This window comes from Lampetra planeri, chromosome 62, assembly GCF_965212315.1.
Source record: "Lampetra planeri chromosome 62, kcLamPlan1.2.h2, whole genome shotgun sequence".
Lineage (NCBI taxonomy): Eukaryota > Metazoa > Chordata > Hyperoartia > Petromyzontiformes > Petromyzontidae > Lampetra > Lampetra planeri.
Window position 1 is genome coordinate 1838378 of NC_136168.1, and position 142989 is coordinate 1981366.

At 53.2% G+C, this 142989-nt stretch overlaps 5 protein-coding genes and 2 long non-coding RNA genes across 9 annotated transcripts; 5 read left to right on the forward strand and 2 right to left on the reverse strand.

The window, feature by feature from the left end:
* Nucleotides 1-10037: 10037 nt before the first annotated feature.
* On the reverse strand, nucleotides 10038-30310 carry UBA5 (ubiquitin like modifier activating enzyme 5). Of its 2 annotated transcripts, none has more exons than XM_078619184.1 (12): nucleotides 29235-30310; nucleotides 26053-26098; nucleotides 25101-25190; nucleotides 24264-24373; nucleotides 24054-24140; nucleotides 23410-23494; nucleotides 22943-23047; nucleotides 20537-20664; nucleotides 18782-18917; nucleotides 17844-17919; nucleotides 15294-15415; nucleotides 10038-12920 (listed from the first exon to the last, which is right to left on the reverse strand). In XM_078619184.1, the coding sequence occupies exons 1-12, from the start codon at nucleotides 29381-29383 to the stop codon at nucleotides 12840-12842; spliced, it is 1215 nt and encodes a 404-aa protein (XP_078475310.1). In that variant the 5' UTR covers nucleotides 29384-30310; the 3' UTR covers nucleotides 10038-12839. The 2 variants fall into 2 exon arrangements, with proteins under 2 accessions (XP_078475310.1, XP_078475311.1); XM_078619185.1 differs by lacking the exon at nucleotides 29235-30310 and adding an exon at nucleotides 26430-26600.
* Nucleotides 30311-30859: 549 nt separating this feature from the next.
* On the forward strand, nucleotides 30860-36037 carry LOC144736689 (uncharacterized). Its single transcript, XM_078619287.1, has 3 exons — nucleotides 30860-31076; nucleotides 33568-33739; nucleotides 34574-36037. The coding sequence occupies exons 1-3, from the start codon at nucleotides 31025-31027 to the stop codon at nucleotides 34716-34718; spliced, it is 369 nt and encodes a 122-aa protein (XP_078475413.1). The 5' UTR covers nucleotides 30860-31024; the 3' UTR covers nucleotides 34719-36037.
* A 1883-nt stretch (nucleotides 36038-37920) lies between these two features.
* LOC144736688 (DNA topoisomerase 2-alpha-like) lies at nucleotides 37921-94416 on the reverse strand. Of its 2 annotated transcripts, none has more exons than XM_078619286.1 (36): nucleotides 93621-94416; nucleotides 78890-79063; nucleotides 78096-78186; nucleotides 77009-77072; nucleotides 75570-75715; nucleotides 75207-75304; nucleotides 74294-74506; nucleotides 72521-72694; nucleotides 71519-71620; nucleotides 70000-70137; nucleotides 69020-69158; nucleotides 68465-68622; nucleotides 67887-68012; nucleotides 67393-67503; nucleotides 66455-66560; nucleotides 64580-64689; nucleotides 63094-63186; nucleotides 61709-61823; nucleotides 61037-61158; nucleotides 60005-60153; nucleotides 58512-58743; nucleotides 57594-57728; nucleotides 56807-57007; nucleotides 55680-55875; nucleotides 53781-53872; nucleotides 53264-53425; nucleotides 51672-51755; nucleotides 50647-50847; nucleotides 50191-50329; nucleotides 48200-48361; nucleotides 47082-47304; nucleotides 46150-46277; nucleotides 45353-45502; nucleotides 44880-44993; nucleotides 44535-44692; nucleotides 37921-44251 (listed from the first exon to the last, which is right to left on the reverse strand). In XM_078619286.1, the coding sequence occupies exons 1-36, from the start codon at nucleotides 93657-93659 to the stop codon at nucleotides 44033-44035; spliced, it is 5064 nt and encodes a 1687-aa protein (XP_078475412.1). In that variant the 5' UTR covers nucleotides 93660-94416; the 3' UTR covers nucleotides 37921-44032. The 2 variants fall into 2 exon arrangements, with proteins under 2 accessions (XP_078475412.1, XP_078475411.1); XM_078619285.1 differs by having other exon boundaries at nucleotides 46150-46310.
* LOC144736690 (uncharacterized) lies at nucleotides 44009-49903 on the forward strand. Its single transcript, XR_013588800.1, has 3 exons — nucleotides 44009-45722; nucleotides 47017-47282; nucleotides 48282-49903. It is a non-coding gene; the product is annotated as an uncharacterized LOC144736690 (long non-coding RNA).
* Nucleotides 66946-73101, forward strand: LOC144736691 (uncharacterized). Its single transcript, XR_013588801.1, has 2 exons — nucleotides 66946-68648; nucleotides 72662-73101. It is a non-coding gene; the product is annotated as an uncharacterized LOC144736691 (long non-coding RNA).
* A 653-nt stretch (nucleotides 94417-95069) lies between the features above and the next one.
* On the forward strand, nucleotides 95070-100001 carry LOC144736687 (3-oxoacyl-[acyl-carrier-protein] synthase, mitochondrial-like). The gene is made up of 2 exons (XM_078619284.1): nucleotides 95070-97165; nucleotides 98240-100001. The coding sequence occupies exons 1-2, from the start codon at nucleotides 96036-96038 to the stop codon at nucleotides 98679-98681; spliced, it is 1572 nt and encodes a 523-aa protein (XP_078475410.1). The 5' UTR covers nucleotides 95070-96035; the 3' UTR covers nucleotides 98682-100001.
* An 857-nt stretch (nucleotides 100002-100858) lies between these two features.
* Nucleotides 100859-114311, forward strand: PFDN5 (prefoldin subunit 5). Its single transcript, XM_078619181.1, has 6 exons — nucleotides 100859-100996; nucleotides 108797-108899; nucleotides 109420-109451; nucleotides 109957-110031; nucleotides 112397-112502; nucleotides 112942-114311. The coding sequence occupies exons 1-6, from the start codon at nucleotides 100931-100933 to the stop codon at nucleotides 113019-113021; spliced, it is 462 nt and encodes a 153-aa protein (XP_078475307.1). The 5' UTR covers nucleotides 100859-100930; the 3' UTR covers nucleotides 113022-114311.
* The last annotated feature ends 28678 nt before the right edge of the window (nucleotides 114312-142989 follow it).

A 142989-nucleotide genomic window follows, 5' to 3' on the forward strand; every position in this document is an offset into this window, starting at 1 on the left:
TACGTTGCACCACGAGTAGCAATGTGAACAATTGGATGCCACTGAGATGAGAATTCCTGTGCAGAGGATTTTGAGTGAATATCACGGACGGAGCTGAAACGTCTCGGAGGAAGGACGTGGCTCGTGGAGGACGCGTTCCGCGTTGCTCCGTGACACCTGGTGGGTGTCTCTGGGGTGGGGCTGCGTGGTGTCGCAGCCGGCGTTGTGTTCCGCATGAACCTGGGTGAACGTCGCTGCCCATCGGACTCGGGGTGGGGGCGTGGGATGCTCACCCGGCTCCTCTCGCTCTGCAGCTGAGTGCTCAGCTCCGCCACGGACCCCTCCATCAGCTTCGACTCCATCTCCCGTCCGGACGTCCCCGCCTGCCCTGCGGCCCCGTTCTCTAGCCCCGTGGGGGAGTCGAACTGAGAACATTGGGAGGAGGGGGGCGGACACGGGTGGGGGGCGTGGCAGTGTTTGGGGGCCAATTCCGCCGGTTTATTCATTCGCCGGCTTAAGTCGTTCGCTCATTTAGTCGTTCGCGCGTTCACTCGTGTTGTCGTTCGTTCATGCATTCGTTCAATGAGGCGCGTGGGAGATGGTGGAGGCTGCTTTGGGGTTGAGGTTACTCTCGGCATGCGAGTCGTGGAACACCGCTAGGATTGTGGTAGGGGTCAAAACTGGGTAAGAGATGTGTTACGGCGAGGATTGGGGCTCTGGTTAGGGTTAGGATTCGGGTTAGGACTAGGGCTGTGGGGGTAGCACTGGGGAAGGGGCTTAGGGTCATAGCTACGATTAAGGTTGGGGAAAGCGTTGGGGGGCTGTGGTCAGGGCTGGGGTTGGGATTCGCGAGGAAGTCACCAGCGGATGTCCTATGGATATACTCGGCCATAGGAATGTGGATTTTGCCACGATTGGCTCTGCACCGCTGTAAGCTGTAAATGAGCACCAATGTGTTCATTTGAGCAGCAAATCACTTTGATTATTTGACAGCTGCTGCTATTGCTGCAGTTGCTGCTACAGCTGATGTTGTTGCTACTACAGCTGCTGCTGTTGCTGTAGTTGCTACAGCTGCTACAGCTGCTGTTGCTATAGTTGCTACAGCTGCGACAGCTGCTGTTGCTACAGTTGCTGTTGCTATAGTTGCTACAGCTACTGCTGCTGCTGCAGCTGCTGTTGATGTAGTTGCTGCAGCTGCTGCTGTTGCTACAGCTGCTTGTTGCTACAGCTGATGTTGCTGTAGTTGGTTGCTCTGGTTGCTACAGCTGCTGCTGCAGATGCTGCTGCCGCTGCTACAGCTGATGTTGTTGCTACTACAGCTGCTGCTGTTGATGTGGTTGCTACAGCTGCTGCTGTTGCTACAGCTGCTTGTTGCTACAGCTGCTGTTGCTGTAGTTGGTTGCTCTGGTTGCTACAGCTGCTGCTGCAGATGCTGCTGCTGCAGATGCTTCTGTCGCTGCTACAGCTGCTGCTGTTGCTGCAGTTGCTGCTACAGCTGATGATGTTGCTACTACAGCTGCTGCTGTTGATCTGGTTGCTACAGCTGCCGCTGTTGCTACAGCTGCTGTTGCTGTAGTTGGATGCTCTGGTTGCTACAGCTGCTGCCGCTGCTACAGCTGCTGCCGCTGCTACAGCTGCTACTGTTGCGACAGCTGCTCTCACCTGCGATGAGAACGCGTCTCGCATCTCGTCCTGGAAGCGAGCCGCGACCTCCGCGTACTGCGCCCTCAGGGCGGCCAGAGCCTCGGGCAGAGAGGGGCCCCCCCCGGGGGGACCCTCCGGCACGACCCGCAGCCCGCGGGGCGGAGCCGCCCCGAGACCGCCCGTGTCCAGCTTGAGAGATCGCTCCAGCTGAGAGGGGGGGGGGAGTAAGAGGGGGTTGGTGAAAAGAGCTTTACAGCGCATCGGATTCTTCCAGTATAAATACATATTCAGATTGTGGTGTTTGTGGTGAGTGGTAAGTGAAGACTGGTGCCTGTGGTGAGTGATGGTGAGCGGTTGTGAGTGGTTGTGGTGAGCGATAGACGATTGATGGTTGTCGAAGGCCGGTGTTGAGCGGTAGCTTGGTGGTTGTGGGTGAGCGGTTGGTGAGAACTCGTTGAGTGACTTGTGATTGTTGGTGGTCTGTGGTGCGTGGCTGTGGTAAGTGGTGAGCGGGGTGGTGTGGCCAGCGCCACACCCGGCCGCCTTTGTCTCCCGATGATCCGTACCTCCTGGCTCCGCCTGTTCAACTCATTGAGCTCCTCCACCCGCGACTCCAACTGCTGATGCAGAGCCTCCCGCACGAACCCAGCCTCGTTCAGCTCCTGCACGGAGCAGTTACAGAGTGCACCCATTTTAAATGCATCCAAAGCAGTTACAGAGTGCACCCATTTTAAATGCCTCTGAAGCAGTTACAGAGTGCACCCATTTTCAAGGGTGGCACAGTCGGGTTTTTTACAATCGGGTTAAATTGTCTTTTTATATTAAACCCGATCATCTGAGATTGGGAGAAATCCGGTTTAATTGGTTCTAATTGCAGAACCGCACTTCGCCAACTTATCAACGATGGGCTTCATCCATTCCAAGCTAAGGAACTCACCGGTGCCCACGATTGTGGAGAAGTTCGTGTTCATCAAGACCAACCTGCCCGCCGCATTCTACGACTACCCCGTGCCCGACGGCCCAGAGTACGATAGCAGCACAGACGAGGAAGCAGCCTAAGCCTATCAGAGTTTCGTATTCATAAACCAGGTTTTAATTCTAGATTTGAATTCTAGATTTGAAGCTTTCGTGACTGCAAGGATTCATATTCTTAGGTTATTTAGGTAAAGTCACGTAGGTAAATTTTTTTAATAAAATTAATAAAAGTAAAATAAAAATAAAATAAAAATCACGACGTTTCGGAGGCAACACAAAAACCTAAGAAGAGGTTTTAATTCCCCGAAATCGGGTTTAATTGTATTAAAGAAAAAACCCGATGCCTGCCGCTGGAAAAATCGTTTTTTTCCACCCATGCTCATTTTAAATGCCTCAAGAGCCGTTACAGAGTGTACCCATTTAGGTACCTCTTTGCATTGGCACATATCCCCTCATTCTGGCAGTTTGACTCTGGTTATTTTTAATTCCTGCTTTTCATACACGGATAAAACGCGCCGTACAAATGTAAATTATTATTTATTTGTATTATACGCCCTTGAGAGAACAATTACAAAGTATATCCATTTAGATTCACCCTCCCTTCTTCTCCACCTCATAGAATAACTACAAAGTGCACCCATTTCGGTACACCCCGCCCCCCCCCCGTTAGCCCAATTACAAAGTGTACTCGTTCAGACACGTCCCTCCGCGCCTGCACGGCGGGTCGGGGTCGTCATCCAGCAGTGGATTGACAAGAGGGTTGTACATGCGCAGAACCACATTGCATGCTGTGTGTTGTGTAATGTGTGTGTAGTGTGTGTGTGTTGTGTGTAATGTGTGTGTGTGTTGTGTAATGTGTGTGTTGTGTGTGTGTGTTGTGTGTAATGTGTGTGTGTGTTGTGTGTAATGTGTGTGTGTGTTGTGTAATGTGTGTGTTGTGTGTGTGTGTTGTGTGTAATGTGTGTGTGTGTTGTGTGTAATGTGTGTGTGTGTTGTGTAATGTGTGTGTTGTGTGTGTGTGTTGTGTGTAATGTGTGTGTGTGTTGTGTGTGTTGTGTAATGTGTGTGTTGTGTGTGTAGTGTAATGTGTGTGTAGTGTAATGCTGTGTGTGTAGTGTAATGTGTGTGTAGTGTAATGCTGTGTGTGTAGTGTAATGTGTGTGTTGTGTATTGTGTGCAATGTGTTTGTTGTGTACCGAGATTTAGGAGCGGAGGCGCAGCGGTTAACGCACTGCGCTTACGAATCGGGGCCACCAGAGTTCGATTCCCACTCACGGCATCGCTGAACCGGTCCTGGGCCTCTCCTAGATCGACTCAGCTTTAAATAAGTACCTGGTTTTGGTGTGTAGAAACATTAGTACTGGGGAGACAAAGGCGGCCAGGCGTAGTAATTTTCCACCCACCCCATCGTGGATCATGTTGGCCTTCATAGGTACTGCTCGCCCAACATCTTGTTTGGGCTATCTGAGGGACCTTTGTCTTGTTTGACGGTCACTGCATCGCGCAGCACTTTCAGATGCGCTTCTGCGGCCGTCTGGAACGCTCTCCCTTCCAATATTAAGAAGCCACGGGGGCTATGCGCTTTTAAATATGAATTGAAAACTGTTCGTTTCTGTTTAGAACTGCTTTTTGTGTTTAGTGTGTTGTCCTTCCCTCCGCACCTTCGATTATCACGGTTGGCTACGTACGGAGCAAAAGAAGTTCAACATGCACACGTAACGGTGCACTACAATAATTGTTGGGAGAGTTTGTTGTTGTTTATTAGTGTTGCTGTGGTTGTTTACTCACCTGCACCATGCGCCCAATGTCACTGCTCATCTGGTGCCCGACTCCCGCAGCGAATTCACACCTGTGAGTGAGAGGGTGAGAAGGTGAGTGGGAGGGTGAGTGGGTGAGAGGGTGAGTGAGAGGGTGAGTGAGAGGGTGAGAGGGTGAGTGGGTGAGTGAGAGGGTGAGTGAGAGGGTGAGTGAACAGGTGAGTGGGTGAGTGAGAGGGTGAGTGGGCGAGTGGGTGAGTGAGAGGGTGAGTGAGAGGGTGAGTGAGAGGGTGAGTGAATGCGTGGGTGAGTTAACAGGTGTGTGGGTGAGTGAGAGGGTGAGTGGGTGAGTGTGTGGGTGAGTGAGAGGGTGAGTGAGTGCGTGGGTAAGTGGACAGGTGTGTGGGTGAGTGAGAGGGTTAGTGAGTGTGTGTGTGGGAGGACGAGTGGGTGTATAACTGGGTCGACAGGTGAGAGGGCAGGTGAGTGATTGAGTGGACGGGCGAGAGGTCAGGTGAGCGGGTCAGTGGACAGGTGAGAGGGCAGGTGAGTGGATCATTGAGCAGGTGACAAGTGAGAGAGGTGAGAGCGCGAGTGGACAGCTGAGATACAACAACAGGCGAGACAGGTTAGAGCACCAAGTTTAGTGAGATAACAGCAATGATAATGATTCCACGCACCTCCGGTTGGCTACGTACGGTGCGAAAGAAATTCAACACAGATGTACATAATGATGCTGAACAAAATGATAGCGATTATAACTCTTGTGATGCGATTTACATAATACTGATGATTATGAATATTGTGATGAAGATTGATACGGATCATGATGCCGATTATTTTGAGGATTATATTGGTATACGATCATTTATGATTACGATAATGATATAGATTAAGATAAGGATCACGATCATGATAATCAGAACAATAATGCTCTCTCTGACTTTTATGATAACGGTGATCACAGCCATGACGATTTGTGAGAGTAATGATGATGATGGTGACGGCGAAGGAGACCCGCACCTCCGATCAGCACGGTTGGCCACGTACGGTGCCAAAGAAGTTCAACGTGCGCACGAGATAATGACGGATGATGATGATGATAACAACCGCACCTGGCCACCAGCTCGTTTCCCGCGGCACACGCATCTCCCAGCGCCACTCGGAGGCTCGCCGCCTCGCTCGCCGCTCTCCCCACGCTCCCGAAGGCGGCCCAGAGCGCAGCCTCTGTGCCCGCGCTGCCCGGGACCCCGGCTCCTCCTGCCCCCAGGGCTCTGAGCTGCGCCCTCAGGGCTTCGTTCGCGTCGCCGAGGCGACGGGCGCCGCTCAGGTAGCCCGGGATGCGAGCGTTGAGCGCCCTGAGGGCGTCTCGCTCGTCCTGCCGGCTCGGGCTCGGGCTCGGGGCGAGGGTTGTGGTTGTGGCCAGGGCGAGCCCGCGGGCCCTGGGCGGGGTGCGGTGCGCTGCGATGCCGGGGATGAGAGTGAACATCGCGGGGGATCGAGGAGAGGCGAGAGGAGAGGTGAGCGCAGAGGGGATGCGTCGTGTGGGGGTGGGAAAGCGGTGATTATATAGAGGGGCGAGTGAGCGCACGCCCATCACATATCACACCCACACATCACACCCACACACCCACACATCACACCCACACACATCACACCCACGCACCCACACATCACACACCACACATCACTTACACTACCCATCACACCTACACTACACATTACACCTACGCCACTCATCACACCCACACATCATGCACATCGCATGTACTCTATGTTGACCTTCTTTCACACCGTATTTCGCCAACCGAGCTAATAGGTGCGGGGGGAGGACCGCAAACCAAACACAGCAAGCAGTTCTAAATAAAGTAGTTTGACAATCTAAGCGATTTAAAAGTGCATCATAGCGCCCAGTGACTTTCTAACATCGCGAGGAAGAGAGCGTTCCAGACGGCCGCAGAAGCGCATCTGAAAGCGCGCGGCGCGGTGACCACCATCGCACGCACACGCGCCTACATATCACAGGCACCCATCACACCTACTACGCCTACCACCCCCACTGCAGCCATCGAGCCATCACTGTCAATACACCCATCAGACGACGCAAACATCACTCACCCACCCACCCACCCACACGTACAGCCATCACTCACTCGCACGGACATCACCCGCGCCCATCGCAACCGCCCATCACACGCACCACGGATGAGCTTCTCACTCGATATTTCCCGTGACGCCTCTCGGAGTTGGATTTGAAGCGAGGATTAACGGCCTCAAGCACCGCCACTCGAGTACAACGACGTATGCATGTCCACAACCACAGACAACGCCATCCCCCACATCCATCGCAGCCGGGTACGCAATGTCTCCGATGTCGCTGGGTCTCCTCCAAGGCGGCGGTGTCTGCCTGCGTTAGTGACGCCGCGTGAGCCGCACGCACGCGGGGGCAGGGTGTGAACGTCCACAGTGGCGCACGAGAACAGCCGCTGGCAATGCACGGTGCCCTGATGCCATCCACCATGGGGCAACGCTCACATCATCATCATCATGCGCGTAAGTATGTGTATGCTGAACTTCTTTCGCACCGTACGTAGGACAACACACTCAACACACAAAGCAGCCCGAGAGAAATGAGTTTTCAATCGAGACGATTGAAAAGTGCATAGCCCCAGTGGCTTCCTGATATCGTGAGGAAGAGCGTTCCAGACGGCCGCAGAAGCGCGTCTGAAAGCGCCGCGCGATGGAGCGACCGTCCATCTATTTGTGATGGCCAGCAGCCAAAAGCCGCAGCTGCGAGGATGAGCACCGGAGTTCACGTGATGGTTTACGCTCCTTGGCGAGATCGCCAAAATGTTGTGGTTTATTCGTGGCAAGCACTTTGTATGCAATGAGAGCCACGCTCTGCGCACTGCTGGATGAGGGCGTCCCCCGCACCCCTCACGATCCTGCCTCGCGACGATGCGTCCGCTCGCCGGCGCACGAACCGCTCCGTCTCCCATCGCCTCCTTTGGCCGCCACTCCGCCCCGAGTCTCGACCGCCGGCAGCGCATCCTATCCGAGGCCACTTTACTTGATTCTTAAGCAGTCAATGTGATGATGATGATGGCGATTCTAACCTTCCGCGTGTTCTCCAATCCACGTGCTCCTCCTTTGCGGAGCGCCGCGGTGGCGAGACGTTAACTTTCTCGCCTGGCATACAGCAGGTCGTGGATTCGATTGGAACCCTCATGCCTATTGTATATTTGGAGTTTGCGTGTCTCTCTCCTCTCTCTCTTTCTCCTCGCTCTCTCCGTGGTTGCGTGGCTTTTTCTCCGGGTTCTCCGGGTTTCCCCTCCACATTTGGAATCAACATCACGCGTTTATAGAGTAAAATGTGGCTGCTGTACATTTACACGCGATAAGCCACCACGTCGTTGAGCTGTCATTCGTGGCCCGGTCGCTTCTGGAAAAAAGACCTACGCAGCTCAGTGGGGCCTTACCTGGCACAATACTAATTAGTTGACTTCGCTTAAAGCCTCTCGGCGCGGTGCCTGCCTGGCTGCCTGCCGGCCTGCCTGCCTGGCTGGCTGCCTGGTTGGCTGGCTGCCTGGCTGGCTGGCTGCCTGGCTGCCTGCCGGCCTGCCTGCCTGGCTGGATGCCTGGCTGCCTGCCTGGCTGGCTGCCTGGCTGCCTGGCTGGCTGGCTGCCTGGCCGGCTGCCTGGCTGCCTGGCTGGCTGCCTGGCTGCCTGGCTGGCTGGCTGCCTGGCCGGCTGCCTGGCTGCCTGGCCGGCTGCCTGGCTGCCTGGCCGGCTGCCTGGCTGCCTGCCGGCCTGCCTGCCTGGCTGGCTGCCTGGCTGCCTGCCTGGCTGGCTGGCTGCCTGGTTGCCTGGCCGGCTGCCTGGCTGCCTGCCGGCCTGCCTGCCTGGCTGCCTGGCTGGCTGCCTGGCTGGCTGGCTGCCTGGCTGCGCAAGTCTCGTGCCTCTGCTGGTGCGTGTTACACTCGACCGACTCGGCCCCCCTCACACGAGTACCTGGCGCGGTGTGTTGACATCGCCGCCAGGGAGACAAAGGCGGCCGGCCTGGGCTTGTTGGCACTTGCCACCCACCACCTCGTGTGCCGTGCCGGCCTTCATAGGTGCTACTACTCGCTAACAACACTTGCTCCGAATGTCTGTTGAGGCCATACGGGGGATATTTGTCGTTGTATTCACGAGTGAGGAGCGGTGGCGCAGTGGTTAGCGAGCATTGCGCTACGAACCCGTCGATCGACTTGCGTTCCATTGGCACCAACGGCCAATGTCCTCGACGAATATTTGAACCGGTCCAAGGCCCCCCCTAGGTCGACTCAGTTGCAAATGAGTAACCGGTGCTGCGTATAAACAATCAGCACTGGGAAGACAAAAGCGGCCGGGCGGGGTGTGGGCCACCAACCCCTACAACGGTGCTCGCTAATAGCCCTTGCCCCAACAATCCGTGTAGGCTATACGGGGGATCTTTGTCTTTGTGTACTCACGAAACGAGTTTTCATTGACATTTGACACTTTCAACAGTTGTGGGAAAACGTCCCGTGGAAGATGACACCACAACAGGCACTCGTTTAAGGCCGAGTCTACCTTGGGGAAGCCCAGGACCGGTACAGATTTCTTGTCACCGACATTGGCCATTGAGTGGGAATCCAACTGAGAGTCGCCGGGTTCGTAGCGCAGCGCGCCAACCACTGCACCACCGCTCCCCACGCACTCGCACATCAGCCCCCGTTCGCCACTACGCAGCGTTGATGTGAGCACAGCGCCTGTGCCAGGCTAGGTGCATTTTGAGGCCACGTGAAGCGTCGAAGGCTCGCTGACAGGAGGCCACAGGACAGACCCAGGTGCCATGGGTTTGGCTGACCGAGGTGACTGCCCGATGCGCCCACCTGCACTCCCTAACGTGCCATCTTGCTGCGTTTTAGCCGCTACCCCACACACACGCAAAGACCCCCCACGCGTAGCCTGTAAACAGACTGTCGGGGCAAGTGCTGTTAGCGAGCAGCACCTACGAAGGCTGACACCGCCCGGCCGCCTTTGTCTCCACAGTCCCGGATGTCTCCACGCGCGTGCAGACATCAACAACGAATGACACCCCGAGCCCGACTCGGCAGGTGCACGCCCTCGCCAGGGGCGCTCCTGGCACCCCCTTGCGCCGTCTGTCCTCTTGCCAGGCTGTCTGGGAGGCTGCGTCTCTTATCTCGGCGTCTCCCAGCTCGCCCAATCACACGCCCCACCGCCCCCCCCCCCGAACGAATGCCATCGCTTTCTCGAGTGACAGATCTCGGAACACGAGGCTTGTGGAGACAGAGCGATCGAAACACCCAGAGGGTGCCGCCTGCAAACAACCACAACTAACCCTGGCATGACAAGCGAGGGCAAAGGTTTACCCCTCGTGTAGCCTCCGCAGGCTGTTGGGGCAAGTGCTGCTGCGAGCAAGCACCGATGAAGAACGGCGAGGAGGTGGTGTGGGCCGCACCACGCCCGGCCACCTCTGATTCCCCACAATGTATTGCTTTAAGGCCGAGTCAACCTAAGGGAGGTCCATATATTCGTCTCCGATGTTGGCCCCGCGAGCGGGAATCGAACTCGTGACACGTCTGCTTCGTAGCGCAGCGTGTTCACCTGTGCTCCACACACACACACAGCACCTCCAAACGAGACACACAAGCTACATTTTGATCAACAACAATGAATTACATTGCCGGCGTTTATTCACGATTGGCATCAACGGCGAATATCGGCCACAGGGCGATGTCAACTTGAAGACGACTCGAGCCGGATGAGGCCATTGTTTTAATCGCAGGAGGGGGCGAGGGGGGGGTGGATGTTTTTGCCGTTGGCCGGATCATATAATCATCCGTCCATCTGTGGCGGGTGTTGGAGAGACGTAATTTGTTCTACGATAGCAATTTATAGAACTGGTAACGTGCAACAACCACGAACGACAGGCGTGCCCACGCCCGAGCGATCAGTTAAATGCAACTCAAGTTGAATGCAACTGTGCCGCTTGTACGTGTGTGCGGACGTCGCTGCAACCAGTTTTGCGAGCAATTTGGTCGAACCAGTTGCCTGCAGTACAGACTCCACTTTGCGACCATTGATCCGCTCCGAGGTTTGCAACGAGCTTTAAGTGCTCACCATGCGACCCAGTGCCGGATTATCGTAGTAGCATAAGTAGCTACTACATATGTAGTAGCCGCTACTACGTAGTAGTAGCCGCTACTACGTAGTAGTAGCCGCTACTACGTAGTAGTAGCCGCTACTACGTAGTAGTAGCCGCTACTACTACCGCCTTTGTCTTCAACAGTGGCAATGTTTATACACCGCACCAGGTACTCGTTTGAGGTTGAGTCAACCTAGGGGAAGCCCAGGAACGGTTCAGATAATGGTCACAGGTGTTGGCCCTGAGTGGGAATTGAACCCGGGTTGCGGGGTTCGTAGCGCAGCGTAGCGCTAACCGCTACTACACTACCGCTTCCCACACACACACACACTGACACACACACTGACACACACTGACACACACACACACACGCGGTAGACATTGCCCCGGTTGCACAACTCCTTGCCCAGATGTGGACAAAGCAGGTGCAGGCAGCGATTAGAACAAGAGCCGGTCACGGTGTCCGTAGCGAGATTTACACTTAAACTACACGAGCGTGGGAATGGACATTAGCTACCCGAGGGTAAACCCGTTGTTTAAAGTAGGTGGGGCAGCAACACTCCAGGACGGCTTAAGAAGGTCATCCAGCAGTGGATGGATCACGGACGATGACGATTCCATCAGCACGGTTGATTGCGTGTGCCACGGGAGCAGGAAGGACCGGGTCCAGCGGGCTTCATGAGATTTCTAGGGTCCCTGGGATTAGGGGACCGGGTCCCTGGACTTATGAGGGACTGTCCAATTGGTCTGAGTTCCTTGTCGAGGTCCCATGGTTCAGATCCGAGGTTCCGAAGTTCTAGACTCCTTGGGTCTGAATCGAGTCCTCCATCGATGTTGGATGACGCGTCGCTGGACAAGCGCGATGTCAGGTGCCACGGAAATCTAAAAACCGAATTTTACCGCCGTTGACTTCGCGATATGAATTTGGGATGGGTTCCTTGGGAGGGGTCACTTTTTGGGTCGAATGAAATTGCACGGGTTACCAGAAAATTACATAACACGTTTAAATACATAAATTAAGATAGAATTATCACCCGAGATGGTGGCTGAGATTGCGTTTAGAGGGTAGCGCGGTGCAGAGAACGGCGACGTTGTAAACACGAGGATTGAGCGCTATTTTGTTGGTGCCATGGCGTCGCTATCGTCACGTACGCTGCATAACCTCCCGCGCTATCTTGCGATTGTTCATCACGTTCGGAGTGAAATCGACACCTTTTAAATCGAATCACGTTCCGTAAATTTGTTGGTGACATTATAGAGAAACAACCAAAATAGAGGACTTCCTGTGTACGATCGCTGGAGTCCAGGAACGAGGTTCCAGGAACGAGGTTCCAGGTACGAGGTTCCAGGTACGAGGTTCTGGGTACTGGGTATGAGGCTCCAGGAACGAGGTTCCAGGTAAAAGGTTCCAGAAACGAGGCTCCAGGAACGAGGTTCCAGGAACGAGGTGCCAGGGACTGGATCCAAAGGCCCTCGGTTCCCTCGTGCTGAGCAGACCTGGAATCGATTACAATTCACAGCAACGGCTTTTGGCTGACCATCGAACAAAGACGGCAACTGCATCGCGCGCTGTCAGACGCGCTTCCGCGGCCGTCTGGAATGCTCTTCCTTGCGATATTAGGAAGCCACTGGAGTTATGCACTTTTACGTCTAAATTGTGAACACATTTCTTTGGAACTGCTTTTTATGTTAAGTTTGTTGACTAAGTACGGTGTGAAAGAAGGTCAACATAAGTACATAAATGTGTAATCCGCAACATATTACAATGTAATTGTCCTTCTAACCAACAATGCTGCTCTAATTGGAATTATAATTGACCCCAGTTCTGGTCCTGAGGCCTAGGTTCCTTGCTCAGATCCTAAGGTCCTAAGTTCCCTGTGAAGTTTCCATGATACCAGGCCCGTGCTTGCAAGGTCTCATTGTCCAGGTTGGTTGGCAAGCACCAGTGATTCCAGGTGACCAGGTGATCGGTCTCAAGCTCTTTAGGACTGCTTTTAGTATTTAGTTTGTTGTCCTTCCCCCGCACCTCCGATTAACACGGTTGGCTACGTACGGTGCGAAAGAAGTTCAACGTACACACACACGTACATCTTCCAAGCTGAGTGAGTGTCATAGGTCACGAGTCCCTGCCCAGAGTGAAGGTTCTGTGGTCTGGGTTCATCGCCAAGGTCGGGTTATTCCAGGTCCCAGGGTTGCAGGAACGCGGCATCCCTGGGTTTCTATGGTCCGAGGTCCCAGGAAGGAAAGTTCTGCGGGTCAGGTCCATGACTGGGCTCCGGGTGCGCAGGTCCTGTGCCAGGCGGTGGCCTCGCCTACATCCCCTTGAGTTGCGCCATGAGGTCCTCCAGACTCTGCTCCGTCTCCTCCACGGAGGGCCCCGCGTCTTCAGCCAACTGCTCGGGGAGAAGGGGGTGGGGTTGGTGGGGGACCCGGGGGACAGGGGGGTGGGGTGAGGGGTGAGACCCCAAGGTAAACAAGGAGTGGTGGGAGACCCCGTGGGAGAAGGGGGGGGCAGGAGAGACCCAGGGATAGAGGGGGGATGGGGCAGGGGAGACCCAGAGGAGACCGCGGGGGAGAGGCACCACGCAGTTCGACTTTAGAAGTGAAGGCGGGTCACCCCCGTGTCATCAATCCACTGCTGGATGAGGGGCTTTCTACACCACAGGAATACATACATGTGACCATACTTCACCAAAAAATGGTCACTCCGGAGGGGTGAATTATTTCTACTCTGGTCGCAGTACAATTGTAATGAAAGGGTGCCATCTGTTGACCAGGAGGGATAATCACAGGTATGGGTGCGTTATATGATAGCCAACTAGGAGGGGGGCGTGTCTGGGTTAAAGGTAAAAGGCGGGGTCAATTTGGAAGCTCCGGGAACCTGCTGGAAGGTTCTAGAAGGGGGCGTGGCCGGAGGCGGGGCCTGGCCACGCTACGGAGGATATCGGGGGGACGCGAGCGAGGGTTCGGGGCTTCCGTCGCTGTCTTCACCGCCATCTCTCTTCATCGTCCGGCCGCGTGGCCGATCCTCTGCACGGCTCCCATCGTCGTCGTCGTCGTCGCTATATTAGTCAGCCAGCTATAGAGTTAGACGCCGACGATGGGGCTGTGTGGACGGGTCAGCTATGCGTATCCCGCGTGTATGTATATATCGCCCAGTGATTGTGCCTGTGTGAGAAATAAATAAGGAGCCCTCTACACGTCGTATCTCGGAAGTCGCTCACTACACAATTACTAAATTAAGGTTACAGAAACATTAAACAGATATATGGGGTGACCGGTGTACACATATGTAAATAGATGAGGATATATGATGTCACAGTTAACTTCAAGTGAAGTTATCAGAGAGAATTGAACATGCTATCGCTGGACCATGTCACACTGTGTGATGTGTGCATACCTGTGTGTGTGTGTACCGGTGTGGGGAGCGGTGGTGCAGCGGTTAGGGCGCTGCACTACGAATCCAGCGTCCCGAGTTCGATTCCCGCTCACGGCCAACACCAGTGAAGGATATCTGAACTGGTCCTGGGCCTCCACTAGGTCGACTTAGCCTGAAAAGAGTACCTGGTGTGGTGTGTAGTAAACATCACCACTAGGGAGAGAAAGGCGGTCGGGCGTGGTGCTTGCCACCCACTCCGTCTTGTACCGTTCCGACCTTCATAGGTGCTACTCGCTAACAGCACTTGCCCTAACAGTCTGTTAAGGCTATACGGGGAATCTTTGTCTTTGTATCTGTGTGTAACTGTGTGTGCGTACCCGAGTGCGTACCTGTGTGTGTACCTGTGTGTGTACCTGTGTGTGTGTACCTGTGTGTGTACCTGTGTGTGTCTACCTGTGAGTGTGTACCTGTGTGTGTGTATCTGTGTGTGTACCTGTATGTGTGTACCTGTGTGTGTACCTGTGTGCGTACCTGCGTACGTACCTGTGTGTGTACCTGTGTGCGTGCCTGTGTGTGTGTACCTGTGTGTGTACCTGTGTGTGTGTACCTGTGTGTGTGTACCTGTGTGTGTGTACCTGTGTGTGTGTGTACCTGTGTGCGTACCTGCGTACGTACCTGTGTGTGTACCTGTGTGCGTGCCTGTGTGTGTGTACCTGTGTGTGTACCTGTGTGTGTACCTGTGTGTGTGTGTACCTGTGTGTGTGTCTACCCGTGTGTGTACCTGTGTGTGTGTACCTGTGTGTGTACCTGTGTGAGTACCTGTGTGTGTACGTACCTGTGTACGTACCTGTGTGTGTACCTGTGTGTGTCTACCTGTGTGTGTGTACCTGTGTGTGTGTACCTGTGTCTGTGTACCTGTGTCTGTACCTGTGTGTGTGTACCTGTGTGTGTACTTGTGTGTGTACCTGTGTACGTACCTGTGTGTGTACCTGTGTGTGTGTGTACCTGCGTACGTACCTGTGTGTGTACCTGTGTGTGTGTGTACCTGTGTGTGTACCTGTGTGTGTACCTGCGTGCGTACCTGCGTACGTACCTGCGTGTGTACCTGCGTGCGTGCCAGTGTACGTACCTGTGTGTGTACCTGTGTGTGTGTACCTGTGTGTGTGTACCTGTGTGCGTGCCTGTGTGTGTACCTGTGTGTGTACCTGTGTGCGTGCCAGCGTACGTACCTGTGTGTGTACCTGCGTGCGTGCCAGCGTACGTACCTGTGTGCGTACCTGCGTGCATGTACCTGCGTACGTACCTGTGTGCGTACCTGTGTGTGTACCTGCGTACGTACCTGTGTGTGTACCTGTGTGTACCTGCGAGCGTGTAGCTGCGTACGTACCTGTGTGTGGACCTGTGCGGGTTTGGTGTAGGCGAGTCGCACCCCTGGCACAAGAACAACTCCCGGGCTCCCCTCCTCCTCCTCGCCCGCCTCCGTTGACGTCTCAGCCAACAACTCTATCCCTGCAGGCAGGACACACAAAGACACACGTAGATATATAATATATATGTACACAGACAAAGATCTCCTGTACAGCCTGCATAGACTGCTGCGGCAAGTGCTTTTAGCGAGCACCAATAGAGGCCTGCACGAGGCACGAGGGGGTGGGGTGGCCTGGACCATGCCTGGCTGCCTTTGTGTTTCCAGGGCTGATGTTTGGACACTTCACCAAGTGCTAATTTAAGGCTTAGAGCTCAACCGAGGGGATGCCCAGGACTGGTTGAGATAGTCGCCACCGCTGTAGGCCTTGTGCGCAAATCGAACGGGGGTTTGTAGCTTTCTGTGTGTGTGTACGTGTGTGTGTACATGCGTGTGTACGTGCGTGTGTACGTGTGTGTGTACGTGTGTGTGTACATGCGTGTGTACATGCGTGTGTACATGCGTGTGTGTACATGCGTGTGTGTGTACATGCGTGTGTGTACATGCGTGTATACGTGTGTCCGGCAAAAATAACCCCCTACCTCGTCTCCTGGCCAAACCCCATTTGGCGGAGCCAGGAGACTGAATCGCCTTGCCAGGCACGCTGAGGAGAGGCTTGCGGAGCCCCAATGCGGTTTCAGGAAAGGGCGGTCCTGCACAGATGCCATATTCTCTATCCGTCTGCTACAGCAGAGGTGTAGACAATTCCAACAAAACCTACATCTCTGCGTTATAGACCTGGTCAAGGCCTATGATACCATCAGTAGGCCTGGGCTCTGGGTTGTTCTTCGTGCTTTCGGAGTCCCTGACCCTCTGCTCATGTTCATTCAGGACCTTCATGATGGTGAGTGGGCCCTGGTAAAACTACGTGGCCGGGAGTCGGAGCCATTCCCTGTTCACCTTGGGGTGCGACAAGGATCTCCTCTGGCTCCCACATTATTTAACATCTAGGTTTGAATATTTCGTGACTGCAGGGATCCATACTCTTTGGTTATTTCGGTAAAGTCACGTAGGTAGAAAATAAATTAAATCACGACGTTTCGGGTGCAACACAAGCGTCCGTCATCAGGTGGGACAACCACAGCAAGAAACAACTTCAGCAATTGAAAGATCTGGACAAAGTCCCATCGGTGAGCTCCTCCGGCAGGCAAGGCTGCGTTTGCTGGGTCATGTAGCCCGCATGCCCAGTCACCGCATGCCTAAACAACTTTTGTTCGGCCGGATCGAGGGGGCTAAACGGGCGCGGCACGGGCTAGAGAAGAGATGGAGTGATGTGGTACAGGAGGACGTGGAGCTGAGTGGACTTGCCGATGACTGGTACCAGCGGTGTCAAGATCGGCCTCAGTGGAGGAGGCTCGTGAAGGACGCTACTGGGCAGTTGGAGGCAGTCGCCCTCCAACAACAACGGAGGGCGGAGGAGCGACGCTCACAACAACGAGCGGAGCGCCGGGTGGCTAAAGCACAGCAAGTTGCCACAGTAGGGGCACAGGTGGTGCATCAGCCAGCCGTCTCAGTCAGTCAACCTGTGGCACCTGCTGAGTCTGCCCCATGACCTCCTGCCAGCGGGCGTTCGACACTTCACGTGGCCTCAAGGTGCACATAGCCTGGCACAAGCGTCGTGGTGACGTCACCGCCACTTAATGGCGAATGGCGGTTGTTGTTGTTGTACGTGTCTGTGTACGTGTGTGTACGTTAGTCTGTGCGTGTCTTTGTTTTTCTCACAGTTAGTGCACTGCGCTACAAACCTGGCGACCCAGGTTTGATTCCCGCTCACGGCCAACATATGTAGGGATTATCTGAACCGGTCCTGTGTCTCTCCTCGGTCGACTCGTCCTCAAATGACTACCTGGTGCGGTGTGTAAACATCGCCACTGGGGAGACAAAGACGGCCGGGTGTGGTGCTGGCCACCCACCCCCTCGTGTGCCGTGCCGGCCTTCATGGGTGCTCGCTAACAGCACTTGCCCCAACAGGCTGCTAGGGCTATATGGGGGATCTTTGTGCGTGTCTGTGTGTGTCTGTGGGGAGCGGCAGTGGAGTGGTTAGCGCACCTCGCTATGGAACCGGGCGACCCGAGTTCGATTCCCGCTCACGACCAATAACAGTGGTGAATATTTGAACCGGTCCTGGGCCTCCCCTAGGTCGACTCGGCATTAAATCAGAACCTACTGCGGTGTGTAAACATCAGCACTGGGGCGAGGAGACAAAGGTGGCCGGGCGTGGCGCTTTTCCACCCTCTCTCCCCCTTGTGTGGCGTGCCGACCTTCATCGGTGTTACCGAGAACGGCACTTGCCCAAACGGTCTGTTAAAGTATATTCTTGGTTCTTTCGGTAAAGTCACGGATATAGAAAATCAAAATAAAATAATAAATTAAAATAAAAAAAAAGCAAAAAACCACGACGTTTCTTCGTCTGTTCAAGGCCATACGGGGTTCTTTGTCTTGTAGGTGCGTGCGGCTTGCTCGCCCTCTCACCCCAATCGTTATCTTCGTGCAGGGGGGCCGCCTCCTTTTCCGGTGGGGCTGCAGGAGGCTCCTGACGGGGCTTCGCCTGGTGGTGGTGGTGGGGGGGAGGGGTGGGGGGAGGGGGTGGGGGGGGGAGCGAGGGTGGTGAGGGACGATGCGGCCTAGCGCTATCGCGCTGCAGATATTCACCGTTCGAGAATCCAGCAGCCGCCCCGATTGTTACCGCGGGTCTAACAGCCGTGGCGATAACAACCCTGGCAATAACAGCCGTGGCAATAACAACCCTGGCAATAACAGCCGTGGCAATAACAACCCTGGCAATAACAGCCGTGGCAATAACAACCCTGGCAATAACAGCCGTGGCAATAACAACCCTGGCAATAACAACCCTGGCAATAACAGCCGTGGCAATAACAACCCTGGCGATATCAACACTGCGCGCCATCTGCGTCACTCGCAGTGGAGACGTTACGGGTGCCATGACATCATTCGCAAGAGCAGGCCATTCGTGTGGCCGAGCCGGCATCAACATTTTAGCCAAATTCTAAGACATTACTCAAGCGGCGCGTCGCATGGCGATCGCCACCCACAGGCAGACCGTCTTGCTCAATGGGCTTGGTCATTGTCACGTCCCGACCCCGTGCCCCTAATGGACATCTGCGAAAAAGAAGATATTTATAACTCATCGGATTCCTTCTCCCATACAAATAAAAACTCTGATTACTCTGGAAACCAACATCTCGTTCTCATGGCCCCAGGCCACAAATGAGACTCTTTTGACTTCCACCTGGCTAAACCCAACTAGAAACTTGAACTGGACGAACGGAGAAATGGAGAAGACGGAGAGAGATGGGCTGGGTGGGGGTGTGGGGGGGGAGAGGGGTGCGGGGCGGGTGGGGTAATTGGGGGGGGGGGGGGGGAGCGCGGCACGAGGTAGCAGGCGTCACCTGGAACTCGCGCTGGCGCTGGCAGCAGTAGTGCTCGTCGCACGTGGGGTTGGGCTGCATGGCCATGCTGGGGAAGAAGTCCTGCATCGCATTGTAGCCCAGGTAGCGGCTCACCTCGCCGAACCCCAGCAGGTACCTGCCACAAAAAACCCCGCCCACCAGCATAGCCTTTCATAATATGTTGGGGCAAGAGCTGTTCGCGAGGACAACCTATGAAGGCCAACACCACGTCCGTCCTGTTTAACACGAACTCAAACCATTACCATAATGCAAATCTCTCACTTGAACAATATCATTTACTTTTCGATTTAAAGCTTTCGTGACTGCAGGGATTCATCTTCTTGGTTCTTTCGGTAAACTCACGTAGAAGGGAAGTAATAAAATAATAAAAATAAAACATAATAAAATTATTCTCACAACGTTTCGGCCACAACGCAAGCAGCCGTCCTCAGGTGAAAACCAGGTCCGTCGAGGCGACAGAGTCTGAATGAAACAGCACACGAGCTTGGAGCATATATATAAGCTGGGCGCCTTGACAAAGGAATTTGCATATCAAGAGGAATTTAGCATATTTATGGGAGTTGCAGGAATGTGATTAGTACTACATATGCATGTGCATCATGCAGGATTAACAGCATCAAAGGGAGCTGCAGTTGCTGCTGCTGCTGCTGCAGTTGCTGCTGCTGCAGTTTCTGCTGCTGCAGTTTCTGCTGCTGCTGCAGTTGCTGCTGTTGCAGTTGCTGCCTTATCCATTTTAATATAACACTATGTATTATTCTACCCACCCTAATGTGTATCACACTGCTATATATTTACTATACAATTACGACACCATACATTACTCTGCACACTGCACCATGCCAGTGAGTGGAACGCGGTCTGAAAGTCACCGTAAACGTGAACACAATCAGTTAAGATCCGAAATGGTTTATTACGTCCTTCCAATGATTGCTAAGCCAGAATCCATCTTCTCGGTTGAAATTGTCTCTGAGGACGGCTGCTTGCGTTGTGGCCGAAACGTCGTGAGAATAATTTTATTATGTTTTATTTTTATTATTTTATTACTTCCCTTCTATGTGACTTAACCGAAAGAACCAAGAAGAGAAATATCATTTACACTCATATTGAACAACAACCCCTGTGAACAACCCCCACTAACCCCAACAACAACCCCCACTAACCCCTACAACAATCCCCACTAAAACCTACAACAATCCTCACTAACCATACAACAACCCCACTAAACCCTACAACAACCCCACTAACACCTACAACAACCCCCACTAACTGGTACAAACACTCTCGCTAACCCCTAACCTTGGTATGCGTGGTGGTGGTGGTGGAGAGGCGTGCTTAGGGTTAGAGGTGTGCTGGTGAGAATGAGGGTGGACATGGTGTGGTGGAGACGATGGTGGTGAGCATGGTGATGAGCGTGGTGGCAAGCGCGGTGGTGAACGTGGTGGCGAGCGTGGTGGTGAACGTGGTGGCGAGCGTGGTGGTGAGCGTGGTGGTGAGCGTGGTGGTGAACGTGGTGGTGAACGTGGTGGTGAGCGTGGTGGTGAGCATGGTGATGAGCGTGGTGGCGAGCGTGGTGGTGAACGTGGTGGCGAGCGTGGTGGCGAGCGTGGTGGCGAGCGTGGTGGCGAGTGATGATGAGCATGGTGGTGAGCATGGTGGTGAGCGTGGTGGTGAACATGGTGGTGAGCGTGGTGGCGAGTGAGGGTGGCGTGGTGGCGAGCGTGGTGGCGAGCGTACTTGAGCGCGTTCTGCACCAGGAGGCCCGCCACCACCCCCATGGTGGTGGGGAGGCTAGCGGCACAGACGCCGTCCCTCTTCAGCGCCTTCTCGTCCATGTTGGCAGCGACCACCAGCGGAGGGGCGCACTGTGGGCGGGCACCGACAAGGGCGACCAAAGTGAAACCACACGGTCGTGGCCGGGAGGAAGGGCCGTAGCCCCGAACACGTCACCTGTTACGTATGTTTTCCCGTTTAAGGCCAAGGAAGTTCTACTGACGAACGTGTCGAGTTCCTCGGTGCATTTCACCTCTATAACCACCGTTAATCAGGACGCGCATCGCACAGATGCAGCCAGTGGTCAGTCCGGACGGGCCCCACGTTTGTTTTCGATACGGGTATTTTTCCGCGAAAAATCGTGGCATTTTTGCGTCCACCATCTTCTCAGTTCAACTTTAAAAACATTTTTACCAGGTAAGGCCCCCTGAGCTATGTGTAGCTCTCTTTCAGAAGCGAGCTGGCAACAAATGATAGCTCAACGAAGTGGCTTAGCATCGTGTGGAAATTTAGAGCAGCCGAATACTCTAAACGCGTGATGTCGATTCTAAATCTGGAGGGAAAAACCGGAGGACCTGGAGAAAGATCTACACGACCACGGGGAGAGACATACGCAAACTCCAAATATACAGGCATCAGGGCCGGGATCAACCCCACGACCTCCTGTATACCAGACGAGGTAGTTAACATCTCGCCACCATGGCAGCACACATTAACCATAACCACCACGCGGGTCAATATCTAATACAGATCCCGTGATGTGAATATAAAAAAAGGGTTCGAGTCCTTTAATTGGGAGAGAAAACAAAACACACGGCAACATCGAACGGCCTATTGGCAGACTGGTGGCCACTTGGAGGCCGACGGCGTGGGTTCACCACGTGCCCCGCAGAGACAGCTGCCAACGGGGGTCTCCCTGGGCTCAACTCCAGCAGGACACTGGAGTTGTCAATGTGAGATGTAAGGCGCGTTGAAGTGCGGCGCTGTGCGATCCAGTGTAGGGGTGTTGGTGTGGCGCCCGCGTGCTGGTGTGGGCGTGCGTGCTAGCGTGGTGCCCGTTCCCAAGCTGGTGTGCGAGCTGGTGTGGCATGTGCACGCCTCGCTGCTGATGTGGCTCCCGTCCCCGTGTGGTGCCCCGTGCTGGTGTGGCGCACGTGCCGCTGCTGCGTGTGTGGTGTCGGTGTCGTGTGCGTGGAACACTGCCAGCGTGGTGCCCGTGCCGGTGTGCCACGTGTGGTGTGTGTACCCGTGCGGTGTGTGTACCCGTGTGGTGTGTGTACCCGTGTGGTGTGTTGTGGTGTGTGTACCCGTGTGGTGTGTGTACCCGTGTGGTGTGTTGTGGTGTGTGTGCCCGTGTGGTGTGTGTACCCGTGTGGTGTGTTGTGGTGTGTGTGCCCGTGTGGTGTGTGTACCCGTGTGGTGTGTTGTGGTGTGTGTCCCCGTGTGGTGTGTGTACCCGTGTGGTGTGTTGTGGTGTGTGTGCCCGTGTGGTGTGTGTGCCCGTGCGGTGTGTGTACCCGTGTGGTGTGTGTACCCGTGTGGTGTGTGTACCCGTGTGGTGTGTTGTGGTGTGTGTGCCACGTGTGGTGTGTGTACCCGTGCGGTGTGTGTACCCGTGTGGTGTGTGTCCCCGTGTGGTGTGTGTCCCCGTGTGGTGTGTGTACCCGTGTGGTGTGTTGTGGTGTGTGTGCCCGTGTGGTGTGTGTACCCGTGTGGTGTGTTGTGGTGTGTGTACCCGTGTGGTGTGTTGTGGTGTGTGTACCCGTGTGGTGTGTCCCCGTGTGGTGTGTGTACCCGTGTGGTGTGTTGTGGTGTGTGTACCCGTGTGGTGTGTGTGCCCGTGTGGTGTGTGTACCCATGTGGTGTGTTGTGGTGTGTGCCCGTGTGGTGTGTGTGCCCGTGTGGTGTGTTGTGGTGTGTGTACCCGTGTGGTGTGTCCCCGTGTGGTGTGTGTACCCGTGTGGTGTGTTGTGGTGTGTGTACCCGTGTGGTGTGTTGTGGTGTGTGTGCCCGTGTGGTGTGTGTGCCCGTGTGGTGTGTGTGCCCGTGTGGTGTGTGTACCCGTGTGGTGTGTGTGCCCGTGTGGTGTGTGTGCCCGTGTGGTATGTGTACCCGTGTGGTGTGTTGTGGTGTGTGTGCCCGTGTGGTGTGTGTGCCCGTGTGGTGTGTGTGCCCGTGTGGTGTGTGTGCCCTTGTGGTGTGTGTACCCGTGTGGTGTGTGTACCCGTGTGGTGTGTGTACCCATGTGGTGTGTGTACCCGTGTGGTGCCCCGTGCTGGTGTGGTGCATGTGCCGGTGTCGTGTGCGTGGAACACTGCCAGCGTGGTGCCCGTGCCGGTGTGCCACGCGTGGTGCCTGTGCGGTGTTTACCGCGAAGCAGGCTGTCTCGCCAGGAATGATGAGCTGGATGTGGCCGGACACGGCGTTCTCACTCACCCCCGACTCAATCCACACCTGGCTCAGCTCGTTACATGCCTAGGGACATCATCATTATCAACATCAGCATCAACATCATCCGCATCAGCCACAACCGGCCCACCTCATTACACGCCTGGGACTATCATCAACTTGATAATTCACGTGATAAATATAATTCACAGCAGGGGTCCGTTCAAAAGAGCAGTGCGCTCCAGAGCGCTGTTCGATTTTGAACGACTCTGCTGGCCCCGCGCGCATTTGTCACAATGGCGGGAGCGAACGGTCCGTGGAGCTGGAGGGGTGAGGACATTCGATGGGCGCTACCAGAGCCAACCGTGACGAGCTCTGGAGTGACGTGTCCCGGCGGGGCACGGCGTGTGGTGCTGTGGCGTGACCGCGTGGCCACATGGACCACCCACCGTGTTGATGGCCATGCGCGCTTCAAAGTTGTCGACGCAGCAGAGGACCAACTCGACAGGCCGGCCCTCCTGCAGGCCCCCGTGACTGTGCAAAGACAAAGATTCCCCACATAGCCTTGAAGAGATTGTTGGGGCAAGTGCTGTTAACCGGCACCTATGAAGGCACGACGCACGAGGGAGGTGTGACCAGAACTACGCCCGGCCACCTTTGCCTTCTCAGTGCTGATGTTAAGGTACTTATTTGCGGCTCAGTCGACCTAGGGTAGGCCCAGGACGGTTCAAATAATCGTCACTGTTATTGGTCGCAAGAAGGAATCGAACTCGGGTCGCCGGGTTCATATCGCTGCGCACTGACTGCGACACTGCCGCTCTACATCATTAACCATATCTGCTGCACACACACATGCACACAAACACACAATCACACAAACACACATGCACACAAACACACACGCACACAAACACATGCACACAAACACATGCACACAAACACACACGCACACAAACACATGCACACACAAACACACGCATCACTCCAGGCCTCTAAGGATCCATCGGCCGGTTCGAACTTTTGATCGCAACGGTGTCGTTGTACGGAGGTGTCGCAAGAAAGTGGGAAGAGGCCGAAGGAACGTCGATCTGACCTCACTCGCTCCATGAAGTGCTGGAAGTTGCCCATGGTGGTGATGTTGTAGTTGTGCGTTTCAAACTGCACGTCCGGGTTGATGTTCCTGCAGGGGGACGGGAGATGAAACGGGAGTGAGGGGAGGGGAGGGTGGGGCAAGGTGCATCGTTCTCGCGCGGCGCTGCCCTGCGCACGTTTCCGCGTTCCCCCGCCGCGCCGCCGTGCATACCGCAGGGTGTGCTCCGCCGCCTCCACTTTGCTCATGCCCGCCTGCTGCGGCTGGAAGAAGAGCCGGTTCATGTTGGCCAGCTCCACTTTGTCGTAGTCGAACAGCAGCAGCTAGAGCGCACGCACGCGGGCGCAGGTCAAGGCGGTGGCGACGCGCGAGCCAAGTGCGACGGGCGGTGCGACTTGCGTGCGTGGGAGAGATAATCGTCGTCTTCAGGGTGCGTATCAGGGCGCGTCACATGCGATAAGCGACTTGCGTGACAACACCTCGTCTCTCAACCATTTGAAAAGGCACCCCCAGCAGCAGCTGTCCCCTGTGAGGCACACGGTGGCTGGGCACATGGCCTGCAAGCAGGCGTGAGTCTGCCAGTGGGGGGCGATGATCACTGTGTAGTCTCACTTTGGAAATAAATAAAAAAGGCTCAACACGTTCGTGGCATTTTTACGTGCTGACTGAGGAGCTTTACCCAAAACGTCTCCTATTTTTTGGTTGTCCTTTCAAGTGCAGCATTATTGAGGAAACACGTTGAGCTCGTGTTGTTCATTGCGCTTGCGCAACGCTGCCGACGCAGCACCGGCTGCTGCAGCACCATTGCCAAAATATTGCGCCGGTAGTTAAAGTATAAAAAAATAACCTCCATTCAATGGGAGGTCGCTCGCTCCTTCTCTGCAGCTGCCCGCAAAGGTCTGTGACTCCCTATCCCTGATCATATGGAGCTGCAGATGATCCTTCGGCACGTTCCAATCCAGGATCGGGATCGCACTCATCGACTCCACGTGGACCGACCCGCTCCCTCTGGAGCAGACGCGGCGAGCGAGCGGCAGCGGCGGCCCTCACCTTCCCCACGCCGCAGCGAGTCAGCATCTCGGCCGTGACGCTGCCGACGCCGCCCACACCCACGACCGCCACTGCCACGTCGCGGATGTGCTGGCACCGTGGGCAATGAGCCGGGAGAGTGAGGGGGGGGGGGGCGATGGGAGGCAGGGCGGTAGGGGGGGGTCACAAAGAAACAGAGTCAAAGTCACATCAATGTTCAGCAGCAATGAATCCCTTGATAAGCATTTTATTAATTTAAATATTTCAGCTGGATAGTCCCTCCAGAAGACAACGTCTAAATTTAAAGGTTGTAGATGGACACGTGGGGTGTCCAGGGTGTCGATGGACATTTATGACAATACGTCCAGGGTGTCAATTGGGTTTTGACGCGGCCCAGCTGGTAGCGCGTTCGCCGCTTGCTCCAGAGGTTCGTGGTTCGAAACCAGCGGCCGCCCTGGTTATTACGACGGATGTAATAACCAGTAGTCACTGTGATACTACGACTAAGTGCCGCCCACTTCACTCACAACTAAAGTTTGGCTGAAACACGTGATAACCGCCAGGCTTGACTCAAGACCCAGTGTACGTATGTATGCTGGGCTCTGTGGTGGCGAGATGTTAACTACGTCGCCTGGTATGCAAGAAGTCGTGTGTTCGATCCCAACCCTGATGCCTGTATATATGGAGTTTGCATGTTTCTCTCCCCGTGGCCGTGTGGATTTTTCTCCGGGTCCTCCAGTTTTTCCCTCCACATTCAGAATCAACATCACGCGTTTAGAGTATTTGGCTGCTATAGATTTCCACGCGATGACGATGATAAGCCACTTTGCTGAGCTCTCATTTGTGGCCAGGTCGCTTCTAAACAAGAGCTGGCTCAGTGGGCCTTGCCTGGTAAAATAAAGAATATAATTCATGTTGAACAGTGCTCCGAATGGTGCAGAGGGAATGAGGCCGGCTGGGTTGTCTCACCCACCTCATAATTGTCCACCACCCCCATCCTCTTGAGCGCCATCAGCCGACTGCGCAGTACAACACACGGGGAGACGCGTCAAGGAGGGCGGTAATGCGCGTCGTTGTGTGGCGCTGTGTGTGGCGCTGTGTGGTGCTGTGTGTGGTGGTGTGTGGTGGTGTGTGGTGGTGTGTGGTGCTGTGTGTGGTGTGGTGGTGTGTGGTGGTGTGTGGTGGTGTGTGGTGGTGTGTGGTGGTGTGTGGTGCTGTGTGTGGCGCTGTGTGTGGTGGTGTGTGGCGCTGTGTGTGGCGCTGTGTGTGGCGCTGTGTGTGGCGCTGTGTGTGGCGGTGTGTGTGGTGGTGTGGTGGTGTGTGGTGGTGTGTGGTGGTGGAGTCTCTCACCTGTAGGGGTTGCTGTGTGTGTGCTGCTGTGCGTGTGTGCTGCTGGGGAGCGGTAGTGTAGCGGTTAGCGCACTGCGCTATGAACCCGGCACCCCGAGTTCGATTGCCGCTCACGACCGACACCAGTGACAATTATCTGAACCGGTACTGCGCCTCCCCTAGGTCGACTCAACCTCAAATGAGTACCTAGTGCAGTGTGTAGTAACATCGCCACTAGGGAGACAAAGGCGCCGGGCGTGGTGCTGGCCACCCACCCCCTCGTGTGCCATGCCGGCCTTCATAGGTGCTGCTCGCTAACAACAGTCTGTTAAGGCTATATGGGATATCTGTAGGAGGCGGCTTACCGCAGCCTTCGCTCGGAGATTCGGAGATCCGTGCGGCGCTGCAAGGATGAGTGGTGGGCGCGGATTGTTGAGGAGATGGAATCTGCCTCAGTAGCCCGCACAAATCAATGTTTTATTACATCAAAAAGTAACTTGCAGCGCCTCACCTATCACCATCCTTAAGGGAAAGAACGATAATCCGATCTCCGACCCCCAGGTACAGGGCTGCAGGTTTTCAGAACATTTTTGGGAGGTCTTGGGGGAGGGGAATTCCCTCAGCCCAGGCAACATCATGGGGCAAGATAGGGACGACCCTGCTAGGGCTGCCGTGCCTCAAATATTGGCAAAAGTAGCCGCCTCTCCTGAATGGTTGGCTGAGGTGTCATCTGTGGAGGAAGCGTGACGGGCGATCCGAAGTCTGAGACCAGGAAAAGCGCCGGGCAGAGACGATCTCCCAAGCGTAATGCTGAGGGAGGGTGGCATCTGTGTGCAGACTGCCCTACATGACATCATCACAACTGTGTGGACCACAGGACGGGCTCCGCAGACTGTAACAACTATAGGGGCATCTCTCTTCTCAGTGTCTCAGGAAAGGTCCTGGAAAGGATTATTCAACATCGCCTTGCCAGGCACGCTGAGGAGAGCACCCCAATGTGGTTTAATATTTTCTGTCCGTCTGCTAAGGCAGAGGTGTAGGGAATTCCAACAAGACCTACATCTCTGCTTTATTGACCTGGTCAAGGCCTATGATACCATCAGTAGGCCTGGGCTCTGGGTTGTTCTTCGTGCTTTCAGAGTCCCTGACCCTCTGCTCACGATCATTAAGGGCTCTCATGATGGTGAGCAGGCCCGGATAAAACTACGTGGCCGGGAGTCAGAGCCATTCCCTGTACACCTTGGGGTGTGACAGAGATGTCCTCTGGCTCCCACATTATTTAACATTATCTTTGACCACGTAGTTCGAGAAGCTTTCCATGGCTGTACCAGAGGAATTTCCATCTGGTACAGATACAACGGGAGGCTGATCGATGCCCGGGTGCGGTCAATGGATAGCTCCCTATTGGTCAACCATGTTATGTATGCTGATGATTGCTGCTCACTCAGAGAAGGAGTTGGAGGCGCTGCTGCTGAACCTGGAGTGTGCCACTAAGAGGTGGTCTTACCATCAGAAACATTCCGGCTGGCATGCCTACGATGCATCCTGGGTTTAACCAGGCTGGATTGTGTGAGGAGCTCACAAATCGTTGAAGATCTGGACACATCCCCATCAGTGAGCTCCTCCGGCAGGCAAGGTTGGATCATGTAGCCCACATGCCCAGCCACCGCATGCCCAAGCAGCGTCTGTTGGCCGCATAGAGGGGGCTAAACGGGCACGACATGGGCTGGAGAAGAGATGGAGTGATGTGGTATGGGAGGATGTGGAGCTGAGTGGACTTGCCGATGACCGATTGGTACCAGCGGTGTCAGATCGGCCTCTATGGAGGAGGCTCGTGAAGGACGCTGCTGCTGGGCAGTTGGAGGCAGTCGTACTCCAGCAACAGCGGAGGGCAGAGGAGCGACGCTCACAACAACGAGCCGTGGGGCTAAAACGCAGCAAGTTGGCACAGTAGGGGGTACAGCTGGTGGCCCATCTACCGGTCATCTCAGTCACCCAACCCAAGGCACCTGCTGGGTCTGTCCCGAGACCTCCTCTTGTCAGCGAGCCTTCGACACTTCGCGTGGCCTCAAAGTGCACCTGGCCTGGTACAGGTGCCGTGGTGAAGTCACCGTCACTTCGTGGCGAATAGCGGGTATTGGTGTGCTGCTGGCGGAGTCTCACGCCTGTAGCGGTGGTGGTGAGCGGTGGTGGTGAGCGGTGGTGGTGAGCGGTGGTGGTGAGCGGTGGTGGTGAGCGGAGGTGGTGAGCGGAGGTGGTGTGTGGTGGTGGAGGTGAGTGGAGATGGTGGTGAGTGGAGTCTCCCGCCTGTAGGGATTGCTGTGTGTGTGATGGTGGTGAGTGGTGGAGGTGAGTGGTGGAGATGGTGGTGAGTGGAGTCTCCCGCCTGTAGGGATTGCTGTGTGTGTGTGGTGGTGGTGGTGAGTGGTGGAGATGGTGGAGTGGTGGTGAGTGGAGGTGAGTGGAGGTGAGTGGTGGAGTGGTGGTGGAGTCTCCCGCCTGTAGGGGTTGCTGTGTGAGTGATGGTGGTGAGTGGTGGAGGTGAGTGGTGGAGATGGTGGTGAGTGGAGTCTCCCGCCTGTAGGGGTTGCTGTGTGTGTGGTGGTGAGTGATGGTGGTGGAGGTAAGTGGTGGTGGTGGAGTGGTGGTGGAGTGGTGGTGGAGTGGTGGTGGAGTGGTGGTGGAGTGGTGGTGGAGTGGTGGTGGAGTGGTGGTGGAGTGGTGGTGGAGTCTCCCGCCTGTAGGGGTTGCTGTGTGAGTGATGGTGGTGAGTGGTAGTGGTGAGTGGTGGTGGTGATGGTGGAGGTGAGTGGTGGAGTCTCCCACCTGTAGGGGTTGCTGTCCACCACCTCCGCGCTCATGGTCGCGATGCGGGGACGACTCTCGCCGCCCCGCGCCGCTGCGCGCTCCGCGGCCAACGTCGCCTCCAGCTCCCGCACGCGCGCCTCCAGCTCCTCCAGGCGAGCCGCAGCCATCGCGATCTCTCTCTTCGCTCTCTTCCCCCGAACTCTCCCCGCGTCGCTTCTTTCCTTTCGCGTTCGTTGACTGTCCACCCTCCAAGTCGATCCGATTCCCCCACGATTTACTCAGGTGGAAGAATCGAATCCGTTTTAATTCCAACCCTCAAGTGTTTTTTTTAACGTAAATATAAAAAAAAATGTCCTCATCGTCCCTCACGTCAGACATTGCAACAGTCTGACGTTAACCCCTCCAGGGTTTTAAGCAACAAAAACGCGGCGGAATGAGTGTTGGGGGAATCGACGCTGTAGAAGTGGCCGCGCGTCGAATCGCTTCGTCCAAAAAGAATCGATCCGCGCGCCACGCGACTGCCTCGTCATTACAATCGGCCCGCCGGCTCGCGCCTCGCCCACGTGACGCGCGGGGACCAATCGGCGGCTCGCGTTTAAGTGCCGCTCAAGGCAAATAGACCACGTGGGTGTCCTGCATCCTACTGCAGAAGGTGCCAATGCCCGAAACGTCGCGCGTTACTTTTCTCTTTAAGGCCCACTGCGTTGTTGTCGAATGCACAGCAGAGACGGGTCATCGCCCGAAACGTTGCCTATGTAATGTCTACTTTGTAGTAATCAGAATATTCACTAGATACCGCAGGAATCCGATGAGCTGTGAAGCTCTTTGTCACAGATGTCCCAGTCGGGGCACGGGGCCAGAACGTGACAACAAACGTCACAATATGAAGCTCACACAGAGTTCTTGACGAATGTTTTATATATTTATTAAAATTTCACACCCACTGCGTTATTGTAAAATTCACCATAGAGAAGGGTCATCGCCCGAAACGTCGCCATAAAGTCCCGAACTATTTTATTGAACTAATGGTATAATGTGTTTATATATATAGGGACTTTATAGACGCCATGTATTTTTTTTTATATTTAAATGCCACAACACGGGGTGGGGGAGGCGTGGGGGCGGGGTGGAGGAGGCGTGGGGGCGGGGTGGAGGAGGCGTGGGGTGGGGGAGGCGTGGGGGCGGGGTGGGGGGGCGTGGGGGCGGGGTGGGGGGGCGTGGGGGCGGGGTGGGGGAGGCGTGGGGGCGGGGTGGAGGAGGCGTGGGGGCGGGGTGGGGGGGCGTGGGGGCGGGGTGGGGGAGGCGTGGGGGCGGGGTGGGGGAGGCGTGGGGGCGGGGTGGGGGGGGCGTGGGGGCGGGGTGGGGGGGCGTGGGGGCGGGGTGGGGGAGGCGTGGGGGCGGGGTGGAGGAGGCGTGGGGGCGGGGTGGAGGAGGCGTGGGGTGGGGGAGGCGTGGGGGCGGGGTGGGGGGGGCGTGGGGGCGGGGTGGGGGGGCGTGGGGGCGGGGTGGGGGAGGCGTGGGGGCGGGGTGGAGGAGGCGTGGGGAGGCGTGGGGGCGGGGTGGGGGGGGCGTGGGGGCGGGGCGTGGGGAGGAGTGGGGGCGGGTGGGGAAGTGACGTCACGGGGCCAGCCACAAGAAAACCCAAAACCACGTGGGGGTGTTTCCGGGCCCAGTGCAGGCGTCGAGGGCATCAGCAGCAGCGCCGCCCCCCCCCACGTCTCCAGCAGCGCGCCCCGCGTCACCTGACGAGCAGTGGCACGCGTGAGACGCCGTGCAGGTCGTGCAGACACCGTGCTCGCAGCAAGACGATGAGTGGACTCGCTGCTTGGAGATTCGCCTCCTACGCGGCTCCCAGCCGTGGTCCGTATCTCTCTCCCTTGACGTTTACGCAACAACACACTTCGCTTTTGGTGGACGCAAGCGCTGTACTCGAGGGTGCACCTAGCCTGGCACACGGTGACGACAACCCACCGCTGGGATGCAGCGTAAACTCGACAACACTGCGGGCCCAATAAGTAAAACCGAGGTGAATAGGGGGCGACGTTTCGGGCAATGAACCTTGTCCGTAATAAAGAGCGGAACAGGAGAAGCAGGAGACGTGAAAGGCCACGCGATGTTTCTTAGGAGCTGTGGAGGTCATGTTCACAAGATCGCCGTGATGACATTTTGTGTTATCTTGAGAAGGCGTTGCAGTCAATCGTCCTAAGAATTAATCAGTCCGTGTGATGCTGCGTTGGCAATCTGTCTCTGTCTCTCGTGTTTCCCTCGTATACTTAGAATAAAAATAGGCGTTTAGAGTACTTGTCCACTACAGTATTATACATTGCCACGTGATGATAAGCCCACGAAGTCGAGCTGTCGTTTGTGATCGCCAGGCGGCTTGCTGAGACGGAGCTAAACTCGCAGCCTCGCCACCCAGTTCACATGTGCAGCGTCGTGACGCACACGAACAGAAGCCGCCTTCAGGAGGACGACGACGAGGAGCCGTGAGGGTGGTCCTCAAGGCCGTGCGGTTAATCCTGTGTCTCGTCCGTCTCGTGTCTCCATCTTGACATTGGGGGGGGGCACTTGCCTCCGTCTCCCTCCAGTGTCGCTGCCCCTTCGGGCCACGGCGGCCTCCACTCGGGAGACACGTGACGACTTGCATGGAAGGAGCTAAATGACCTGTGACCCCCCCCCCCCCCGAGAGGACCATTCACCAGAGGTGTGGACTCGAGTCATGTGACTTGGACTCGAGTCAGACTCGAGTCATGAATTTGATGACTTGCGACTCGACTTGGACTTGCACAACAATGACTTTGTCCCACCTCTGCCATTCACCGTGGAGATGGAGCGCTCCAAACTCGCCCGTGCAAGTGCGAGCTTTGTAGTCGTCGTTCTTGCATGTCGAGACGGCGAACGATGTCCTGGTGGGGGGAGGGAGGCCTTCGTCATCCAGCAGTGGATTGCGCGCTGGTGGAAGTTGATGCCACCGGAGAGACGCAGCAGCGGCGATGGTTGTTGTGTTGATGGTTGTTGTGTTGATGGTTGTTGTGTTGATGGTTGTTGTGTTGATGGTTGTTGTGTTGATGGTTGTTGTGTTGATGGTTGTTGTGTTCATGGTTGTTGTGTTCATGGTTGTTGTGTTCATGGTTGTTGTGTTGATGGTTGTTGTGTTGATGGTTGTTGTGTTGATGGAGGCCGCGCTGATTTGTGGCGGCGGCGGCGAGAGAGTAAACTTTTGACAAAATACCGGCAAAAGGTCAAAGACCCGCATGCTCTTAATGGCCAGCGGTCATCGATACTTTTCGTAGGTGCCGGGTGAGCCGGTGGTGGGCACTCCACGTTACTATGTCGAGGACCAAGCAGGGCACGCCTGAGAAGGAATGGCGCCGCTGTTAAAAAGCTCAAATCGCGCTGTGTCATCGTGACCGGAGGAATTGGCGCGGTGCCCAGGAGATGTTGACTACCTCGCCTGGTCTGCAGGAGGTCCTGGGTTTGATCCCGACCCTGACGCCTGCTGCTGTATATTTGGAGTTTGCGTGTCTCATCATCATCTCGGTGGCTAGGAGATGTTAACTCCCTCACCTGGTCTGCAGGAGGTCCTGGGTTTGATCCCGACCCTGACGCCTGCTGCTGTATATTTGGAGTTTGCGTGTCTCATCATCATCACTGTGGCTAGGAGATGTTGACTACCTCGCCTGGTCTGCAGGAGGTCCTGGGTTTGATCCCGACCCTGACGCCTGCTGCTGTATATTTGGAGTTTGCGTGTCTCATCATCATCACTGTGGCTAGGAGATGTTAACTACCTCGCCTGGTCTGCAGGAGGTCCTGGGTTTGATCCCAACCCTGACGCCTGCTGCTGTATATTTGGAGTTTGCGTGTCTCATCACCATCACGGTGGCTAGCAGATGTTAACTCCCTCACCTGGTCTGCAGGAGGTCCTGGGTTTGATCCCGACCCTGACGCCTGCTGCTGTATATTTGGAGTCTGCGTGTCTCTCTCATCATCATCTCGGTGGCTAGGAGATGTTAACTACCTCGCCTGGTATGCAGGAGGTCCTGGGTTTGATTCCGACCCTGGCGCCTGCTGCTGTATATTTGCGTTTCTCTCTCCCTGTGGTCGCGTGGATTTTTCTCCGGCTCCTCTGGCGTTTTCCCCCTCCACGTTTAGAATCGACGTGCGTTTACAGGCATTTGGCTGCTATAAATCTCCACACGACAGGTCACTTCTAAAAAATTCGCTATATCTGTCAGCGGGCGTTACCTGGGCAAATAAAAAAAGTTCCTGGGTGCTACTGGCTAACGGCACCTCAACAGTCTGTGAAGATTTCACGGGGGGAGATATTTTGTCTGCTGCCCGTCCCACGCAGGGCTGCTGGGCGCTCGCTCTGCCCGGCTGCACGGCGCCGCCGGGCGACTCCGCCAGCAGCAGCAGCCGCCACCGGGAGGTGCCAGGTCCGTGAAGCAGGCGCTCTACAACGACCCCAACTACATCCCCAAGCGTCCCGCCAACAACCCCATGAAGACCGTTGGCTGGGCCTGGTACGAGTACGCGGCCACTTAAGTGACTCATATTTTAACCGGTCCTCCGCTAATTGGAGGTGCGGTGTAAGTTGAACTTCTTTCGCACCGTACGTAGCCAACCGTGCTAATCGGAGGTGCGGGGGAAGTACGACAAACTAAAACAGTTTAACACGTAGCAGGCTTTCGCGACCAATATTATTCATAATCAACGTTTTTGGGTTTAGATCGCGTTATTTATAAATGTGTCGTAACCCTCCACCACCCGACACGGCCAATCGTGAAACCACAACATTTACAAATTGTAAATGTTGTGGTTTCACGCTTCAACACACCGGTGGGCTAAAGCAGTGAACTATTTGTCTTTTGTCAACGTGACACTTTTTTACTGATTGGCCGTGTCGGGTGGTGGAGGGTTACGACACATTTATAAATAACGCAAACTAAAACACAAAAAGCAGTTTTAAATAAATGAGTTTCCAATCTCGTACCTGGTGCGGTGTGTATAAAACATCAGCATGGGAGACGAAAGCGACCGGTTTATTTTCTGCCAGCGTCCAGATTGCCGGAGACGTGCTTGCTTCGCTCTGCCACGCAAGCCCCAAGTGTCGTGTACTCGACTCGGCCCTGAACGAGTAGCTGGCGCGGTGTGTTGACATCGCCACTGGGGAGACAAAGGCGGCCGGCCGGGCGTGGTGCTGGCCACCCCCCCCTAGTGTGCCATGCTGCCCTTCATTGGTGCTACTCGCCAACTTGCCCCAAACAGCTCGTTAAAAGGCTACGCGGGGGGTGATCTTTCATCTTTGTTAGCGTGTGATGGCGGGTGCGCGCCCCCGTGTGCGTGCCTCTGCACAGGCTGATCGGGATGCCAGTCGGCGTGACGCTCTTCATCCTCGCCAAGGGCCAGGTGGAGCGGAACCGAGCGAAGCAGCTAAGCGTGCGCCGCCGCATGCAGCTGGCCAACGAGGAGGAGGACGTGGGGGCCGCGGAGACGCGGTAGCACGTCGGGGCAGCACGTCGGGGCCGAGCCGGCACCACCGGCAGTGGGCACCTCCGCCGCTCCGCCTTTGGAATGGAACGCCAAGGGCCACCGCCGCTGCTACCGCGGGGGTTTCCGCGGACGTGCTGCAGCGCAGCCCTCCGATGTGTTTTCTGGGTCGTACCGCGTGGCGTTCGCTACGGCGTTCGCCGTTTTGCTCCCACGTGCCAGGAGCTGAATTGAGCTCCACGCGCCGGGGAACCTCGTGGCACCGGTGGTTGCACCGCCAACGATGTTTTTTTTATTTACCGTGTTTGTTATCAGCGGTTTCCTTTAACCTCGGCTATATGAAATATAGTCCCTTTGATACGCGCTAAATATTGCCTCTATCACAAGGGCGACCTGGGTTATATGAAGATGAAATGCTGCCTTGTTCATGTACAGCCATCTGTCAATCCATTGCTGGATGAGGGCTTCAGTGTGCCATGCGGGTCATCTCGTGTTTTTTTTCACCATACTTCACGCTCGTCAGAACGGGTTTATAAAAGGTGGCAAACACAGTACAATGATGGATTTTGCCTCAACCACACATCACGTAGACCCCCCCAAGAGCGTCGAGACCAGCATATCATGGTTTGGTTCTGGCTTGGTTAGGTAAATCACCCATGCTAGCTCGGCACGGATGTACCAGTGGAAAAGGAGTTTTTCAGACAACCTGCGCAGGTGCCGCATATTCTCAGGTTCGCAATGCATTGTAATTTATATAACTACATGAGCCGCCCACTGTGGTCTTCGCACCTGATAGGCTCAGTGATGTCACCTTGACTCTGTTTAAGACCGAGACGGGAAGACTTCCGTCACAATTCTGGCAAATCGCCCAATGAAGCTGGTTATTGTAATCGCCAGAGAAACGTTACAGCACTCAAAGTGTAAATGTTTTGTTAACACTCCCGACACACCGGGTGTGTGCTGAAGTAGTAATCAGCATGTTTTGTTTACGTAACAAACCTTACCGATTGGCTGTCAAATAATAGTCGTGGGTTAGCGACATTTATATTTACACGATCTAAACCCAAAAAATACTACCCCGTATTTATTAGTGAGATTACTTTAAAACATGACCGCCACCTCGAGACACGACTTCACACCTCGAGACCTCCCAGTTGTTGTCGCTCGCCGTCTGGATTGTGCTCGGCTAACATCACGGCCCAGCTCTTTGTAGCCGTTGGCCATCCGTGAATCGTCCTCCCGTGGTGGATGGGGCGCCCTGTATCGTTAAAACCGCCTGCAGCATTCTTGTCGAGCCCGGCTGTGCGAATAAACAGGACTTTTTAAAAATGCTGGCGCGCAATGTTTGGTTGTTACGAATGTGTGCAGAAAAAAAATATTCTATGTCGGACGTTGTGCAGAGAAACTGCTGTTCTTGCTGCACAGTGGCGAGATATTAACTACCTTGCCTGGTATGCAAGTCGTGGAGTTCGATCCCGACGCCTCTATTATATTTGGAGTCGACACGTTCTCTCCCCGTGGTCACATGGATTTTTCTCCGGTCTCTTCCCTCCACATTTAGAAACGCACGTTTTAAATTATTTGTCTGCTGTAAATTTCCACAAGCCACTTTGTTGAGCTGTCATTTGTGATCACCAGGTGGCTTCTGAAAAAGAGCTACACAGCTCAGTGAAGACTTAACTGTTAAAATAAAAATATTAGTGTTTGCGTTGTGATGCGCAGAACAGGAGCCATGTTCAATAGGACGGGAGAAGCGGTGGCCAGAGCACCAAAGCTTCGAGGCCCGTGTTGGTGGCTCTCTCAAGACGTGTACGTTGCCACGCGATTCTGTGTTGTCTGTCTCTTGTGTACATCTTTTCATGGGGTCACTTCCTCTTGTCTCCTTAACAATCGGTGTCTGTTGGTCTCGAATAGTCGCAAAAGTGTTCACTGCGGTATAAACCCGTTTCCACGTCCGTCTTTCATGCTGTGTCTGGGATCCCCCCTCCCTCCCGCTCAATGCAAAGCCCCAATTAGCATTGAGACAACGCTGCCTCTGCAGGAGACTCAAATACAGGGTGTTTCAAACAGATGGACCCGATTTGAAATTGCTATATCTCTGCAACCACGAACCGCCCATGAATGAAACTCTTACCACTTGAAAGGGCGGGGCATAGAGAGGGCGGGGCATAGAGAGGGCGGGGCATAGAGTTTCAGATGATTACAGCTAGATGCCTCTTGGCCCCCAAGATCACCCCCAGACATCACCACACCCGGCGACTGTTTCGTGTGGGGACACGTCAAAGACCGTGTTTTTGTGCCACAATTAGCGACTAATCTGGATGACCTCAAAACAGAATCACGGCAGCGGTGACTTCAGTGGAAGACACTTTGAGAGGCGTTTGGGATGAATTCAACTATCGTCTCGATGTTGTCCGTACAGCAGGTGGAGGGCACATAGAGCATTTATAAAATGGCTAGTAAAACTTGATAACTCGTTAAACCGTTTGTAACTTTGTGTAATTGTAACATGTTGCCATCGTGAAATATACTGCTTTGAAATTGGGTCCGTCTTTTTGAAACCCCCTGTACATCCTTTATTCCTAATCCTCTCGTCCAGTGGTGGAACTGCATCATGTACACACGCCATACGCCTGAAGGACGAGACGAGGGCTTGTCCAAGCAACAGCAGCGTCATCAGTCCCAGTTCTTCGTTCACCATCGTCTCGAAACAGTCTCCGGACCCCGGCAGGACGTCTCCCAGGAACGATTGTCATCTTCATGATTGTCATCTTCATCATTGACTCAAGGGACCCCCCCCCCCCTTCCGTGCGTGGAGGATCGATTCACCATCTCCAGGCAGTCTCCAGGCAGTCACCGGGGCTTCTGCAGAACGTGGTCCCGGGAACGATCGCCATCTTCCTCTTCCTGATCGTCTCACCCAAGGACCACCCCCACCACCCCCACACCTCCGCATTCTAGAGGATCGATTTGTTTGTCCAGCGAGGCTGTCCAGGGGATCCTCGGTGGATGCGGCCACGATCCTCCAGCAACTCCTCCAAGGCGATCCTAAACCTTCCGTGGCATTTCTCGTCGTTCTCTTCGCTGCAAGCCGATTGCCCGCGATTCACAGTCGCAAACCCCCCTCCCGTGTTAGCAATCCCACCTTGTGATCGCTGCCAACGCTCTTGGCCGTCTTAGGGACAAGGCAAGGAAAGAGGCCACGCGCGGGACGTTTACAGAACCAAACATATTTAATAGAGACATGTGGGAATGCTCATTAAGCCATCATCCGGAATTTCCTATTCAAAACGCACACGGACACCGTCCCCCCCCCCCCCCGACCCGACGCGGTAAAACGGGATAAAAACGCAACGTGAGATTCGTTTAAAATGTGCTTAACCGACGACAGTTCATCTAAAAACTTCATGGATGCAAAACAAATTAAAAGTAAAACGACACAGTACTCCATAGTAATCATGATACAAACATTGACCCATGTTGCACGCGGTGACTTAAAAAAAAAGCGACACATTTGTTATTATAAACACAGCCAGGCGCGCGTGGTGGCTTACCTAACTAGGTTAAAAAGTTCCGACGCTCCCGACGTTTTGCCGAGTTTGGGAAATCCTCTTAACGGATGCCGAGACGACGGCGCGAGCCGTTTTCACGCTACCAGCTGGTCGTTTAGGACAGGAGGGTAGAGAGACGGGGGGGGGGGGTGTTGTGGGATGGGTTCGGGTCCTTTTCATTAAATAAAGTGATGCGTCGTCGTTATAGTTATTATGGACTTGTAGCTATTTCTTTTACTTACAGAGTTATTTACGGGGAACGCCCACGCCACCAGGCAGGGGAGCAAGATGGGTTTGCGCGCAGGAGCAGAGATCCGCACGCAAAGTGGTGTGGTGGGAGGTGGTGTGGTGGGAGGCGGAGGTGGGAGAAGGGGGGGTGGGGGAGAAGGGGGGGTGGGGGACAGGGGGGGTAGGAGACGCAAGCTTGGATTTACGTTGAGGGAGGGATGCGTGGGATGAGAGAAAGCACGCGGATTAGTTACAGGTTACTTACCTGATTAAAACTGTTAGGAACAGCAGTTGGTGGTGGTGGTGGGGGGTTGCACAGGACACGTTAGAAGGAACGATGGCCGATGATGGTCGAGAATCATACAAGAGGGGGGAGCGGGCGGGCCAAGGAATGCAACGCGCCACAAGAGCACGCCCGCCAAAAGAGATGGAGCGATGAAATCGGCGCGCGTGAAGGTTTCTAGGCAGATTGTTGCATCGCAGGATAGTGTGAAGGCCACGGTGGCGGCGGCTTGGGGAGGGGCCTTTATCCAGCAGTGGACCAACCGTGGCCGACGATGCACATGATGGCTTGACAAGACTGGAGGATCTACATCATTAGACCTCCTTTGCCACTACCAAAATATACCAAAATATAATAAGAGGGGTTTTCCCCTTTTTTTCTGGCAACCCAAACTGAAACCCTTTTTTACAAGGATTCATGTCTGCATTAACCACAATGCTTGCAGTCAAATGCAAACAAAAAACACACTATGATAATATATGCATTGTCCTTGAAACTGATTGGTCCACACCAAGGGATGGCTTTCTTTTGAGCCTCGACCCAATTGGTGCTCGACCAGAGGACGCCAAAAGGCGTAAAAAAGGGTTTCAGTTTTGTTGCCAGAAAAAGGGGAAAACCCCTATTTTTTAAGACTGGAGGACTCCGAGAGAAGCCGATGGCCGCCACTCAGTGATGGAATGTCAGCTTGAAACCGATTTAAAAGGGAGCGAGCGGAGAGGTGAGCGAGGAAGGAAAGGGATGGCAACTCCATCTACTCCGATCGACCGATGCGTCTTGGGGTCGTTACGCGAGTACAGGCGGTCGCCGGGTTACGGAAGGGTTAGAGGTTCACGGGAGATATCCGTAACCCGAATTTTCCGTACGTCGGAAAGTGAATACTTTCCCCCCCAAAATCAACGATAGAATCCCATAGCCGGAAATAGTCTCCCCCCTACCGTTTTCTCTCAGTGCTGCATCACGCTGTCGTCCGTTTTCTATCGCGATCTTTACCGTATCGCTGAACGTACGCTCTGCGCTCCCTATGATTCTTGAATTTAATCGAATATCTTACCCTAAAACTACCCACAATGACACTCATGGAACATATACTGCACTGTGTCCAATTGTTTATGAATACCACGAAGCATAGAAAACATGATTTATGAGAGCATCGGATTTCCCGAAGTCTTCCGTAACACGGGGACTGCCTGTAGTTCGGCACAAGGCTGTCGGGAACAGAGAGCAAGATCCGGGAGGCGTGGGAGCGAAAACGGAACAATTGCATTTCTCTCGAGAAGCTTCCAAAGCAATGGGAGCAAAACGTCAGACATCGGCCGTGCGTAACGACGCACGGCGCGACTCGGCACAAACTACTCCTGAACAATCCCCACCAATTTCATTGTGTGTGTGTGTGTATATATTATACACTTTTTTTGGACGGGTCAGGGTTGGTGGGGGTGGTGGGGATGGGGGTGAGGGGGGCGAGGGGGGTGAGGGGCCGGTGCGACGGGCACCGCACACAGCGCCGCAGAACGGCACACCGCGCCACCGAGCGCGCCACAGAGCGCGCCACCGAGCGGGACACAGCGGCACACAGCGGCACACCGACATCCTCGTACGAGACGTACAACCAACCACGGCAACACACACGCAAACGTTCGGGGAGTATGAAACAAAAATATAAAAAAATGAAACAAACGTAAAAAGGGAACCTTCAAAAGACAAAACCCCCGCACGCGCACATGGAGATGTCCTCACACATGCTGATGTCGTCACCACCACCACCACCCATTCCTGGCACTGCCTCATGGCGCCAACATCGTCACTCGTAAAAAAAAAAATCTCAGGGCTGCGCGAGAGGAGAGACAAAAATCAACAGAGACATGCGAGACGTTGGCTACGGCACGGCCAAGGGGCGCGTGAGAGAGAACTCCGCCGACGGGCAATTCACAATCACCGGCTCTCACATCCAAGGACGTCTAAGGAATTAGCATCATGCAGATTCGATCCATTCACTTTCACCGAGATCTGTTCGATCGGAGATATATGGTTCATTCGTTTTCATCGAGATCCGACTGATCTTAGATTTTTTTCCTATTAATTTGATTTCATATACAGTACAGCTATTCATTTAGAAATCGATTCAACCCATTCACTTTCACCGAGATCTGTTTGATCGGAGATATCCGGTTCATTCATTTTCATCGAGATCCGATTGATCGTTACTTTCAATGTGATTCAATTTGACATGTTACTCTTCATTCATGAAGGACCAAAGTAATTTTTGCAACTTCTTCTTTCGTACGGCAGGAGGGGAAAAGGAGCGCCACACCGATGGTGGCGTTTGATGTTTGGGGGACTTCACCTCACTTCGCAGGCGCGGTATGGCGATTCACTTCCACCTAGCTATGAATTCATTTAAAGATCAACTCATTCAATTTGGATAAATATTAATTCACAATATCTATTTCATTCACCTTCGCAGCGCTGTACCGCAGGGGATGCTTCCAACGTAATCGACATCGCTACGCATGTACGTGCGCTGGAGGTAGCTGGTATGAAGCCCCAAGTGATAGCAGAAACAATATGCGTGGCCCCCCATTCGCAATCCATTGCTGAATGAGGAGAGCTTCCCCACACCGTGTGTGCTGGGGGGGGGGGCTATCTGGCATACTTCACCCCGCTGGTCCATTGCAACACATAGGTGCGGGGGAGGAGCGTAGGCGTTGGGAGCGGAGTAGAGTACAACGGCGGATTTTACTGCACTGCCCCACACCCCCCACTCCGGCTCCGAACGTAGCCTTGACAAAGAGTTAACAATTAAGTTGTTAAATATATCCATATATTTCATTAGTTGCTTGTACAAAAAGGTGGCCACTTTCGGTGCAAATGAGAGAAGCAACAGAGATCGCGATCACTTGACAGCAACAGAAGAAGTTGAATTGATTCACTCGGGGAAAAGCCACACGACCGCCTGAAGAGTCCGCAGACCGTTTATTTGTTTTTCAGGAGACTCCTGTGAGACTGGGGTGTTTTTGGCCAATCATCAATTAGTTACACTCTGCATGTTGGCTATCAGCTATGGGAGGAAATCGGAGAACCCCAGCGGAGGAAACCCCATGCAGGATTACGCAAACTTCGGCTGCCGATGAAAGTGAACGGCGATAAACCGTCACACGTCCCACAGAGCTAAGCCGAGCGGTGCAATCGGAGGTGGTGCACGAAGCTCTCAACGAAACACACTCGGAATGTGGCCCCACCGCTCGCCATCGCTTGCACAGCGGCAGACGAGAGCGCCGCTTCGTGGGCAAGTCAATGGCGGTTTGTCCTGCGGATCAGACTCGTCGCCGCCGTCGCCATAAGAACGTGGAACTTCCATCAATGGCTTGGGGGGGGGGGCTGTAAACGGGAGATGAACGCCAATGCCTCAATCCTCATTTGAGCGCAGATTATCAGACTGACGTTTGTTTGACGCAAGTGGATGGGCGGTGATGGCGCCGTGTGCGAGGGCTCTCACCTCCTCTCCGCGGTGCCACGAGTCGGACAGCCGAGGTGCTCGGAACGCAGACGAGCTCCCCGCGTGCGCGAAACCGAGCAGCCGTGCGCACATACACAGGCAGGCAGGCGGACGGACGGAGAGCCAGGGGAAAAAAAGAGGAGTAGAAGGAGAGTCGTGGGCAGCCACGGGATAAGCGAAGAGGGTTTTCACACAAAAATAATTGTTTTGCAAGCTTCTCCCAACGATATTGCACGTGTGCAATATCGTTGTCACATGCCAGACGAAGCGGGCTACCGTTGGGGAACCCTCGCAGAGTGCTGCCATGTGGCCGCTTGTCGGAGAGCTGGCCGCAAAACTGTACGACTTCGGTGAGGTCCCTCCAGGAGGTCTTCATCATCCACATCAGGCAGCAAAACCCGTTTATTTGTATGCTCTGCGCTGCGAGTTCGTCGCATGGAAAGCGGGCGATGTTTTACACTTTTCTGAGCCGGGCCAAAGCCGAATTAAGTGACGAATCATAATTTTCCGATGATGGGGGGGGGTGGACTTAATTTTTGGCGCCGTCAATCGTGACTCAGCGGCCTGGCGGTGGCGCGTTCGCTTGTTGCAGAACTTCACGGTTGGAATCAAGTGGCCCGCCCTGGTTATTACTGCGGTTGTGGTGGTGCTGCACATTTAGACGCGGTAATAACACCACCACGCGCCATCTGCTTTGCAGCGCGCAGGAGTCAAAAGTCCACATTAAAAAAAACTTAAAATCTTATGCCGTAAATTACGCAACTGGGGCCGATACTACATAAGCGACCGTCGCCCGTCCTGGCAGACTTAATGTCCCGGGTCACTCTTGCTAATGAGACTGCACCTCGTTCTCTCGAGTGCTCAACTGGTTAAACAAAATAAAAAAAACTGGAACCTGGCTTCGAACCCAAGGTGCGTGTGAGAGCGGCGGCTGCCACACGAGGACGGCTCTGCAGTAAGTCAAAACGCTGGCCATGGCTAGCGGTGCGCTGTGGGACACACGGCACGGGGGTTCAACCTGCACCCTGCAGTTCGGCGGACTGGCCGTGGGCTCTCAATTAATCTCTCCGCCTTCCTCTTTCCCCATCTCCACCCAGCAGCTCGCTGGTGTATGACGTATACCCCAGGCTCCGACGTGAATGTGAACACAAACACCACCCGCGACTATAACCCCAACACTAATTTAAACACGATTATAATTAGAACTCTCAAACCCTCATCCCAATTATATCCCAATCTCCAAACGTAACTGGAGCTGCTAACGCTAACCCGAACATTCACCCCCACCGTACTATATCCCTAACATTAACGATAACCCTGACTCTTATTGTAGCACGAACCATGACAACAAACTCCAACCCCAACACGTATTATGCTTCCCAAAACCACTCGCCTAACCCTCAACCAAACTCTATCCCGAACATGAATCCATCTCTAAACCGTAACACGCATCCAATCTCTACACCCTAACACTAATCCAATCACTAATACTGCTGGCTGAACCCACACACACACGCAATCACTCACGCTCACACCTCGTCCTGAAACCAAACCCCAACCCCATTGGCGCGGCGCAACATCACGCTGGCACGCGCACACACACACATCTTCTCCCTCCATCACCCGGATTTATAATAATATCTTTTTGCAAAAAGGACATCAACGAGTGGACTGGCACCCGCCAATCTCTCCCGGACGAACACTTGGCTGGGCGGGCGAGGTGGGCGGTGGGGGGAGGGTGATGGACGCGGGAGGGGGGTCCCACGTCTCAGCCCAAGAAGTCATCGTCGTTGTCGTCGTCGTCCGAGGCCTCGCAGTACTTCACCTGCTTGCGCGCGCGCCCCGGGCGCTCCCTCTGCTGGGCGCCCCTCGACGAGCCGCCCCCCTTGGCTCCGGCTCCCGCTCCCTTGGGCCCGGCCCCCACCCCGTCGTCGCTGTCCACGCCTGCTGAGCCCTCGTCGTCCGACACGGCCGCCTTCTTGCCCTTCTGTGGTCGGCGAGACGACACGCCAAGGTCCATCGTGTTACAGTCCGCGGCGCCGACACGATTTGACGATGAGCAGCGTGTCGGTGTTATGGGTGTGTGCCCGGTGTTTGTTGCTCGTGGTGGTGTGTTTCACCGTGGTGTCAGGGCGCGTGTCGTGCGTGTTAATGGTGTAGAGCGTTCAGGGCATGTATCGTGTGTGTTCACGGTATATAGAGCGTTGCAGCGGTAATGGCGAGCATGTGGCGATCATAGTCACGGCTACAGGTGGTAACGGCTGCCTCACCTTGCTGCCTCCGGAGGCCCCTCTCCCGGCCTTGCCAGTCGCCGCGGGGAGAGCGGTGGCGGCCTTGGGCGTCACCTTCTTCTGCGGGCTGTACTCCCCGTCAGACTTCTCCGAGTCGGAGGCAGCCACCTTCCTCTTCCTGCTGCCGCCACCCTTGCCTGCCGCGGGGCGGAGACGCAGGGGAAGTGGAGTCGGAGGCAGCGGTGAGACGCAGGGAGGTACACACGTGCGGAGACACAAGGGGCACGTGGATGAACAGCGGGGCCCACGGGGACTAGCGGAGATCCGCAGGGACACACGCAGGGGACACGCGGGAGACACGAGGCTTGCCGGACGGGTGCTCACCCTTGGCGGCCTGCGCCGGCTTGCGCGAGGAGGCGACCTCGTCGCTGTCGTTGTCCGAGTCCAAGCTCAGCGGCTTCTTGGACTTGGCGCTGGGCTTCTTCTTGGCTTTGTCTCCTGACCGGGATAAATAAGTCAAATAAATAAACCCGCCGTGTTAATAGACGCGGCAACGCAACGCGTGACGGGGAGTGTGCGGCACGGCCAAGCCACGCTCGAGGGAGATAGGAGACACTGTGAAGCCGACTCTGAGGGCAGGGCGTAAAGACGACGGGTAATGACGATTTCCCCAGGGCTGTTCCAATCATTTTGAATCGGATCCCCGACGAACACGTACACAGCGGCATCAAGTCCACCACCACTTGTAAGAGGTGAGTCAATTCAGTCATTCCCCACCTCACCCCTTCCCTCGCTCCACCCTCACCGTTTTTCATTCATTCCCCACCTCTCCCCCCCTATCCACCCCCCACCCTCACCATCCTTGGCGGCCTGGGACTGTTTTTTCGACGCGGCCGGCTTCTTGGCGTGGGAGGTGGCGGCGGCAGCGGCGGGCGGCTTGGTGGAGGCGAGCGACGAGATGAGGGGGGTGGCCGTGCTTGCAGGTTTCTCGTCGTCGCTGCTCAACGCTGCCGGTGAGGAGGGGGGCAGGGTGGTGGCGGGGGGGAGGGCGACGAACGGAGGAGCAGAGCTCACGACTCGATACAGGATGAGGCAAAGATCGCACTGGACAGCCTCAACAGACTGTTGGGGCGAGTGTTGTTAAGCAAGAAGCACCTATGAAGAAGGCCGGCATGGCACGGCACACGAGGCGACCAGCACCCACGCGTGGACGCCCTTGTCTCCCGAGTAAGCGACGCTTCCACACCGCACACCGCACCAGGTAGTGGGTACGTTGCTGCCCGCCGCTGTCTCGATGCACAAAGCCGCCCCCTCCCACGCACCCCTCCCGCCCCCCCCCCCCCCGGCACGCCACGGGACCTCAGTCAGCGGTCGATGTCCGAAGTGGATTACGAGCCCACACAGGACCGGCGCCAGTCCCCCGTCGTGGTCACCCCCGCGGACGCACAGAGCGTACACGATCCACCCCCCCGGGGCACCGCAACGGCAACTTAAGAGCAGCCTTTGCCGATGCCGTCTTAAGTAAGAGGTTTCGCGACCGTCCTCTGCCGACTAGGCGTGACGAACGAATGTAGCCGTCGACCGATCGATCTCAAGAGTTTGATGATTGAACTCTGTTGTGGACGGAGTGATGCGGTGGGCACTGCTGCGCTACCGGGCTTGGCGGGGCTGCTGGTCGTGGCGGAAGCGGCGGGCGCCTGCGGCGGGTGAGAGGGGGTGCCCATCACCTCGTCCCAGTCGAACTCCGTCGACTTCCAGCCCTTGCGAGGCTCCGGCGCCCGCCTACGGCACACACCGTGGTCACCGTTATTGTTGCTGCTGCACTCGTTAAAGCTGCCACCATCGATATCGTCGTCATCGCCAAGGAGTCATAAACCATCATCACGCAAACTCTCCGGTCATCCTCGCAGCAGCAGCGTTTTTGGTTCAGCCATAGAACAAAAACGATCACAGCATCAAGCGCTTTCAGATGCATTTCCGCGGCCGTCTGGAACGCTCTTCGTTCCGATATTAGGAAGCCTCTGCAGCTATGCACTTTTAAATCTATATTGAAAACTAATTTCTTTAGAACTACTTTCTATGTTTAGTTTGTGGTCCTTCCCTGCACCATCGATTAGCACGGTTGGCTACGTACGGTGCGAAAGAAGTTCAACATACATATACATACATTACCAGTATCATGGTTGTCACCATAACCAACCATCAGAATCACCACCAAAACCAAAGGTCCCACATATAGCCTAAACAGACTGTTGGGGAAAGTGCTGTTAGTAAGCATTTTTGTAGGCTCGTACAGCACACGAGGGGGTGGGTTGGCCAGCACCACGCCCGGCCGCTTTTGTCTCCCGAGAGGCGATGTTTACACTCTGCACCAGGTACTGATTTGAGGCCGAGTCGACCTAGGGGAAGCCCAGAACCGGTCCAGACAACCGTCACTGGTGTTAGCCGTGAGCGGGAATCGAACTCGGGTCGCCGGGTCTGTAGCGTAGCGCGCTAACCACTACGCCACCTCTCCCCACAGAATCATCACCGCTACCACCACCACCACCACAGGACACATGCAGCCATCTCGGCGCACGCTCTTACCGATCGACGGCCTCTTTGGCCTTGGTCGGCGGAGGAGGTGGAGGCAGAGTGACGTCGTCCTCGTCCTCCTTGTCAGAGAAGTCGAAGGAGGAGGTCTTCTTCTTGGCCACGGGGCTTGGGGGGGACTTGGAGCGCACCCTCCGCGGGGGGCTGCTCACCACCTCGTCCTCGTCCTCGTCATCCCCGTCCGAGAAATCAAACGTGAACTTCTTGGGCGTCATCGCTTCACAGGGGGGCGGGGGGGGGGGGGCAGGTGGTACAGAGAAGGGGGGTAAGCAAGGACCGTATAGCCATTACAGATTGTTGGGGCAAGTGCTGTTAGTGAGCACCTTTGAAGGCCGGCACAGCCACACGAGGGGGTGGTAAGCGGCCAGCACCACGCCCGGCGAACTTTGTTTCCCCAGTGGCGATGTTTACACAACACACCAGGTACTTATTTGAGGCTAAGTCGACCTAGGGGAGGCCCAGGACCAGTTCAGATAATTGTCACTGGTGTTGGCCGTGAGCGGGAATCGAACTCAGGTGATTCGTAGTGCAGCGCGCTAACCGCTATACGACTGCTCCCCACCAAGTAAGGACACACACACCGACACGTATGTACAAAAGACAAAGACCCCCCAAATAGCCTTAACAGACTGTAGGGGCAAGTGCTGTTAGCGAGCACCTATAAAAGCCGGAACGGTACACGAGGTGGGTGGCCAGAACCACGCCCGACCGCCTTTGTCTCTCCAGTGGCGATATTTACACTCAGCACCAGGTACTCATTTGAAGCTGAGTCGACCTAGGGGAGGCCCAGGACCGGTTCAGATAATCGTCACTGGGTATTGGCCATGAGCGGGAATTGAACCCGGGTCGCTGGGTTCATAGCGCAGCACGCTAACCGCTACACTACTGCTACCCACTATGGACACACACACATCCACACACCGACAAGTATGGACACACACACAGACAGAAGACATGAATTAGTTTTTGAGCGACAGAGGGAGGAGGGGGGCAAGGAAAGACATGGACACAACGTGGGGGGGGTGCAGGGAGACGGCAACACATGAAATGGGTAAATACAAAACTACGCCGGGACGAATTCAGGAGGAGACCACGAACGAAGAGGCGGTTACCGGCAGCCCGGCGTGGGACGTTCTCCCGCGGCACGAGGCCGATGCTCGTGTCGTCCGCATCGCTCACGGATTTGTCTTCCAGGTCATCGCTCCCGTCCGAGTCCGACCACGGGTTCCTCTTGGGCTTCTTGGACGACGTTCCCTTGCGCGCCGACTTACTGCCTGCAGCACGGCAACGGCACGGCAAAGCACGGCATCGACACGGCACAGCACGGCACAGCACGGCAACGGCACGGCACAGCAGCGCGCGCCGTACCCCCCCCCGTCCCCCTTCGTTTACAATAGTCACAGCGGTCGCCCACGCTTAGACACCGCATGCACACTCACACACCGCACACACACCCACGCACCGCACGCACACCCACACACCGCATACACACTCACACACCGCACGCACACCCACACACCGCATACACACTCACACACCGCACGCACACCCACACACCGCACGCACACCCACACACCGCATACACACTCACACACCGCATGCACACTCACACACCGCACGCAAGCACACATACCACACGAACACTCACCGCACGTGCACACACTCACGCAAACCGCATGCACACTCACACACCGCACGCAAGCACACACCCGCACAAACACTCACCGCACGCGCACACACTCATGCAAGCCGCATGCACACTCACACACCGCACGCACACTCACACACCGCACGCAAGCACACACACCACACACACACTCACACACTGCATACACTCACACACCGCACGCAAGTACACACACAGCACAAACACTCACCGCACGCGCACTCACTCATGCAAGCCGCATGCACACTCACACACCGCACGCACACTCACACACCGCACGCAAGCACACACACCACACACACACTCACACACCGCATACACTCACACACCGCACGCAAGTACACATACAGCACAAACACTCACCGCACGCCCACTCACTCATGCAAGCCGCATGCACACTCACACACCGCACGCACAATCACACACCGCACGCACACTCACACACCACACGCACAGCGTATATACACTACACGCGTACACACACACCGTATGTACGCACACCGCACGCGTACACACACACAGCGGTAGCGCGGTCACCGCTAGTTACAGAGATTTGTATGAACCCTAACAATAAGCAACGCCTGCTTTGCTGAGGAAGGTTAACGACGCCGTGACACTTCGCCGCTCTCGTTTAACAAAAAGTCTCTTTTTCTTGTTCCCTTCATAAGCACCAGAGACCAGGACAGCAGAGACTGAGAGAAAACATCCTTTATTGCCACGACAGGCGCGCAAGAGGAAGACAGCCTCACGGGTGAACGTAAAACCTTATCCAACAGTCGATAAAGAGGATGGCCAATTAAGCCGATGCAATTCTTCGCATAACCATTCAGTGCGACAGTAGTACCCTATTGCTTTGTACAAGTATGCACGCTTACAAATAAATAAATATAGCGCCTTTAATTCAATGAAACCTCGCCACGTCTCGGACAGACTTAGTGGGGTAAGGCTCTGCACATCTGGCTAAGAATCCCATGGAGATAGAGATGTGCATGAATGCACATTACCACAGTATGCGGCAGGCCTTAAGTATCAACTTGAGATAATGACAGCCATAAGTTACTTAGACATCAAGCAACTTAACACACACACCAGTGTATACGAATTGCACACGGTGTATTTCCTGACTGCTCGGAAAATTCATAATGCCGTACCAGAACTTCGTGTGATTCTGGGTTTAAGCCATCGGCCACCACCACCAGCACCACCCCCCGCTAAGTTCTCAGCGCACCGCCACTTTGATCGCCGACAAAGCCGCGTGCGCCAGGTGCAGGCATCGCCGCGGTGGAACCAGGGCCACGCCACTCGTCCCGAAAGGCGGTGCCCGGCGGCACGGCCCCACCGGCATGGCGGCGGCGGCGGCGCTCGCTGGCCGGGCGAGCGAGCCGCGGCTAGCGGTCGAGTAGGATCGGAGCGGAAAGAGCGCGAAGGGAAACAAACCGGGCTCGGACTTGTCCGCTTTGGGAGCCCGCTTGGCGGTGCGCCGGACCAGCGGCCGGGACTCAGAGTCTTCGCCGCCGCCGCCGCCACCGTCCTCGCCAGGTTCCATCTTGACCGGCGTTCCATCGACGCCCTCCGTCTGCCAAACACAAAAACGTCCACAAAGTGTCTCCCTGACCAGGGTCCTCATGATGTTTATTGCAGCGCAGACTCCAACTATTGTGATTCACTCTTTTGTCTCTTTGGCCCTCTCTGTGCATTGTGGCCTTAGTCAATTTAGATTTGGGAGTGGGTAGGGGGTGGCGGGTGGTGGGTTGGGCAGAGTGCCAGGGACCAGTGGTCTTGATTGGTGGGTGGGGGGGACGCCCTACCAACAACATTGACGACCACCGGCTTACCACTCGGAAGAACCAGTGCGGCGCGAAAGCGCGGGTGGTGCAGGAGTGAAGCCCTCACCTTGACCTTTTTGCGGCCCAACTTCTTGCTGGCCTCGGCCTTCATGGCAAGCGTGACCTGCGGCACGACGCGGCGGCCGTACGGGGACGGCTGCGTCTCCTCCAGCTGCAGGCGCTTCATCTTGGGCTTGCCCACCTTGCCCTTGACGGCCTTGGTGGACATGCCACTCACCTCGTCCTCGCGCTCCTGGGCCTCCACTCGCTGTCGCCCACGGAGCGAGGGGGGTGCAGGGGGGGGCAGGAGCAAGGGAGGATGGCGGGCAGTGGGAGGAGGGCGAAAGCGCGGCACGAGCAATTATTTGAAGAGGGCATCTCGGAGCGATGACGACTACGATCCCCGAGCCGTAGTGAACAACGTCACAATGGGGGCACCGCAGTGGCGAGATGTGAAGTACCTCGCCGGGTAAGCAGGTCAGGGGTTCGATCCCCAACCTTGATAACTGCTGTATATTTGGAGTTTGCGAGTCCATTTCACCGTGGTCGCTTGGATTGTTCTCAGAGTCCTCCAGTTTTTCCCTCCATATTTAGAAACATGACTTTAGAGTATTTGGCAGCTATTAATTTTCACGTGATAAGCCACTTCGTTGAGCTATCATTTGTGGCCAGGTCGCGTCTGAAAAAACAGGTAAATAGTTCAGTGGGCCTTATCTGGTAAAATAAAAAAGTTTAGTTTTTTAGTTTATCTGATAAATAATTATGATAGTGATGATGTCCTTTCCCCAGGCCAAGCCTCACTTGAGTGTCAAGACTCGTTTCCGGAAGAGTCCTGCATTGAGAGTTTTTGGCCGATTCCGTGAATGGATCAATGCCAAAAGGATACCGCAGAACCTAAAGAAAACTGTCATATAAAGAGAAAGGAAGGCAAACTCTAGTCCAGTGTGATGACCATTACACCACGGCAGCACCTGCTTTACGCTACAAATCAGGGTTAATGCTGAAGCTGGTGCATCACTTCCAGTCCTAGCTGTTGGTGCTAGTTGCTGCCGCTATTTTGGCAGTGACTTTGAAGACCGCGCCTCCACTCACGTCCAGCTCCTCCACGAAGGTGGCCAGGTCCTCCTTCCACAGCTCCGAGGGACTCTTCCTTTTCAGCTCCAACAGCTCCTTGGCCTGAAGCAGCACAGAGTTTACAGTATTTGGCTGCTGCTATTCATTTCCACGGGAGGATGATGATGAGAATCCACTTCGTTGAGCTGTAATTTGTGATAGCCAGGTCACTTTTGACAAAAAGCTATATCGTACATGTCAAGCTCTTATCAGTGCCTACCTTAATACAGACCAATTCAGACCTTATTGGTCACCCTGTGCCCCTTATAATTCTCAACGTTCATCCTACAAAGTCCCACCACAAGGGAGAAACACAAACAGACGAAAATTATTTTTAAAATGTTGCCCGTATTGAAACAGCTGTATGCGGTATGCAATGGCGGAACCAAGATTTTCAGGTAGGGGGGGCAACCCCTCCAGCAATGAAAAATGATAGAGGAGTTGTTAGTAAGTAAGGAGTTGTTAGTGAGTAAGGACTTGTCCCTTGCTTTTTATTCGACGCGTGTGCGGCGAGGGCGCAGCCATCGATCGAGGGTCGAATTCGAACCGCGTCGTGTGATCGGCATCGCGCTCGCTGAAGGTATGATGCCTTCAGGGAAGTCGTGTTCTGTTTACGCAACTGCGCACAATTCTGCGAGTCACTTATAACCGCTTTGCCGTCCCTGGCACATAATAATATGCTACACAGTGGCAGTGGGGGTCGCAAAATGCCGATTTATTACTAATAAACCCCAATGATCCGATGGAAATTAGGGAAATTAGGGATTTCGATCGGATCATTGGGGGGGCACGTGCCACCCCACACCCCCCCCCCCACTGGCTCTGTCAGTGGCCGTATGGTCCAGAAAACGCAATTTCCCTGTACAGGAATACAGGTAAACCATATGGGTTGACAGGTATGCTATACACAGCTCAGTGGACCTTACCTGGTGAAATAAAAAACTGTCTTAGTTTTAGCAACGGGAGATGCTTCCCGTAGACACGACCACGTCCCGTAATGCTGCCACTCCCGCTCCCGAATGTATCAAGCTCGCACCCGGCGCACCACATCCATCATACCTCTCACTGTGGCCTGCTGGCTATCCGTCAAGTGCCATCTTCTCAAATAGAGTAGAAAATATCCGGCGAGAAATTTTACCAGGCTGGTGGCATGGCCCCCTCGTGATTGCCCTGTGCTGTACGAACGACGCCGATGTCGAATGGACGGACGATCTGATTCGACGATGAGCCCAGGGGGGCAACTCTAGCAGCGGTGGTGGCAGTGGGCGGTAGATGGGACAGTGGTGGGCGATGGGTGGTGGGCTGTGGGCAGTAGCTGATGGGCAGTTGGCAGTGGACGGGGGGGTGGTGGGTGATGGGTGGTGGACGAGGGGGTGGTGGGTGGTGGGTGAGACGGTGGTGGCCAGTGGACGAGGGGGGGGGGTGATGGGTGAGACGGTGGTGGCCAGTGGACGGGGGGTGGTGGGTGATGGGTGGTGGACGGGGGGGTGGTGGGTGATGGGTGGTGGACGGGGGGGGGGGTGGTGGCCGGTGGACGAGGGGGGGGGTGGTGGGTGGTGGGCGGTAGGCACCTTGATGTCACGCTGCTTCACGAGCTCGTCCTTGCGCTCACGCGACAGGCTCCACAGCGGCATGTTGAGGATGTAATTGAAGTTGGGGCCAGTGCCTCCAGCCGCGTCAGAGGCGTCGCTGTCGCTGTCAGCACCACCCCCACCGCCGCCGCCGTCCACAGCCTGTGTGGCGAGGAAGGGGGATGGATCAGAAAAGGGGCGGTCAGAATCAGAATCTTTATTTAGACTGGAGGTGGAATCCGATGAGCTATGAAGCTCTTTGTCACAGATGTCCAGTAGGGGGCACGGGGTCAGAACGTTACAAGGGGGCGGTCAGAGAGGGAGCAATGAGAAAGGCAGCGGTCACATTAACTGGGTTGCCGGGTTAAAAGCGCGGCGCGCTAGCCACTAGCACACCACCGCTCCCCCATATCGCCTTAACAGACTGTTTGGGCAAGTTCTGTTAGCAAGACACACGCATGCACGTAAACACAGACACACAACGCACACACGCCCAGCTCGCATCTGAACTCCGCACCTTCTCCTGGGCGTCTTTCCAGTTCTTGATAGGGTCCGAGTCGTAGCCGCGCTTCAGCAACATCTGGATGAGCTCTTTCTTTGGTTTGTTTTCTGCAAGTTGGGAGGGGGGGGGGGGGGTTGGGACGAGACAGATCGTTTAACACGTTTAAATCACGCAAAATAAAAGTTGAACGTTTATTGTGTTTCACCCCAAAGCGAGAACTCAAAGAGACCAGGAGAGTCTCACTTTCAAGAGTGACTTTGGTCACCAAAACTCGAGTCCGTTAATGTACGAGACGGCGGAGTGAATGAGCGGGTGACTGAGCGAGTGACCGAGTGGGTGGGTGGGTGGGATGGTGAATGAGTGGGTAATTGATTTGAGTGAGACAATGAGTGAGTGAGTTCAAGTTTCCAGTTGATTCTGTTTAATCAGGCGAGGGCTCAAAGAGGCCAGGAGGTGTCTCATTCGCAACGTTGACCGTATTGGGACATCAAAATTCTAAATTATTGGACAAACATAAATCAATGTTAAATAATGTATTCCTTGAAGATTAAGTTGGCTCAGGCAGATCATTAAATCCTTTATATTAAGTTTGCTTGCTTGCTTGCGTGCTTGCGTGCTTGCTTGCTTACGACCGTGTAAATCTTTTGGTCGTTTTTTAACCCACTTCCCGTGATCCAATCGAGTTGACATTTTCCACACAGACTCGTTGTGCGTGACAATTAATGTTCGTGAAAAAAAATTCCCAAAATTTTACACTTTTTAGGCAAAAAAAAATTATTTTACATATATTCAAATATAACTCATTCGTGGCTTTGGCTGAACGTCACAGTGTAAGAGCCCAGAACGTAACCACTCCACAGGCCGTGGCGGAGTAGCGCAGTTGGTAGCGCCCTCGCTTCCTATGCCAAAGGTCGCGGGATCGATCCCCGCGTCCTCCACAGGCGAATATATTTTTAAATCCTTTATATTAAGTTCGCTTGCTTGCTTAGGACCGTGCAAATCTTTCGCTCGTTTTTTAACCCACTTCCCGTGATCCAATCGAGCTGACATTTTCCACACAGACTCGTTGAGTGTGACAATTAATTTTCGTGAAAAAAAATTCCAAAATTTTACACTGTTTAGGGAAAACAAATTAAATATTTAATTACCAATTGCTTAATGGTGGCAGACAATCATCTGACCCATAGGTGGCAGCCATCTCAAGCCAGAGGACGAGAGGACTCTAGCCGCCACGCATATAAAGGATTTATAGTGAAAAACTTTGTTTTTACGGGTTTACTTGTTTTTAGACTGATCATAGCACAATTGTATGTGTGTATGTTAAACTTCTTTAGCACCGCACGTAGCCAAACCGTGCTTATCGGAGGTGCAGGGAGAAGGGAAAACAAACGAAAGGCCAAAAAAATGTTGCGTCACGATCAATTTGACTAATCATAGCACAGTTGCAATTAATTTGAGAAAACATGAACAATGACGCGACGCCGCCGCCACCGCCGCCGCAGCACGGTATCCACTCGCTCTCGAGGAGATAGAGAGAACGACTCAGGAGGTGCCAGGAAGGAGGAACTGCAGACGGCGTTTTGTATCGCATCGCATTTGTCCTCTTGGCAACAACCCCAGCTGGTCGTGGGTTCGATCCCGACCCTGACGTTTGTTGTATATTTGAAGTTTGCGTGTCTCTCTATCCCCGTGGTCGCATAGAATTTTCTCCTGGTCCTCCGGTTTTTTCCCTCCACATTACGCGTTTAGAGTATTTGGCTGCTATAAATATCCACTTGATGATGATGAGCCACTTCATTGGGCCATCATTTGTGATGGCCAGGCCGCTTCTGAAATAAAGAGCTACATAGCTCAGTGGAACTTACCTGGTAAAATAAAACAAGCCGCGTTTTTTTGTTTTCGTTATGAGCTCACCGATTGTGATCTTGCCCTCGATCTTCTCGAGGATGAAGCGCGCCTGGTTGTTGAGCTTGGAGGACTCGGCGTGGAGCATGCCCTCCAGCCACTCCTTGCGCAGGCTGTAGTACTTGATGCGCAGCTCGTAGAACTCGCGCAGGATGTCGGCCACGGACTCGTACTTCCGCAAGCAGCCCATGTGGTCGAAGAGAACCTGCGCGCGGTGACACGTGTAAACACGTGTGTCGAACGGCGTCAACACGTGTAAACACGTGTGTAAACACGTTTGTCAACATGTGTCGACATGTGTAAACACGTTTGTTGACATGTGTCGACCGCCCATCGCTATCCATCACTGCCCGTCACGTCACGTTGCCTAGCAGCAGCACCACCACCCATCCTATCCATCACTGCCCATTACTATCCATCACTGCCCATGACTATCCATCACTGCCCATCACTGTCAAGTTGCCTAGCAGCAGCAGCCCCACCCATCACTATCCATCACTGTCAACCACTATCCATCACTGCCCATCACTATCCATCACTGCCCATTACTGTCAAGTTGCCTAGCAGCAGCAGCACCACCCATCACTATCCATCACCGCCAACCACTATCCATCACTGCCCATCAACGCCAAGTTGCCTAGCAGCAGCAGCACCACCCATCACTATCCATCACTGCCAACCACTATCCATCACCGCCAACCACTATCCATCACCGCCAACCACTATCCATCACTGCCCATCAACGCCAAGTTGCCTAGCAGCAGCAGCACCACCCATCACTATCCATCACCGCCAACCACTATCCATCACCGCCAACCACTATCCATCACTGCCAATCACTATCCATCACCGCCAACCACTATCCATCACCGCCAATCACTATCCATCACCGCCCATCACTATCCATCACCGCCAATCACTATCCATCACCGCCCATCACTATCCATCACCGCCAACCACTATCCATCACCGCCAACCACTATCCATCACCGCCAATCACTATCCATCACCGCCAATCACTATCCATCACCGCCCATCACTATCCATCACTGCCCATCAACGCCAAGTTGCCTAGCAGCAGCAGCACCGCCACCACCGCCACCACCGCCGCCAGCGCCGCCGGTCCCGGCACGCACCATAGAGTTGCAGGTGGCCGAGCTCTGCAGCTTGAAGACCTTGTGGAGCCCGGTGGCTTCGGCCTGCGCGAGCTTCTCCTCACTCATCCTGATCGTGAACTTGACGGTGGTGTCTGTGTGGTACTCCTTGTAGTCGGAGATCAGCGGCGGCGTCTTGTCTGTGCCCGTCAGCATGGGCTCCAGCACCGTCTCCTTGTATGCCTGCGTGTGGTGGGGGGGGGGGAGCAGGGCAGAGGGAGACACAGGGGGCGAGCGGTTGAGCGTGTACAGCGGTAAACAAACGCACCACTCAGGGGGGGCCGCCAACGTGTGACGGCATTGAGTGACCTTACCATTGGAGATCGTATTACAATGTCGAAGCGCTCTCCTGCTCAAATGAGCATTGATTCAGGCATTGGTGCTCATCTCCTGTTTACAGCCCTGCAAGAGCCAGTGGTGGAAATTCCACATTCCCCTTTGTGGGAGGCGAGTCTATCCATAGGACAAAATCCACTGTTGACTTCCCCACAATGTGGTACCTGTGCCCAGATGTCTGTACCTTTGTGTGTGTGTGCACTGTCCCTGAGTATATGGGTACCTGCGTCCAGATATGTGTACCTATGTCCAGGTGTCCAAGTGTTATCAGAGTGTTTGTACCTGTGTATTAAATGTTCTACCCTATTATATAGGCGTCTGTACTCAAGTTCAGGTGCGTGTCCGTGTATGTCTGCACCGTGTGCCCAGCTGTACAAGTATCCCTGCACCGATGTATAAGCATCCCTATACCCTCTTGCCCAGGTGGCGTTACCTGTGTCCAAGTGCGCACAGGAAGCTCCGTGATCTCCACCGTGGTGGAGTCCAGCACGGCCACCTCCCCGCTCATCAGGAACTGGTTGGGCCCCAGTTCATCGATGGTGCCCTTGAAGTTCTTGTACCTGGGACACTGTCGTTAGCAGACACAAAGCGAGAGATGAGAGTGACGTGGCCAAAAGCAGGGCGGGGTCCTTCTCAATACACCACAGGGCCCACGGGTGCCCGTGGATAACGGTCTCGAGTGCCCGCAGGAAAAAAATTTTTGTGACTCTGTGCAAGCGGGAGAAAGTGTGGTGGAGACTGACGAATGCGCCGGCGCAGTGTAGGAAAATACACGCAGTGAGTGCTCGTTAAGGCCGGCATGGCACCTTCACCGTGTGTGGGGGTTTGTCCGGCACCATTCTTTCTCACTCACCCACTGGGCAGTACCACTCAGTTACTGGGCATTCACTCACTGGGGCAGTACCACTCACTCACTCACCGGGGCAATACCACTCACTTAGTCACTGGGGCAGTATCACTCACTCACTGAGGCAGTACCACTCACTTAGTCACTGGGGCAGTACCATTCGCTCACTCGCTGGGTGAGCCATTGAGGTGGGACCGAGCGGTTGAGGTTTGTTTAAGACAGAGACGAGTCGAAGGAGCGCATCCATCGCCTGCGACTTCAGTCAGTCCAAACTCAAAAACGCAGCGTCCCCCGTCACCTACGCGTGCGTCCCCTCCGTTTCGCTGGGCGTCGCGCGTCAGCAGCACGGCTCGGGTTCAGCGGTCTCACAACGCCGGTGGCCTCACAATGCTGGCAGTCTCACATCGCTGGTAGTTTTACAAGCCACCGCTGACTGGGCGGTGGCCCCGGCGCAGCTCGGTTGCGCCGGTGAGAGAAAAGAAGAAACAAACACGCCGTCCTCACCATGAGCAGGGGTTCCTCTCCGTCGAGCATGCGCCGGATGTTGTTGACGATCTCCCGCGTGTCGTAGTTGAGGATCCTCGAGGCCCAGCCCGTGCCGATGCCATCGGCGCCGTTCACCAGCACCAGCGGGATGATGGGGCAATACCACTCGGGCTCCACGCGCTGGTTGTCATCCCACAGGAAGCGCAGCAGGTTGTCGTCCACGGCCGGGTACAGCATGCGTGCCAGCGGGCTGTGGGGGGGGCGGCAGGAGAACCGGTGGCGGAAGCGGCGGCGGTTACGATGTAGCCAACCGCGATAATCGGAGGTGTGGGGAAATTACAACATAACTAAACACAAAAAGCAGTTGTAAAGAAATTAGTTTCAATATAGACAATATAAAAGTACATAGCTCCAGTGGCTTCCTAATATCGGAAGGAAGAACATTCCAGACGGCCACAAAAGCGCATTTGAAAGCGCGCGATGCAGCGACCGTCTTTGTTCGATGGCCAGCCAAAAGCCGCTGCAGCTGCGAGGGTGACCGGAGTTCGCGTGATTGGTTTATGCTCCTTGACGCTTGTAACACACGCAGAATGTGTCACACACAAGACTCAACAGATCCAGGAGCTATTGGTCAAGTTTAATCTTGTTTAGCCATATCTTATTCTTTCGTACGGCTGATGTACCACGCACGGCAACCACAATTTCACATTCAGGTGATCAATCCAGACGACCGCATAAGAAGCAGCAAAGTAGTGAATCGCTGTGATGTCTCTTTCAAAATCTGTGGATTGGGGCGTTGCGTAGGTACACGTTGTACGGTCCCCGTTCTGGATGACCACAGTCCCACACTACTTGACAGTTTTTAATTTTGTCATGGTTTGTACAGTGGATGCGGTTTAGGGTGGACCATGAGCTTCGTGGAATATCAAAACCAGGGTGAGAACTCAAAGCGACCCGGATGAGTCTCATTTGCATTAGTCTGCCAGTAGGAGGGGGGGCGATGATTGCTGCTGTGTAATCCCAATTGAGGAAACTTATAATGCCAATTACACACAACACATGCAAGTGTCAGACATACAACACATACAGAGGGAGTGGTGGGAGTGGAAACAGAGAGAGGCAAGAGAAGGAGTGGCGAGAGTAGAGAGAGAGGAAATGGGGAGAGTGGAGAGAGAGGGTGGTGGAAGCAGAGTGAGAGGCAGGAGTGTAAGCAGTGAGAATGGAGAGAGAGAGGGGTAGCAGAGGGAGTGGTGAGAGTAGAGAGAGGAAATGGTGGGAGTGGAGAGGCAGACAATGATGAGAGTGGAGAGAGAGGGAATGGTGGCAGTGGAGAGAGAGAGTGGTGGAAGCAGAGAAGGAGGCAGGAGTGGAAGTGGTGAGAGTGAAGAGAGAGGGGCAGCAGAGGGAGTGGTGAGAGTGAAGAGAGAGGGGCAGCAGCGGGAGGAGTGGTGGGAGTGGAGGAGACGTTGGCAGGAGAGGGCGGGGAGAGCGCTGACGGCCGTGGCGGTCACCTGAGCATGGTGAAGATGTAACGGGGGCTGGCGGCGTCCTTGCCACCGTGGAGACGGGTGCCGAACTGCCCGATGGGCTGCAGCAGGTTCACGTTGTTGCTGCCCACGAAGTTCTGCGCCAGGTTGATGATGGTCATCATCAGCGATTGCTGCCAAAGACGACAAAACGCGGAGGGGGAGAACAACGTCGGCCCACGTCAGATGGCGGTGAAACGGCCACACGAGCGCCCGTCTCTACTGGCAGCCGCCGGAGAGAATGTTGGCAATTCCACGTTCCTGTAACCAAGAACCTGTAAAGGTTGTTCCGTTTTTTTATTTCAAATGAGGATTTAATGAAACAACAACATAGGCCCGTAACAACGCTTTAGGTCAGGGGTCCCCAACCCCCGGGCTGCGGACCCGTACCGGTCCGTGGCCTGTTAGGAACTGGGCCACACAGCAGCAGGAGGTGAGAGCGGTGAGTCCGCACGTGGCCCGCCCATTGTTTTATTATTTACCACTTCCGTCCGTGCCTCTTTCCCGCACTGCGCACTTGTCTCAATCACAGTTTTGGTAAGCCCACAAGCTGCTAACCCCTATTAGCCACAATGAATAAAAAACAAACGTCGCTGGTGAGCTTCTTTGAAAAGGGGGAAAGACCCAATGATGAACCACCCCCCTCGGTCCGTGCAAAAATTGTCTCCAATGAAACCGGTCCCTGGTGCCAAAAAGGTTGGGGACTGCTGCTTTTTAGGTGACAGAAAAACCAGACAAACTGGGGGGCCCTCAGACCCGACACGACCAGTCGATATAAGACGGGGGAATTTAACCGCGGGTGTCGGGGGTGCTAGACATCTATCGCCTCTTTCACACAAAGGAATTGCGTCGGGGAGCCAATGTGCTTTCATCTGGGGGAGGGAAGGGGTGGTAAGGGAAGAAGGGAGAGGTAGTCCCAGACCTGCAGGGGAAACAAGAGTCGGGGGTGTGACAGGAGAAGGGAGGAACGGGGCAGGGGGAGGTTGTTCCACCTTTAATGTGTCTCCCACGGCTCACCTCTCCGTGGTGGTAAGCCGACATCTCGGCCACAGAGCCGGCGAGCTGCGCCACCTTCACCTCGCGCTTGTCGTTGCGCTTGAAGCAGGTGAAGAGGACCTTCCTCTGCCCGGGCTTCAACCCTGCACGGGGCGGACACGGGGGTCGGGGTAGAGGCACACCATGAAAAATAAACTACTTGGAACTAAACTATTATTAAATTTAGCAGGTAAGGCCCCCTAAGCTTTGGTAGCTCTTTTTCAGAAGCGACTTGGCTATCACTCACGAAAGTCGTGGCCGAGACAGGAAAGGGTGGGGCCTAAACAGGAAGGGCGGGTCTTCAATCGGTTCAACTCCCCTTGTTGATTTGAGGCAATAGGACTACAATTAAATACGCGGTGCACATGCAGCGACAGGCCAACTGGTGCCAGTGTGCGTGCGTGTGTGGACCACGTTGGCACAGTAGGGGGCACAGGTGGTGCATCGGCCAGTCATCTCAGTCAGTCAATCCATGGCACCTGGGTCAGTCCTGTGACCTCCTGGCAGCGGGCGTTCGACACACGGAGCCTTAAAGTGCACCTAGCCTGGCACAAGCGCCGTGGTGATGTCACCGCCACTTAGTGGCGATTGTTTATATTATAGACCAAGATGCCACCCCACGCCCCCACCCGCTCAAGGCCCACAGCCACGCACCGTCAACCAGCGAAGGGATGGAGCGCTCGTTGTCGGAGTTGGAGAAGAGGATGAGCTCCTTGTTGATGAAGTCGTTGTAGGTCAGGTACTTGGTCTCCTTGCCATACAGGAATTGCTGCGCGACATGGTCACGCGGAGGGGATCGTTCTCAAATGAATGCCCCCCAGACACCCGGAGTTCCGTCGCTTTAAACAATATCCTTGGTTTCCCTCCAAAACTAAATGACAGTTTTATGCCAATTCGTTAATTCTTACAATGGTAACATTTCACCTGCATTTGCATTTCACATCGTATATATCTGTGTCTGTTGGCATACAAGAACAACAGTCACCCTCTGAACAAAATAAGAATAGGTTTTACCCTTTGTGGCAATACAACACGAGGTGTTAAGATGTTCAATCACCAAGAGACATTTAGTAAGGAATCAAGTACTGCATGAACCACACGTACCGGTGTTGAACATGCAAACAAACATGCTCTGATGTGTCCTGGCATAGCGCCGGCTGCTGGCTGAAAAGGGGATCTGCGGCGTACGGCAGTTCTGACGTCAGCAGGCCAGGATAGACACGAGAGGGGGAATCTCGAGGAAAGGTCACAGAAGGAGCCCACCAGCAACCCGCTGGTAGGTTCCAGAACGGGGACGTGGCCGGGGCGGAGAGAGGCCATGCTGACATCATAAGAGGGGCCCCTGTGGGGGACTTCGGGGCTGTTGTTGGGAGTGGGATCCCCGTCGTGCAGCGTCCTTCTCGTCGTCGTCTCCATCTTTACCATCTCGGGGCGCCGCCAGTCAGACAGCCCACCGACTGTTCTAACTAAGTAGCGTCGCCGACAATAGACGGACTAAATATTAAATGCGCTAACCCCGATGGTGCTCGTTAATAAATAAGTGCCTCCAGGTTTCATCATCTCCGAGTTAGTCTCTACATATGCATTGTCTTTGAAACTGATTGGCCTACACCAGACAAAGCCTTCTTTAGGGCCTCATCTCACCAGTGCCAGACCAGAGAAAGCCAAATCGTCACCTTGTATCCGTTTAATGTTTCCGTAACTTAATTTTGTAAAAGTGCTGTGACCAGTCGAAAAATAATCTGCCTGAGCTGACTTTGCACTGCATGGAATTAAATATTTAACTTTGATCTGACAACTATTTGGGTCCGTGAAACATTTTCAAAAAAAATGTTGTTGTCCAAAGCAACACAGCTCGCTTTTGTGCTGATTCTGCCGGCTTCGTCGCTGTACTCCATTTAATAATCCGCTTCTTATTCTTTTGTAATTCTCTTGTTGACCCAGGTCAGCACTCTCATCCCGGTATCTTGAGTTCTCAGCCCTGGCTGTTCAACAAGATCAACCTGAGAAAATTGACACTCGCACTCCCCCGTCCCCACCTCGGGCAGCCCGTGCAACCGCCTCTGCCTGCGATCCTCCATCCAGTTGGTGAGCCACTCTTTACGGTCGTCGACTTTCTTCTTGCTGAACGCCTACGGTGGTGGTGGGGGGGGGCAAGTGGGGGACAAAAAGAGCCAAGACAGCGAATCACGGCGGAGTGCCATTCCGGCGGTTAAGTTCAAGAGGTCGCCACAGCCAAGAGCGTCGACCAGTCTCCATCCATCTATGTCCATGCGTACCAGGGTGGCGTGCTGCCCCCCGCCGCCCCCACCCCGCACTCCCCTCATGAGCATGCGTGGAGTTTTCTCCGTGTGCTCCGGTTTCCTCCCCACGCGCATAAACACAATCACCCAAAAACATCTCCCAATAAAACACCCAATGTCGCACTGAGTCCTGGGACTCAGTGTGCCTCTCCTGGACAGATTAGTTTTGATAATCATTTTAATTATTGACGCCTCCACACCTCGCCATTGCTTCCTTCATTCTGCCAAATCCCAGAGTTATAAAGTGGAAAGCTATCTCTAAGAGTTCAACAAATTAACTGGTGAGGGTGAGGGTGCCTGCTGCATGGTAGTGCACAAGTAAAATTTTACAAAAAACTTTACACATTCGTCAACAACACCTAAAACAAAAAATAGAAAAAAAAACTTTTCTCAAAAACACGCTTTAATGAAATGTACTGTCCGAGCTGCACCTCCCCCTGCCCCCTTCCCCCATCGCCCCTCAACTCCTTCCACATCCCCCGCCCCTGGGCGTGGCTCCCCGAGGCTTGCCGTGACGTAAGGGACCGTGGTGATTTACAGGCAACGTTAGTTGAGCATGGACAATTAGAGCTGTTAAAAAGATTGTTTAAAAATATATTTTTTAAATTTTTAATGATAGAATATAGCATTGTCATCAGTATGACATACCTATACGAAGTTTGCAGTCGATACGACATTGGGAAGTGTGTAAAAATTGAGTTACAAGATTTATTTTTTGAGGATACAACAGACGAAGTGAGTTAAATAAAAGCGTGTAAAAAAAAGAAAATGTATGGAAGAGGCAACCTTCTTCATAGCACGTAAATTTATGGCCATTTTTCCCAAAACATGATATACATGTTGAGTTTTCAACGATACTAGAGCTGCCCACCATCACTGTTTTATGGTATTATAAATCTGAATCGTACTTCAAGAATCGCTGTTATGAACTAGTAAGCGAGCGAGCAAGCGAGCGAGGGGAGAGCGAGTGAGCGAACAAAGGAGCTAATGAGTGGGAGAGAGTGTGCGGGCGAGTGAGTGAATGAGCTAACGAGGGAGCAAGCGAGTGTGTGAGCGTTCGTGTGAGTAAGTGAACAAATCAGTGGGTGAGTGATCGAGTAAATAGGCACATGGAAAAGTGAGCAAGCAAGTGGATAAGGAAGCTAATAAGTGGGCGAGCGGGTGAGTGAATGAGCAAGCGTCCGAGCTAGCGAGCGAGCGAGCAGCCGAGTGAGGGTCGCACCAGAGTGATGGCGTTGTCGTCCTCGGTGCCGATGTAGCGGAAGGGGATGCGGTGCCGCTCCATCTCCGCAAAATATTCCTTCGCTTCCTTCGCCGTGCTCGTGCCCAGACCTGGCGGGGGGGGGGGGCACAATGGTGGTTTATAATGGCCGTTGCCACAATGACCCTGAGAGCCAGAACCACGCGTTCACCGCTTGCTGCAGAGGCTCACGGTTCGAATCTGGAAGTCCGCCCTGGTTAATACTGCGGGTGCATTATCAGTGAGATACGAAGCGCCGTCTACTTCGCTGTTGACATGATAGATCTGGTGTTTTTTTCTCCACAAAGAATAGGCCATTGTGTGCCGGCATCACAGTCCAATTTGGTCAAAATCCGAAAAAAATATTCACAAAATGCTTAATTGTGAAACACTCAGATTCGTTACCCTCTCCTGTGAACGTTTGGCAGGAGCCTCCTGAAAGTTGTTTGAGACTCAGTGAGTTCTTCCTGGGTAAACAAGCATCTTAAGTACATCTCTTAATATCTTAGTCGGCTCAAGCCGCCTGTAAATCACATAACTGCTGTCTGTGTGGGGACCCCCCAACTCTCAATCCCTCCCCTCTCCCCACCGCCCCGTCGAAGCAACACGCCGCAGCTCACGTCTACTCGCTCCGTCCTTCTCTCTTCTCCCTCTCATTCCTCCCCTCTCATCATCATCACCACCACCCTCCCTCCCATCCCAGATATCTTGGCTCGGTCATTCCACCTTCCCCTCCTACTCGCCTTCCTGCACCCACACGCTGCTCCTTCACTCTCCCTGCTGCTCATCTTGAGCCGTGCCCTTCTCCTCTTTGTCCGTCTTGGGGAATTCCCTCCCGGCCTCCTTTTCCTTTCCCATTCGTTTCGTTCTCTATTTCCCCATGCATTGTCACACCCCTGACTCTTTCTGCACATTTCCACGCGTGGTGTGCCACGTTTAAAACATTACACACATTAAGACTCTCGATTATTCGAGCTAATCACGGGGAGGACGGCCGCGGATAATTCAAAATCAAGGATAATCCAAAATTATACATTTTCCGCTTGATCTCCAAAATAAACACGAATATAGGTAGAAATTATGTTTAAGTGTCTCTGCCACCACACAGTTTCGTAAATTAAACTCAAACCGAAGCACAACTAATGATTTTGATTGTTACTCTTTCAATTTAGAATGAATCCTCACGATCGATCGATGCGCGTGCTCAGTGATAACACTTTCCTGCTCCTGCATAGAAGACTTGGTCCAACCAAGTGGACAGAGCCACGCCAATAACATTCAATCAAACTCCGCACACTGTTGTAAACATATGCAACTATTGTACTGTAGAGGCGATCACAAGGATTTCGGATTCACCGTAGAAACAAATTTGTTCGGTTTAAGCACGTGACTTGTAATAAACATTTACAAGCATAACAAAGTAGAACTTTAAGATTCTAAATTTGGTGCTTAATGGAAAATCCACGAGTTATTAATTTACATGAAAATCTCAGGTACGCGGTTAATCCACAAATGGGATCAACCACACGCGGATAATCAAGAGTCCTCCTGTATAATGCATTTCCCATGAATATGCTAAATTCCTCTTGATGTGCACATTCTTTTGTTAAGGCGCTCTTCTTCCACCTCCAACCCAGCTTATATATAAGCTCCAAGCTTGGCAGTGTCTCATTCTTCACCTGCATACGGCTGCTTGCGTTGTGGTCGAAACGTCGTGAGAATTATTTTATCATGTTTTATTTTTATTATTTTATTACTTCCCTTCTACGTGACTTTACCGAAAGAACCAAGAAGATGCCTAATAATGTACACAGCGTGAGAACGAGTCTAGCGGGGGTGGCTGCTTGTCCGTCAGACCTTTGTAGTACTTCACTCTCCAGGTCTTGTTGAGCTCCGAGCCCTTCTTCCACTCCTCGAACTCGGGCAGGCTGTAGAAGGGCAGCTCCTGCTTGTTTTTGGACACCTGCGTTTCAGGGGGGGGGGGGGGGCGGTAGGGAAGGAGAGGTGGCGGTGGGAGAACGAGCGAACGAGTGGGGCCGGGTGGCTCGGTCAATTCACAAAGGTCTGATGATTATTATTGTTGTTGTTTAACCCTCGACCATTCCGAGATGTCTGCAAGTTGCAGGGTGTGGGTGTACCCGTTCACCGATGAATGTTGGAACACGCGAGCGGTTCGGCGTTAAATTTATTTAGAGAGGTGTAGTAGCGCAGTTTTTAAAAGACACTGTACTCACCGCAGAGAACTGTAAAGACACAACCGCACTCTACGATAGCTGGCACCAAACTGTGCCCCACACGCCTTCCCGCATGGCCTTGTGGAAGCCTCGGTGCCAATGAAGTTATTTTTATTTTAGTTTGTCTTCCAATTTCATTCCCATGATGTACTCTACGTCATGATGTACATGTACATCATTGGAATGGAAACGGAAAAAAAAGGGTTAATAGTCATTTTACTCAGTCCCGCGCCAACTTCGTGTGTCTATGCCGATGTCCCTGTGCATGTGTGTATGTGTGAATGGCTGTGTGTGACTTTGTTCCTGCATGTGCATCTACGTGTGCCTGTGTGCCTCTGTGCGCAGGTGAAGAACCACATCTGGCTTTTTGTGAACTGCCTGTTATAAATGTTGATTTACGTTCCTACGAAATGTGACTGAAGGCGCTTTGGAGCTGCCAAGGCATTGAAGCGAGCGCCCCTGAACGCGCGCAAATCTTACTAGGACAACAATAACCCACGCGTCTCCGCGATCACTTCCCAACTTGTTTTAACGTGACACAAACGTCGCGCACCCACCTACCTTGACCAGCGGCGTGATGAACTCCTCCAGGAAGTGGTGCTTGAGCAGCGAGGGCCAGTTGTGATGGATGAAGTTGATGAGGAGCCCCTTGATGTGGGAGCCGTCCTGGTCCTAGATGGCGAGAAAAAGAAAAAAAGGCCGTCTGCCTCTGCGCCAACGAGCCAAGAGCGACCTCCTGCTCAAACGGAGCATCTTCTGTTCACACCCCAGTCAGCGGGTGAGGGGGGGGGAAATTCCACGTTCCTGTGACGGAGGTGAGTCTAACCACAGGCTAACCGCTGTCGACTTCCCCCCAGGGATGAGGATGAGCTGAGTCAACCTCCCTCAAGCCAGGAATTGAACTCGTGACCTTTCGAACGCGAGCCACTCACTCTGCCGATGAGACACCCGGCCGGGTAAAGAGCTCAAACTCTTCAACTCTCTAGCGTTTCGACGTTGGGCCGAGTGTCCGCCGAGTGTAACCGGCGAGCGCCCGACCCCTGGTGGCAGCTCACCTGATCGGTCATGATCATGAGCTTGCCGTAGCGGAGCGAGCGCAGGGACTCGGCGTCCTCGTAGCTCTTCTTGTACTGCAGGCCCATGATCTTGATGATGCTGTTGATCTCCTGGTTCTCCATGATCTGAGAAAGAAAAAACGAGAGATACTGCCGTCACTTTGTGGACACGTCTCCCCGTCTCAAAGAAAATTGCGCGCACTTTGGTTTGCGGTCAATGTTCGAAATGAGGACTGCGACTCTCAAAGCGCCCCACCCCTGTGGTCGCCCCCCTGTGATACGTGGATCAAAACAAATCACTCGAGACGCCGGTGTATGGCAGCAAGAGACATTTAATAAAATGTCGTCGCGAGAGGTCAAACGTTTTGGCGCAACGGTCCTTCGCTGACGACGTGTGACGAATGAATGAATGAGGTCACGGGCAAAGGTCTCGCGGGAACAAACACAAGAGATTCCCAGCGTGGAAGGTAAATCACAGAAGGAGAGACAGAGAGAGAGACGAGAGAACTGAGAGTGTACAACGGCGTGGACCAGTCTCTGGAGCGAGAGTTCGATGGGAACGAGCGATCGAGCAGAACCTGTTTGTGCGACGCTTCGCGGACGTTGAGCATCTTGCCGCGCAGGGGGAAGACTCCGTAGCGGTCGCGCCCAACCACACTCAGCCCCGACACGGCCAGAGTCTTGGCCGAGTCGCCCTCCGTCAGGATGAGCGTGCAGCTCTGGGAGTTGCGCCCTCCTGCACAACGACGACCGCAGACGCGCGTACGTTTACACACACACGCACGTACGGACATTCGCACACACGCACTCACGTACAGACATTCACACACGCACGTACGGACATTCGCACACACGCACTCACGTACAGGCATTCACACACGCACGTACGGACATTCGCACTCACGTACAGACATTTTCACACACACTCGAATGTATGGACATTCACGGGGAGAACATGCCAACTCCAAATATACAGCAGGCGTCAGGGTCGGGTTTGAACCCACGACCTCCCGTATACCAGGCGAGGTAGTGAACATCTCACCACCGTGGGTGCCCCGGGACCGGCTCAGATACCACTCTCCGCTGACACAAAGATGTTTGGGGGGGTAAGCGGTGAGGGGGTGGACACTCGCCGGCATCGTTGGCGTCATCCAGTTTGGGGATGCCCCGCAGCTTGGAGTGCTTCACCGAGGAGCACTTCTTGTTGAGCTGAGTCTGAGCCTTGAACTTCACCCAGTTCAGGATGCTCTCCACTATGCCGCAGTTGGTGGCCTGCGTGGAAGACGACGCGAGAACGGCGGCAGCGGTGAGCGAATTGAAGAGGATGCCGTCATTGTCTACGGACCCCCATCGGACAACCCGTCTATCCGTCTGCCACTGTTGTTCTGAGACCTATTTAGAAGTCGGCCAGCCTCCAGATAACAATGATTTCTAGCTCTGAGTAAGAGCAGTAGCAGAAAGAAAGTGATGCTACAGCCAACTAATGTGACCCCTTTGGCGACCACTTGGTGAGGGCAGAGGCGGAACAGACAAAGATCCCCTTTCAATTTAACACGTAGGCTTTACAGACTTAAGAGACAGACTTAGACTTAACAGACGTTTGGAGAAAGTGCTGTTAGCGAGAACCTTATGAAGGCTAGCAGAGCACACGAGGAGGTGGGGTGGTCAGCAACACGCCCGACCGCCCCAAGTAGCGATGTTTACACATCGCACCAGGTACTCATCCAGAGCACAGCGTGCTAACCATTACACCATCGCCCCCCACAGGGGCAGCACAAGAAAGACAAAGACCCCCCATATAGTTTGAACAGACTTTTGGGGCAAGTGCTGTTAGCGAGCACCTATAGAGGCCGGTACAGCACACCAAGGGGTGAGTGGCCAACACCATGCCCAGGCCGCCTTTGTCTCCCTAGTGGCAATGTTTACACACCGCACCAGGTACTCATTTGAGATAATCGTCACTGGTGTTGGCTGTGAGCGGGAATCGAACTCGGGCCGCCGAGTTCGTAGGGCAGCGCTAACCGCTGCACTACCGCTCCCATGGGGCAGCACACACACACACACAAGCACAAACGGGCGCACGCGTGCGAGTGAGCGAGCGAGCAGGACTCACCGCCTTGGTGAACTTCTCCGAGAGTTGGCACGTCGAGCCAAAACGCTTGTGCTGCAGCGTCATGTTCTCCTTGGTCTGGGAGTCGAAGGTCGGGTTCTCCACCAGGCAGTTCACAAAAAGCCAGATGTGGTTCTTAACCTGCACACAGAGGCACACAGGCACACGGAGATGCACACGCAGGAACAAAGCCACACACAGCCATTCACACATACTTGGCCGACAACAAAAGTGGATTTAGTTTGGCAAAAAAATCTAAAATTTCTAAATCGAATGTCAATCTTTCACGCCATTCACACACACATACACAGGCACATAGGCATAGACACATGCAGCCGCAAAGACAGAGGCACACGGGCATAGGTGCACACGAACAGTCAAAAAGGCATACATGCACGCAGGTGCACAGAGACACGCAAATGCACCAAGGCGCACACACACAGGCATATATACACACAGGAAAATGCACGCGAACAGGCACACGTACAAACAATCACACACACAGTTATACACAGTCAAACACAGAAACATGCGCCGGCTCATGCACACACATGGGAGGTAGCCACTGCCGCTCCACATTCAGTAGCGTGCCATTTTCTTTGCCATCATCCAGAACAAACTAAACTAACCTATCTTGATTTGAAGCTTTCGTGACTGCAGGAATCCACTCTTTGGTTCTTTCGGTATAGTCACGTAGGTAAAAATAAAAGAAAATAAATCACGACGTTTCGATCGCAACACAAGCAATCGTCATCAGGTGGGACAACGACAGCAAATAAAAACAGCTGAAGTAAATACGATCGAAACGTCGTGATTTATTTTCTTTTATTTCTACCTACGTGACTTTACTGAAAGAACCAAAGAGTATAAACTAAACTATTAAACTATTTTTTATGTTACCAGGTAAGGCCGACTGAGCTATGAAGCCCTTTTTCAGAAGCGACCTGGCTATCACGAATGACAGCTCAACAAATTGGCTTATCACATGGAAATTTACAGCAGTCAAATGCTAACTAAATGTCGAGGGAAAAACCGGAGAACCCGGAGAAAAATACATGCAACCAGGGGGAGAGATAGAGAGAGACACGCAAACTCAAAATGTACAGCAGGCGTCAGGGTGGGGAACAGACCCACAACCTCCTCCATACCAGGAGAGGTAGTTAACATCTCGCCACCGCGGCAAACAAAAAACAAGAAGAGTAGGTGAACCCTCGTGTGCAGGTGGGAGGTGGGAGCGGGGTGGAAGTGGGGTGGAAGCAGGGTGGGAGCCGGGTGGGAGCGGGGTGGGAGCGGGGTGGAAGCGGGGTGGGAGCGTAGTGGGAGCGGAGTGGAAGCGGCGTGGGAGCAGGGTGGGAGCAGGGTGGGAGCGCGGTGGGAGTGCGGTGGGAGTGCGGTGGGAGCGGCGTGGGAGCAGGGTGGGAGCGGAGTGGGAACGGCGTGGGAGCAGGGTGGGAGTGGGGTGGGAGTGCAGTGGGAGCGGCGTGGGAGCAGGGTGGAAGCGGGGTGGGAGCGGCGTGCTCACCTGGAAGGGCTTCACAAGCACCCCAGCCTTGTTCTTTTTCTTGACGACCTCGATGAGTTTGGCGACAACCTGGTCGGCCACGTAGTCGACGTGGCGGCCGCCCTGATGTGGGGAGGGGGGGGGGGAACGGCAGCAGCAGGGGTGGGGGGGAGGAGGAGGAGGAGACAACATAGTACGGGCGATAAGTTTAAATCAATCTGCTTTGTTACACGGATGGTCCAATTTAGCCATTATGTAAATTATGTCAGACGGAGCCCCAAGTTACCCTGATATTTACCACGGGAGATCCGCAGTGCTGCGTGAGCACAGCCACAACCGCAGCAACAACAACAACAAAAACATCGACATTGCAGAGGGTACTGAAGGGATATCGCATAACCAATAAACGAGGAATGAACGGTCGGACACGAAAAACATGGATCGAAAAAAAACCGTGCAAATATAATACGAGAGCAAGAGGCGTCAGTCAAAAGTTAGGTACAGGTGCAAGTAGGCCACGGCACAATTGGGCAAGTTTGCAGGTGCTAATTCTATTGGTGGTGGTGCTAATGCTGGCGGTGATGATGGTAGAGTGAATGATGCAGGAGGTAATGACACTAGTAGTGTTGGTGGTGTTTGTGAAAGAGTTTGTTTAACACGGAGGCTTTCACATGATGTATCGATAGAGTTGTCACGGTGGTGATACGTAGCACTGGCGGTGACAGTAGTGTTCATGAAGGAGGTACCAATGATGGCGACGATGGTAATACGGATGGTACCGTTCACAAAGGAGGCCATCAAGCTGGCCAGTGGTAATACTGCTTGCTGGTAGAGGCCACGTTCTCGAAGGGAGCGGTCACAGTGGTCGAGGTGACACTGGTGGTGATGATCGCGTTCAACGGACACGTTTGTGGTAATACTAACGATGGTCACTCGCATCTGCAGTGACGGTGAAGGTAACGAACAGCGATGGTGCCAATGGTGGCGGTGGTTGCGGAGTCACCGCGCGTAGCTTCGCTGTACCTTGGTGGTGGCGATGCTGTTGACGAAGCTGACTTGCTGGAAGCCCTTGTCGCTAGCGGTAAGACAAACCTCCCAGCGCTCGCCCACCACCTCGTGCACCACCTTGAGCATGTTGCCTGTCTCGTCCACCTTGTCCTTCAGGTACAGGTCCACGTAGCTGCGGAAGCCGGTCACCTGCACGCTCGCACCAAAGGTGCTCATTTATTGCCGAGTCGACATGGGGAGAAGGCCCAGGACCGATAATCCGCCACTCGTGTCGGTGCCGCGAGCGAGACTCGAACTCGGCTCGCCGGGTTCGTGGCTCGGTGCGCTAACCACCGCACCGCCGCCACGCCCCTTCCACCACCACCCTCAACAGCGAACAACAACGTGAATTTACACCCAACTGAACGTGCTCACAGCTGATACAGAGTGCAAACACACACCCAGCTGTGATTTGCCGAGTTAAGTCACACTCAGACGTGCCTACATCCACAGCGCTGGCCGTTTTACACGTAAAAAAAAATGCATGGTGTGCAACGTTTACATTTCACACACACAGCGATGTTTTATTTAAAATATATATTTGAAATGACTCATAACTTAATGCGATGCTGCATTTCACTTACACTGCGTAAAAATTAAAGAGGGTGAGTTTTACTCCAAAGACCTAAAATGCTTCTCTCCAGCACAAGTGAGATACCCAACACTGCTCACAACACAAATATCCCCCTTATAGCCTGTAACAGACTGTTGGGGCAAGTGCTGTTAGCGAGTGGCGTCTACGAAGGCCGGCACGGCACTCGACGGGGTTGGTGACCAGCACTACGCCGGGCCTGACGCCTTTGTCTCCCTCGTGACTAGGTTTACTACACACCGTGCCGGGTACTTGTGGATGAGGCGACGTAGGGGAGGCCCAGGACCAGCACACACAGAGCGAGTGTTCACACACAACGAGTGACCCTTGCCCAAGTGCTCAGAGCCCAGCAGTGCTCACACGAAGATAGAGAGAAGTGCTCACAACCCATCGCAGGGATGCGCGCACACCCTCACCTGCCAGCGACACAAGCTGTTGTACGCTGCAAGAGAAAGACATACGTTGGCGCTCAAATCGATGGACGGCACTTGTGCGGTGTAACGAGAAAACGGCATCACTAACACGGAGGTAGAAATCACCTTTCGGCCAATTTGCCAGGAGGGGAAATGCTAAATTGGCAGAAACAAGGTGGCCGGATTGGCTAGGGGTCAATTTGGTCTGAAAAGGAAATGTATCCACCCCTTGGGTTCATGTGAAACTTGGCCGACAACAAAAGTGGATTTAGTTTGGCAAAAAAATAGAAAATTTCAAAATCGAATGTCAATCTTTTCCGCTGCTTTACAGTATAAACACTTATAATGAAGGGCTAATGATGAGCAGAAATGGAATTTAAACTAACTCTTGTTCAACAATAATAACGAATTCCCATAACTGTTTTACTTGAGGACCGATTCGTCTGCGTTTCCCCCAAATGCCAGTCCTCTGATGGAGTTTCGAGACATGGGCAGGCAGACAGACCGGTCTCTGGTGATGCCTGTAGATAATACTAGTCAGACAAGCCTCTGATGGGGTCTATAGACAATGACAGACAGAGCAGACTTTACAATTACTTGGAGCACAAGGGATCAACGATGTGGATCCAGGTCCGTCAATCATCAGTGTGGTTTAGGAGCGTCCCCCAAACCCTCCCACCCCACCCCACCCCAAGCCCCCGAAGCCGCCCCCCCCCCCAGCTCCCCGTTGTCGTGTAAACTCACGGGCAGCTTCTTGCCATTGAGGAACACCTTGACGCCCTTGCACGAGCCGGCGATGTCGTAGGCGCGGCGCGTCATCAGCGCCATGATGTCCTTGTCCAGGCTGCTCATGCCGAACTTGTCAAGGTCGGGCTGGAAGGTCACGCACGTGAAGTCGCTGCCGTCGAAATAGCGGATCTTGGAGTCGCTCGACTTGCCCATGTTCTCGGTCCACGTCTGAGTGAAGAAATCGCGCCAACCCACGGAGGAGTCATTAGGCAACGAGAGAAAGACCCTTCTCCGACGGGGTCTCGAGACAACGACAGCCTGGCAGGTCTCTCGTCATCAACATCAATACGTTAGACCAGGGGTGGCTAACCTGGAACAGATCAAGAGCCAAGGGTGTGTATTTATTGACAGTTTTGGGCACAGCACGGGAGACGATCATTATTCTGTGCTGTGACAGTGCTTTCTACGTTATGCCCCTTCGATAGAGCTGCGTGCGGTGGATTAAAGAGCCGCACGTGGTGGATTTAAGAGCCGCACTTTAGACCCTACCAGTGACAGCAAAAACTAAAATGCACAAATATTTACGCCTCACTTGAATATTAACACGCAAGTACAAAATGGACCCACGCCAGGCCATGCCAAAAGAGAAACAGCTGCAGGCAATTCACTTCTCATGCGAAGTGCGTGTGCTAGCCTCTCAGTGCCAAGACTGGCAAGACTGGCACTGAGAGGCAGCAGAGGCACTGCGGGTGTGTGGCACGAGAGTGGGGAGCGGCAGCGGCGGTGGTAGTGGCAGCGGTGGCGGCAGCGGCGGCGGTGGTAGCGGCAGTGGTGGTGGCGGCAGCGGCGGTGGTAGCGGCAGCGGTGGTGGCGGCAGCGGCGGCGGTGGTGGTAGAGGCAGCGGTGGTGGTGGGGAGGCTCCCGGCACCTGCTTGAACTGCTTCTTGGACTCCTTGCAGGCCGTCTCCACCGTGAACTTCTTGCTGAAGATGTTGCAGAGCTTCGCGCCATAGCCGTTCCTCCCACCTGACGGGAAGAGGGCGACGATGGTCACAATTGAAGAACGCACGGGGCGACGACGGCAAAAAAAAAAGAGAGAGATGACGACGACGGCGGCTTAACTGAAGACGGCAATTTGCTATCCGTCTGAAAATGGCTCAGAATTTGGTTTTGTTGGAAATAACGGCGTTTTACGAGTGGAAACTTGATTTACTAGGGCACCTCACCCCCCGCGACAGCCCGGTGTCACGGGGGGCGACACGCTGCAGGCACCTCCCCCCTCCCCACCTACCTGTGACCTTCTTCTCTTCGTCGTTGTAGTTGCTGGAGGTGAGGAGCTCGCCGAAGATCAGCGCTGGGACGAACATCTTCTCCACCTTGTGCTCCACCACGGGGATGCCCTTCCCGTTGTTCCACACGCTCACCGTGTTGGTCTCCCTGCCGGGTGCGTGCGAGTGCGTGCACGTGTACAAGGGAGCGGCACAGCTGTTAGCGCACTGCGCTGCGAACCCGGCCACCCGAGTTCGATTGACGCTCAAGGCCAACATAGGTGACGAATATCTGAATCGGTATGTGGGTTTCACCTAGGTAGACTCAGCCTCGAAATACAGATAGTCCCCGAGTTACGATGGTCCGACTTACGATATTTCGATCTTACGATGGCGATAGCGATACGACAAAATTGTAAAATATATTAAATTTCGCGCGGTAGGCAAATGCAGCAGCGTACGAGGTACGATACTGTACGTTGGGACGCTGCCGGGATGTACTGTACGCATCTCCCGCCTTGTGTGATGCCTCACTCTCACCAGCGGTCGACGGAGTTAAGTTGTCTCGGTGTTAGCGTGTGTATAGGATTGTTTCCTGAAAAAACTCTGGTAAAATGCAGTTCATATAGGTAGGCTAAGAATTTACCTTGTTTTTTTACATTTTACTGTGCAATACAGTATTGTAATCAATAAATACATACAGTATTTAGTTTATACAGTATGGTACTGTAAATTTCTCTGTTTTGCTAAATTATCACCATTCTTTAAGACTCCTGGGTGGGCTAGGCCATCTTCGACTTACGATATTTTCGACTTACGATGGGGTCGTCGTAACGCATCTCCATCGCAAGTAGAGAACTACCTGTAGTAACTGGTGCGGTGTGTAAATATCAACACTGGGGAGACAAAGGCGTCTGGGTGTGGTATTGACCACTCACTCCCTTGTGTGTCTTCATTCGGTGCTTGCTAACAGCACTTGCCCCAACAGCCTGTTAAGGCTACATGAGGGAACGTTGTTTTGTCTTTGTGTACAGGGCACAGTGGGGGGGGGACAGGTGGTGCTTCATCTGTCAGTCAGTTAACCCACAACCCCTGGGTCTGTCCCGTGACCTCCTGCCAGCAGCCAGTGCCTTCCGCACTTCACGTGGCGCACATCAAAAGTGCACCTCGTCTGGCAGAAGCGTCACGGTGATGTCACCACCACTTTGGTAGCGAATCGCGGCCGTTGCCGTTGTTGTTGTTGTTGGTGAATTGAGCCGGTCAGCAGACGTGCAACGCACACACTTAAACGCACAACCAGAGGGCCGCGGCACCGATGTCACGGTGACACATTTAGATTTGGGATCATCGGACATTTAAATGTGGGCCTGACTGATATTTGTTTTTTGGAGTGTTACAAAAACCGGGAGCACATCTCTCATGTATAGGAAGTGCAAAACATTAAAATCGAAGGGTATCTTACGATTCGATTGTGATCTTGATGCACGTCATGTTCTTGTCCCTCTGCTTGTTGTCGGCAGCGTTCACTGAAATTGACACGGATCGGAGTAAACTGCGTGCGCTCCTCTGCACGTGCGACGTTCTTCATCACGGGACCGAGAGACAACGCTTTTTGTATTAAACAGTTCTCTCAAACGACCACTTTCGCCGGCATTCTTAAGGAATCCTCCCCAAACCCCCGGTTGACTGCTGCTTGAACGGAGGAGGCCGCTCTTGGCTCATTTGCTGCACCCACACAGTTTATCGTCTGATAACGAGCGAGTGAGCGACTGAGGGATGGCTCGAGTGTGGCCGATAATGTGGATAGAGGCGAGTGAGACGAGAATGGGTGCGAGTTATACGTTTGTTGTGTCCAATTAATTTACACAAAAACACGATCAAACGAGTAATAAAAATTATTGCACGAACATGAATAGATGTTAAATCAGAGCTAAATATTAAATTCCCAGCAGAGAAAATCGCCTAGGGCAGATTACCATGAAAAAGTGCAGCAAGTGAGAGAGCGTGGGTATGACAGCGAGTGGCAAGTGAGCGAGCAAGCGATGAATGAGTGAGCGAGCAAGCGATGAATGAGTGAGCGATACGCGTACACAAGTGAGCGAGTTGTCGAGTATGCGAGTGAGCGAGCGATTTATCGAACGAGTGACAAATAAGCGAGTAAGAGACATGATGACGCCTATCACACACACAAAGACAAAGATCCCCCCTATAGCCTTAACAGATTGTTGGGGCAAGTGCTGTTAGAGAGCACCTATGAAGGCCGGCACGGCACATGAGGGGGTGGGTGGCGATGTTTACACACCTCTCCAGGTACTCAATTGAGGCTGAGTGGACCTAGGGGAGGCCCAGGACTGGTCAGATAATCATCACTGGTGTTGGCCATGAGCGGGAATCGAACTTGGATCGCCAGGTTCATGGCACGACACGCTAACCGCTACACCACCACTCCCCACCACACACGAATACCAATTCCCGCCATTCGCCACTAAGTGACGGTGACGTCACCATGGCGCCTGTGCCAAGCAAGGTGCACGCGCACACACACACACCGAGAATCTCATCGAAGATCTTGTAGAGGCCCGGGACGAAGGTGATCTCTCGGTTATTGAGTCCCATGTCCTCGTCGAAAATCCACATGTTCTGTGTGAGGAGACAGCCACAAGGCCAACCGCTTACCGACAACCTCGCCATGCACACACGCACAACTCCCGTCACGGCTAAGCCTTGCGCGACATTACACGCTTCACGACACAAGTGGCAATTTGAACGCAGTGACGTAATCGCAATGTCAGTTCGCCATAACTGTGCGGTTGTATTTCACATTATCCCGTCCCGCTTTTGTGCTTCGTTCAACTCGAGCACAAATAAAGGTGAATTAAAAGTTCTTAAACTGCAGTCTGCCGTAGGAATTTGATCATTGCAAATGTAGAATCCACACCGTTAGAAACCGCTATAAAGAGCGTGCTCCAAGTGTCTGCATGGCAGTACAATAAACGTCGCGGTGGCGAGATGTTAACAAACTCGCCTTGTATACGGGAAGTCGTGGGTTTGATCCTGACCCTGACGCCTGCATATTGCGTGTTTTCCCCGTGGTCGTGTGCATTTTCCTCCGGGTCCTCCGGTTTTTCCCTTCACATTTAAAGTATTTGGCTGCGACACAATTCCACGTGACTACAAGCCCACTTCGTTAAGCCATCATTTGTGATAGCCAGGTCACTTCTCAAAAATAACTCTATAGTGGCTCAGTGGGCCTTACCTGGTAAAATACAAATAAACTTGTTTGGTTTTAGTTTTGCATCAACGCAGGGCATGAAGCCGCCGATGCTTGGTCGCCGGCGCACACCTGAGTGGTGGGCTCTATGGAGCCAATGTAGGTGTCGGGCCGCAGCAAGATGTGCTCCAGCTGCGTCTTCTTCTGGTAGATCCGCTCCACCGACAGCCGCTTGGAGGGGTCGCCGCCCGCCGCGCCGGCCGGGGCCGTCTTGCCGCCCTCTGCATGTTGCGTGTCGAACACGGTCTGCGGAGGTGGGGGGGGAGGCAAGACGCCGCGCTTTCTGTTAAAGAAGAGGGGAATGTGGCTGGAGGCCCCCACCCTCATCCCCTCAGAGCCACGAGGGGGGGCAGAGGTGGCTCCGAGTCGCGCTCCGAGTCGCACTCCCTGCACGGAGCAACCACGCAACAACAACTCACTGTGTGAGCAAACAACTCACTGTGTGAGCAACAACAACAACTCACTGTGTGAGCAAACAACTCACTGTGTGATCAACAACAACATCAGCAGTAGCAACACCGCCGTGCGTCTTCGCCGGTTCTGCTGCATAGTTAGTCAGTTCTTCATTTAATTAGAGTCCAGTTGTTCTTAACCTGCACCGCAGCCTTGCAACCCCGTCAAATGATAAAAATGCATAATGTGGTCACGTGGATTTTTTCTCCGAGTCCTCCGGTTTTTCCCTCCACATTTAGAAACATGCGTTGAGATTATTTTGCTGAGCTAAATGTCCAAATGATCGGCCACTTTGTTAAGCTATCATTTGTGGTGGCCAGGTCGCTTCCGAATATTTTTTTTAATACCTCAGTGGGCTTTGCCTGGAAGGATGGGGATGGTTTAGCTGTCTTTGTATGTGTTTTGGGCGATTTGTTTACCTTTCTTGTACTTTGCACTGCTATCGTGTTTTGTACTGTTTGTTGTTGTCACGTTCTATCGCTACACCCACGGCTGCTTTTCTGTGAACTGTGCTCACCGATTCCCCCACCCACGAGACTTATAATCATTATTAATAGTAAGGATAATAATGTTGAGGACTCGGGTCTATCAGACTGACTTTTTCGTCTCGTCCATATTTTGTTCAGCCACCATCACACTGCAGGTCACAACAACACAGTCACCTACTCACTCACTCACCCACTCAACCACTCAACCACCCACTTTATTTACTCTCTAACCACACTGTAGGTCACCTCACACTTCTCTTTCCGATTCTTCCCTCGCACAGCTCCACCTCTGATTGGAATTCCCCCCCATCATCTCGTTTCCCAAGCTCCAACAATAACCTTGCTTAATTAAAGAAATGCATCGACTCTCATCCGTTACAACCTTCAATGGCGCCGCTTGTTTGCTGGCCGCCCGCTTCGCACGTTTGGGCCTCTGGGGCCTGGGCTTGCGATCAGCAAACCGTAACGAAAAACGCAAACAACTGGAGACACTGCATCCCAAGAGAGTCAATTCAGTCACGGGGCAAGGGGGAGAAAGGTCTCCAGCCTGGTTTTCAGTCACAGCCTCCTTCACTGGTGAAGGGGCAAAAGGCGGCATTGCGGGCGGGCATCATGCACGCGCAGCGGCCACGCCGCAACGGTCGGAGTTAAATGAAGCAGCCAATGCCGCTGCTGCGCTGGACCATTCGAGGTCACCTTTCCCGGGCTACTCTTAGAAACTTTCCATCGACGGTGCCTTCATGTGCCCCTTTGAGCCTTAGTTTGTCTACAGCAAATTCGAATAATTTTAGATACAGTTTAGTTTGATGGTGCTCAAGCCAGGTGTTTCTACTCAAACTTTGGAATCTATAATACGCATTACACTGGGACTTTTGAGTCCAGATATTTTTCTCCGAACTCTAAGAATGCAACATTTTCCCCTGGCTTTTGGACAATTGTGTGCTATACTTTCCATTAATAACTGCAATACGAAATGCTGTCGTATCTCATCGTGGCGACTGCTCAGCTTTTGTTGTCAATTTATTTTTTAGATACATGTGGAGGCCCGGTGGATCTGTGGTAGAGTGAGCGGCTCGCAATCGGAAGGTTGTGAGGTCAAATCCTGGTTAGGGGAGGGAGGTGGGGGTCGTGACTCAAACCACCATCCCTCCCTCCGAGGCCGATACGAGTACCACTTTGAGGAGAAAATAACAAGTTGTTGTCCTATGGATCAATCACCCAGCCAAAGAAATGTAGAATCTCCACCACTGGCCCGTGGCAGTAAACAGGAAATGTGTGCAAACCTCAATGCCCATTTGAGCAGGAAATCATGTTGACATTGATAACGGCAATTCAGGTTTTTACAAAAATATAGGAAAACGAGACATCACCAAAATGAGAACGATACCCACAATGTCCCAAACTTGCCCAACACACACAGGTGTATATGTTGGCTTAGTCTTGATATCAGTCTTTACCGTTCATTCTCTTCACATCAGATGGTGTTCAGGCGTAGGTGTCAAAAGCAGAACTAAAATTAAGAGTGAAAAGCCTGGTGGGCAAAGCGCCAACAAGGGGAAGCTGTGACTAGGCCGAGTAATAGGGCTACAGAGTAGTCAAATTACACTCTTTGTTTCTTTCGGTAAAGTCACGTAGTTATAAAATAAAATAAAAATACATCACGACGTTTCGGGCGCAACACAAGCGTCCGTCATCAGGTGGGAAAGCATGGTCTGCTGCTGAGGCAGACTGTTTTATAAGGTTTGAAATGGGTGTAGCCCAAGGGTCATAAAGAAGTGGCTGGGGCTAGTGATGTTAATGTGAGAAATTAGCATGTAACTGTAGAAAAAGAGGGTGAGCATGAGAGATCTAAGAGAGAGGCATAGAGAGAGAGACACAGAGAGTCGGAAATAACAGCTGACATAGGCAGGTAGGATGGAAACATCACAGTCAGTTAAGACTTTACCTGGTTAATAACGTCCTTCCAATGATTGCTCAGTTTGTATCCATCCTCTCGGTTGAAGTTGTGTCTGTGTTTATATATCTGGATGGCTTCATGAACAAATCTCTGAAGGTAGCCGGTGGGTTTGCATAGTACCTTCGTCTTGGAGAAATCAATTTCATGTGTGCCCACAGCGTTAAAACAATGATCAGCTACGGCAGAGGTGTTGGTCCTACCGTGTTTCAAATCCGCCGGGCTGACCGTGTTCGTGAACACAAGGCAGATCTGAAACACGGTAGGACCAAAACACCTCTGCCGTGGCTGATCATTGTTGTAACGCTGTGGGCACACATTTAATTGATTTCTCCAAGACGAAGGTACTATGCAAACCCACTGGCTATCAACAAAGATTTGTTCATAAAGCCATCCAGATATTTCAACAGACACAATTTCAACCGAGAAGATGGGTACAAACTGAGCAATCATTGGAAGGACGTTATTAACCAGGTAATGTCATAACTGGCTGTGATGCTTCCATCCTACCTGCCTATGTTATCAGTTATTTCCGACTCTCTGAGTTACATTATCTTGTAGTACAGGTAATAGGTTTTTACCCTTTTATCTGGCACCAAAACGGACATCTTTATACAAGGGATCATTTTTGCAATAACCACAACACAAGCAGTCAAAATGCAAGCAAAAAGAGACAACTCTGATAATGATATGCACTGTCCTTGAAATTGATTGGTCCACACCCGAGACGGCTTTTCTTAGAGCCTAGTCTCCACTGGTGTTGGACCAGATGACACCCAAAGGCGTAATCTAGTCTTTACATTAACTTGTTAAATGTCTTTACATTAACAGGCTAAATGTCTCCCTTTTCCTCGATGCGGCGGTGGCGCTCGTTGTTTAATAGGCTGAATGTCTCTCATTAACACAGCCGCTGCTGCGGGAACCGTCTCACATTGACATGCTAATCTCTAATCTCGAGCAAAACAATGGCTTCTTCAGCACCGAAGCCGAGGGGTTACATTAACAGATTGACATGCTAATCTCTAGTAATACAATGGCCGAGGTATACCGAGATCTGCGATCTTACATTTACTTGCAAATTCCATCTCTAGCCCCGCCCACTTACCCTCGGGTTGTACCCATCTCAAACCTTTATAACCGTTGGCTGCAGTAGCTCTCTCGCTTTATTTATTCCTGCCTCAGCAGTCCGCCGGCTGTATTTTTTCACCTGAAGACGATTGCTTGTGTTGCGATCGAAACGTAGTGATTTTTTTTTTCTACGCGACTTTACCGAAAGACCCAAAGAGTATAGTGTAGTTAGGGTTAGGGCTAGCGTCGAGTTGGCTAGTGTAGTTAGGGTTAGGGCTAGGGTCTTGTTGGCTCGTGTAAGGGTTATAGATAGTGTCTGGTTGGCTAGTGTAGTAAGGGTTAGAGCTAAAGGTCTGGTTGGATAATGTAGTTAGGGTTAGAGAAAGTGCTCGTGTCTGCTTGGCTGTGCACTGACAGCGAAATGCTAACGAGGCTGCGACAGGAATTAAGCCGTCTCTCTCATGATAAGAACCTTAAGTTTTAAGTCTGCCAACCACTGGCACACTGACAGTGATTATTAAGACGACACCAGTCGGTGGTCATGGCCACATACGAATATAAAACAGCTCAAGTCACCGGTAAATCACGTGACCTTTGTGTGGCCACCCACACTCTGAATCCCTCCACCTCTCCCCGCCCCCTGTGAAAACAGACCCTGCTCCATGTACGTACGTACGTATGTTGAACTTATTTCGCACCGTACATAGCCAACCATGATTTATTCAAAGGTAAGCTCACTTCTTGTACACGAAGCCATACAAATATACAAACACAGACATCATTTCAACCGTGATGATGGGTACAAACTTAGTAATCATTGGAAAGATGTTATCAACCACGCAAAAAAGACTTAATTACACTTTTTTGGACCATCTTATCTGACAGGCACTATTTTACTTTACTTTACCGAGTGTTAACATCCCCAGTTATTTTTTAACAGTACTCTCTTCATTGTTCAGCCAGCATTGGTATAAACATGGGCATTTTCGTTCTTTTGTCTATCATGTGTATCAGGCCTCCCCTCCCCCTCTCTGTCCATTGTGTTGGCGTGTGCAGCAGCAACCGCGTCCAAGCCGTCGTCCATTCTTTTGGCCCCGCCCCCCCCCTCCCGATGCGTTGTACTTAGCACTCCGTGCTGTCTTTGAGCCCCGCCCCCCTCCCTCCCGATACGTTCCATTCATTGGCTACCACATTCTGATGAGCTCCCCCCCCCTCTCCTCCCCCCTTCAACTTGCTTATAAGGGATTACATCTTGAATCATTGCCTCACTTGATGCAGCTAATTCGGCTGTGACGGTCCCACCTGATGACGGAGACTTGTGTTGCCTCCGAAACGTCGTGATTTTTGTTTTATTTTATTTTCATTAATTTTGATGTTTTACCTACGTGACTTTACCGAAAAAACCTAAGAATATGAATCCTTGCAGTCACGAAAGCTTCAAATCTAGAATTAATGCCCTCTACGGGGAGGAATTCCACCTATCTGTTAGAGTTTTTAACAGACGAGACAAGAAGTCACAGCTTCTCGAGAAGCTGGCCTTCCTCAAGAGATGCCGAGATAACAAGGTAATACCCATCGCTTTCACACTCACATCCGCTGCTGTGTCCTCACCGAACTCTAAACAGATCTTATTTAAAGCTAGCCTATCACTAATCTCGGAGAGAATAAGGTTACTCCGATCTGAACTCGATAATTTAGACAAGACTCTCTTACAAACACATTTAATGTTAACACAAAAAATGTCACCTTCTGATTGGAACCACGTTGATAACATGACTTCTGCTTCTGCTGACTCAATGTCAGCCAAATGCAAAGCTAACCTGATTTCTAAATTCAACCTCCTATCTAAGAAGAAACCAGAGCCACACATCGCAAAGCTGGATGTTAACAAGACCGTGATTAATCAGAGTAACATCCCAATTTCTGACACTCTAAAAACGGTACTGGCCAAAGGACTAAATTTCGCCGTCACCCCTAAATATATACCAGTAGAGGATATGATTTCTCAGATTGATGTAGCCCTCAGAGGCATAGGACACATCCATGCGGATGTAGCAAGAGCTGAAATAGCTACTATTCTTAAGAATGCTAAGAAACCCACTCGTAACATCAGCAAAAACGAACGCTCTGAACTCGCGGACCTAAAAAAGAGAGATGATATAGTCATCCTCTCGGCAGACAAGGGCAATGCCACGGTCATCATGGATAAAGATTCATACAACAACAAAATCCTGGGCCTTCTTAATGATGGGAGTTACTCCAAAATTAAAAACGATCCCACTAAAAGCCTAACGACGAAAACCAACAGTATCATCACGAGTTCGACTTCCCTAATCGAACCAAGCAAACGTCCCTCTCTAAAACCATCGGCGGCAAGACCTCCCAGACTCTATGGTCTTCCCAAAATCCATAAGGAAGGCACCCCGCTACGACCCATTGTGTCGACGATAAACTCTCCTACGTACAAACTAGCCCGTTTTCTATCAGATACTCTGCTCCCTTTCACAGGCAAGACCTCTTCGGCAGTACTCAACTCAACCCAATTAGTCTCTATGGTTAAGGACATGGTACTATCTCCTGATGACATCCTCGTCAGCTTTGATGTAGTATCTTTGTTTACCAAAGTCCCAGTACCGGACACCCTAACAATAATTGAGGACTTAGTCCAACATGGATTGAATTCTGATGCACCTGCGCTGGTTAGGCATTGCCTCACCAACACCTATTTTACCTGGAATGGCACCTTCTACAAACAGAATGAGGGTACCCCTATGGGCTCCCCTTTGTCACCAGTTATAGCCAACATGTTCATGGAAAAGTTTGAATCAGACGCCATCCAGACATCCACCCTGCGTCCTTCCCTGTGGAAGAGGTATGTGGATGACACTTTCGTCATCTGGCCACATGGCCTCCCAGCATTGAACCACTTCTTGGACCACATCAATTCTAGACACCCATCCATCAGATTCACCATGGAAGTGGAGAAAGACGGTAAACTACCATTCTTGGATATTCTGTTTGAGAGGAGGCCTGACGGATCCTTGGGACATTCTGTCTACAGGAAAGCCACCCACACAGATTCCTACTTGAAACCGGATTCCCACCACCACCCATCTCAAAAGAATTCTCTCATCAAAACGCTATACCACAGAGCCCATGGCATTTCTGACAAACACCACCTGACCGGTGAATTAAGACATGTACATCGGGCCCTCAGGATGAACGGATACTCTGACCGTACTATCCGCCAAGCTGTCTCTCCCACCACACAGAAACAGCCACATGAAACTCCGACCAAAACCATCACGTTACCATACATAGCAGGCGTGACCAAAAAGATCTCCAAAATTCTAAACAAACATAAGATCCAAGTCCGATTCAGTACAGTGCATAAAATCCGTGATCTGATTCCATCTGTGAAGGATGTCGTTCCTGACTTACAGTATCCTGGAGTCTACAAATTGAGTTGCATTTGTGGTGATTGCTACATTGGAGAAACGAAACGTCATGTTTCTGATCGTGTCCGCAAGCACAAGTCAGATCTGAAACACGGCAGAACTGATTCTTCTGCCGTTGCCGATCATTGCTACAACTCGGTGGGCTCTCATGAAATTGTCTTTTCCGAGACCAAGGTTCTCTGCAAACCTCCCGGCTACCATCAAAGGTGTGTACACGAAGCCATACAAATATACAAACACAGACATAATTTCAACCGTGATGATGGGTACAAACTTAGTAATCATTGGAAAGATGCTATCAACCACGCAAAAAAGACTTAATTACACTTTTTTGGACCATCTTATCTGACAGGCACTATTTTACTTTACTTTACCGAGTGTTAACATCCCCAGTTATTTTTTAACAGTACTCTCTTCATTGTTCAGCCAGAATTGGTATAAACATGGGCATTTTCGTTCTTTTGTCTATCATGTGTATTAGGCCTCCCCTCCCCCTCTCTGTCCATTGTGTTGGCGTGTGCAGCAGCAACCGCGTCCAAGCCGTCGTCCATTCTTTTGGCCCCGCCCTCCCCCTCCCGATGCGTTGTACTTAGCACTCCGTGCTGTCTTTGAGCCCCGCCCCCCTCCCTCCCGATACGTTCCATTCATTGGCTACCACATTCTGATGAGCTCCCCCCTCTCCTCCCCCCTTCAACTTGCTTATAAGGGATTACATCTTGAATCATTGCCTCACTTGATGCAGCTAACTCGGCTGTGACGGTCCCACCTGATGACGGAGACTTGTGTTGCCTCTGAAACGTCGTGATTTTGGTTTTATTTTATTTTAATTAATTTTGATGTTTTACCTACGTGACTTTACCGAAAAAACCTAAGAATATGAATCCTTGCAGTCACGAAAGCTTCAAATCTAGAATTAATGCCCTCTACGGGGAGGAATTCCACCTATCTGTTAGAGTTTTTAACAGACGAGACAAGAAGTCACAGCTTCTCGAGAAGCTGGCCTTCCTCAAGAGATGCCGAGATAACAAGGTAATACCCATCGCTTTCACACTCACATCCGCTGCTGTGTCCTCACCGAACTCTAAACAGATCTTATTTAAAGCTAGCCTATCACTAATCTCGGAGAGAATAAGGTTACTCCGATCTGAACTCGATAATTTAGACAAGACTCTCTTACAAACACATTTAATGTTAACACAAAAAATGTCACCTTCTGATTGGAACCACGTTGATAACATGACTTCTGCTTCTGCTGACTCAATGTCAGCCAAATGCAAAGCTAACCTGATTTCTAAATTCAACCTCCTATCTAAGAAGAAACCAGAGCCACACATCGCAAAGCTGGATGTTAACAAGACCGTGATTAATCAGAGTAACATCCCAATTTCTGACACTCTAAAAACGGTACTGGCCAAAGGACTAAATTTCGCCGTCACCCCTAAATATATACCAGTAGAGGATATGATTTCTCAGATTGATGTAGCCCTCAGAGGCATAGGACACATCCATGCGGATGTAGCAAGAGCTGAAATAGCTACTATTCTTAAGAATGCTAAGAAACCCACTCGTAACATCAGCAAAAACGAACGCTCTGAACTCGCGGACCTAAAAAAGAGAGATGATATAGTCATCCTCTCGGCAGACAAGGGCAATGCCACGGTCATCATGGATAAAGATTCATACAACAACAAAATCCTGGGCCTTCTTAATGATGGGAGTTACTCCAAAATTAAAAACGATCCCACTAAAAGCCTAACGACGAAAACCAACAGTATCATCACGAGTTCGACTTCCCTAATCGAACCAAGCAAACGTCCCTCTCTAAAACCATCGGCGGCAAGACCTCCCAGACTCTATGGTCTTCCCAAAATCCATAAGGAAGGCACCCCGCTACGACCCATTGTGTCGACGATAAACTCTCCTACGTACAAACTAGCCCGTTTTCTATCAGATACTCTGCTCCCTTTCACAGGCAAGACCTCTTCGGCAGTACTCAACTCAACCCAATTAGTCTCTATGGTTAAGGACATGGTACTATCTCCTGATGACATCCTCGTCAGCTTTGATGTAGTATCTTTGTTTACCAAAGTCCCAGTACCGGACACCCTAACAATAATTGAGGACTTAGTCCAACATGGATTGAATTCTGATGCACCTGCGCTGGTTAGGCATTGCCTCACCAACACCTATTTTACCTGGAATGGCACCTTCTACAAACAGAATGAGGGTACCCCTATGGGCTCCCCTTTGTCACCAGTTATAGCCAACATGTTCATGGAAAAGTTTGAATCAGACGCCATCCAGACATCCACCCTGCGTCCTTCCCTGTGGAAGAGGTATGTGGATGACACTTTCGTCATCTGGCCACATGGCCTCCCAGCATTGAACCACTTCTTGGACCACATCAATTCTAGACACCCATCCATCAGATTCACCATGGAAGTGGAGAAAGACGGTAAACTACCATTCTTGGATATTCTGTTTGAGAGGAGGCCTGACGGATCCTTGGGACATTCTGTCTACAAGAAAGCCACCCACACAGATTCCTACTTGAAACCGGATTCCCACCACCACCCATCTCAAAAGAATTCTCTCATCAAAACGCTATACCACAGAGCCCATGGCATTTCTGACAAACACCACCTGACCGGTGAATTAAGACATGTACATCGGGCCCTCAGGATGAACGGATACTCTGACCGTACTATCCGCCAAGCTGTCTCTCCCACCACACAGAAACAGCCACATGAAACTCCGACCAAAACCATCACGTTACCATACATAGCAGGCGTGACCAAAAAGATCTCCAAAATTCTAAACAAACATAAGATCCAAGTCCGATTCAGTACAGTGCATAAAATCCGTGATCTGATTCCATCTGTGAAGGATGTCGTTCCTGACTTACAGTATCCTGGAGTCTACAAATTGAGTTGCATTTGTGGTGATTGCTACATTGGAGAAACGAAACGTCATGTTTCTGATCGTGTCCGCAAGCACAAGTCAGATCTGAAACACGGCAGAACTGATTCTTCTGCCGTTGCCGATCATTGCTACAACTCGGTGGGCTCTCATGAAATTGTCTTTTCCGAGACCAAGGTTCTCTGCAAACCTCCCGGCTACCATCAAAGGTGTGTACACGAAGCCATACAAATATACAAACACAGACATAATTTCAACCGTGATGATGGGTACAAACTTAGTAATCATTGGAAAGATGCTATCAACCACGCAAAAAAGACTTAATTACACTTTTTTGGACCATCTTATCTGACAGGCACTATTTTACTTTACTTTACCGAGTGTTAACATCCCCAGTTATTTTTTAACAGTACTCTCTTCATTGTTCAGCCAGAATTGGTATAAACATGGGCATTTTCGTTCTTTTGTCTATCATGTGTATTAGGCCTCCCCTCCCCCTCTCTGTCCATTGTGTTGGCGTGTGCAGCAGCAACCGCGTCCAAGCCGTCGTCCATTCTTTTGGCCCCGCCCTCCCCCTCCCGATGCGTTGTACTTAGCACTCCGTGCTGTCTTTGAGCCCCGCCCCCCTCCCTCCCGATACGTTCCATTCATTGGCTACCACATTCTGATGAGCTCCCCCCTCTCCTCCCCCCTTCAACTTGCTTATAAGGGATTACATCTTGAATCATTGCCTCACTTGATGCAGCTAACTCGGCTGTGACGGTCCCACCTGATGACGGAGACTTGTGTTGCCTCTGAAACGTCGTGATTTTGGTTTTATTTTATTTTAATTAATTTTGATGTTTTACCTACGTGACTTTATCGAAAAAACCTAAGAATATCACTTCTGCCTGCTTCTTCCTCCTCTCTGCCTCCATTCCGTCCGCTCTCATCCCCAACATCTTGACCCAATCATTCCTTCTCCCCCTCCTCCCCTTCCCGCCTTACCCGTGGTACACCACCAGTGAAGAGTTATATTAAGATACAAAACATTATCAGCCACTTTATTTATACCACAGAGGATAACAACATTGTGACAATGGCATACAATAGCGATAACAATAATAGATTTACGACATCACCTACGAGGATAACGATGTGCCTTTACGCACGCATCAACGAGTAGTGATGTACACTTGATGACGTCGACACTGTTGACTATGACAGGAATTACAATTTAACACGAAGGCTTTCGTGACCAATCTGGATGTCGCCTGATGATGCTAGTTGTAATAACTGGCGAAACCTTGTACTCGAATTGTAAATGTTGTGGGTTTTACTCTCCAACACATCGGTGTGATGTACTTGTAACGAATTGGCACTTTTTGTTTACGTGACAAACTTTACAAATTGGCTATGTCGTGTGGTGGCGGGTTTAACGACACATTTATATTTACGCGATATAACTCAAAAACCTCTATTAAGGAATTACGATGTCAATGATGTGTGAATTCTGTGATGATGGTGAGCTATGGTGTATTTGATGAGGGCAACATCATTGTTACAGGATTGTGGTTGATGATGATGTTTGGCGTGATGCTGATGGTTATAGGTGATGATGTTACACTCGACAGACACTGTCAGTGATCGAGTTGAATGAGGGTTGTTACAGTGTGATCAGTTACGTAATGTTTATGACATCAAATACAATGACTGCAGTGAAGAAGGCCATGGCCCGAAACGTCGCCGATTATATTTTCAATTCGAGGCCACGGTGTTACTGAAGGCGTTTTCATGGCAGTGAGATGAACTGAAAATTAACTAAATGATGTGTTAATTGAAGTACACATTACCATTTTTTTCCTCAGAAAATGATTTAAGTGTTTTAAAGAAAGGACATCGCCCGAAACGTCCCATATTATATATTTTTTTCTTTTTAGACCACGGTGTTATTGACGAATGTGTTGAGTTGTTATTTCGTACATTCCTGTATAATTTGGCATCTGTTATGTGGGTGCAATGTTAATAATGCCAATAATAACTACACTACTTTCTATAACATAGCTTGTTTAGTATGTTGATAGAGACACCAATGTTCAGACGAACTATTGACAGTTACAAGATTAATCAGGCAATCGTTTGCGTATATTTTGCCACTCATTTATAGACTATTAAGCACGCTGAATATCAGCTATCAATCTAATTAAATCGTCCATTAATTGAATAGGTTTTTGATAATGCCTCGATAGATTACACCCTAAATTATATTGATTTAGGCACTATCAATACCGTGTCATTCCCCAATGATGAGGTCAATCAGTAAAGCTAGAGACTGCACATTATCGACGCGGCACTTGAAGGATATTTATGACTCAATCATAGTCAACTGATGTCTGATGCCTGGTTTGCTATCCATTTGCTAACTGGAGCAGGCGCCCTTATTTCAAACCATTTAGATACTCACTCCTCATCAATGTTTGCTCGCAAAGATGACCGGAGAACAGGTGCGTCCTTTATTCATGTTGAATAAATCCACGCTGGATAGAGAAATTGAACTTTTAAAGGAAATATGCCACGTGCAGTGGGCTCATTCCAATCACAGTCACAATCAAGAAGCGGCCGTGAAATCAGCTACGTGTGACCATATTCCATCCCATCAGACGAGTATAATCAAGACACGTCCTGTGACATTAAAACTCGCATTTGTCAAAAAACCTCCGATGAGCACGGTTGGCTACGTACGGTGCGAAAGAAGTTGAACATGCATACACCGCACCTCCAATTACCACGGTTGGCTTACGTACGGTGCAAAAGAAGTTCAACATACATAACACCGCGGCCTTAAAATGATATGTACGTACAAGCAGGCGTTTCGGGCAATGACCCTTCTCCAGAACAACAATTCGTTTTGGAAAATGAAAAACCAACAACTGACCTTATTCAATTATATTTTGATTTTAACAAAAAGTCGAGTTTAATTATCCTACTTAATTATCCTGCTCATTGGAAGCCCAGTGCTGCAATTAATCAACGAGGCAATCAAGGGCAACGCTTTTCAACCGCAGCCCATAGTTTTTTAGCCGTATGCTTGGAAGACGAGAGGGCCCATTCATGATTCACAGTCCAGCGTTGGCCTATGAACTATGGTCAAATTAGCCGCACGAAGCCGCACGGCGTGGCATGCGGGGGGCCACTGCCTTCCAGCAGTAGACTCACAAAGTGGTGCCTTCGTTTCATTGTAGTAGGTTTTTACCCTTTCAACTGGTACAAAAACTGACACCTTTAAACAAGGCATCATGTTTGCAATAACCACAACACAAGCAGTCAAAATGCAAACTAAAATAAACAACTCTGATGATGATAATGATATGCACTGTCCTTGAAGTTGATTGGTCCACACCCGAGACAGCTTTTCTTAGAGCCTAGTCTCCATTGGTGTTGGACCAGATGACGCCAGACATCTGCTGGCTATCGAATCAGGTTGACCACGGCTCATCGTTTGCCTAGTCAGTCGATCGCAGTATCACGAAACAAGGATGCGATTGGTCGCTCGCGCACACTTACACGTGAACAATTACACAACAACAACAAAAGGCCTTGACAGACGTGTGGGGCATGCGGTGTTAGCGAGTTGGGGCCGCCTATGAAGGCCGGTACGGTACACATATGGGCTGGGTGGCCAGCACCACGCCCGGCCCCCTTTGTCTCCCCAAGTGTGGATGTTTACACACCTCACCAGGTACTCCTTTGAGGCTGAGTCGATCTAGTGGAGGCCCAGGACCGGTTTAGATAATCGCCACCCGTGTTAGCGGGAATCGAACTCGGGTGGCCGGGTTCGTACCGCCACACAAGAGGCATCAGCTCACAACAAGACACTTTGACGAGACATCAACAATACACTTAAACACATTGCAGTATACAACAACCAGCAGCCATGGCACACACATTCATACTCAAGGAGTGGACAGGAGCTACTCGGCATCTGCTTGCTATCGAGTAATCGACTATCTATAGAGATAACGTCGCTCAAAGCTTATCCATTAGTCGGGTTTTGCAGGCGATTGACCTATGATCTACGATCAAAAACGATTATTCGAGACTATCGATTACAGACTCGTCATGGATGTTTGTTTGAGGCCCACGTTCATGACACAGATTTGCGTGTGTCGTCAAGGCTTCGACCACCCGACGCTGTGTACAAGCATCTAACGCCGCTCACCGGAGATTTTAACAATTCTCGCATTATATGAGCACTGGCATTGTGTAAGAATTCACGTCAGGTGGTGGTTGGGGACGGTCTTGACAACACACACTTTTTTTAATATACAAGGTACACAGTTTGGGTAACGAGTCGCAAACATCGGACTTGATCAACATTTGAACCCCCTGCACGGTTAAACGAATATCGATTAACAACCCGATTTGTCACTTATCGATTCGTCGGCGACCGTGGCATTTGATGAAATCGATGACCCGACACTCACCACCCACTTGAGCCCCGCGTCGCCGTTGCTCTTGGACATCTCGCTCGCGGCCGGCCGTCCGTCCGTAACAATAATTACACAAAGAATACAAACGGCGTCGAACCTAAAGCCTCGACGAAACGGAGGGGAACAACAAAAATGTAAACCCCCACCACGAAAACAACGCTATTGTCTGACGCGCTACTGCCAAGGGCCCATAGCCCCGAAACGTCGCCGATTTGATTTATTCTCGACACAAGAGGCAGTGCGGACTTGTCGACAGCGGCGAGCGATAATTATGATTTTGTTGTTGTTTGTAATTTCTTCTCCCCCCGGTCGGCTTAAGTTGTAATCGCGATTCGTCCAATCGACGAAACCGCGGCGAGAACAAAGCGGAGAGAGGCTGAGTGAGGAGGCTGAGGGAGAGGGGAGAGAGGCAGAGGGGAGAGAGGCTGAGGGGAGGAGAGAGGCTGAGGGGAGAAGCTGAGGGAGGCAATGAGAGGCTGAGGGAGAGGGGAGAGCCGCCCCAGCGAGGCGGGAGGCCGCCGCCGGAGTCGCCGGGGGGGTCTGTGGCCAAAGGCGAGGGCCGCCGCCTCCTCCTCCCCCTCACGCGCTAATACTACAACAGCGAAAGTTGTTTAATTTTAAAAAGCTACAATCGTACACAAAATAATAATAAACGTGACGGGGAAGGGGGGGAGGTGTTTGATTTGGCAGTGGGGGGGGGGCGGCGGTGGAGAGAATTTTTTTGTTTTAATCCGCGGGACCGAGTCGAGGCCGCGCGGGGCTGAGACGCGGCGCCGCTGGCGGGAGCCAATCGCAGAGCCGCTTGGATGCGCGCGACGCGCTCGGAGAGCCAATCGCAGAGCCGCTTGGATGCGCGCGCCGCGCTCGGGGAGCCAATCGCAGAGCCGCTTGGATGCGCGCGCCGCGCTTGGGGAGCCAATCGCAGAGCCGCTTGCTGGTCGTCCGCGCGCGGAAGGTCACGTGGGGCTCGGCTGTGCGAGATGAGTTTACCCACGAGGCACTGCGGCACTGACCCCCCCCCCACCGTCATTGGCCCCCCACTCTCACTGGTTCCTCCTCCCCCCCCCAGGGCCCCCCACTCTCACTGGCTCCTCCCCCCCAGGGCCCCCCACTTTCACTGGCTCCTCCCCCCAGGGCCCCCCACTCTCACTGGCTCCTCCCCCCAGGGCCCCCCACTCTCACTGGCTCCTCCCCCCAGGGCCCCCTTCTCGCTGCCCCCCCCCCAGGACCCCCCACTCTCACTGGCTCCTCTCCCCAGGGCCCCCCACTCTCACTGGCTCCTCCCCCCAGGGCCCCCCACTCTCACTGGCTCCCCCCAGGGCCCCCTTCTCGCTGCCCCCCCCCCCCCAGGACCCCCCACTCTCACTGGCTCCTCCCCCCAGGGCCCCCCACTCTCACTGGCTCCTCCCCCCCAGGGCCCCCCACTCTCACTGGCTCCTCCCCTACCCCCCATTGAACCACGTGATCCGTGACACATCGGCACTGCGCTGCCGCCCAATCAGGAGCGAGCATGAGGAACCCAGGCGCGCCGACTCTGTGGCGAGCCGACTCTGTAGCGATTCGACTCGTTATCGAATCGAGTTCTCGATCCATACCACAATTCTATTCAGTAATCGATTATTTTGTATTGGCTTCGCGGTGGCGTGCAGAATTTATAGAAGCTGTAAGGTTCTCGCATGAAAATGGTTCACAGTATCAATTGTAATTATGCAGCCGCTATCGATTCCACACGTAAAAAATGATCGATGCAGGCCTCACTTCGATTCCTCGATTAATGGTAATTTCGTACTAATACGAATCTAAACCAACCTCGCGCATACATCTATGAGCACAGGAATCGATTCCAGTCTCAAGAGCATCAACCAAAATCCCAACGCGCACGAATCGCGATCCGAATACTGAATCGATTTATCGCCTAAATCGATTAATCGCCAGGTGCCCTTTGCAGGCGCAGCTCTGTAATTGCTTTGCTCATTCTCCTGCTGGCGGAAGGGCCTCTACACTGGAGGGAGCTCTGAGGCCCTCTCAGAGGTGCTTTGGCCTACTCTTCCACGCTGGCCATGTGCCTCTGAAGTCGCTTGGTGTCTTTCAACGCGGCGTTCTAAATCAACAACAACAACAATCATTCGGCGGCGAGAGGGCACGAGTCGCATCGTTGTGTTGGTGCTGCACCAGAAGGCTCGTGTTGTCTAAGCGCGCACGTGTTCTGCTGCGGGGGGTGACACCCAGAGCCCTTTAACTCGCACGTGTTCTGCTGCCCTTTAACTGGCGCGAGGTCACGCGTGGAGCAAGCGCCGGGACATCACCAGGGCAGCGTGACAGCTCCCTCCTCTCGGCCTTCCCTTCTCCCTGCCCTTCCTCATCGCTGCCCTTCACTCTCCGCTGCCCTTCACTCTCCCGCTCCATTCTATGCACTGCCCTTCTCTAATCCATCGCTGCCCTTCTCTCGCCGACCCTGCCCCCCGGCATCCATCTCATCCCGCTGCACCCCCCCCCCCCACTCCCGAACATCTCCTCGCCACGACATCGTGGACCATGTCCCCCTCGCCCTTCCTCCACCTGCGTGCCTGTCGCAGCCTGCTCAAGCTCCCGGCCGCCTCTCTCACGTCAACGTCGTCGCCCCCGGCCCGCCCCGGCACGAGCGCCGCTCCGCTACCGTCGCCGCCTCGCCGCCGCGTGGTCATCACGGGCCTCGGCTTGATCTGCCCGCTCGGCGTGGGCACGGACGCCGTGTGGCGTCGCCTTCTGCGGGGCGACACCGCCACCGTGGCGCTCGACCACGCGGCCTTCGCGTCGCTGCCGTCCCGCGTAGCCGGCCTGGTGCCCCGCGGAACGGGGGGCGGCGACAGCGCCACGTTCGACCCGTCCCTCTTCGTGCCCGCGTCTCAGGCCAGGCACCTGTCCCCCACCACCGTCATGGCCTTGGCGGCGGCCCGCCTCGCCTTGGACGACAGCGGCTGGCGGCCCCGCGGCCCCGAGGAGCGGCTGCGCGCCGGGGTGGCCGTCGGGGTCGGGGTGGCCGATCTGGAGGAGATCGTGAACGCCGGCGTGTCGCTGCGTGAGCTGGGAGCCCGCAAGCTGAGTCCCTTCTTCGTGCCCAGGATCCTCACCAACATGCCCGGGGCCCACATCAGCATCGCGCACGGCCTCAAGGGCCCCGTGCACTCCGTGTCCACGGCCTGCGCCACGGGAGCGCACGCCCTGGGCGACGCGGCTCGCCTCGTCGCGCGCGGGGACGCAGACGTGATGGTGGCGGGCGGCGCCGAGGCGGCCGTGACCCCCTTGGCCGTGGCCGGGTTCTGCCGGGCGCGCTCGCTGAGCACGGCCTTCAACGGGAGGCCCGGGGCGGCCTCTCGGCCCTTCCACCCGGAGCGCGACGGCTTCGTGATCGCCGAGGGCTCCGCCGTCGTGGTGCTGGAGGAGATGGAGCGCGCCATGGGGAGAGGCGCGCGGATCCTGGCCGAGGTGATGGGCTACGGGATGTCCGGCGACGCCAACCACATCACGGCGCCCAGCGAGGATGGTGACGGTGCCTACAGGTGGGTCTGTGTCTGTGTGGGTGGGTGCCCATACCTGTCAACCCCTTATCGGCGACCTTACCTTATTGCAGACAAATTCAGGTCACTCGTGGCCTTATACATTTCAACGTTCATCCTACAAAGTGTCATCACAAGGGAGAAACAAGTAGCCAATCGCCACCACTACACTCGCCACTACATACCTGTCAACCCCCTATATCAGTGCCCTTACCTTATTACAGACCAATTCAGACATTATTGGTCACCACGTGCCCTTGTCAATCTCAACGTTCATCCTACGAAGTCCCATCACAAGCGAGAAACACAAACAAATAAGACAAGAATTAAGTTACTGAACAATAACTGTTTTCTGTATTCATTTTGATTATTGGTGTCAATGATGCTACTGGTCATGCTGCTGTCCGTGATCTTGCATGCTGACGCTGCTTACTTGATATGTCGATGCACGCACTCGGCCATATGGATTTGTGTTGCCCGTATTGAAACGGCTGTACGCCTTGTGGTCCTGAAAACTCAATTTCCCAGTACAAGAATACGGGCAAACCGTATTGGTTGACGGGTATGTGTGTGTTGGTGAGTGAGTGTTGAACTAGATCGACTCGGCCTCAAATGAGTACCTGGTGGGGTGTGTCAAAACATCTCCACTGGGGAGACAAAGGCGGTCGGACGTGGTGTTGGCCACCCACTCCCTCGTGTGCCGTGCCGGCCTTCATAGGTGCTACTCGCTCACAGCATTCTCCCCAGCAGTCTGCTAAGGCTATACACGGGCGATCGGTCACGTGTAGAACTTGGTATGGAACTACTCGCTATATCACGTGCAGGACCTGGAGTTCAACGCATCACTCTGTCACATGGTGTTGAACTGGTCTCTGTGTCACTTGGAGGACCTGTGGCTACTTTGATATAATTTCCCTTCATGCACATGATTTAAATGACAAACTAACTTGGGTGTCCAACCGGCTTGTAGCACGTGGAGTTGAACTGTTAACTGTGACACGTGTCGGACCTGGCGGTGAACCGGCCACTCGGCCACCTCCTCTCACCGCAACTCCCACCACTCCACTGCGCACGCAGGTGCATGGAGGCCGCCCTGCTCGACGCCGGCCTCAGCCCCGGCGACGTCGGCTACGTCAACGCTCACGCCACGTCCACTCCGCTAGGCGACGCGGCCGAGCTCTGCGCCATCCAGCGCCTCTTCGGGTCTCGCTGCTCCTCCTCCTCTGGCGGCGTTCCGGCCCTCGCCATCTCATCGACGAAGGGCGCCACCGGTCACCTGCTCGGCGCGGCCGGCGCGCTCGAGGCGGCCTTCGCGGCCCTGGCGTGCGCGCGCGCCGAGCTGCCGCCCACCGCCAACCTGGACCGCATGGAGCCGGGCTGCACCCTCAACCTCGTGCCGCTGCGCTCCCAGCCGTGGCCGCACGATGACCGTTGCCGCCGCCGCCGCGTGGCGTTGACCAACTCGTTTGGGTTTGGCGGCACCAACGCCTCGCTCTGCCTGGGCAGTGTGGACGTGTGATTCGCCTGTCTGGGACGCTCTTCCCGCTGATGTTCAGAAGCCGCTGGAGCTATTCACTTTTAAATCTAAAATCGGTAACTAATTTATTCAGAACTACTTTTTGTGTTTAGTTTGTCCTTCCGCCGCACCTCCGATTAGCACGGTTGGCTACATACGGTGCAAAAGAAGTTCAACATGGTTGGTGACAGTGGTGGTGGTGCAGGGAGGTGGAAGGCTTCGTCGAAGAGCGGCGTTAATTTCTTTATTGGCATTAGTGACAAACATATTTGCCAATAAAGTTTTATTTTTATTTTAGTCAAAAACGGTGACTATGAGTGGATGACAATCATCAAGCGTGACGATGACTACCGGAGCAGAGAGAGTGTGAGGAGTTGAAACTCATGAGTCTGAATGAAGACGCGCACGTCGGTAATTTAGTGAAATTATGAGAGACTACCTTCACAGGGGATGTGGTGGAGACACCCATCACTCATGCCTGGCAACCCAAACAGCCGTCCATAAATGACATTTTGAACGATTTTTGACCCCCCCCCCCCCGTCGTCACACGGCATCACAAAAAGTCAGACCCCCCTCAAATATGACGTCACAAAGCTCTGCCCCCCCCCCAAAAAAAAATACTTTTGCCATTGTAGTGCGTATTTAATGTGGCGCTGCACTCTGATGTTTTTGGAGAAAACATTAAAAGTCTATTTAATTAAGTAGAACGTGTTGTCTATATTTATTTAAAGTTGCGCATTTTGATGTGACGTCACATTTCTCAAACACCCCCCCCCCCCTCGTCACACATCGTCACAAATGTCTGACCCCCCCCCACCCCCAGGTGCGTGACGTCATTTATGGACGGCCCCTTATCCGTATTCTTGTACAGGATGTTTTCAGGTTCATACGGCGTACAGCCGTTTCAATACGGGCAAATATATTTTTTTGTCTATTTGTTTGTGTTTCTCCCTGGTGAATGAACTTTGTAGGATGAATGTTGAGATTTATAAGGTGACAGAAAAGTTTCACGAAATTGTGGAGACTTTTTTTAAAGGAGGTTTTCCTGCTTTGGGATGTTTGTCTCTTTCCATTTATCATGAAAGAAACTCAACAAATGTGTCAAAACACACGGCCTTAAAAGTTAAAGAAATAAGTATAATGCTTGACGTTTTGGGCAATAGCCCTTCTTAGCACATGTGCTCAGACATTCGTTCACGGTGTCATTATTGTAAGAAGATTTGTATATAAGCAGTGTAAATTTGTACAACCCAGAAGAGTTTTTTTCGGAGCTTGTGAATAATGTAAATAAAAAAAGCCAAGTTGACTTGTGCAAATTATCATCAGCGTCCTGAGGGTCATTTGTCGAAGTTCAAATCGTTTGCGTGCCGAGTGAACGCAGCGATAATGGTGGATATTCCACATTCCTATGGCGAGGGCCAGTCACTGCGCGGGTCATCCACTGTCCTTATTTGATGACCTCCGGAGACGATGGCTTTAAGTTCGTGCTCTGTGTCTATGGGCCTGCTCGATGTTGAACTTTTTATCCACCATACACCGTCAACCGCGCTGATCGGAGGTGCGGGGGGAAGGACAACAAACTAAACAAACAAAAAGTGGAACAATTCGTGCAAGTGCGTTTATAATGTTTTATTATTTTTAAAAAAACTTGAAAATTAAATTACTATTCTTCGTTCTTTCGGTAAAGTCACGTAGAAGGGAAAAATATTTGTATTATTTTATTATGTCCCTTCAAAGTGACTTTACCGAAAGAACCAAGCACATTGATCCCTGCAGTCACGAAAGCTTTAAATCTAAATTAAATTACTGTACTGTCATATAAAAGCGTTTTTTAAAATAAATTTCGCTAAATAAACCATCCCGGCTTCCGTAGATACTACGCCTCATGGGGGAGGGGGAGAATCCGCCTTGGATTCGTGACGTCAACGCGTTTAGCTCCGACGTCACCACGCTGCACGTCACCCGCCTTCGCCTCCTGAATGACATGACGGCGTTGAACACCAACGTCACCACGCCGACTGAGCAAATTCGCCGTTCAACGTCACCACGTTTAATCCTGACGTCACCACGCCGCATGCCCCCCCCCCGTCAACGTTCATCGCCGCCGCACGTGACCACCAACTCTGCGCGATGACGTCATGACGCCGTTTTACGTCAACGCCTTCCTTGCGAGTGACGTCACAGCCGAAGCGGTGACGTCACGGCGTCGAGACTTCCCCCCCAACGAACTCGGACCCAGGCCGTAGTGGAGATGGCGGTGTCGCTGGGACAGCTCCCGCTGCAGCAGCTGGAGGCGCTGAGGACGCAGCTGGAGCAGGTAGCGGGCCGCCTTCGGGGGCTGGGGCGGCAACGAGGGGACCCCCCCCCCCCACAAACGGGGCTGGTGGCGGGGGGGTAACCGCGCCGCGGGGTGGCTGGGGGTGATGGCCGTGAGTGAACCTGTCATGGCGGCGGTTTCTTAGGGTTCATTCTGGAGGGCTGCAGTGCGAAATGCGGGGCTGGAGGCGAATGGGAAGCTCGCTCAGCTCGCTCCGCGGTTGTTCTCGGGGCCCGGGGCTCTCGTTCCTGCGGCGCTTTGATTGACAAGGGCCCAGCACCGCGTGGGAGCGAAGCACGCCCTCAGATGATTGCGTGTTGTGTTGCTGCTGCTTCTGCTGCTGTGAATGTCTCCACGTGACGGGAGACACTTTGTAGAGCGGCGATCATTGGTGGTCGCCAGGTGGCTTCTGAAGAGACGACGTTGATACCTCGGGGTGGGCTTCGCCTGGCAGCACGGCGGCGGTGGCTTCGTGCTGTTTGTTTGTGTGTTGGGTGACTGGTTTAGCTTGTGCCCGGCACTGTATCGTGTTCTTGTAATGTTTGTTGTTGTAACAATAGGTAACATTAACACGCTGGCTTTCGCGAACAATACCCATAAGAGGTTTTTTGGGGTTAGATCGTGTAAATATATAAATGTGTCGCTAAAACCCGCCACCACCCAAATATGGCTGTCGCCTGATGAAGCTGGTTGTAATTACTGGCGAAACGTCGTACACTCAGATTGTTAATGTCGTGGCTTGGCTCTCCAACACAACCGGTGTGCTGTACTAGTATACTATACTACACTATACACTACACTATACACTACATACGAGTGCTGTACTAGTATACTACACTATACACTACACACGAGTGCTGTACTAGTATACTACACTATACACTACACACGAGTGCTGTACTAGTATACTACACTATACACTACACACGAGTGCTGTACTAGTATACTACACTATACACTACACACGAGTGCTGTACTATTATACTACACTATACACTACACACTAGTGCTGTACTATTATACTACACTATACACTACACACGAGTGCTGTACTAGTATACTACACTATACACTACACACTAGTGCTGTACTATTATACTACACTATACACTACACACGAGTGCTGTACTAGTATACTACACTATACACTACACACGAGTGCTGTACTAGTATACTACACTATACACTACACACTAGTGCTGTACTATTATACTACACTATACACTACACACGAGTGCTGTACTAGTATACTACACTATACACTACACACTAGTGCTGTACTATTATACTACACTATACACTACACACTAGTGCTGTACTATTATACTACACTATACACTACACACGAGTGCTATACTATTATACTACACTATGCACTACACACGAGTGCTGTACTAGTATACTACACTATACACTACACACTAGTGCTGTACTAGTATACTACACTATACACTACACACTAGTGCTGTACTATTATACTACACTATACACTACACACGAGTGCTGTACTAGTATACTACACTATACACTACACACTAGTACTGTACTATTATACTACACTATACACTACACACTAGTGCTGTACTAGTATACTACACTATACACTACACACTAGTGCTGTACTATTATACTACACTATACACTACACACGGGTGCTGTACTAGTATACTACACTATACACTACACTATACACTACACACTAGTGCTGTACTAGTATACTACACTTTACACTACACACTAGTGCTGTACTAGTATACTACACTATACACTACACACTAGTGCTGTACTATTATACTACACTATACACTACACACGAGTGCTGTACTAGTATACTACACTATACACTACACACTAGTGCTGTACTATTATACTACACTATACACTACACACGAGTGCTGTACTAGTATACTACACTATACACTACACACGAGTGCTGTACTAGTATACTACACTATACACTACACACTAGTGCTGTACTATTATACTACACTATACACTACACACGAGTGCTGTACTAGTATACTACACTATACACTACACACTAGTGCTGTACTATTATACTACACTATACACTACACACTAGTGCTGTACTATTATACTACACTATACACTACACACGAGTGCTATACTATTATACTACACTATGCACTACACACGAGTGCTGTACTAGTATACTACACTATACACTACACACTAGTGCTGTACTAGTATACTACACTATACACTACACACTAGTGCTGTACTATTATACTACACTATACACTACACACGAGTGCTGTACTAGTATACTACACTATACACTACACACTAGTACTGTACTATTATACTACACTATACACTACACACTAGTGCTGTACTAGTATACTACACTATACGCTACACACTAGTGCTGTACTATTATACTACACTATACACTACACACGGGTGCTGTACTAGTATACTACACTATACACTACACTATACACTACACACTAGTGCTGTACTAGTATACTACACTTTACACTACACACTAGTGCTGTACTAGTATACTACACTATACACTACACACTAGTGCTGTACTAGTATACTACACTATACACTACACACGAGTGCTGTACTAGTATACTACACTATACACTACACACTAGTGCTGTACTAGTATACTACACTATACACTACACACTAGTGCTGTACTATTATACTACACTATACACTACACACGAGTGCTGTACTAGTATACTACACTATACACTACACACTAGTGCTGTACTATTATACTACACTATACACTACACACGAGTGCTGTACTATTATACTACACTATGCACTACACACGAGTGCTGTACTAGTATACTACACTATACACTACACACGAGTGCTGTACTAGTATACTACACTATACACTACACTATACACTACACACTAGTGCTGTACTAGTATACTACACTTTACACTACACACTAGTGCTGTACTAGTATACTACACTATACACTACACACTAGTGCTGTACTAGTATACTACACTTTACACTACACTACTATACACTAGTGCTGTACTAGTATACTACACTATACACTACACACTAGTGCTGTACTAGTATACTACACTTTACACTACACACTAGTGCTGTACTATTATACTACACTATGCACTACACACGAGTGCTGTACTAGTATACTACACTATACACTACACACTAGTGCTGTACTAGTATACTACACTATACACTACACACTAGTGCTGTACTATTATACTACACTATACACTATACACGAGTGCTGTACTAGTATACTACACTATACACTACACACTAGTACTGTACTATTATACTACACTATACACTACACACGAGTGCTGTACTAGTATACTACACTATACACTACACTATACACTACACACTAGTGCTGTACTAGTATACTACACTTTACACTACACTACTATACACTAGTGCTGTACTAGTATACTACACTATACACTACACACTAGTGCTGTACTAGTATACTACACTTTACACTACACACTAGTGCTGTACTAGTATACTACACTTTACACTACACTACTATACACTAGTGCTGTACTAGTATACTACACTATACACTACACACTAGTGCTGTACTAGTATACTACACTTTACACTACACACTAGTGCTGTACTAGTATACTACACTATACACTACACTATACACTACACACGAGTGCTGTACTAGTATACTACACTATACACTACACTATACACTACACACGAGTGCTGTACTAGTATACTACACTATACACTACACACTAGTGCTGTACTAGTATACTACACTTTACACTACACACTAGTGCTGTACTAGTATACTACACTATACACTACACTATACACTACACACGAGTGCTGTACTAGTATACTACACTTTACACTACACACTAGTGCTGTACTAGTATACTACACTATACACTACACACTAGTGCTGTACTAGTATACTACACTTTACACTACACACGAGTGCTGTACTAGTATACTACACTATACACTACACACGAGTGCTGTACTAGTATACTACACTATACACTACACTATACACTACACACTAGTGCTGTACTAGTGACGAATTGGCCACGTTCTGTTTACGTGACAACCCTTACTAGTTGGCTGTGTCGGGTGGTGGCAGATTTTAACAACACATTTATTTACATGATCTAACAACAACAAAACTCGTATGAATAGGTAACTTGTTCATTACACTCATATACTCATTTATCCTGTAACTTTCTATGGAGCTCTCACAACCCAGCCACTCCCTTTCCCCTCCAGGCTGAACCGCCTTGCAGCTGCTACTTCACCCCTTTGTATCGCGACCCTCCAACTCCCTCCATTGCCCCAACTCACAGCCCCGTGGCTGCCCACCCGAGTCGGGAGTCCCATCCCCCCCCCTCCCCACAGCTCCCTGCCGTGGTGCCACCACACAAGGATCGTGCTTCAACGACACTGTTGTAACGTTCTTAGCCCGTGCCCCTACTGGACATGTGTGGGAAAGAGCTTTATAGCTCTATTTAAAGCTTTCGTGACTGCAGGGATTCATCTTCTTGGTTCTTTCGGTAAAGTCACGTAGAAGGGAAGTAATAAAATAATAAAAATAAAACATAATAAAACAATTCTCACGACGTTTCGGCTACAACGCAAGCAGCCGTCTTCAGGTGAAGAATGAGACACTGCCAAGCTAGGAGCTTATATATAAGCTCCTAGCTTGGCAGTGTGAGACACTTTATTATTTTTATTATATATTTTTTTATTATTTTATTACTTCCCTTCTACGTGACTTTACCGAAAGAACCAAGAAGATGAGGTTTATAGCTCATCGGATTCCTACGGTGTAAATAAATATTGTGATTTAGAGTTGGTGGTGGCGAGCGGTGGTCGTGTAGCCGTTAGCGCGTTGCGTTGCTACGATCTCGAAGACCCGAGTTCGATTCCCGCTCACGGCCACCGACTCCAGTGACGATTATCGGAACCGGTCCTGGGCCTTCCCTAGGTCAATTCAACCTCAAATGAGTACCTGGTACGGTGTGTAAACATCGTCACTAGGGGAGACAAAGGCGGCCGGGCGTGGTGCTGGCCACCCAACCCCCTCGTGTGCTGTGCCGGCCCTTAATAGGAGGTCGCTAACAACACGGGGATCTTTGTTGGTAGATTCGACTCTATTCTTGCTTAGGATGGCAGAAGTGCGATTCAGGAGCTAAATACCCATGTCGAGGTCTGGTAGCCACGGCTTCGGTAGAGACAGAGTTCGTGTAGGTTTGCTTCGGTAGAGAGAGAGTTGGTGTAGGTTTGCTTCAGTAGAGAGAGAGTTCGTGTAGGTTTGCTATTCCTCCGTTGAATGAGTGTGTGGGTGATCGAGTCTGTAAGAGTAAATATACAGGCAGTCCCCGGGTTACGGAAGGGTTACAGTTCCTGAGAACGATCCCTAACCCGAATTTTCCGCATGTCGGAAACTGAACAATTTCCCCCTAAAATCAATTTCCCCCCAAAATCAACGACAGAATCCCATAGCCGGAAATAGTTGTGCCTCCCCTACCGTCTTCTCTCTACCGCATCGCGTTTTGTATTGCTGCCTGTATCGCTGCCTGTACATACACTCGGCACTTTGATTATTTGATTTAATCGAATATCGACACTAACACTACCCATAATTGGAATAATGGAGTATGTACTGTATCCAAACAGGTTCTTTCAAGTTGTTCGACCTCCGAATTTTGATTCGATATCCGGGGCAAAAATTTGTTCAAAATTTTGTTCGATCACCGAATTGTTCGAGTTCTGGGGCGTTCGATCTCCGAGGTTCTACTGTAGTTCCGAATGTTAGTTACCGTGCATTAGGCTAGGCCTAGACTTCACATACTCACACACATACACACGGATAACAACAACAACCGCCATTCTCTACTAAGTGGCGGTGAGGTCCCCACAGCGCTTGTGCCAGGCTATGTGCACGTTGAGGCCAATTGAAGTGTCCAACGCCCGCTGGCAGGAGGTCACGGGGCAGACCCAGGTGCCACGGGTCGACTGACTGAGATGACTGGTCGATGCACCACCTGTGCCCCCTACTGTGCCAACTTGCTGTGCTTTAGCCACCCGGCGCTCCGCTCGTTGTTGAACGTCGCTCCTCCGCCCTCCGTTGTTGCTGGAGGGCGACTGCCTCCAACTGCCCAGTAGCGTCCTTCACGAGCCTCCTTCACAGAGGCTGATCTTGACACCGCTGGTACCAGTCTACGGCAAGTCCACTCAGCTCCACGTCCTCCTGTACCACATCACTCCATCTCTTCTCTAGCCCGTGCCCACACCCGTTCAGCCCCCTCCATCCGGCCGAACAAAAGCTCTTTAGGCATTCGGTGGCTGGGCATGCGGGCTACATGACCCAGCCAACACAGCCTTGCCTGCTGGAGGAGCTCATCGATGGGACTTTGTCCAGATCTTTCAAGGATTTGTGAGCTCCTCGCACAATCCAGCCTAGTAAAACCAAGGATGGATCGTAGGCAGGCCATCCTAAATGTTTCTAACCGGCGAAGATGTTCCATTAGGGGGGTCCACGTTTTGCAAGCGTAGAGAAGGGAGGGCATGACTGTGGCCGAGAAGACCTGAAGCTTCGTGTGGAGCGACAGACCAGGTAGCTTCCACACAGCGTTACGCAACCGATGAAAAGATAATGCCGCTCGACTGATTTGGAGTGAGACCTCTGCTGTCAAATCGAAACCGCTCATGAGCACACTTCCCAGGTATGGGAAGCTCTCCACTCTCTCCACAACTGCCCCATCACCGATTCGGAGTTGTGGGGTTGGAGTGTCCGATGGTACAAAATACCCAGGCAGGTGCTTCGTTTTGGTGGGGCTGATAGTAAGGCCCCACCTCTTAGTAGCACGCTCCAGGTTCAACAGCAGCGCCTCCAACTCCTCCTCTGAGTGAGCAGCAATTAGCAGATCATCAGCATACATAACATGGTTGACCAATAGAGAGTCATCCCTTGACCGCACCCGGACATCGATCAGCCTCCCATTGTATCTGTACCAGATGGAAATTCCTCCGGTACAACAATCGAAGGCTTCTCGAACTACAGAGAGTCAGGGACTCCGAAAGCACAAAGAACAACCCAGAGCCCAGGCCTACTGATGGTATCATAGGCCTTGACCAGGTCAATAAAGCCATATATATACACATACACACATGCACGCAGATACACACATATACACATAGTACATACAGTAAATAACTCATGAAATAAACTTAAAATGAAGAAAACATGGGAAAAAAATAAGTTCTAAGCATAGAAAACAAACAATTACGTAATGCTCAAAAGGAAAAGAATTATGTAACACTACAAAAAACCTATTTAACTTAATCCTAGTAAAGCTCGGGCTCCGTGGAGGTGGCAGTTTAGCGAGTACGTAAGGCGGCCCGCCTTACGCCTCACTCTGCGGTATTCATCCGCAACCTCACCACGCTACACTATTTATGCTTGTGTAATGAATGCAAACATTTACGCATATTTTAATTTGTTTTAACATGATTTATGGGGTCTTTAGTAACCCGGGGACTGCCCGTATTGGCGAGTATATGTGTGTGTGTGTCCACACGAGTGTGTATCCTCGCGAGTTTGTGCAAGTGAGTGTGTGTCCACACGTGTGTGTCACCGCAAGTGTGTGTGTGTATCCACGTGAGTGTGTGTCCGTCCACGCGAGAGTGTGTGTCTATCCACACGAGTGGAAGCCCTCGGCCAGCGGTATGGATCGGTTGTCGCATGGCGCCCTGACACGCGCCCCTTTCTCTCTCCGTCACCCGCATCGCAGGAGTTGGATTTCCTTTCCACGTCGGTGCAGCAGCTGAAGGTGGCTCAGACCAAGTTCGTGGAGTCCAAGGAATGCCTCAGCAAGCTCAATAAAGACAATGCAGGTGCGTGTCAAGGTCACACGGTTTACACTCCAACAATAAACAACACGCTGCCCGCCTTGGCGCGTCGTGAGGGATGGGAGAATCGGGATCCTTATTTAGACTGGAGGAGGAATCCAATGAGCTATGAAGCTCTTTCGTCACTGATGTCCAGTAGGGACGGGTCAGCAAAGTTACAACCTGGGGGTGGGGGGGGGAGTGGCTAACATATGGGAGGCCATGGAGCTGCGCGTGTTGGCTGGTGGGGGGCCGGCGGTGGGGGGGGGTCACTAAATCGTTGAAAGACTTTCCGCCTGTGAGACGGCGCTTCTTCTGCCAAACGAACGGCCGGCGTGCGGTTTCTCTCCGGCGTCCACTTTGGCGCCTGCGTCAGGAGCGTCGTCAGAAGTCGACTCGTCCTTCCCGTGCCGCCGTGTCCGTACGCGTGCATGTGTTTATGTTCGCACCGCACCTACCCGGCCGTGCTAATCTGACTACTTCCCGTGCGGCATGACCGCTCACCCGTTGGTTTATTTTGTTGCAGGAAAAGAATTGCTGGTGCCGCTCACAAGCTCCGTATCCTTGGCCTCGACATCTCCCCTGCACCCTGGCTCGTGGTGGTGGTGGTGGTGGTCATCTGGCGGCGACGGCGGTGGTTACGTTTTGTTGGCGGTGGTTTTGATGGTATTGTGTGGTGGTGGTGGTGTCCAGCGGTGGCGGTCGTCTGGTGGGTGTGTTTTGTTGCCGCTGGTGGTTGCGTCATGTTGTTTGTTTGGTGTGGTTGTCTGGTTGTGTTTTGTTGCTGGTGGTGGTTGTTGTGCCTGGTGTTGGTTTTGTGTGGTTCTGTCTGGTTGTGGTGGTGACTGAGTTGCTGTTTCCGGTGGTGGTTGTGTCTGGCAGTGATGGTATTGTGTTGTGGTCTCTGGCAGTGGTTATGTTGCTACTGCTGGTTGTTGCTGTCTGGTGGTGGTGGTTATGGTGGTGGTGTGATTGCGTTTTGTTGTTGCTGGTGATGGGTGGTGGTGGTTGTGTTGCGTCTTTTTGGTTTGGCTGCACACCGTGACCCTTAACCGCACAGCAGATGTACGTGCCGGGGCATCTGAACGATGTGGAGCACGTGATGGTGGACATCGGCACGGGCTACTACGTGGAGAAGGTGGGTCTCCCTTGCCTCTTGTCCATCACCGTCTTATCCCAAAGTGTCGCCCAGCCCGCTGGGCTTTAGTGCTCGGCAACTCGACGGGACGTTTAACGCCTTGGCACAGTACGTGGAGAGTTTGATCATGCGGCATGCGGAGAATGTAAATGTGGGATGGGGTAATCAACTTCGAGGTTGGGAATAGTGCGTGGTAGTAAGGCGTTGTGGATGTAATTGGAAAGAGGAGGAGGAGGAGGTTACTAATAGGGGTTTTCCCCTTTTTTCTGGCAACAAAACTGACACCTTTTGCAAGGAATCATGCTTACATTAACCACAATACTTGCAGTCAAATGCAAACATAAAAACAATACTCTGATAATTTATGCATTGTCCTTGAAACTGATTAGTCCACACCAGAGACAGCTTTTCTTAGAGCCTAGTCTCATATGGTGTTCGACCAGATGACGCCAAAAGGCGTCCGTATGAGACTGCAAGTATTGTGACTGCAAGTATTGTGGTTAATGTTAACATTATTCCTTGCAAAAGGTGTCAGTTTTGTTGCCAGAAAAAAGGGGAAACCCCCTATTAGTATATCTTGGTACTGGCAGAGGAGGCCTCATAATGATGAGGAGGAGGTTGTGATGGGTGGGACACGTGTGCAGGGGTGGTCACGATAAAACTCTGGAGCAAATTCTGGAGAGTCGGGTGAGCACTAGAGGATTAGGCAGGAGGAAGGAAGCAATGGCGGTGTGTCCACGGCATCGAAAAGCGTTTGCCACGATGGTCTGTTCACCTTGACTGTATTCTTTTATCCTGTTGTCCGTGAAGGCCTGCAAAGCTTCGCGTGTGTGTGGCCCCATCGGGGATTGTGTCTGCTTGTGTATGTATCAGGGCCTAGTCTCAATCAGTATCAGACCAGAGGACGCCAAAAGGCTGTCTTTGGTGTAGACCAATCAGTTTAAAAAACAATGCATACATTACTAGAGCATGGTTTTTTGCATGTTCACCACCTGTTTTATTTCCAGAAAGGGTAAAACTTATTCTTATGCTCTGATATTGGCAGGAAAGGTCCCATGTTGTGTGTATGTATGTGTAGGACTCGTACTCCGCTGTCTTTCTGTTCTCTTTATTTTCCGCTTAAGAGTCCACCTCCGCTCCGCGTCACTCCGTGCCCTCACTCCGCTCCGCGTCGCTCCGCGTCTCTCTCGCCGCGCCGCGTCTCCTCCGCCTCTCTCTCTCGCTAGGTTTGTCGACTCCACTGCTATTCTACACTGCATCCTTCAGATGCATGGCTACCCCTGTTCGCACACTGCATTCTCGCTATCACTGTCTCTCTATACTCTACTCCGTCTGTCGCCGCTAACCCACTCTTTCTCTGCTCTACTACCGTCACCGCCTGCTCTGCGATTCCCCGGGCACCGTCGCTGCAGCTCCATCCAAGACGCCGACCAAGACAAGAAGCCCCTCTCTCCGTCGCGCTGTGGCTTATATCCCCGTACCAATTAATACCTATTAATTATCTCAACCCCCCGCTTATTACTCGCCCCCTGGCCCCCGGTCTCACGTGACCTTGTTATTGCCGCCAGAGTGACGCCAGCTAATAACCAATTACCCTCTTAGCCAATCGCTGGCATGTTCCCCCGGCTACCCCGAACACCTGTCTCAACACTTAACGACCCTCTCACCTAATGCCACAACAACAACCGTGTCCTCACATACACCCCACTGTACTCTGCTCGCTGGCATAGCAACAGTAAAAGAGAATGCGTGGCGCGCTATAACTCAAGTCCTACATATGTACTGATGTATGTTGAACTTCTTTCGCACCTTACATTGCCAACCGTGCTAAACGACGGTGTAGGGGGGCAGGACAACAAAACTCAACGGGGACATTGTGGAGGGAAACTGGAGTGCCCCGGAGAATACCAGTTGTGCGTAAGCGGGGGGGGGGGGGGGATCACACTTGTGTGAATCCACACTTGTGTGAATCCACACTTGTGTGAATCCACACTTGTGTGAATCCACACTTGTGTGAATCCACACTTGTGTGAATCCACACTTGTGTGAATCCACACTTGTGTGAATCCACACTTGTGTGAATCCACACTTGTGTGAATCCACACTTGTGTGAATCCACACTTGTGTGAATCCACACTTGTGTGAATCCACACTTGTGTGAATCCACACTTGTGTGAATCCACACTTGTGTGAATCCACACTTGTGTGAATCCACACTTGTGTGAATCCACACTTGTGTGAATCCACACTTGTGTGAATCCACACTTGTGTGAATCCACACTCGCATGCTGGTCGAGTGACGCCAGTCGTGCCCTCCGACTCTCGCGGTTCTGAAGTGGAGGCACGTGTCACTGACGATTCCCAGACCGTGGAGGAGGCCAAGGAGTTCTTCCAGCGGAAGATCGACTTCCTCACCAAGCAGATTGAGAAGATCCAGCCGGTGTTGCAGGAGAAGTTTTCGCTGAAGCAGGGTGAGCGAGCGACCATCGGCACCATCGGCACCATCAGCACCAGCACCACCGTCAGCAGCAGCAGCAGCAATATCGCTATCGCCAACATGAACGCCATCATCACGTTCATCACCATCATCCCAATCGTTCACATCAAATACCATCAGCGTCGTCGTCGTCACCATTCGCTCCATCGTTGGCATCAGCACTATCCTCACTGTCGCTCATGTCAACAACATCAGCGCCAGCTTCAGCAATGTCATCACTGTCACAACACCGTCAGTTACGATCATCGGTGACGTCAATATACCATCATCATCAGCACCATCATCACTGCCACTAATATCAACGCCATCGGCACCATCATCGTCATCATCACCTTCAGTATCATCGCAGCGAATGTGGCGTGTGCATCGGTGGTGTAACGGCGGTGGTGTTGGTGATCTCTGTTCTCCCACAGCTGTGACCGAAACATTCAACGCGAGAGTCCAGCAGCAGCTGCAGGCCATGCAGCAGCAGCCGAGCGCGTCCAAGGCATGACCCCACCGTGCGCGGCTCACCCATCCCCTCCCCTCCTGGCATCTCCGGAACCTTTCCCGGCCTCTCCTCACTCTGAATGACGACCTCTTCCTGACTTCTCCTGACCCGTTCTTGCCCCACCTGATTGTCCCCTGACCTGTCTTGACTTCTTCTGACCCCTCCTGACCCCTCTGCACCCCCCCCCCCACCCCTGCCACCCCCCTCCGCTCCCCCAATTATTTAATGCCGGCGTGTTCACGCCCCGCTCTGATGACCGCTCGCCGTCTCCCCACGCCGGGCATCGCACGCAAACATTTCTCTCTCTCGCGCGGGTTTTCATTTTTATTTCACCAACGTTCGTTCCGCCTGCCGCTCAGCCACGGGTTCGGTCCCCGATCAGCGGCGTGCGGCTCGCACCACGCGGCCGACCTCTGACCGTGTCATCCGGTTCGCTTCCCGGTAACGTCGGCGCACACTGCGGACGGAACCAGGTTTTCCGCGTCGGCTTCCCGGTCGCTAACCCGCCGCCGAGCGGCGTGGTGACGCGCGGTTAAATAATCGCCGTGGCCTGACGCTGATTGGAGGAAGCCCTTATAAGGCAGTGGAGCCGTTGCGCTGCCGGTGGCGAGATGTTAACCACCTCGCCTAGTATACAGGAGGTCGTGGGTTCGATCCAGACCCTGACGCCTGCTGCTGTATATTTGGAGCTTGCGTGTTCTCCCCGTGGTCGCCTGGATTTCCCTCCGAGTCCCCCGGTTTTTCCCCTCCACATTTCGAATGAACATCACGCGTTGAGAGTATTTGGCCGCTATAAATTTCCACACGATGATAAGCCACTTGGTTGAGCTATCATCTGCGGTCAGGTGAATTCTGCAAAAGAGCTGCTTAGCAGCTCAGTGGGGCTTTACCTGGTGAAAATAACCAGATGGATCGTCTCGTCGGCGTGACGCGTTACGAGAGAAGGGGCCCCGCCAGCCAAAGCCGACGGTCGTGGAACCGCTACCGAGGTAACTTCTGGGCGAGCTTTTGTCTCCAGCAGGGGGCGCTGCACGATGCGGCACAGCCACGGACGTCGTCGCGATTGTGGGCACGGCGCCACGTTTCCGTCTCGTCCGTGAGCTCAGAGCTGGCGTTGAACAACTTGTGAAGTTGGTGCCACCTGAGGGGTCGGGTCAAATCGAGCGGCTTCAGTTTGTGTGGCCAACAACAGCGGATTATGTCATAGCCGTGTGCGAAACGAGTCCTCATACAATGGAACGACCGTTGACCGTATTATTGTGCCGCTAAAAAAATAAAGTTTGTTGCCTGCAAGGTCGCGTGTGCTGGTGTTCTTCTGCCTGTGGCGCCGCAGCCGCTGCGAGTTTAGAGACAAACCCCGCGGTGTTTGCCGGGTGCTCGACGAGAGCCGAACAGAGCGTTGCGAAGGAATCGTGAGCAGCCTGGAAGTGTGTGAACAGAGTCGATCTAGGTTCTCGGCCGCCGACTTTCACACCGAGAGTCACGCGTCGAGAGGAGGGAGGAAATCCCGGGAAACGGAGGCTTCACTTTTCCGTGTCGCACATTGAGTGGCACTCTTACGCCGTACGACGAATAACATCTCGTCCTGTGCTGAAGTCGTTCTGCCGTGGGCGGTGACGATTTGTGCTCTCGCCCGCGGACTCTTCTCGGGCCTGGAGTTTCACCAAGTAAAGTGACGAATCAAATCGGCTGTGCCGGGTTTTTTTGTTGTCTCTGTGCGGTTCTATTTGCTCGTAGCGCACGATGGCAGCGGCCATTCGGTTCAAGAGCCGGAGATGCCAGAGAGGGCTTCGGCAGAGAGAGAGAGAGGGTTCGTGTTGTTTTGCTGTTACTGTGTGTTCCGTGGTTTTGGATTTCATGAACACAATTGCACGCCTGTGGCTTGTCTTGAATGCATCTCTTTATCTCTGTATCTCCGGGTCTATATGCATCTCGATGGGTCTACGTGTCTCTACGAAGTCTCTGTGTATGTATCAATATTTATGGATAGATTTATAAATCTGGGTCTATATGCATCTGCAGTATAGGGTATATGTATGTATATGGATCGACGTATGTATATGGGTCTCTGTATCTCCGAAATCTCTATCTGTGAATCTGTCTCGAGTATCTTTGTGGGTCTTTGTGGGTCTGTATACATCTTCAGTATATGGGTCTACGCATGTCTATGGGTCTCCGTATCCCTGTAGATCTCGGTGTATCTATATGTGTCTCGAGTATCTTCTGTGGGTCTCTATGCGTCTGTATTCTCTGTGGGGTCACCGTCGGCTCCACGGCGTGAGCTGCATGGCCACGGCCGCGCTGCTCGTCGTATTTAGCGCCGTTATTTAATTACAGGGGACGGGCGCGCGGCGCGCATGTAAAGTTGCGGCGGGGGAGCGGCGCTCCATTTGAATTCTGTGCTGCCGCTGCTGCGTTAATCTCTTAGGGGGGGGAGAGGGGCGGGGGGAGATGGAGTTGGGGGGTGGAGCAGGTTCGCGAGCTGCGCTACGAACCCGGCGGCCCGAGTTTGATTCCCGCTCACGGCCAACACCGGTGACAATTATAATTATCTGAACCGGTCCTGGGTCTCTTCTAGGTCGCCTCGGCCTCAAATGAGCGCGGTGTGTAAGCATCGCCACTAGGGAGACAAAGGCGGCCGGGCGTGGTGTTGGCCACCCACCGCCTCGTGTGCCGTGCCGGCCTTCATAGCTGCTCGCTAACAGCACTTGCCCCTACAGCCTGTTCAAGGCTGTACGGGGGATCTTTGTCTTTGTACGGGGGATCTTTGTCTTTGGGCGGAGGTGGTAGGATGCGGTGTTGGAAGGCGAGCCCGGAGAGAGCCGTTGCGAGTTGAACCGTTCCCTGTAATTAGCCCGATGAGACCCCCGTGGGAATTCATTAATCATCGCGCGGGGCCAGGCGATCGATTCCGCGGGGAGGGGTGGGGGGGGAGCCGTGTGTGGACGAGCGCCGCTGGGATGATGTTTAGATGGGTTTGGGCTGCTGCTGCTGCTGTAAATTGTCCACAGGACGAGGACGATGATGATAAGGATGATGAGGCACTTCGTTGAGCTCCCACGTGTGATCGCCAGGGCGCTTCTGAAGAAGGTCATCAGCTCAGTGGGCTTTACCTGCTAAGGGGCCGTCCATAAATGACGTCACGCACCTGGGGGGGGGGGGGGGTTGAGAAATGTGACGTCACATAAAAATGCGCAACTTTAAATAAATATAGACAACACGTTCTACTTCATTAAATAGACTTTTTAATAAATGTTTTCTCCCACAACATCAGAGTGCAGCGCCACATTAAATACGCACTACAATGACAATAGTTTAAAGCGATTTGAAGCATGTTTTATTTATTTTGGGGGGGGTCAGAGCTTTGTGATGTCATATTTGAGGGGGGGGGGTCTGACTTTGTGACGCTGTGTGACTAGGGGGGGGGGGTCAAAATCGTCCAAAATCGTGTGACGTCATTTATGGACGACCCCTAAGATAAAATAGCTTGGTTGTATTTGTATGTCACGTGATTTGCTTAGCGGCACTTTGCATTCCCGTCGTGTTTTGTGCTGCTTGTTGCGACCTTCCCACCCGCCCCTACTGCGGACATCTGTTGTAAAGAGCTTTATAGCTCATCGGATTCCTCCAGGATAAATAGATATTCTGATTACTATCGGAACTGTCATGAGTTAAGGATTTGCATTAATTGGGTCCCCAGATACCACCACCCACCCACCCCGCCTGAGATCACAAAACCTCAAGCACCTTCGTCAGTAGCACGGCCCCTAAAAGGTTGTACTGTACTGCATGTGCACCGCAGTGATCGCTTCAACTTGTAGCTCTGCGCCGCTAGCGCACGGCAGTTGCTCGCTCTTTCTCCCAAGACGTCTCTGTTGGCCAGAGTGGAAGAGTAGGCCAAAAACAACGGTGTACTCCAACCTCTTCACCCGAGACGTCTGTAGGTCAGAGTGGAAGAGTAGGCCAAACACAACCCGTTTGAACCCTAGCGCTCACTGCGTGTGGATTTGAGAGGCGCGTGATGCATCATTTAGAGGCGTGGTGGGGGGGGGGGCCCCTCAAGCGAGACTCGGCGGGCTCTGGCTGGACGCAGAGACGAGAACGGGCGACACCAAAGCCGCCTTCGTCTTACCTATGGGGGTGGGTGCCAGGAGGCCCACGCCTCCTGCCTCGCTCGCTCGCTCAGGGGCCAGCGCCAACGCTGGCGGCAACTGGGCACGCGGAGTGTAATTGGCCTACTCTTCCCGCGTTGATCTGCCGGCGTGCTGGAAGGTGGGGGCCGTGCCCCACACCCCCCAACCACCGCACGGCACCTGCCCATCGGCTCGTGCTGCCAGGTGGACAGGAAGAGGCTGAAGCCGGCTTCGAGGTCAGAAATCGTCCTTCAGAATCCACAAAGCAATGACTGCTGATGAGATACTGGATGTGGAAGCCGACCCCTGCCTCGAAGCATCTGGCAGTTCAGCAGCATTTGTTCAAGCGAGCATGACTGCTGACGAGACACTGGGTGTTGAAACCGGTTGAAACGTTTTGTTTGCTTGTGGTTCGGAAACTAATGCTGCTTACTCAAAGTCGTTAACTCGCAGAAGACGCGTATTCATTGCTGATGGGATGCGTAAAACGTACTCTGATTACATTTTTGTTACGTGGGAATAAAAAAAAACCACCCAGATGTGTGATGCAGTAGTCGACACGGGATCTGCTCATCTCTTTCGCTATTGGCATTCTGCACGACGACATTGCGTGCGATGGGGGAGAATCCTGTGGAGCGGTGGGGCAACGGTTAGCGCGATACGTTACCAACACCCCCCCACCTACACACCGTCGCACGTTCAATCCCAGGCTACGGGTAAATCCTCCGGCTCGCGAGTCACGGGTGAGCAACCTCCGGCTCTCTACAGCCGCTTCGTGGCGTAATGCGTGTAGAACAACAAGACAAAGATCCCCCGTGTAGCCTTAACATACTGTTGGGGCAAGTGCTGTTAGCGAGGAGCCCCTGTGAAGGCCGGCACGGCACACGAGGGGGTGGGAGGCCAGCACCACACCCGGCCGCCTTTGTCTCCCTAGTGGCGATGTTTATACATCGCACCGGTTACTTATTTGAGGCTGAGTCGACCTAGAGGAGGCCTACGACCGGTTCATATAATCGTCACTGGTGTTGGCCATGAGCGGGAATCGAACTTGGGTCGCCGGGTACGTACCACGGTGTGCTAATTGCTACGCGAAACACTCACATTGACACAAAGACAAAGCTCCCCCGTATGGAATTATACAGAATGCTGGGGCAAGTGCTGTTAGCGATCACCTGTGAAGGCCGGCACGGCACACGAGGGGATGGGTGGCCAGCACCACGCCCGGCCGCCTTTGTCTCCCTAGTGACGATGTTTACACACCGCACCATGGCACTCATTTGAGGCTAAGTCGACCTAGGGGGGGCCCAGAACCGGTGCAGATAATCGGTCACCGGTGTTGGCTCTTGAAAATGTTAAATATTGATTGTTACGGAATTCGCAAACAAAAAGTGTCTCTTCTTGTTATTTTGGTTGCGGTGTGTACCAGAAACATCAGCACTGGGGAGAGGCACACAAAATAATAAAGAGCTTCATAGCTCATCGGATTCCTCCGGTCTAAATAAATAAATATTCGGCTTCTGAAATGGGTGGTCGGGCGTGGTGTTGACGCGCACCACCCTCTCGTGGCACTTGCGCGGACAGTCTCCCGAGACTCTATGGGGGACCTTTGTCTTTGCCTGTATATCGGCTCCCACCCCCACGTGTAAAGCCATACGCGTGTTTTCTAATGAGCGAGCCGTAACGCGAGGAGTCGCATTTAAATGTGGATTAAAGGGTCGCACTGAATAATTCACGAGCTCAGAGACAAAACCCTCCTCTATCGCGTTCCCCCTCTCCCCGCCAGGTCCCCGAGAAGACCCTCCCCCCACGACCCCCGCCCATCCCGAACCCCCTTAAAGCTTCAACATCGGGCACTTCACCAGCGCTCGTTCAAGCGAGCTGCTGATGAGACCCCTGAATGTCGAACCCCGTCCAGAGACGCGTTCTTGCCCTTCTCGCGGTTGAGCCGATAGTTGTGGATTCCACTCCGTGAAGGGCGCGCGACACCTTGATGAAGGGGGTTTTTGTTTTTCCGAATCGTCGCAAACGAAGCGAGCGGCGGCGTTGCGTGACTCGGTGCCTCTCGCGTGGTCGGCGGGGCGGGGCCGACGCCGCAGCAGCAGCAGGGAAGGGGACGGCTCCGTCGCGTCCGATGCCAAAATGTCTACAGCTCTGCTCCCTCCATCCACCCTTCGCCCGCTCCCTCCCGGCCTCTCTCTCTCTCTTCGCCTCCCTCCCTGGCTCCAATCCCCCCCCCCCACATCCCTCCTTCCCCTCCCCTCCCTTTTACACCTCCTCCTCCTCCACCCCCTCCCTCCCCTCTCTCACCTTCACTTATAATTAATGGCGTCAAAGGAAGCCACTCGAGATGATGGCCATGGCTTCTGGCACCGCCCACGCGGAGCGGCCAGGATAGCGGAACAGCACTGACGCGGGGAGACGCCGCCTCACGATGATGATTGTGGGAATAGTGATGATCATGATGATGATGATTGTGGGAATAGTGATGATGATTATGGAAATAGTGATGATCAGGGTGATGATGATCAAGGGTGATGATGATTGTGGTAATAGTGATGATGATCAGGGTGATGATGATTATGATAATAGTGATGATGATGATGATCAGGGTGATGATCAGGGTGATGATTATTAAACTAGTGATGATGATCAGGGTGATGATCACTGATAATAGTGATGATCGGAATAATGCTGATCGGGATAATGATGATTGTGATAATAGTGATGATGATCAGGGTGATGATGATCAGGGTTATGATGATGATTGTAATAATAGTGATGATTAGGATGATGTTGCTCAACATCGCCATCCCGACCATCATCACTTCTCATCCCCCTGATCATCACCACTATCACCACCATGAAAAGGTGAACAGCTCTTCATCGAAAGGTCGCGAGTTCTAAATCCAAGTTGTGGGGATTCACTCAGCCCATCATCCATCCCTCTCGGCCTCGGCCAATAAAACGAGTACCGCTTTGCGTGGCGAAGCCAACAGCGGTTGTTGTCCAACGGATAAACGTCGTCCTCGCCAAAGTAACGTGGAATTACCACCACTCGCTCTATACGAGGGGGGGGGGGGTGCCTCAACAAGGAGACGACACGAACCCCTACCCTTGAGAGAGTTGAGATACGACTCTACCGAGTGAATGGGCAGAGTTAAACCGGGCCAGGTAATAACACAGAGACACTTTCACACCCCGCCCCTCCTCCTCCTCCACCCCGTGAGCCATCAATACTTCCCTATGGCATCACATGCAGTCGTTAATAATGCCCGGCACAGGTGGAAGGCATTCACTGCCGAAATATATAAATGGCTAAATGAATTGGATTTTGTAGACGTGTCAAAGGCGCAAAGGCAAGGCCCTGCAATTGCCTTGCTCACGCCCGGCCGCCTTTGTCTCTCCCCCCCCCCCCCCCTCCCACCGCAGTGCTGATCTACGTCGAAATAATTTCGCGGCGTACGTGGCCGGCCGTACTCATTTCAGGCTGAGTCGACCGAGGGGAGGCCACGGACCGGTTCAGAAAATCGTCACCGGTGTTGGCGGTGCACGTTTAGTGGGTTCCAGGAGACTTGCGACGTAACTTGGAGGCAACACTTTTATCTATAACAGCGTAACACAGTACCCCACTCTTGATGGAGGTACAGCCTCCGGGCTAACGTGCCCTATCACTCGGGGTAACTAGAGCCCTCTGGCTCGGGGTGCCCTAGGGGAGACTGACTGACCTGACCCAGCCAAGGTGCGGGTCCTGACCACTGGTCCACACTCGGGTCCGGCCCTTACAAGAACGTCGGGTCCCGGGGTCCCAGGGTCCTAGCCGAGCTGGTCTTCAGTCTTCGTCTTCGTAGCACTGCCTCGAGCCGACCTGAGAGCCGCCTTTTATACTTGTCCCGAGGACTCCCCGCCCCCGGTACCGCCCCCAGTACCGCACCCTTTCTGGAATCTTCCAGAGGATCCTGGAAAGGCCCCTCGCCTGGGGTAGGGGAGGGGAACCCAGCCTCTCTCTGGTCCGGCTCTCTCTCTCTATCCCCTTGTACAGGCTGGCATCCCCTACAGACCTCTGGCCGTAACTGCAGGTAAGTGAACACAGGCGGTGTGTGCAGACGCGTTTCCCACGCTACATCACCCCCCCCCCCCACGTCTCGGCTGTCAATAATAACAATAAAAAAACTTGTGAGGTCAAACCCGAGTATGTGTGCCTCAATAACACAACACAACAAGAAGAAGAACAGAACAACCCACAATAAATAACCCAACCCACCTGTACAAAAATACACTAAGTACACAAGTATACACGACCCCTCGTTTGCAACCCGGCGCGCCCACCCCCTTCCGCGGACGCGAGCCACTCAACCCGGCCAAGAAAGCAGACGCCGGACGAGCATGGCAACGTTCATGAAAAGTTTTAGATTTCGACCGGGTCCTGGTCGACGGTCCATCGTAAGCAGCGGGTGGAGGACGTGGCCTTGGGGTCACATGAAGCGGAGGATGGCGGCCTTGAGGAGACGTGTCAGCCGAGCGTGAGGCGCTCCCCGTGGCCGGAGCAGTGCGCCGTGGAGGCGCTACTCCCGAGGTGTCTGAGGGGGCAAGCGCACGGCTGGGCTGAAGGTTCGGCCTGGCGGTCGCACGACTCGGCTCGTCGGACACGTCACGCCCTCGGCCCCCGCGTGGAGTGGGTGTAGTGAGGTAAGGAAGGAAGGGTTTCAGGCGCGACGGGTGCACAAACCAGCAGCGCCTCCCATGGCGGACCTTAACACATTGCGGACGAACGACCCGTACGATATCGACGGGCTCTCTCCAGGGTTTCAAAAGTTTTGGTGACGTAGACACGGGCACCTGGGGGCAGTGAAGCCAGCCCTGTCACCCTCCGACCACTTGTGGGTGGCAACCCTGAGACTCCGCAGGCACTCATTAGCCAATTGGCGGGCCTCAGAATTGTGTTTAGCCGCCTCTCGCGCCTTTACCAACTTCTGGACATTTGACCGAATATGTTGGGTAATTTTGGACTTAGGGGAACCCTGAGTGACGTGGACCAGGGGGTTGGCTTCTCTGCCATACATTAAATAGAAGGGGAAAACCCCGTGGCAGCATGAGGTGCCAACCGGTAGGCAGCCAAAACTCCGGGAATGTGAAGATCCCAATCTACCTGTGACTCGGACACCTGGTGGCTCAGCATGGTGGTGAGCGTCCTGTTCAGCTGCTCAACCATACCGTCTAATTGCGGATGGTAAGGGGAGGTGCGAACCTTATGAGTGCCCAACAGATCGCAGACCTCCCGCAGCAAGGTGGACGAAAAATTCTTCCCTTGATCGGTCAGCAGCCGATCCGGAGCGCCCTTATTTCAAGACGTATCCCTGGAGAAAGGCCTCCGTGACGGCTGCCGCCGATTGGTTGAGGAGCGGCCAAGCCATAGGCCAGTGGGTGAAGTACTCGACCCCAACCAAGCCTCCGGCACAGTGTCGTCGCCGTCCGGACTCTGATTTCGGCCTCTTCTTCGTGTCTCCATGGTCACTTCTGGCACCAAATGTAGTGGGTTCCTAGAGACTTGTGACGTAACTTGGAGGCAACACTTTTATTTATAACAATGTAACACAGTACCATGCTCTTGATGGAGGTACAGCCTCCGGGCTAACGTGCCCTATCACTCTGGGTAATTAGAGCCCTCTGGCTAGGGGTGCCCTAGGAGAGACTGACTGACCTGACCCAGCCAAGGTGGGGGGTCCTGACCACCGGTCCACGCTCGGGCCCGGCCCTTACAAGGACGTCGGTTCCCGGGGTCGCAGGGTCCTAGCCGAGCTGGTCTTCGTCTTCGTAGCACTGCCTCGAGCCGACCTGAGAGCCGCCTTTTATACTTGTCCCGGGGACTCTCCGCCCCCGGTACCGCCCCCTTTCTGGAATCTTCCAGAGGATCCTGGAAAGGCGCCCCCAGCCCCTCACCTGGGGTATGGGAGGGGAACCCAGCCTCTCTCTGGTCCGGCTCTCTCTCTCTATCCCCTTGTACAGGCTGGCATCCCCTACAGACCTCTGGCCGTAACTGCAGGTAAGTGAACACAGGCGGTGTGTGCAGACGCGTTTCCCACGCTACATCACCCCCCCCCCCCCACGTCTCGGCTGTCAATAATAACAATAAAAAAACTTGTGAGGTCAAACCCGAGTATGTGTGCCTCAATAACACAACACAACAAGAAGAAGAACAGAACAACCCACAATAAATAACCCAACCCACCTGTACAAAAATACACTAAGTACACAAGTATACACGACCCCTCGTTTGCAACCCGGCGCGCCCACCCCCTTCCGCGGACGCGAGCCACTCAACCCGGCCAAGAAAGCAGACGCCGGACGAGCATGGCAACGTTCATGAAAAGTTTTAGATTTCGACCGGGTCCTGGTCGACGGTCCATCGTAAGCAGCGGGTGGAGGACGTGGCCTTGGGGTCACATGAAGCGGAGGATGGCGGCCTTGAGGAGACGTGTCAGCCGAGCGTGAGGCGCTCCCCGTGGCCGGAGCAGTGCGCCGTGGAGGCGCTACTCCCGAGGTGTCTGAGGGGGCAAGCGCACGGCTGGGCTGAAGGTTCGGCCTGGCGGTCGCACGACTCGGCTCGTCGGACACGTCACGCCCTCGGCCCCCGCGTGGAGTGGGTGTAGTGAGGTAAGGAAGGAAGGGTTTCAGGCGCGACGGGTGCACAAACCAGCAGCGCCTCCCATGGCGGACCTTAACACATTGCGGACGAACGACCCGTACGATATCGACGGGCTCTCTCCAGGGTTTCAAAAGTTTTGGTGACGTAGACACGGGCACCTGGGGGCAGTGAAGCCAGCCCTGTCACCCTCCGACCACTTGTGGGTGGCAACCCTGAGACTCCGCAGGCACTCATTAGCCAATTGGCGGGCCTCAGAATTGTGTTTAGCCGCCTCTCGCGCCTTTACCAACTTCTGGACATTTGACCGAATATGTTGGGTAATTTTGGACTTAGGGGAACCCTGAGTGACGTGGACCAGGGGGTTGGCTTCTCTGCCATACATTAAATAGAAGGGGAAAACCCCGTGGCAGCATGAGGTGCCAACCGGTAGGCAGCCAAAACTCCGGGAATGTGAAGATCCCAATCTACCTGTGACTCGGACACCTGGTGGCTCAGCATGGTGGTGAGCGTCCTGTTCAGCTGCTCAACCATACCGTCTAATTGCGGATGGTAAGGGGAGGTGCGAACCTTATGAGTGCCCAACAGATCGCAGACCTCCCGCAGCAAGGTGGACGAAAAATTCTTCCCTTGATCGGTCAGCAGCCGATCCGGAGCGCCCTTATTTCAAGACGTATCCCTGGAGAAAGGCCTCCGTGACGGCTGCCGCCGATTGGTTGAGGAGCGGCCAAGCCATAGGCCAGTGGGTGAAGTACTCGACCCCAACCAAGCCTCCGGCACAGTGTCGTCGCCGTCCGGACTCTGATTTCGGCCTCTTCTTCGTGTCTCCATGGTCACTTCTGGCACCAAATGTAGTGGGTTCCTAGAGACTTGTGACGTAACTTGGAGGCAACACTTTTATTTATAACAATGTAACACAGTACCATGCTCTTGATGGAGGTACAGCCTCCGGGCTAACGTGCCCTATCACTCTGGGTAATTAGAGCCCTCTGGCTAGGGGTGCCCTAGGAGAGACTGACTGACCTGACCCAGCCAAGGTGGGGGGTCCTGACCACCGGTCCACGCTCGGGCCCGGCCCTTACAAGGACGTCGGTTCCCGGGGTCGCAGGGTCCTAGCCGAGCTGGTCTTCGTCTTCGTAGCACTGCCTCGAGCCGACCTGAGAGCCGCCTTTTATACTTGTCCCGGGGACTCTCCGCCCCCGGTACCGCCCCCTTTCTGGAATCTTCCAGAGGATCCTGGAAAGGCGCCCCCAGCCCCTCACCTGGGGTATGGGAGGGGAACCCAGCCTCTCTCTGGTCCGGCTCTCTCTCTCTATCCCCTCGTACAGGCTGGCACCCCCTACAGACCTCTGGCCGTAACTGCAGGTGGGTGGACATAGGCGGTGTGTGCATAGTGCAGACGGGTTTCCGACGCTACACACGTGAGCGCGAATCGAACTCGATTCGCCGGGTTTGTAGCGCAGCGTAGCGCTAACCACCGCGCACCCCCCTCTCCCCCCACACACAGACGCACGTGTACACACACACGTACACACACACGTACACACACACGTACACACACACACACGTACACACACACGTACACACACACACGTACACACACATACGCACGTACACACACACACGTACATACATACACGTACACACACGTACACGTACACACGTACACACACGTACACACACACGTGCACACACGTACACACGCACGTACACACACCCACACGTACACGCACACACGTACACACACGTACACACACACACGTACACACACCCACACGTACACACACCCACACGTACACACGCACACGTACACACACACGCACGTTCTCCCGCCTGTGCGAGACGGAACGCGCAGCTGGTGGGCGATGAAGCCAAGGCGTGGCGAGGGTGATATGATGTGGGTGGGTGATGTGGGGTGAGTGATGTGATGTGGGTGGGTGATGTTGGGTGGGTGATGTGATGTGGGTGATGTGGGTGATGTGATGCGTGGTTGGTGATGTGGGTGAGTGATGTGGGGTGAGTGATGTGATGTGGGTGATGTGGGTGATGTGATGCGTGGTTGGTGATGTGGGTGAGTGATGTGGGGTGAGTGATGTGATGTGAGTGATGTGATGTGGGTGATGTGGGGTGAGTGATGTGATGTGGGTGATGAGATGAAAGTGAGTGATGTGATGTGGGTGATGTGATGTGGGGTGGGTGATATGGGTGATGTGGGTGAGTGATGTGATGTGGGTGATGAGATGAAGGTGAGTGATGTGATGTGGGTGATGTGATGTGGGGTGGGTGATGTGATGTGGGTGGGTGATGTGATGTGGGTGATGTGGGTGTGTGATGTGATGTGGGTGATGTGATGTGGGGTGGGTGATGTGATGTGGGTGGGTGATGTGATGTGGGTGATGTGGGGTGGGTGATGTGTGGTTGGTGATGTTGGCGCGTGTTGTGGTGTTGTGTGGTTTGTTGGCGCTGGCCGAGGTACGTATGCCTATCAGCTTGCATTGACACACACACAGACATACACACATAGTGACACAACCACACACACACACCGACATACACACACAGTGATACAATCACACACACCGACATACACACACAGTGACATAACCACACACACCGACATACACACACAGTGACAACCACACACACCGACATACACACACAGTGACAACCACACACACCGACATACACACACAGTGACACAACCACACACCGACATACACACACAGTGACAACCACACACACCGACATACACACACACCGACATACACACACAGTGACACAACCACACACACCGACATACACACACAGTGACAAAACCACACACACACACACACCGACATACACACACAGTGACACAACCACACACACACACACACCGATATACACACACAGTGACAACCACACACACCGACATACACAGTGCCACAACCACATACACACACCGACATACACACACAGTGACACAACCACACACACACCGACATACACACACAGTGACACAACCACACACACACACCGACATACACACACAGTGACACAACCACACACACACCCACATACACACACAGTGACAACCACACACACCGGCATACACACACAGTGACACAACCACACACACCGCCATACACACACAGTGACACAACCACACACACACACCGACATACACACACAGTGACAAAACCACACACACACACACACACCGACATACACACACAGTGACAACCACACACACCGACATACACACACAGTTCCACAACCACACACACACACCGACATACACACACAGTGACACAACCACACACACACACCGACATACACACACAGTGACACAACCACACACACACACCGACATACACACACAGTGACACAACCACACACACACCGACATACACACACAGTGACGCAACCATATACACAGTGACAGATCGACAGTACAATCCCACACACACGCAATGTCCACACTTCCATAGTCCACAGGCGCTCACGCGAGCAGTACACACACCCATGCAGACAGTATCGAATCCCACACACACAGAGACAGTCCACACACACGCACTGCAATGCACAATCCCATACACACACACGGCACAGTATATAGCCCCGTAGACACACGCGTATCGTTTGGAGCGGTGGTTCAGTGGTAAGCGCATTGCGCTATGAACCCGGGGCGCGAAGGTTCGATTCCTGGCCACGGCTAATGCCCGTGGCTAATGATATCTGAACCGGTCATGCCTCACCCCCCCTACCCCCCTTCCCTCCAGCCCCTTCCCAGACCTCGCCGGCGTGGCGAAGTATATCTCCTGCCAAACCACCGGCGGCACGGGTAACGAAGTGGTGCGCAGGGACTCCTTCATCCAGCAGTGGATGAGCCATCCGCAGACTATTAACTCAAACGTTGTTTTACGCACACACACATCTACAAAGACAAAGATCCCCCGTATAGCCTGCACAGACTTGTCGGGGCAAGTGCTGTTACACATACACACACACATACACACGCAGATACACACACACACATATACATACACACGGCAAAGGCAAAGCTCCCCCGTCTAGCCTTAAAGCCTCGCGATCCTCCTCGCGCCCGCACACAGACGCACGTGCCGCTCATCCCACACAATGCGTGACCACACCTCCGCGTCTCCTCGTGTCTCACACCTGCAACCTCCTCCTCTTCACCACCACCGCCACCACCACCTGCTGCTCCTCCTCCTACTGCTGCACCTGCTGCACCCGCACGTCGGCCCACCCATCCTCTGCTGGGCCATCCGTCCAACCTTCACGTGCCCCACCAGCTGCTCGTGCAGCAGCAGCAGCAGCGGCACTCACAGCGCGGGCAGCAGCAGCAGCGGCGTGGGCGGCGTGGGCGTCTCGCCCGTCCACGTGGTGGACGTGGCGGGCATCCACGTGAAGTGCAGCGGCGCCGGCTTCTCGTCCGTGCCCGAGGACCTCCCCGCGGCCACCTCGCGCCTCCTCCTCGACGCCAACCTCATCGCGGCGCTGCCGCCCGCCGTCCTGCGCCACCTGCCCGCCCTCCGCGAGCTCGACCTGTCGGGCAACCGACTCGAGGCCATCTCCCCGGGCGCCTTCGACGGCGCGGCGCGCTCCCTCGAGCTCCTCGACCTGTCGGCGAACCGCCTGCGCTCGCTGCGCCCCGCGTCGCTCGCCGGACTCGGCCCCGCCGTGGGAATGTTCCTGCACGGCAACCCGTGGCACTGCGACTGCGAGCTCGCGGCGGCGCTGTCGCGCGTCACGGTGCTCGGGCCCGGGGTGAGCTGCGAGACGGCCGAGAGGGGGGAGCACGCGGGACGCGGGGGCGACTCTGGGGTAGGAGTTCGAGAGGACGGTGGTGGAGGTGGTGGAGGAGGAATGGTTGCCCGTGTTGGCTTTGGTGGTGGCGATGTTGAGCGTGGCGCTGGCGATCTCGGTGAAGGCGCTCATGACCACGCCGACGACGACGACGCGACCATGATGATGATGACCATGATGATGATGTGCGGCCCACCTGCCAAGACCACGGACGTGGCCATGCTGGTCACCATGTTGGGGTGGTTCTCCGTGGTCATCGGATACATCATCTGCTACGCCCGCCAGAACCGCGAGGAGATGAAGAAGGAGGTGGCGCCGCAGCTCCCCGAGGGGGGTCCCGGGACCCCCTTTGAAGACGACGTGGGGAGCACCACTCTGTGACCCCCTTAAGGGGGTCCTTCCTTCCACCTCTTCAAGGATCTGGTGGAGCGCACCCCACCCCCACCTAATGGGTTGTTCCATTGCCATTGAGCCCCCCCCCTTCAACTCATTTGGGGGTTTACAATGGGGATGAGACGGCGCGGGTGGGGGTTGACGATGGCCGTGTCGGCGGTGGGAGGATAGTAACTGTGCAGTTGAGACCCTGAATGACCAGGTTGGTAACTGTGCAGTTGAGATCCTGAATGACCAGGTTGGTAACTGTGCAGTTGAGATCCTGAATGACCAGGTTGGTAACTGTGCAGTTGAGACCCTGAATGACCAGGTTGGTAACTGTACAGTTGAGATCCTGAATGACCAGGTTGGTAACTGTGCAGTTGAGATCCTGAATGACCAGGTTGGTGACTGTGCAGTTGAGACCCTGAATGACCAGGTTGGTAACTGTGCAGTTGAGATCCTGAATGACCAGGTTGGTAACTGTGCAGTTGAGATCCTGAATGACCAGGTTGGTAACTGTGCAGTTGAGACCCTGAATGACCAGGTTGGTAACTGTGCAGTTGAGATCCTGAATGACCAGGTTGGTAACGGTGCAGTTGAGATCCTGAATGACCAGGTTGGTAACTGTGCAGTTGAGACCCTGAATGACCAGGTTGGTAACTGTGCAGTTGAGATCCTGAATCTCCAGGTTGGTAACTGTGCAGTTGAGACCCTGAATGACCAGGTTGGTAACTGTGCAGTTGAGATCCTGAATCTCCAGGTTGGTAATTGTGCAGTCGAGACCCTGAATCTCCAGTTTGGTAACTGTGCAGTTGAGATCCTGAATCTCCAGGTTGGTAACTGTGCAGTTGAGACCCTGAATCTCCAGGTTGGTAACTGTGCAGTTGAGATCCTGAATCTCCAGGTTGGTAACTGTGCAGTTGAGATCCTGAATCTCCAGGTTGGTAACTGTGCAGTTGAGATCCTGAATCTCCAGGTTGGTAACTGTGCAGTTGAGATCCTGAATCTCCAGGTTGGTAACTGTGCAGTTGAGATCCTGAATCTCCAGGTTGGTAACTGTGCAGTTGAGATCCTGAATCTCCAGGTTGGTAACTGTGCAGTTGAGATCCTGAATCTCCAGGTTGGTAACTGTGCAGTTGAGATCCTGAATCTCCAGGTTGGTAACTGTGCAGTTGAGATCCTGAATCTCCAGGTTGGTAACTGTGCAGTTGAGATCCTGAATCTCCAGGTTGGTAACTGTGCAGTTGAGATCCTGAATCTCCAGGTTGGTAACTGTGCAGTTGAGATCCTGAATCTCCAGGTTGGTAACTGTGCAGTTGAGATCCTGAATCTCCAGGTTGGTAACTGTGCAGTTGAGATCCTGAATCTCCAGGTTGGTAACTGTGCAGTTGAGATCCTGAATCTCCAGGTTGGTAACTGTGCAGTTGAGATCCTGAATCTCCAGGTTGGTAACTGTGCAGTTGAGATCCTGAATCTCCAGGTTGGTAACTGTGCAGTTGAGATCCTGAATCTCCAGGTTGGTAACTGTGCAGTTGAGATCCTGAATCTCCAGGTTGGTAACTGTGCAGTTGAGATCCTGAATCTCCAGGTTGGTAACTGTGCAGTTGAGATCCTGAATCTCCAGGTTGGTAACTGTGCAGTTGAGATCCTGAATCTCCAGGTTGGTAACTGTGCAGTTGAGATCCTGAATCTCCAGGTTGGTAACTGTGCAGTTGAGATCCTGAATCTCCAGGTTGGTAACTGTGCAGTTGAGATCCTGAATCTCCAGGTTGGTAACTGTGCAGTTGAGATCCTGAATCTCCAGGTTGGTAACTGTGCAGTTGAGATCCTGAATCTCCAGGTTGGTAACTGTGCAGTTGAGATCCTGAATCTCCAGGTTGGTAACTGTGCAGTTGAGATCCTGAATCTCCAGGTTGGTAACTGTGCAGTTGAGATCCTGAATCTCCAGGTTGGTAACTGTGCAGTTGAGATCCTGAATCTCCAGGTTGGTAACTGTGCAGTTGAGATCCTGAATCTCCAGGTTGGTAACTGTGCAGTTGAGATCCTGAATCTCCAGGTTGGTAACTGTGCAGTTGAGATCCTGAATCTCCAGGTTGGTAACTGTGCAGTTGAGATCCTGAATCTCCAGGTTGGTAACTGTGCAGTTGAGATCCCAAATCTGCGTCTGGATGTCTCTTACCTCGTCTCTCTATCTGCCTCTCTCTGTCTCTTTCTCTCTCTCTGTCTCTCTATCTGTCTCTCTCTCTGTGTATCTATCTCTCTGTGTTTCTCTCTGTCTCTCTCTGTCTCTCCGCCTCTGGAGGGACTCGTAATCTCCGAGACACTGAACTGGCGGCAACATCCTGGCCTCTTCTGCCCGTGAAACTCGCGTGGCGAGAAGAGCTCGTCGTCCACGCCACGTGTCGCTCGACTCTTGCCCAACACCCCCCCCCCCCCCGGGCTCCACACCCGAGGCCATCGCTCGCTCGGCCGAATGGCCAACGTCGAAATCGCGCAACTCGAGTCGTAGCCGAGCGAGATGGTGGCGCGGCGAAGGCGATGAAACGTCGAACAATCGAGCATCGCAACGGCCAATCGTGGCGAACGAACGCGTCACATGGCGACGAATGGAAGCTGATCGCCGCTCGGCGGTCGCGTCCGTCTCTACCCTGAGCAACCGAGTTGCGCAACTGCTCGCAACCGGTTGCATAGGACGTCTACACGCGAGCGATTCGGTTGCGTGCAACCGAGTTGCTGAAATGCTCGCAATCGGTTGCAGAGGACGTCCTCTGCAACCGGTTGCAGAGGACGTCTACAAGCAAACGTTTACACGCAACCGAGTTGCACGCAACTGCATTGCACAGGTCTGGGACCCGGCTTAAGCGGGCCAGTTGCGCGCAACCGATTGCTGCCGTGTGTGTTCACTGTGAGCGATGGGTGGGACGCCCATCGCTTAAGCGAAGCAATTCGAGAGGTGGCTCATCGATAATTTCTCGGAGTTGATGAAAACAAGGCAACTCACGGAGCGCCTCGCTCGGTGACCTTGAGGGGCGTCCAAGGTCGTCTCGCTCCAAGAGCGGTCGCCTTGCTGGAGCCTCGGCGTCGGCTCGCGTGTGACGTGGACGCTTCTGTCTCGTGATGTACAAAGTTCACAAAGTGATGTCCTCCTCAACTGAGCGTGCCCCTCCCCCCCCTCCTCCTCCTCCTGACGATGTTCCCGCCGCTGCTGCTGCTGCTGCCCAGTGATTTCACATCGAGGTGGTCGATGAGCCAGACGATTGCGGAGTCAGGAGGAGCGGAGTGGTGCATCATCATCATCGTCGTCGTAATGATCGCTGCTGTGATGACGACGACGATGATGATGATGATGACGATGATGACGATGGTGCATCATCATCATCATCGTCATAATGATCGCTGCTGTGATGACGACGATGATGACGACGATGATGATGACGACGATGATGATGACGACGATGATGATGACGACGATGATGACGATATAGATGATGACGACGATATAGATGATGACGACGATGATGATGATAATGACGACGATGACGATGATGATGATGACGATGATGACGATGATGACGACGATGATGACGACGATGAAGACGATGATTACGAAGTCCATATTACGTGTCCCATGGTTCTGTTCCGGTGACCACAGCCGGAGAGATGATGATGGTGATGATGATGATGGTGATGATGGTGATGATGGTGGTGGTAATGATGGTGATGATGATGGTAGTGGTGATGATGATGGTGATGATGATGATGGTGATGATGGTGATGATGATGGTGGTGATGATGATGGTGGTGATGATGATGGTGGTGATGATGATGGTGATGATGATGGTGATGATGATGGTGATGATGATGGTGGTGGTGATGATGGTGATGATGATGGTAGTGGTGATGATGATGGTGATGATGATGATGGTGATGATGGTGAATGAAGATTGTATCATGATGATGTTGCTGATGATGTTGATGATGAACGGGTTTAGATACAGTGGTGGTGATGATGATGAAGAGGAGGTTGACAATAAACACATGTTGACGGCTTTGATAATGGTGCCATGCTGATGAGTCGTGGTGACGATCGTGATGGTGATGTTGGTGGTGATGTTGGTGGTTCTGACTCGCACCCTCATCGTCAATGTGGAAGGAGGTCGGCTCGCTGCTGGAGCGTCTCACAAACACTCCCGATTCAAGGCCGTGGGCATTCACCAGCGATTGACCTGCGAGATGCACTGGCCTCGGTCACGAGAACGTGGAATTTCCACCAAACTGGGTCGAGGCAGCGGACAGCCGGTGATGGGGGGTGAGCACAGAGGGAGGAAACACGGCTCCACCCCCCCCTCTCTCACGGCTCCCCCCCCCCCCCTCTCACGGCTCCCCCCTCCCTCACGGCTCGCCTCCCTCCATTTCCTCCTCCCCCCTCCCTCCCTCCTTATGAAAGCGAGCACACACCACGTGGTGGTGTCCAGCACGTGCGCGGAATCCCCAGCCCCGCCCCCCCCACCCCGACCCACTCGCCACCAACGCACCACCCCGGTTCGCCTCGCAAGCCAAGCAGGCCCCGGGGGGGGCCGGGGGGGGGCGGGGGGGGCGGGGGGGGCGCCGGGGGGGGCCGGGGGGGCCGGGGGGGGCCGGGGGGGCCAGGGGGGGGGCAATCCGTGGCCTCCACGCGCACGGCAGACCGCGTGGCAGTGCCAATGGAGGCCGCTGCAGGCTCGACCCGCGGTGGATATCAAAAGGTGGGGGCGGCACGCGGATGGATTCTTGAATCCACCCGTGCGGTGCTTCGTCTTCGTCGTCACTGTGTGCGTGCGAGACGCAGATCTCTGCAACTGTATTGGGCAGCGGGGCACCGCGTCTTATAATCCGGTCAATGCGTGATAAATGTGCGCGTGATTTCTTTCGAACACGTAATCTCTCTCGATGTCCTCTGGCTGTGTGTCTGACGCGGCCATTGCGAGCTCTTCACCGGAATGAAACACAAAGGTCCCCCGCTACAGCCCTTTCGCAGACGTGTGGAACACGTGTTGTTCACGAGTGGCACGTGCGACGGAGGGCGGCACGGCGCATGAGGAGTGGAGGGTGGCGTGAGGCGAACAACACCACACCCGGCCGCCTTTTGTCTACCTCGTGTCGATGTTGTATATGTAGTGGTGATACGCGCGGGTAGTAGGGATCGTGGGGTAGCGCGTGGTGATTGGCTGTGTGTTGGTGACGCGCGCTGACGGTGAGGGATCGTAGGTCAGCGCGGGGTCATGGGTTATGTGATGGTGATTGGCTGTGTGTTGGTGACGCGCGCTGACAGTGATGGATCGTGTGGCAGCGCGTGATGATTGGTCAGCTAGGGTGGGTGCTCACATCGCGGTCCGCATAGGCTCCGTCTCCTTGGAGCGGAGGGCTATATAAGGCGGTGCGCGCAGGCGCTCGGGGAGAAGTTGGTGACCAGTGAAGACGGAAGACGGAGGAGGAAGAGATAGGGCCCTGAGACACCTAGTCCCGCTGTCCTTGTAAGGACCGGGGCCCTGTGTGGCTCAGAGGCGGGACCTTGGGACCTGGGGGCCGGACGTCCGTGTGAGGACCGGGCCGCGGGACCCAGTGGTCGTGATCCGTACCAAAGCTGGGGTGGGTCTAGAGGTTCCCCCGGATGCTACGGGGCTGGAATGCCCGTGTGTGTGTAGCCGGGTGGAACGGGTAGCGTGAGCTGTAGTAACCACCCGTGTCAGGTGGAACGTGTAGCGTGAGCTGTAGTGACAACACGTGTTATTGTGACAACCCAAGTGTGAATAAAGTGTGCTACCCGTCAAGTGGTCTCCCGCCGTAGTTTACTATACTACAACTGGCGTCAGGAGTGAAACAGTCATCCTGCCATGGATACCAGGAAGACTCATCGGACTCACGAGTGTGACCGGGAGGAAAACCACGACGACTCGGGCCAGCAGGCATCAGGGGGAGAAGAGGAAGAGACGCCGGTGCCACAAGACCCTTCATGGGCGCCCAACGAGCGGCTGGGGGCTGACGCCGGACTCCGCGACGCGCACTCCCGCCTGGCGGAGCTACTACTCGCCGCGGCGTCCATCCTAGCGGAGATCACCACGTCTGGAGGAGCGAGAACGTCGACGGACATTGAAAGGGCTCGCGTTGCTGATTCCCGCCAAAATGACTTTGAAATTCCCGCCATTTCTGCTGAGCGGCCATCTTTTGGCGGGAACTGCGAGCAACACGTGGCGGGAGTCCACCAATCCCTGCCGCTTACGTCATCAATGCGCGCTACGGGCCGCCATCAGCCACCCGCCATAAGGGCCGCCATTTTGCAGCTCGACGGTGCGGCGCGGGAGAGTCAGGAGCCAGAGGACGACATCATTTTCCAGCAGCGTCTTCCCGCGTTGACAGCCTTCAAGGCGGACGGCGGGGACTGGGGCGCATTCCAAAGAAGATTTCGCGCCCATCAAGAGATGTCGGCCTGGTCCGACGCTACGGCGCTGCGGGCACTGCCTGCCATGTTGGACGACGACGCGCTTGCGACCTTCAGGTCCGCATCGAGATCGGCCCGCTCCACGCTCAAGGCTGCGCTGGGCCTCATGGCCAAAGTTTACGGACCACCTTCGGCCTGCCGCCACCAATTTTACGACCGACGGAAGGCGGACACGGAGACCGCGCTCGCCTACCGCACGGCGTTGTTGGCTCTCGCCGACGCCGTGTTCCCTCGTATGGACGAGGAGGGGCAGGACACTATGGTTTTGGAACAACTGCTCAAGTTGGCACAGGACCTGGGGGTCCCCATCAACACAGCCGACGAAGTGGATATATGTTCGTTGCGTGTTGCAACGAGTATTCAGGCGCACGAGGTCCTGCAGCGGAAACAGGTGGTCGTCTGCACTGCTGCCGGGGTCTCAGCTCCGGGCCCAGTGGTCACCTAGCCCCAGGTCGTTCGCCCACGGGAGGAGGCGTTCGCGGCTGCACGACCGGGGGATTGGAGGTCGGGGGGTCGGTCGCCTCTGCGATCGACCCGCAAGCTGGAGCAACCGAGACCTCCGACGTCCCTCATCACGTGCTACAACTGCGGCCTTCGGGGCCACGTGGCGTCCGGGTGCCGCGCTCCACGTCAGCGCGCCACGGGACCTCGGCTGGACGATGACCACGGCCCCAAGTCGTCCCAACTACCCCCGGCAAGTCACGGCACCTCACATGCTCGGCCTACATACACGACACACATGGGCCGTCGCTTTGCGGCGGAGGATGTGCGATTGGGGGTCGGGGAATCGGTTCGGAGAGGGGGGTTCGTACGGGGCCAGGGGGACATTGAATGGTCCGAGTTGGGCCACAGAATTGTGGCCGCGGCGGCCGGTTCGTCGGTCGTTACGGGATTCATAGACGGGGTCGAGGTCAGGGTGTTGGTGGACACGGGAGCGTCGGCCACTATAATTTCAGACCTCATTTATAACATTCTCCCCGTCCAATGTCGACCTCTGCTTCCGGTGGACGTGCCATTTTACGCGGCAAATGGGGGCTCATTGGGTATTATCGGTCAGATTCGGGCCGCTATTTGCATAGGGGATATTAAATTGGCGGGACCTATTTTCGTCTCCTCTTCCCTAGCGGTTCCTTGTCTGTTGGGCACAGATTTTTTGGCTAAGATGCCCATTAAAATTCTCGTGGATCAACGTTGTATTGAGCTGACATCGGGTCGCCGTATTTCTTTTTTGTCTAACCCTACTGAAATACGGACGGCGTGCGCGACGATCCAAGCACTAGCGACACAGACGGTGCACGTGCCCCCGGGTTCGCAGATGTTGATACCCCTCCGGTTGCGGAAGCCATTGGGTGGGGAGACTGCGGGACAAGGCGTGCTTTTGGGTCATTCGAATAGAGCTGTCAGGGGTCTGGATTTGGCGGTGGCTCAAACGTTGGTTCGGGCTGACGGGGACCCGTTCGTTATGGTGTTAAACGCTGGTTCAAGGCCGGCCATTATTCCGCAGGGCACCGTGCTTGCTCACGCGGCACGGGTCCCTGCGGAAGAGCGCCTTGTTGCACATGTTGATCCCGTCCCGGCGCAGAAAATTACATCGGGTGATGACCTTGAATGGGTCGATTCGCTGTGTGCGGACTCAAGTGATTTGTCAAGGGTCCAATTGGGTGTGCTGCGCGCTCTGCTGATCGAATTTTCCGATGTGTTCAGCACGCACAAATATGATATTGGGTGCACGGACCTGTTACGCCACCACATTGAAACAGGCGATGCAGCACCAGTCCGGCAGAATCCCTTCCGGCTGAGTCCTGCCGAGAAGGAACACGTTCAATCGGCCGTCAATGACATGCTGACGGCCGACATCATTTCGCCCTCATCCAGTCCGTGGGGAGCACCTATCGTTCTGGTTAAAAAGCAAGACGGCTCCTTGCGATTTTGTGTGGATTTCCGTCGCCTGAATAAAATCTCCGTGGCCGACGCGTATCCGCTCCCCAGGATGGACGAGTCCCTGGACGCATTGTCCGGGGCGCGGTATTTTTCTACACTTGACTTGAGTCTAAACCTAAGACAGCATTCCGGACCCCAGGGGGCCTGTTCCAGTTTAATCGGTTGCCCATGGGACTCCACTCCGCTCCCGCGACGTTTCAGCGCCTTATGGAATTGGTTTTGTCGGGTTTGCAATGGGATACTTGCTTAATTTATCTTGACGATGTCATTGTTTTCAGTAAAACCTTTGAGGAACACCTCCAGCGATTAAGAGGGGTGTTCTTGCGGATGCGTTCGGCTAAGTTAAAGTTTAAACCGGCAAAATGCCACCTTCTGCGGAAATCCGTAAGGTACTTGGGCCACATTGTCGATTCTTCGGGGATCTCTACCGATCCCGCAAAGACAAACTGTGTCAGTTCATGGCCAACGCCCACGTCGGTTTCTGAGGTCCGCAGCTTCATTGGTTTTGCGTCATACTACCGCCGATTCGTGGAGCATTTCGCCACCATTGCCAAACCCTTGCACGCTCTAACAGCCAAAGGAGTCAGGTTTCGATGGGGGCCAGAGGAGGAGGCCGCGTTCTGCTCCCTTCGGAACGCCTTGGTGGGTGCCCCGCCCTTATGTTACCCTGACTTTACGAGTCCCTTCTTGCTGGATACTGATGCTAGTAACACGGGCATTGGGGGGGTGCTCTCACAGGTCGTTGGGGGAGTTGAACGGGTGGTCGCCTATGGTAGCAGGGTTTTGTCGCCTGCGGAATAGCGCTACTGCGTCACCCGTCGCGAGTTGCTGGCTATTGTTTTTTTTGTGCAGCAATTTCGACCTTATTTCTATGGCCGTCATTTTACGGTCCGGACGGACCACGCGGCGCTTCAGTATTCATTGAGGGTCGCCCAGCCCTCGGGCCAATTGTCACGGTGGTTGGAAGTCCTCCAGGACTATCAATTTACGACCACTTACCGTAAGGGGTTGCGCCACACCAACGCGAATGCCCTGTCGCGGTTGTCGCCTAGTCCTGAATGTGCGTGCTTGATGGGGTCGGCGCACTGTAAACCGCCAGGTGCTGTGCCCGAGAGTGAGTTGGTCGCGGCCACGAATGCGCCGATGGTTGACGTTCCCGCTACCCCTGCGGGCGGGGACTCGCTACTCTCACTGTCTCTCGTTGAGTGGGGCCGACTTCAGATGGCTGATAGCTCCCTGCTCGCGTTGCGTCGTAGGGCGGGGGGTCCCGAGGAGGGTCGAACACGGGCTGGCTCCTGGCTGCTCAAGCAGGGCCTGCTAATGAGGTGGGACAATATGTCCCGGCGGCACGCACTCGTCGTGCCTTCCGCTATGCGGGGCAAAGTTGTTTTGGCTGCACACGAACGCCTCTTTCATCTGGGGGTAAACAAAACGCTTGCTCTGCTCCAGCGGGACTATTATTGGCCGGGGATGGGGAGTGATGTGGTCAATATACTGAAGGGGTGTGTGGATTGCGCCAAACGGAAACCACCGCCCGTTGCGCCAAATCCACCGCTGCAGTCTATTCAGGTCTCGCGCACCAACGAGCTCGTTGCGCTGGATATTTTGGGGCCTTTTCCTGTCACGCCTAGGGGTAACAAGTACCTGTTGGTTGGTGTGGAATACTTTACCCGATGGCCTATGGCGTGGCCACTCGCCAACCAGTCAGCGGCGGCCGTGGCGGACGCTTTTGTCCAAGGCTACGTCTTGGACAAGGGGGCTCCCGAACGCTTGCTGACCGACCAGGGAAAGAATTTTTCGAGTAAATTGCTGCAGGAGGTGTGCGACCTTTTGGGTACTAAAAAGGTGCGTACCTCCCCGTACCACCCACAGACTGACGGGATGGTGGAGCGACTCCACAGGACTTTAACCTCCATGTTGTGCCAGCAGGTGTGCGAGGCACAGGTTGACTGGGACTTGCAGGTCCCGGGGGTCCTCGCCGCGTATAGAATGCCCCCCCACGCAGCTACGGGGTTTTCCCCATTTTATCTGATGTATGGTCGGGAGGCCGATCCGCCCATGGAGACTCAGCTGGGACTTTCCGTGACACGGCCTAATTCCAAATTGGACGACCATATTAAATTTAACATAGCTAAACTCGCCGAGGCACGGGAGGCCGCATGGCTTAATTCGAGATCTCGGCAAGTCGCCAACGAGCGCTTGCGTGCACGGAAGGTGTCCGTGCACGATTGGAAACCGGGCGATAGGACCTGGCTGCACTGCCCTCATGCACCTTTGGCTACGTCACCTAAATTGTTGAGGCCATGGCGGGGACCCGTGGAGGTCGTGCGGGTTGCACGCCCCCAGTGTGTTCAGATAAAATGGGGAAAGCGCCGGTGGTACGTTCACCCCTCCCGGCTAAAACCGTTCTCGCCACCATATGGCCTTCCTTTGTGTCGTGATGACCGAGCAGGTGATGTGACCGACGACCCGGGGAGGGAGATTTCTTCGCCTGATCCTCACATGTTTTCGCCTGATCCGCTCCCAGGTGTCCGGGAACTGACGGCTGCCGACCACCGGCGACCAGATCCCCGGGGCACGGCCGGTTCTTCCAGGCCCGAACCGTGCCTTCCTGGGCTGCCGGTGCCACCGGACGGTCGACAGCGTCTCGTCCCGTACGACGGACCGGCCAGGCGGACTCGCGCTTGGTCGCGCAACTTTTCCTGACCGAATAAATGGGGTGGGGATGCGGGCCGACGTGGCCGGAGCGTCTCGTCACTACGTTCCCCGTCCGCTCGACCGCTTTATCACCCGTTCAAGGAGCGTGCGGAAGGGGGATCGGTAGTCAAGGAGACACTGGACACGTTTTTTTTTCTCGGAATAACTTTATTGTGTTGCTCGTTGGTTTGTACATCGGTTGTTGTTGTGTTGTTGTGTTGCGTTGTTGTTGTGTTACGGGGCACACTTCGGGAGTGGGGTTTTTTTTTTTGTTGGTTTGTTGTTGTTGGCAGCCGGGCCGGCTGCGAGCTATGTGGGGGGGGGGTGATGTAGTGGTGATACGCGCGGGTAGTAGGGATCGTGGGGTAGCGCGTGGTGATTGGCTGTGTGTTGGTGACGCGCGCTGACGGTGAGGGATCGTAGGTCAGCGCGGGGTCATGGGTTATGTGATGGTGATTGGCTGTGTGTTGGTGACGCGCGCTGACAGTGATGGATCGTGTGGCAGCGCGTGATGATTGGTCAGCTAGGGTGGGTGCTCACATCGCGGTCCGCATAGGCTCCGTCTCCTTGGAGCGGAGGGCTATATAAGGCGGTGCGCGCAGGCGCTCGGGGAGAAGTTGGTGACCAGTGAAGACGGAAGACGGAGGAGGAAGAGATAGGGCCCTGAGACACCTAGTCCCGCTGTCCTTGTAAGGACCGGGGCCCTGTGTGGCTCAGAGGCGGGACCTTGGGACCTGGGGGCCGGACGTCCGTGTGAGGACCGGGCCGTGGGACCCAGTGGTCGTGATCCGTACCCAAGCTGGGGTGGGTCTAGAGGTTCCCCCGGATGCTACGGGGCTGGAATGCCCGTGTGTGTGTAGCCGGGTGGAACGGGTAGCGTGAGCTGTAGTAACCACCCGTGTCAGGTGGAACGTGTAGCGTGAGCTGTAGATACCACACGTGTCAGGTGGAACGTGTAGCGTGAGCTGTAGTTACCACCCGTGTCAGGTGGAACGTGTAGCGTGAGCAGTAGTTACCACCCGTGTCAGCTGGAACGTGTAGCGTGAGCTGTAGTGACAACACGTGTTATTGTGACAACCCAAGTGTGAATAAAGTGCGCTACCCGTCAAGTGATCTCCCGCCGTAGTTTACTATACTACATATACACACCGCACCAGCTACAGGACGATACTCACAGAGACCCACATACACACACAGAGACCCATAGACTCACACAGAGACCCACAGACTCACGCAAAGACCCATAGACTCACACAGAGACCCACAGACTCGCACAGAGACCCACATACTCACGCAAAGACCCATAGACTCACACAGAGACCCACAGACTCACGCAAAGACCCATAGACTCACACAGAGACCCATAGACTCACACAGAGACCCACAGACTCACGCAAAGACCCACAGACTCGCACAGAGATCCATAGACTCACACAGAGACCCATAGACTCACAGAGACCCATAGACTCACACAGAGACCCATAGACTCACACAGAGACCCATAGACTTACACAGAGACCCATAGACTATCACAAAGACCCATAGACTCACACAGAGACCCACAGACTCGCACAGAGATCCATAGACTCACACAAAGACCCATAGACTCACACAGAGGCCCATAGACTCACACAGAGAGCCATAGACTCACACAGAGGCCCATAGACTCACACAGAGACCCATAGACTCACAGAGAGGCCCATAGACTCGCACAGAGGCCCATAGACTCACACAGAAACCCATAGACTCACACAGAGACCCATAGACTCACACAGAGACCCATTAACTCGTACAGAGATCCATAGACTCACACAGAGACCCATAGGCTCACACAGAGACCCATAGACTCACACAGAGACCCATAGACTCACACAGAGATCCATAGACTCACACAGAGATCCATAGACTCACACAGAGACCCATAGACTCACACAGAGACCCATAGACTCACACAGAGATCCATAGACTCGCAAATAGACCCATAGACTCACACAGAGATGTATATGGAGGAGGCGTCATCATCACAGCGGCGATGATTCGCCTTTCCGCTACTCCTGACACATTCATCTGGCTCATTAACCACCTAGATTTAAACTTATCGCTGGCGAGATGTTAACTACCTCGCTTGGTATGCAGGAGGTCGTGGGTTCGATTCCGACCCTGACGCCTGTTGATGTATATTTGGAGTTTGCATTTCTCTACCCCCGTGGTCGCGTGGATTTTTCTCCGGGTCCTCCGGTTTTTCCCTCCACACTCAGAAACAACGTCACGCGTGTTACGAGTATTTCGATGCTCTTATTAATTTCCGCGTGACGATAACCCCACTGCGTTGAGCTTCCATTCGTGACCTGCCAGGTCGCATCGTGCATCTCGGTGGGCCTTTACCTGGCAAAATGAAAACGAGTCTCGTTTCTAGATCTAATTTAAGAAGACGATGCAGCCAGCCCACCGCCACAGTAATGAATTGCAGCTGAGACATCAGCATTGAGCATAAGTGAAACCAAGTCTTTAATTGTTTATATATTTTAAAAAAACGTTTGCCGCAACAGTCCATCGCTGACTATGCGTGGTGGTGAATGAATGAAATTAATTAATAAAACACACACACAGCCCGCTTATAAACACACAAGTGCGCACACACACGCGCGCACACACGCACGCACATACAAAGACAAAAATCCCCTGTATAGCCTTAACAGACTGTAGGGGCAAGTGCTGTTAGCGAGCACCTATGAAGGCACATACACACGTGTGCACGCGCGCACACACACAGCCCGCTTATAAACGCACACGCGCGCACACACGCACACACACGAACGCACGCGCAAACACACACACATGCGCACACACGCGCACACACGCAAACATAAATACTACATTTACACATTGTGCTTGCAC

Bases quoted from the DNA above. Each gene is read 5' to 3' on its own strand.
- UBA5 (XM_078619184.1), bottom strand. From the start codon at position 29,383: ATGGCTGCGGCTCGCCTGGAGGAGCTGGAGGCGCGCGTGCGGGAGCTG. The intron at 24,374-25,100 runs GTGAGGGCCGCC...CGTGCGCTCTAG, and splicing joins CTCGCTGCGGCGTGGGGAAG to CTGCTGCTGTTCGACTACGA. The intron at 23,495-24,053 runs GTCAGATCGACG...GTCTTTGCACAG, and splicing joins CACTTCATGGAGCGAGTGAG to TCACGGGGGCCTGCAGGAGG.
- LOC144736689 (XM_078619287.1), top strand. From the start codon at position 31,025: ATGAGTGGACTCGCTGCTTGGAGATTCGCCTCCTACGCGGCTCCCAGC. The intron at 31,077-33,567 runs GTCCGTATCTCT...CGTCCCACGCAG, and splicing joins CTACGCGGCTCCCAGCCGTG to GGCTGCTGGGCGCTCGCTCT. The intron at 33,740-34,573 runs GTACGAGTACGC...GCCTCTGCACAG, and splicing joins AAGACCGTTGGCTGGGCCTG to GCTGATCGGGATGCCAGTCG.
- LOC144736688 (XM_078619285.1), bottom strand. From the start codon at position 93,659: ATGTCCAAGAGCAACGGCGACGCGGGGCTCAAGTGGGTG. The intron at 68,623-69,019 runs GCGAGTGTCCAC...GTCGTTGTGCAG, and splicing joins GGATGACGCCAACGATGCCG to GAGGGCGCAACTCCCAGAGC. The intron at 64,690-66,454 runs GTCTGACGGACA...CCCCCCCGCCAG, and splicing joins GAGAGTGAAGTACTACAAAG to GTCTGGGCACGAGCACGGCG.
- LOC144736687 (XM_078619284.1), top strand. From the start codon at position 96,036: ATGCACTGCCCTTCTCTAATCCATCGCTGCCCTTCTCTCGCCGACCCT. The intron at 97,166-98,239 runs GTGGGTCTGTGT...CTGCGCACGCAG, and splicing joins GATGGTGACGGTGCCTACAG to GTGCATGGAGGCCGCCCTGC.
- PFDN5 (XM_078619181.1), top strand. From the start codon at position 100,931: ATGGCGGTGTCGCTGGGACAGCTCCCGCTGCAGCAGCTGGAGGCGCTG. The intron at 100,997-108,796 runs GTAGCGGGCCGC...CCCGCATCGCAG, and splicing joins TGAGGACGCAGCTGGAGCAG to GAGTTGGATTTCCTTTCCAC. The intron at 108,900-109,419 runs GTGCGTGTCAAG...ATTTTGTTGCAG, and splicing joins GCTCAATAAAGACAATGCAG to GAAAAGAATTGCTGGTGCCG.